At 52.6% G+C, this 139,693-nt stretch overlaps 4 protein-coding genes, 1 long non-coding RNA gene and 1 pseudogene across 8 annotated transcripts; 2 read left to right on the forward strand and 4 right to left on the reverse strand.

The window, feature by feature from the left end:
* Positions 1–4,612: 4,612 nt before the first annotated feature.
* Positions 4,613–12,522, forward strand: LOC131767097 (uncharacterized). 2 transcript variants are annotated; one of them, XR_009338648.2, is made up of 4 exons: positions 4,613–5,047; positions 6,320–6,366; positions 7,741–7,832; positions 12,316–12,522. It is a non-coding gene; the product is annotated as an uncharacterized lncRNA (long non-coding RNA). The 2 variants fall into 2 exon arrangements; XR_010835813.1 differs by lacking the exon at positions 6,320–6,366.
* KRT80 (keratin 80) lies at positions 8,568–30,519 on the reverse strand. The gene is made up of 9 exons (XM_067009345.1): positions 29,779–30,519; positions 23,805–24,013; positions 19,982–20,042; positions 19,608–19,703; positions 12,955–13,119; positions 12,337–12,462; positions 11,487–11,707; positions 10,933–10,988; positions 8,568–10,581 (listed from the first exon to the last, which is right to left on the reverse strand). Exons 1-9 carry the CDS (start codon positions 30,076–30,078, stop codon positions 10,457–10,459), a joined length of 1,359 nt encoding a protein of 452 aa, XP_066865446.1. The 5' UTR covers positions 30,079–30,519; the 3' UTR covers positions 8,568–10,456.
* Positions 30,520–52,874: 22,355 nt separating this feature from the next.
* On the reverse strand, positions 52,875–65,958 carry LOC131767093 (thiol S-methyltransferase TMT1A-like; annotated as a pseudogene).
* A 5,349-nt stretch (positions 65,959–71,307) lies between these two features.
* Positions 71,308–109,257, forward strand: KRT7 (keratin 7). 3 transcript variants are annotated; one of them, XM_067009346.1, is made up of 16 exons: positions 71,465–72,367; positions 73,795–74,006; positions 76,100–76,160; positions 77,370–77,465; positions 78,900–79,064; positions 80,171–80,296; positions 82,603–82,823; positions 102,137–102,548; positions 103,281–103,489; positions 104,292–104,352; positions 105,129–105,224; positions 105,453–105,617; positions 105,880–106,005; positions 106,226–106,446; positions 108,339–108,370; positions 108,506–109,257. In XM_067009346.1, exons 1-16 carry the CDS (start codon positions 72,038–72,040, stop codon positions 108,685–108,687), a joined length of 2,715 nt encoding a protein of 904 aa, XP_066865447.1. In that variant the 5' UTR covers positions 71,465–72,037; the 3' UTR covers positions 108,688–109,257. The 3 variants fall into 3 exon arrangements, with proteins under 3 accessions (XP_058938132.1, XP_066865447.1, XP_058938130.1); XM_059082147.2 differs by lacking the exons at positions 71,465–72,367; positions 73,795–74,006; positions 76,100–76,160; ... (2 more) ...; positions 80,171–80,296; positions 82,603–82,823 and adding an exon at positions 90,224–90,388 and having other exon boundaries at positions 102,154–102,548; XM_059082149.2 differs by lacking the exons at positions 102,137–102,548; positions 103,281–103,489; positions 104,292–104,352; ... (4 more) ...; positions 108,339–108,370; positions 108,506–109,257 and adding exons at positions 84,533–84,567; positions 84,939–86,657 and having other exon boundaries at positions 71,308–72,367.
* Positions 84,082–93,025, reverse strand: LOC131766755 (keratin, type II microfibrillar, component 7C-like). The gene is given in 8 exon segments (XM_067009348.1): positions 84,082–86,315; positions 86,817–86,864; positions 87,037–87,257; positions 88,016–88,141; positions 88,387–88,482; positions 89,274–89,334; positions 89,947–90,158; positions 92,657–93,025. Coding segments are annotated over 8 exon segments (1,542 nt in total). The 3' UTR covers positions 84,082–85,906.
* A 16,769-nt stretch (positions 109,258–126,026) lies between the features above and the next one.
* Positions 126,027–133,387, reverse strand: LOC131767096 (keratin, type II cuticular Hb5-like). Its single transcript, XM_059082154.2, is given in 10 exon segments — positions 126,027–126,994; positions 126,997–127,023; positions 127,656–127,687; positions 128,447–128,667; positions 129,048–129,173; positions 129,440–129,604; positions 130,255–130,350; positions 130,492–130,552; positions 131,124–131,332; positions 132,968–133,387. Coding segments are annotated over 10 exon segments (1,518 nt in total). The 3' UTR covers positions 126,027–126,833.
* Between the last annotated feature and the right edge of the window lie 6,306 nt (positions 133,388–139,693).

Raw genomic sequence — 139,693 nt, forward strand, 5'->3', positions numbered from 1 at the left:
CAGGGAACCTAAAGGAGAGTCCCAGGGCCGGGAGGATGCATCTGTGAGGTCTGTGCCCTGTCCCCTTACTGTGTGTGGCAGGCAATCCCCCCTCAATCCAAGATGGGATTCCCCTGTGGTTCCTGGGTGTCGGGAACTTCCCATTGCACCGCCCCTTTGCACCGACGCCCTCGGGTTCCTGCTGGCCGTGGACGTGCAGGCGGAGCAGCGGTCGGCTGGGGGCGCTCGGGGCCCGCGGATGGAGATGCGAGGCAGGTCCGAGGGAATGGGAACCGGCCGGGCGGGGGTGAAACACAGGTACAGTCCCACCAGCTGGGCGGGTGGAGGTGGGATCCAGAGGACCGACCTTGCGCCAGGAGGGCCAGATTCCCAGTGGGACAGAAATACACCCTCTCCACGGAGGGTCAGACTCCCACCCCCGCTACCCATAGACTCACAGACCCTCAGAGGGACAGGCAAAGGGACGCCCCCTCCCACTCTGGGCTGGTGTTTGAGGGCCCTGGGTGAGCCAGAGGGAGCTGGGCGTGACCTACTGGCCTGACAGGGTGTGCTGGGCCTCTGTGGCAGTGAGAAGGGGGCGAGGGCCCTGCAGTCAGACAGATTTGCCGTCTGATTCCTGTTCGGCCTCGGGGTGACCCTGTGCAAGGCACTCAAGCCCTCCTGAAAAGGGGGCGATGTCTGCTAGGTGCCCAGCACCGTCCTTGGCACACACCTTGGCCGCGGAGCCTATTACAAGTTTCCGGAGGTTCCGTCACGGTACCTCTGCACATTTCTTCCACAGATCTTCAATGAGCACCTGCTGAATGCCAGGCCCTTTTGTGAGAACCTCTGGGTGCAGTGATGAGCACGTCACACAGGGTGGCACCTGCCTCCAGGAGCTTAGGTTCTAATGGGGGCAGGTGTCCTACGGCTTGTCCTTTGAGTCTCCAAAATGAAAATTATGGGGTAAAAGAAAGGCTGGCAGAGAAGGCTCTTTCTCTCTTTTATTTCTTGTCAAATATTGGGCTGGGAAAAGCCCAGATCTTACTCTTCTGCCCTGGTTCTCTGCCTCTTACCACAGAAGTCAGGATCTGACTCTCCATCCCAAACTCTCCGTCTCGCTCAGTTGAAGCTGGAGTCCAGTAATGCCCATGAGGCCGGGCACAGCCTGGCCCCCAGCATGACCAGTCTCCTCCCATTCTCCCCCTTGTCCCTTCACTTCTGCTGCTATACTGGCCTCCTTGCAGGTCCTCAAACATGCCAGGCAGGGTCCTACCTCAGGGCCTTTGCCCTTGCTATTTCTTCTGCTAGAATGCTCTTCCCCAAGCATCCATGTGGCTCTCTGCTTCACCCCTGTCTGGGTTTTGATGAAATGTCCCCTTCTCAGTGAGGCTTTCCCTGACCTCCTGTGACTCCCCCCAACCCCCAGTATTCCCTATGCACACTGCCACTTAATTTTTCTCCATACCATTTATTATTGTCATCTGTATCTCTTATAATACGTTTCTTTCTTATCTGTCTCTCTCCATGAGAATGTAAACTCCATGTGAGCAGGGATTTGGGCGGATTTGTTCATGCTCTCTCCCCAGAGCCTAAAACATGCCTGGTATACTGTCGGCCTCAATAAATATTTGTCAAGTGAATGCTCAGTGCTGGCTCTGAGTGGCACGCATCCCTTGGTGATGGGGGCTGATGACGGGGGGGGGTCCCTGACTTTTAGGCCTCAGCTGAGCCGCAGCTGCCATAAACCTGTCAAAGGCTGGAGGACTGGGAGCGGGGAGGAGGAGATAGCAGGAGTGTTCTGGTTCTTTCTTGCTCTCTTTGGGACAGAAGTTGAGTGGCTACGGTAATATCCACCAAACTCTTGTGCCTTAGTTGGGACAGGGAGAGGCAGGTTTCTCCCTTTGAAAAAAATTATTATCGTACAAAAATATACCAATCAAAATGGGGGAGGTGTTGCTTCTCTCTCTCTCATTCCTCCCCACTTCCTCCCTTTCTTTTTCCCTTTCTTTCTTTCTCTCTCTCCCTTTCTTTTTTTCTTTCTTTCTTTCTCTCTCTCTTCTTTCTCTCTTTCCTTTTTCCTCAACTACCCACCCCATCTCTAAAAGCCACCAATCTGTTCTCTGTTTCTGTAAGTCTGCTTTTCTTGGATTCCTCATGTAAGTGAGATCATACAGTATTTGCCTTTCTCTGTCTGACTTCTTTCACTTAGCATAATATCCTCAAGGTCCATCCATGTCGTCGCAGATGGCAAGATTTCCTTCTTTTTATGGCTGAGTAGTATATATACCACAACTTTATCCATGCATCCATAGTTGGATACTTAGGTTATTTCCATATCTTGGCTGCAATAAAGATGGGACTGCAGATAGATATCTCTTCAAGATAGTGATTTTGTTTCCTTCCGATAAGTACCCAGAAGTGGACCATATGGTAGTTCTATTTTTAAATTTTGGAGGACCTTCCATACTGTTTTCCACCAAATTACACCAATAGTGACTGCACCAATTTACATTCCCACCAGCAGTGTACAAGTTTCCCTTTTCTCCACATCCTCACCAACACTTGTTACCTCTTGTCTTTCTGATGATAGCCGTTCAGACAGGTGTGAGATGATATCGCATTGCGGTTTTTTGGTTTTTTTTTTTTTTTTTGTGGTACGCGGGCCTCTCACTGTTGTGGCACCTCCCATTGCGGATCATAGGCTCCGGACGCGCAGGCTCAGCGGCCATGGCTCACGGACCCAGCTGCTCCGCGGCATGTGGGATCTTACCGGACCGGGGCACGAACCCGTGTCCCCTGCATCAGCAGGCGGATTCTCAACCACTGCACCACCAGGGAAGCCCCAGCATTGCGGTTTTGATTTGCATTTCTGTGATGATGAATGATGTTGAGCATCTTTTCATGTGCCTATTGGCCGTCTGTGTGTCTTCTTTGGAAAAATGTCTATTCAGTTCCTCTGCTCACTTTTAAATTCGATGATGGTGACTATTATTATTGTTATTTGCTAGTTTTAAAACGTTTTATTGGGGTATAGTTGATTTACAATGTTGTGTTAGTTTCAGGTGTACGGCAAAGTGAATCTGTTATAAGTATACATATATCCACGCTTTTTTAGGTTCTTTTCCCTTATAGGCCATTACAGAGTATTGAGTAGAGTTCCCTGTGCTATAACAGTAGGTCATTATTATCATTGTTATTTGCTATTGAGTTATATGAGTTCTTTACATAGTTTGGATATTAACCCCTTAACAAAGATGTGACTTGCAAATATTTTCTCCCATTCCATAGGTTGCCTTTTCATTTTGTTGATGGTTTCCTTAGCTGTGCAGAACCTTTTTAGTTCGATGTAGTCTCACTTGTTTATTTTTGGGAGATGTTTGTGTTTCTGAACAGAGAGTTCCAGCAGGGGGTTTGCAGGGGTTACACATTCTCCACCAGGATGCACGTGCAGTACACCTTCTGGAAACCCACGTGGGCCTTGGCCACCTCATCAGAGTAATCACTCGGTCTTTAAGTACCAACTGTTCCCAGAAGAAGGAAAATGTTTTACCCATCCATTCCCTGCCCTATGTGCAAGAACCAGCCCTCTAGGGACTTCTGGGTTTGGGTAAGGCCACCTTTTCAGCCCTAGGGATGATGTTGCCTCAGTGTTTACTAATCTCTAGAATACCTCTGCTTTCCTGCTTTGTTCTTTACACCTTCAATACCCACACTTTCAGTTCCTTGCATTGAATCCTCTCTATTTGAAATGCCTAGCCTGGTTTCTCTTTTCCTGACCAGATCCCAGCTGATACATTAAAGAAGGGAAAATCAACAGACAAAGCAGGTTGTGCTAAGTGCTATGAAGAACACAGGACAGGGTAATAATGAAATAGAAAATAAAAAGTAGTGTGCAGGGCTTCCCTGGTGGCGCAGTGGTTGAGAGTCCGCCTGCCGATGCAGGGGACACGGGGTTCGTGCCCCGGTCCGGGAAGATCCCACATGCCGCGGAGCGGCTGGGCCCGTGAGCCATGGCTGTTGAGCCTGCGCGTCCGGAGCCTGTGCTCCGCAACGGGAGAGGCAACAGTAGTGAGAGGCCCGCGTACCGCAAAAAAAAAAAAAAAAAAAAAAAAAGTAGTGTGCAGGTAGTGGGGGTGAGGGCTCTTTTAGATGGACAGGTCTCTCTGAGGAGGTGATGTTTGTGTTAACAAATGAGAAGGAGCCACACCTGGGGGCTGAGTATTCCAGGTGGAGTCAGGGTCTCTGAGGCCTGTGGGCTGCAGCAGTCTCTCGGTGGAAGGTGCTGAACCTGCCCCTGAGGGCAGGCGATGATCGGGGGCGTGGTGGTGGGGAGAGGAGATGGCTTAGTCTGTGGCCCCAGCTCTGAGGGCTCAGCCCCGGGAGCCTCTGAGCATTGAGGCCTGAGATTTGCGCTAAATGTGCGGGGATCTGGTTTATGGATTCAGCCCTGGGAAACGCATACCCCCTCCCTGATTCCGGCCTCACCCTCCCCAGGGGAGCGGAAGCTTCTGCAGGCTCAGGCTCCTAAGACGTGCTGGTCTCGCCGCGGCCGGCAGAGGGCAGTGGTTGCCGAGGTGCGCGCAAGTCGGGCGGGCGCTGACCTTTCCCTAGCAGAATGTGGGCGGTCAGCTTCCGCCGGGAACTGGACGATTGGGCCCCTTCCCTTCCCTTCTCTAATCCTCAGCCGCCCCCCAACAGATCTCTGAGCCCTGGCCTCTCCTTGCGGGGTTGCGGGGAGGGAGATGCAAGTGAGGCTGGGCAGATCTTACTTAACCACTCCTGGCCAAGTTCCAACTCCATTGGGATAAGGGGAAAGGCTCCCACAGTGAGCATATTTGCTATTATTGTTATTTTTGAGCGTTTAGCATGTGCCAGGCACAGCGCTAAGTTCTTTTACCATGCTTCATCTCTTGAAAACTTCACACCAGATCTACGAGACAGGTACTCTGTCTCCCAGAGCTTTTGCCCAAGACCACACAGCGAGAACCAGGATTTGCTCTGCTGGCCACTTCTCAATTCCTCTGACTGCTGCCTCCAAGGAGGGCGTGTTGCCCAGGGAACTGAGGTGAGTATGCATGGGATGAGCAGAAGGGGACCGTCTAGGTGCTGACCCTGAGGGATCTGCAGGAGCACTCATCTACTCCATTATTTTGCTGATGAAGAAACAACTCCAGCGTTGCCCATGGTCCCACAGGGGTCAGTCACGTGATCGGCCACAACAGAGGGTTCCCCATGACAGGGGAGCATGCTTTGGATCCTGGCCAGAAGCCAGAAGCCCCTTGAGGGCAAGGACCCCATTTTACCCCATTCCTCCCTGCTGTACCTAGCACAGGGCACAGCACATGCTCAAAAAGTCCTTCCTGAGTAAATCTTGCATCCCTCAGTAGCTGCAGTCACCTGGGTGCTGTTCATGCCGTCATTCATTTATTCAGCATTTAGTAAGTGCTGACTGTGTGCACCCTAGTAGGCTCTGGGACGCACAGTTGAATAAGGCACAGTGCCTGCCCCTGTTGGCTTATCTCCTGTTGGGGGTTTCAGGGGTTACCCCACATTATGGCCCATGCCCCCATAGTTTTTCTCATTCCTCTGCCCAGCCTGGTACTTGCAGCCTGCTCTCTGCCCATGCCGGAGGCTGAGCAGTCTGCTCCACTCCCGCCCCCAGGCCATTCCCACTGCCTTCTTCTTTGCCAGACCAGACAACCCTTCCTCCCAAGCTGCCTCCCTCCCCTCCTCCAGGAAGCCCTCTTTGACTAAGTCCCCCAGCTGCTCTGCAGGCCCCAGTGCTGAGGTCTTGCGCTCTGCCCAGGTATCTCTGGTTCTGTCTCTCTGTTTCTGTTTCCCCCCATCAGCCTCTGGAGCTTCCCAAACACAGGGACTGCCTCCCCTCCAGCTGTTTTTCCTCAGGCCTAAATAGACCAGAAGAGGCAGGAAGGGAGGTCGTGTGGTCAGCTCCCAGCACACAGGGCCTGCCTTGGGCCCTGGCCCCAGGAGCCCCTTAGAGAAAGATTTCTCTGGAACTACCAGGGCACTGACTTAGTCTTGGCCCAAGACCCCTGAGCCCTGATCTTCCACACTGTGCCTGGGGGCTCAGGCTGGGCACCAGCTGTTGGGTACCCACTCAGCTCCAGCCACCTTTGTGTTCGAAGGTGGGGACCTCAGTCTGCACTTCACCAACTCCTGGGCTTGGCCATTTTACTGTCCCTGTGGCAAGTAGTCTACAGGTGAAAAATGGTTCCAGGGAACCAACATGCTGCCTCTTATCTGCTGGGTGACTGAAGTTACAGTGCTAGGCCTCTCTGGGCCTCTGCTAATGATACCTGTCCAACCCATCTCACAGGTAGTTGGGAGGACCAGAGACCAAGGAGAAGAAAGAGCCAAGCCCAGGTAGGGGCTTATTTTTGTTGTTGTACTCAGAGCAGGGGTTGTGCCCTTGGCTAGGTGTTCACTGAATCACTCTGGAGGCCAGGAGTGGGAAGGAGGAGGAAAGAGGGAGTTTGCACGAGGAGGAGGAATCAGACTCCAGCCTTCCTGGCAACTCGTCAGGATCCTCCGCTGGCAGGAGAGTGTCCTTGTTTGGGTAGGGAAGTCATTATTTCCCTTCCCTCCCTCTCTGCACTCCTCCTCTTCTTTCTCTCTTTATCCCTCTCCCTTTTCTCTCTGTCTTTGTGCACTAACTGTGCTCTCTCAACTTGCCAGGCATTACATTAGCACCAGGGACACAAAGGCTGAGGAGATATGCCCTTCCCTTTATGGGACTTTTAGGCTAGGAGACCTTGGTTGGGGAGCTACATCATTCATTCATTCTTTCATTAATTTTACTTTTATTGAAAACCTGCTATGGGTCAGGCACTGTGCTAGGCCCTGGGGACGTAATGGGGTGCAATCCCTGCCCACAAGGAGTTTAGAGGATAAAAGGCACAAAAGTAGGCAATGGAAGCATGGCTAAAGTAGAGAATTAGGGAGGCCAGGATACAGAGATAAATGCTGGCTGGATTTAATGTCTCCCTAAGCATCCAGAGCAGGGCCAGGCACAGACCAAGTATGTGCTCAGTAAATGTGAACTACGTGACCCTTGTGTGGGGAGCTTTCTAAACAGCTATGAGTCAAAGAATAAAATTGTTTTAACTACATGCTAATAAAAAATGCTAATATGAAGCAGTCAAAATAGTACATAAAAGGAAATTTATGGTCTTTAGACAATCTTATATTGAAAAAGAAGAAAGATGGAAAATTAATAGATTCAACTCAACAAGTCAAAAACTGATAAAAATAATAAATTCAAAGAAAGTAGAAGAAAGGAAATAACGAATAGGTTATTTTTTATGTTATAGCTGTTATGAATTCAGTTTCAGAAATTCAAATTAGTATTCAGAAATTCATAATTCAGAAATTAACAGAATAGAAAGCAAAGATAAGTAGTAATTCAGAAATTAATACAATAGAAAACAAAGATGATATAAGTAAGAGAGCTGGTCTCAGCTCCCAGGCCCTTCCTGAATAAGAATGGGGTTTATCCACCATCTCTTCTGAGCTTTGAGAGCGGAGCCCATCCCTCAGGGGCCTCAGGAGAATGGATAAACCTTGAATGGAAGTCTCTAGTCTTCCAGCCCAGAGGCATGGCTGTGCTGTGCCCTGAGAGAGCCAGCCTCAGGCCTATTTGCCTGATTTTAGTCTCTCGACTAGTGGGTTGTCTTTAATCCATAACATCTGCTGTAATAACAATAAGGACATCACTAATAATCCTTTACCTTTGTTGAGCTGTTACAGTTTGGAGTGCTTAATGAAGACATGTGCTATTCCTGGTAGGAGTGAACCCAGCCATCTTGTCAGATCCCCAAACACCCTTTTAGGTAAGTAGGGAAGCTGTATGCTCATTTTACAGATGGGAAAAGTGAGGCTCTGTTTGCGGTGTCATTCCAGTGAGTGGGTGAGCCAGGACACGAATGCTTCAAAGGCCCTTCTTCACCCCCAAGATTCCTATCCTTGAGTCATCTCTTCTTCCTGTTCTGATCCCCGGGTTCCCTGAACAAGCCCCTCTCCCCTGCCTTCTTCACTTGGAGAGGAAGTTCAGCTGGCTACCCTGAGCAGACAGCTCCTCTCTTGACCTGATAGTGACCTTCTGGAGGTGGCGGGGTGGGGAATGCTTATAGGTGTCTTACCACAGGGCTGGGCTTAGATAAGGCCCTCAATCCTTGTTTGTTGATCTAGAATTTGATTGGGCAGGATTAGGCCTGTACCTATCAGAAAATATTCTGGGCTGTGCCAACCAGCACAGTCGGACAGAAGTGCTTGAGGGGGAACCGCCACCACATAGGGAATCCCCCGTGTCTGTGCTTGCTGAGGCAGCCACGTGGTGCCTGGGCATATATCGGGAGGCGCTGGGAACATAGGTCACACCGGTACAGCCTCCTTGTAGGATGGTGGGGCGGGAGAACTTTTTGTGTCCAAGTTGCATTGTTTGCAGGTATAAATAGGTCCCTGGACTCCTTTCCCCATAACTGGAGAATTTCCAAAGTCCTGTAGTCAACCTGATTGACCAGTGACTGACCAATCCTAAGAGGGGAGATTAAAAACAGACACACAGCTTTATCCATGGACAAATCTCAGCATTTTATTCATCCCTTGGCGGGGAGAAGGGGGTGTTGCCCCAAGATAGTCAGCCAGTCAGGTGGCGTGGCTGGGGTATGTGTTGTCTCTCCAGATAGTATAATACATAGCACTGGTTATGCAGAAACAGGAAGAGAAGCAATAAGTTAAAAGACACATAAGTTATGAAAAAATAATATATATATATATATTTAATATCTTGTATCCCCACTGAGGATTTGTTCCCTTGGAAACCAATAAATAGGCAGAGAAAAAGCAGCAATCAACACCCTTTTGGGACTTGAGGGATGAGTATATGTCTGAGTTCCCTCAAGCCTGAGAGTCAGTAGCCCTTCAATGCTCCCCACAGGCTTGGAGGACCCTGAGACCTAGGAGGGGGCCAGAGCCTTGGGCCACCCTCTCCTGGAAAACAAGATGAATGAATCAAAACTGGAGCTAGAAGAGGAGGTGAGGCAAGGGGCAGGTAGGGAAGGAGAGAAGGTGGCTTATGGAGTGGCAGGCTGGAGCTGCCAGGGTCCCCCTGCAAGCCCCCGAAGGTGAGAGCCAAGAGGAGGAAAGAGGAGCGTTCCTCCCAGCCCCAAATCTTCTTGTTGGATCGCTGCAGAATTTCTCTTTGGTTGTTATTGGTGCCCTCCCGCCTGACCTCAAGGGCTCAGCAGCTCCTAGACCCGAGTGGACAGTGCCTTCTTCATGACCTACCTACCCTCCCACCCCAGCGGCAGGGGGGGCGGGCATGGAGGGAGGAGGCGAGGAGGGGGAAGAAGGGAAGGAGCTCTAACCCACAGGTGTGGGTGCAGAGGAGGGGAGGGCCAGGCTGCTTGGCCCCATGGAGAGAACAGAGACGCCCAGGAGTGGGATTCATGGGAAATGGGCCTGGGGTTTCATGGCAGGGGTGGGGCTAGGGGTCTCAAGGGCCTGGTGCACCCAAGCCAGGTTTCAGGCTGGGAAACACCTGGGTGGGAGGCAGAGAGCTCAGATCCCAGGCAAAGTGGTGAACCCCAGTATGGCAGGGAGGAGAAAGGAGGGTCCAGTTCTCTTGCCTGATCTCCGGTTGCCATGTGGCCTCCCCGCTTCCCACTTCCCCGCCAGGGAGTTCGTCATGGCAAGAATAGCTTTTAGAGAAGGTGCTTGGGAGCTGGCTGGGCAGCCTGTCCACGTCTGACTATGACCTGCTGGGAGGGACCCACAGGAGGAGGGAAGGGGCACAGGTGTCTGTGCTGATCTCAGAGTTCTGGGCTCAGGTCCCAAACACCCAGGGAGCCTCCTCCCCTCACTTCCTAATACTGTCAGGTCTCCGGGGAGCCCAGGTGGTGCAGGAAAGCCAGGGGTCCTCAGCACCCAGCCTCCCCAGGAACTCCAGATACAGAGGGTGCCCAGGCAGTCCCATCAGCCCCTGGTCTGTGGCTGGCCAGGGCTGGAGGAGCAAGGGCACCGCCTCTGTTCCGAGGCAGAGCAAGGCAAGACTTGAGATGTGAGCTTAGGGCAAGGGTTGGGCAAAGGGTCAAAGGGACCTTGGTCAGAGCCCTCTGTCGGGGGAGGAGACTCAGAGGAGTGAGGAGGTGCAGGCAGAACAGACCCCCAATTCCAGTTTACCCGGTCAGGAAAACCTCTGGCCAGAGGTTGGAAGGGTGGGACTGTGACATAGTGATATGGAGCCCAGTGACTTTGAATAGCTGGTGACAGTCCTGTAAGATCCCTGGCAACCCACAGAAAAGCAGTCACTGTTTCCAACCCTCCTCTTCTTAGTTCAGGGTCAGGTTTGCCTTCTTTCCCAACCTAGAGGCTCCAAGCTGCTTTCTTGAGTCTAGCTTATGTTCCTCCTGCTACAGGGGAATGATGTGGGGCTCCTGCGGTCTGGACAGCGGCCTTACTGTGAGAACTCTGGCTCCTGCGAGAGGAACTCTTCTGAGGTTTCGGTGATCTTGATCACGAGGTCTTCCCTGTTTTTCTTTTTCCGGGAGGCAGCTCTCGAGAGGCCATACTTGGACGCAGCTACAGGGAACATAAGGGGTGGGGGCAGGGTACGGGCTGGAGGTTTGGGAGCCTTTTTTTTTTTTTTTTTTTGCGGTACGCAGGCCTCTCACTGTTGTGGCCTCTCCCGCTGCGGAGCACAGGCTCCGGACGCGCAGGCGCGGCGGCCATGGCTCACGGGCCCAGCCGCTCCGCGGCATGTGGGATCTTCCCGGACCGGGGCACGAACCCGTGTCCCCTGAATCGGCAGATGGACTCTCAACCACTGCGCCACCAGGGAAGCCCTGGGAGCCATTTAATATGATGCCTTTAGAGCCATGATCCCCCCACTGTCCACCTCCCACCATGGGTTCTTGGGGCAAGCGGGCTCACCAGTTCTAGATCTGGACTGCATAGAGCTGATCACAGTGGCTGAGGGCAAGTCCATCCTGGGAGAGGAGGAAATGGTGAGATGTGAAGGGAGCCTGTGGCTTAAGCTCCCCTGGGATTGGGGGCCTGGGGACCGGCATGTGGAGGGCAACTCTTGGCTGTCACTCCCAGCTCTGGGCTGCCCTTTTGTGTGACCCTGGCTAGCCAGCTTGTCCTCTCTGGGCTCTGTCCCCTTTCCCCTGCATGAATGGCTGTCATTTACTGAGCACTAATTTGTGACAGGCATTTGCATGCAGGATCGTATTAATCCTCTGCACCACAGGCGAGCTATGCTTATGATTGGTACATTTTCCAGATGGGAAAGCTGAGAATTTAATGAACTGGACCGAGGTACCAGTTTGTTTAAGTGGCTGAGACAGGACATGAATCCAGGCCTGTCAGGCTCATAGAATCATGCTGCGGGCGGGGAGAGGGGGCGGAGAGGGCTGGCCTTCTGTGGGGCTGCTCCTCCAGTCCTCCCCCCCTCCCAGCCCCACCCTATTGGCCCAGCTCCTCACCAGCTCTCCTCGCCCTCCACCAGCTTGCGGTAGGTGGCAATCTCGATGTCTAGGGCCAACTTGGTATTCATCAGCTCCTGGTAATCACGCAGCTGCTGCGCCATGTCCTTCTTGGCCTGCTGCAGGGCGTCCTTCAGCTGGGCCAGCTTAGCCTTGGCGTCCTGGACGGCCAGCTCACCCCGGTTCTCGCATGCCTTGATGTTCTCCTCCAGTTTCAGGCACTGCAGCCAGGAGGACAGAGGGAAGGCGTCAGTGAGCAAGGTGGGAGAGAGAGACCAGGCCAGGGCCAGGAGTCCACCTCTGTCCTTGGTGGGGGTGTGCATGGGGAGGGAGGACTCAGCACGGCATTCCTGAGCATGGTAGTGGGTCGCCTTGCAGAAAGAGGGCATTCAGTTAGACCTAAGGAGACACTTTCCCAAGGCCACCAAAGGGGGAATTACAACAGGCCCCCAGAGGAGCCTGTCTCAACTGTCCTTAAAGGATGGCACCTCTCTGGCCGGAAGCTGGGGCTTAGGCCTCCCCTCCCTTCTCTCCGTGTAGTTAGTGGGAGGCCTGGAGGGAGGCGGTGGGCTCTGGGTGTATGTGGCGGGGCCCTCCAGCGTGCCAACAGCCCCGGCCATTTTACAGAGCACTTCTACCCGCAAGGCTCATGTGATCTGCAGAGGCATCTTAGGAGGACAGATGAGGAAACCGCGGCCCAGGGATGCTAAGTGACTTGCCCAGGGTCACTCAGCCAGGGCTTGCTTGGACTCAGCATGTGTGAGTGTGTGTGCGTGTGTGAGAGTGGGCGAGAGTGTGTGTCCCACGCTCCTCCCTGCTCCACCCCCAGGTGAGTACTTCAGATGCTCACGTGGCTCTTGATGGAGAGGATCTGGGATCGGAGCTTCTGGATGTGCACGTTGAGGTCAGCGATCTCGGCGCGGCTTCTCTGGAGGCTGTTCCCAGACTCGGCTGAGCAGGCAGCCCGCTCTTCCAGCTGGAGGCCATGGAGGAGGAGGCAGTGAGGGGCCACTCACTGTGTCCCCCCGGCACCCTGGCCCCTTCTTCCTCCTCACCCCGGCGCCACCTCCTCCTCTGTGGCCCACCACTCCCCGGCCAGCCTCCCCCTCCTCCCCCAACCACGTCCGTCTCTGGGTGGCCTCTCCTGGCTGCCCTAGACTGAGCCCCACGGGCCGTGCCCACACCTGGCCTGGAATTGCTGGCTGGCAACACCACCGTGAGCCTCTGAAGAGTGCAGACTGTGGGCTTCCCCCTGTCCCCATCACCCCTGGGGCCGGGCACAGCGCTGGGCTCTCACATTCTCCTTCCTGCCTGTGAACTCACTGCTGCGGGCTCCGTCCCCCCTGTGTTTCCCCATTCCCCTCTCCCAGAGTCTCAGCACGCAGAGCTGCAGGCGGCCTCAGCCATCGCTGCTGCAGCCCGTTCTGCCCTGGCTGCCTTTCCCCCATCCTGCTCGTGAGCCCCGAACCTGGCTCCGGGAGTACGCCTTGGCTCCTTCCAGGCTGTGAGCCACGACGGCGTTATACTGGGCCATCACCTCCTCCACGATGCCGCTCAGGTCAATGTGGCAGCGGCTGTCCGTACCCACGGTCACCGACACATCCTTCACTTGGGCTGCCAGGTCCTTCAGCTCCTGGCCGGGCACAGATTTGGGGGCTCAGGGCTGGTAGGGGGGCACCAGACCCTCAGGCAGACATCGTCCCCGCTGTGCCTTCATCCCCCTGGGCGAGGGGAGGGCGGGCTCCTCCCTGTCTCCCGGGAGAGATGACCAGAGGATAGATGCCTCCCTGCCCTGCTTCCCCAGCTTGGACTCTTGGGAAGCAGCTCTCGGCCCCCGCTCACCCACCTGTTTAGCCTCAATATCTTCTCTCTGTCCTTTGGAATCCTTCTTTTCCCCTCTTCTCTGTCCTCTTCTCTGCCCAGAAAATGCTAGCCTATGTCCTCAGAGACCCTGGAAGTGGTAAAAACCTCCCATTTCCCTGGGGGCTCATGATAGACCAGGCTGTGTGTGTACCAAGGGCTTTCCAGGCATCCTCAGATTTCCTCCTCATCAGGTTGGCACGACTGTTAGCCCCAGATTACAGAGAGGAGGGAAACTGCAGCACACAGAGTTGATGGAAACAGCTGTGAGTGCAGGGCTGGACTCCAGAGCCTTTGCTGCTCCTGCTAAGCTCACATAGTGGGGTGGACACAGGAGCTGAAGCCCCAGATGTGCTTTCTGTCATACCCCGCAGCCTGACAGCTTTCTGGCCTGAAGGTTCAGGGGTGTTTAGAAAGGCAGGTGGGGACAGGTGTCTTTGTAGGGGCTGCAAGGTGTCACCTCCAGGGCCCTGGGCTGCTTTCCCTGGAGGTGCTGATCAGCAACCTGGGCCTGGGTGGGGCCCGTGTGGGAAGGAGTGAGTGGGCATAAGCAGAGTGTCCGTGGCCAGCATCTGCAGACAGAGTGAGGCAGGTGGCTGGGGAGCCTCGGAGAGGCAGGGAGGGGGGCCGGGCACCCTGGGAGGTGGGGCGGGGCTCAGCGGCGGGGAGGGAGGGGGTGGGACAGGGACGGCATGGTTACTCCTGCCGGTGTTCACAGAGTCCATCCTTGACCCTCACTTCAATCATCAAAATTTGGTCAGTGTTCTCATTTTTATGGCATATATATAAATATCTATCTATATCTATATGTATATCATTTTTTTAAAAAGTTTTTGTTAGATTCAGGATCCAAACAAAGTCCATACACTGTCATTGGTCCATATGTCTCTAAGTCTCTCTTATTTTGTAGATACCATGTCCATCTCTCTCTGTCTCTGTCTCTGTTTTTTTTTTTTTTTTCTTTTTCTTATTGAAAACACTGAGTTGCTTGCCCATAGTCTGAATTTTACTGATTGCCCTGCGTGTTGGTGTTTAACATGCTCCTCTGGCCCCCCTGCATTTCCTGAAAAGTGGCAGTTGGATCAGGAGGTCTGCTCAGATCCAGGTTTTGTTTTTGGCTCATGACCGCATTCTGATCTTGGTTCCTGACTTTGGGCGCCCTCCTGACCCTCATCTGTCTTTATGCTCAGCGAGGCTGTGGCTGAAGCTCTGGCGTCTGGACCTGCGGATGCTGCCCCTCCTGACCTGCAGCTTGTATCCCTGTGGCTGTAGACCGTGGGGTCGGGCAGCTGCGAGGCCTGCAGAGGAAGGCCGCCCCTCCCCTGTGTGCTCGCTGCCCGACCCTGCCCGCTAGCATCTCTGGTGGTCAGGATCGCCTCCTGGAGAAGGCAGCTTGGGCAGTGGCAGCAACCTGTCTCCACCCTGGAGCCAGCGGGCTGAGCTCAGTGGCCAGCTGCCCTTTAGGGGGTCCCCTGGTGGAGGGTTCTGGCTGATCTTCAGATGAACTTAACGGAGATCTGGGAACAGAGGCAGCAGGAGGCCCCACGCCAGAATAAGGTTGGCGGTGCCTACAGGTTCATGCCCCGCCTCTGCTGCTTCGGTCATCTTTGGAGACTGACATCTCCCAAAGGGAACAGACATCCCGGCCGGAGCTGGGCTGTGAACAGTTTCAGAGATGTAGCTTGGGGCTTCCTCAGTCACCATGCTGTGTAGCTTGGTGGACCTGGGGTGTTTCAGACAAAACTCTCCAGGGACACTTCCAGCTCAAGCCTAGGGTAGCGTTTGCTGTGGACCAGGAAAAGGCTAGGGCGCTGTCAGAACACAGGGCACCACCGGGGCAAAAGGATGGGAGAAACACAGCTGACGGGGCAGCCTCAGATCCTTTCTGGAAAGAGGCAGCGTATGCATGAGCATGCTAAACAGCAGCAGGAAGTGGAGGGTTTAGAACACCTGCAGACCTGTTCAGACATGCCGGCCCCTGCCGGGCTGCAGCGCGCATAACAATGCTGATTTGTGTGGTGTGGGAGTGCCACCATGGGATGTGTACCTCCAAGCTGGCGAGACTTAAGCCGAGGTACAGTTCAGAGCTTCGCTTGGGAGCCAGAGTCTGAGGAGGCTGCCGTGCGTACGACCACTCTCGTTGTGGTCCCCCAGGTCCGGGAAGATGGTGACTCTGAGGGGGTAGCAGTACTGCTTGGTAAAATGTTGTGTTTAATGGCACTGGGGGACTTCCCTGGCGGTCCAGTGGTTAAGACTCCGCGCTTCCACTGCAGGGGACACGGTTTCGATCCCTGGTTGGGGAACTAAGATCCTGCGTGCCGGGTGGCACGGCCAAAAGAAAAGGGAACTGAGCTCTGAGTACCACCGCATCTTATTACCTGGGCAACCCATGCCAAGTCTGTAAACGGAGCTGAGCCTCCGTTTTCTCCTCTGAAAAATGTGTATAATTATGGAACTGAACACAGCTGACATTTAACAAATACCATGTGCCAGACACTGTTCTAAGTGTTTTAAGGTATATTAGCAAAATAAATCCTCCTGACAGGCCAGTGAGCTAGGTGCTACTGTTCTCCCCATTTTACAAATGGGGAAATTGAGGCAGAGAGAAATAAAGGAACCTGCTCAAGTTCACATAATCACCGAGCCAGGATTCAAATACAAGCTGCTCTAAAGTCCACGCTTTCTTAATCATTATCCCTACTTTATAGGGTTATTGGGAAGAGTAAATGAGATCACATCTGGAAAGCACTCAGCCTGGTGCCTAGAATGTAGTAGGTGCTCAATAAGCAACCGCTAAGGAAACTAGTGCTGCAATTGGTAACGGTGATGGAGCCGGGAGGAAGTGTCAGGGCCTGGAGCAGCCTCCCGAGGCACCACGAAGCCAGGTGCCAAAGTAGCTTAGTCATACCAGGTCCTCTTTGCAGGCATCAGCCTCCTAGGAGGTGTGCCTGGCTGCAGGGGGTTGTCAGTGGATTCCGTAGCTAATCTCCCTGGAACTAGAGTGTATGGGGTGGGGCACGTGGCGTTCTGGCTGGATGCAGCCAGGCCCCGGTGCACTTGGGAGCTGGGGTGTACCCTGGAAGCTGAGGGGGAATGGGGGCCCCAGGGTCCTCTCACAGCCTGTATTCCCAGAGGTGAGGGGTAAGGGGGTTGCCTGGGAGGCTGCAGTATGTAGATGAGGCCGTGAGCAGCCTATGGCCATTGGCTTCTGGGAAAGGCCTTCCACAACATATCCTGGGTGCGTGTGTGTGTGTGTGTGTGTGTGTGTGTGTGTGTGTGTGTGTTGGGGAGAGGGGAGGGCTCTTTCCTGGGACCCTGGGGTGGGCCTGTATAGCCATGCTTTTCTGGTGTCTGCTCCAAAGTTGAAACCAGAGAGTCTGGCCTCACCTGGAACTACTCACATTCCGCCATGTTTTCCTTCTACCTGAGCTGGCCATGGCTGGCACCTTCCTGTGCTTGGACCTGCTCTGTCTGATGTGGTAGCCACTAGCTCTGTGTGGTCACGAGCACTTGAAATGTGGCCAGTCAGAGCTGAGATGAGCTGGAGGTGTAAAATACAGACCAGATTTTGAAGATTTAGAATGGGAAAAAGAATGTGAAATAGCCCATTCAGTTTTTATATGGATTACATGTTGAATAATTGTATTTTGGATATATTGGGCTAAACAGAATACATTAAAATTATGTTTTTTCTGTTTCTTTGCTTTTTAAAACAATGTGGCTACTAGAAAACTTACAATTACCTATGTGGCTTGCATTATATTTCTACTAGGCAGTGCCAGCTTAGAGACCCACCGGTGTGGGGAATCTTTTTAGCAATGGGTCAGCGTTGCCTTCTCAGCCTACGGAGGTGTGTGGAGAGAAACTCAAACCTCACGGCCCGATATCAACCTGCCACTTTGCTGCCTCCCAAAGCAATAATAACTGCTGTTATTATATATATTATATATAATATGTAATAATAAAAAATATATTCTTTCATATATATTATAAACATATTATGTTATAATATGATAGTATTTATAATATAATATAAATAATAATAAATGCACTTCTGCACTCACTGTGGCCCTTTCTCCACAGCAGTCCTCCAGCAGCACAAGCCATACCTTTACCCCGTTCGTAGCACCCACGCTGGCCCCTACCAAGGGCTGCCCATCATGCTTAGAATAAGGCCCACACCCCATCCTGGGCCCCAGACCCTGCATGAGCTGGCCTTTGCCCATTCTGCCTTAGCCACAGCTGCTGATTTCTCTCTCCCTCCCAGGATCAAATCATTCCTGCCTCAGGCGCTTCACACAGCTCTTCCTTTGGCGGAAGCCTCCTCAAGTCTCCGCTGAGCTGGGTCTTCCTGGTTTGGGCCTTCACACGCTTGGGCCTCCTCTGAGATGCACCCCCGTCAACACTCGGGCTCAGGGGCGGAAGCTTCCCTGCCCTCTTGCAGTAAGGCATCACCCTGTTTCTTTGCATACCAGCAACTTTTCACCCTCCAAAATGATCTTGTCCAGATAGGTGCTTATTAGTCTGTCCCCTCTTAGCTGAGTTGTGCCCTCCTGAGAGCAGGGAACTAGCCCACCTGGCTCACTGCTGTGCTATATCAGTGCCTGGCATCTAGCAGGCACGCCATAAACATCACAGCCCGATGAGCCTGCTACTATCACTCTCCCCATTTTACAGATGAGGAAAGTGAGGCACAGATAGGAGAAATAACTTGCTCTGAGTCACAGAAATGGTAAAAAAAAAAAAAGTAGAGTCAGGATTGGGGCCCAAGGGCTGCCAAGTCCGAATGGAGTCCACAGCCTGGCTCTTGGGGTGGGGGCCCAGAAGTTTGGCGGGCGTGCCTCTAGCAATGCTCAGATAGATGGCTGGCTATGCCTGACCTTCCTCGGCTACGTCTCTACCCCTGTAGGGCCTCCACCTGGCCCTGGGCTCGCGGACGTGTGGGCTCGCAGGACGGACCAGAGGCTGAAACGTTGGTCCTGCTGGCGTCTGCGGGGCGGCAGCAGGCCTGGTGAGCGTGGGCAGTGGAAACCCTCACCCGTTCCCCACGCCACTCAGTGGGCATTGGAGTGGTCTGCCTGCGAGGGCTGCCTCCCTGCCGTTGGCAAGGGCTGCGGTGTTCTCTCAGTTCTGCCACCTCCCATGGCTGCAGGCAGGTCTCAGACCCCCGGAAGCCCCTCTGGGGGCTGAGCCGCTGGAGAGTAGTGAGGCCCACGTGCAGCCACGAGGCCCAGTGTCCGTCTCCACAGGGCGAGGCCCTGAAGCCATGGTCAGCAGCCCTAGGGCTACTTTAGCAGACCTTTCTAATTGCGGCGGTGACTTTGACCCCTGCTCTGCCCTGGGCTGCGTTGCCATAGCTTGCCGCCAGCGGTTTGCAGCACACAGGCTGCTGTGCCCTGTCATCCCCAACGAGGGTCCTGCCTGCTTGTTGATGAACTGAAGCATCGCCCCATCAGCCTCCTCACCCCTGAGATGGGGGATGTAGAGAGGAGAATACACGTCCCAAAGGATGCCCGGGAGGCAGAGTGGCGCCGAGGGGTGGAGTCCAGTGGCAGGGCTCATCGGCTGGCGGCACTGGTAGCAGGACAGGGCTTGCTGGGCCGCTGTTCCCCCAGGCTCAGCTGAGGACATATGAGAATGTCTGGAGGCTCCTCTGTCTACATTTACTGGGTCCTTTTTTTTTTGGCTGCACCGTGCAGCATGTGGGCTCTTAGTTCCCCAGGGATCGAACCCATGCCCCCTGCAGTGGAAGTGCAGAGTCTTAACCACTGGACTTCCAGGTAAGTCCGTACTACGTCATTTTTGTCTGGCGGTAGCTAGTGTTGTCTGGGAACCAGAGAATCTGACTATAGGTCTTCCCTGCCTGACCCCAAAACGGAGGAGGGTGCAGTGAAGGCCTATCAGAGCTAGAACTGTGGGTGTCTGCCATTTAGGCTACGGGGATGAGAGAGAGGTTAGTTCAATTAGAACGGTTGTTCAAAGCCTCCTGGTTCCCTGCTCTGAGGCCACCTCCTGACCCTTGATGTACCTGGTCCCCTGCATGCCCTCAGCGCTCCAGCACACATGAAGGCAGGGCTCTCCCTGCGAGATGCTTTGTGGGAACCTGCCACACTCCATGAAATGAGTGACGAGGGGACACGTTGGATTATTGACAGCAGCAATAATGAGTGCCTGCCGAAGTTTCCACGACCCGCTGGACACCTTTGCCTCCCCTGCATCCCTTACCCACGGCTCGGCGGGACCCTGGCCCCATCTTCTCACCTGCTCGTAGATGCTTTTCATCAGTACCACGAAGCTCTTCAGGCATTTTAACTTGGTCTCTAGTTCTGTCCGTCGAAGACACTCTGCATCCAGGTCCTGGGGGTGGGAGCAGCAGTGAATGATGGAAGAGGGAATGGAGGGGTCCCAGGGCAGGGGTGGGGTAGGGGGGACTTTGCTTCCTGGGTGAGATGGGGGTGATTCCCAGAGGAGACCTGGCTCAGAGCCTGGCAGAAGAAGCAGGGCGGGGACAGGTTCATGTCTCTCTGCCTGTGGTCCTGGGACTCAGCCTCTGGGGGCTTTGCTTGGGGATCCTGAGCAAAAGAGGGCAGAGCGTCCACGAGGAAGGAGCCCCCGGGGCAGGCTGGGGAGGCTACCTTCTTCAGCTGCACAAAGGTGAACTCCATGTCCGTGCGCTTGGAGGTCTCATCCTCATACCTGGGAGGTGGGGAGGGAGGGACAGAGAGAGAGAGAGGGGCTGCTCAGCTGGATGTGGTGGGACTTGGTGAGGGTTTGTTTAACCCTCCTTGGGTGGGGCTCAGGGGCCGTATAGCCCCATTTGGTGCCTTGTGCTAGTTAGGAAAACGTGGTCCCTTTCTTCAGGTGGATGCAGCCCCTCCTCCACGATACCCTAGTGTTGGCTCTGGGGAAGCAGGCATCTCGCTCCCAAGGCTCACTCCTTCCTGATGATCAGCCATTCCTCTCCCAGTGGCATCTGCCCCTTTCCTGGCTCTGCTTCACATTCACCTCCTCCAGGAAACCTCTCCTGATTGTGCAGTCCTTTCACCCTGACGTTTTGTTCCCTCATCTTTTTCCCATCTCCTCCCCGGAGAGTCTCAGTTTCAAACGAGCTGTGCCTTTGGTTGACTCTGCTCTGAGCATCTTGCTCACACGTTATCCTCTCCTAACTCTACCTGTCCCTGCAGCCCCACCTTTATCCCCACTGCTTCGCTAGACAGTAGGACACCAGGCCATCTTCCCCGCAGAGGGAGGACAGGAAGGTCATGGACTTTGCAGTCAGATGGGCCCCCAGTGTGTTTGGGGGCAGGTAACTCCACCCCCTTGCTTGTCTATCGGGGAATGCACGTGTGCATGTGCATGGGGCTCCAGAGCCAGACTATTTGGGTTCAATTCCTCGCTGTCTTGCTAACTAGGTGTGTGACCTTGGATAGGCTACTTCTGTGTGCCTTTGTCATGATAACGTTGATGTCGTGAGTATTAAATAAGTTAATACATAAAGTGTTTACAACGGTGCGTGGCACCCACTAAAGCAACTGCTATTATTATTACCCAAGCTCCCTCCTCTCCAACACCACACCCCGGCCCTCGGCCCCTCTGTCTCAGCATTTCCAGAAAGAAACCCTGGGAATCCTCATTGCAGGCGAGGGAGGGGGCAGTTCTCTGCACATCCTTCACAAATCTGACTTGAAGAGGCTTCCCTCTGGAATCTGGGGGCCTCCTGAGTTGGGGACAGGGGCCTGGGGAGCCCCAAGCTGAGCTCCCATTGACTGGCCCTCCCCATGCACGCCCTGTGTCCAGCCTCTCCCCTTCCCCCGCTTCTCTGGATAGCAGAGTTCTGCCAGCCTAGGTGCAGGACCTTGGGGAGAACTGTCCAGTGGGGAGCCCTCCGAGGTGCCAAACCCCCTTTTTACCCCTCACTGCCCTTCCCAGCCTTCTGTGCAGCCTTCCAGCCCCCTTCTCATTGACTCCATTGCATTTCAATTCCAGTTCACCCCCTCAAACAGATGCTCTTGTGCAGCAGACAGCTTACACAATCTACGAGACATTCCTGAGTCACTTGCTGTGTGGCCTTGGGCAAATTGCTTCCCCTTGCTGGGCCTCTGCTTCATCCTTAGTAAACAGAGGGGTTAGCTAGCTGATCCTTGGGGTCCCTGCTACATCAAAGCTTTTGGAAGTCTCCATTCCTATAGAGGCTTATGTGATGCCATGTCCACCCATTCACCACCAATCCCCTGCCAGCCTGTCAGCCACTGGCTCCCAAAACCGTTCTTAGCCCTTTTCAGCTTGTCACACCCATACCTCCCCCCACCAAACTTGTTTATTTCTAGGAGTGAAGCTGATCTCATCGGCCTTGTAGAGTCAAGGCACACCCCTCCCTGTCAGGGCTTGGCCTGGCGTCTCCTGGCTCCTGGGGGCCCCTGGGCTTTGCACAGCCAGGCTTCAGCTTCTATGGCTCTGGCCCGCAGACCCAGAAACCCTCCAGCCTTACCTCCCCCAACTCAGGTGGGTTCCCTACCCAGAGAGGGGAAGAGAGGCCCTGAGCCTAAATAGTAAAATCAGGCAGCAGATGCAAACCAGGCAGCAGGCCAAATGAGGGGGGCTGAGCCAGATTAAGACAACAAGTAGTGGTTGTACAGAACTTCCAGTTACAAAGCGCCTCTGTGGATGCGATCTGGCTGCTGTCACGGGAGCAGCTTCACCCGGGAGCTTGTGAGGTTAGGGGTGGGACTTAGTATACATGACTAGGTGAGTGAGGACAAGCCCCCGTCCTCTCTGGGCCTCTGTTTCCTTCCCCATAAAAGGAGGATCCAAGTTGCCATCCAGCTCTGCCATTCTCTGCTCCTTTGAGGGCCAAAGACCTGCTAGGTATCAGTGAAATGAGTCGTGGGCTCTGGTACACCAATATGATTTGCCTTGTCACCATCAGAATGGGCTATCAGATTCCCTGTGTGTGTTTCCCTAGGACCTGGGAGGGCAGGGCTCGGGGGAGAGGTGGCCCCCAGGTCAGAAAGGGCCCAGCCTCGAGGACCAGCCCAGGCCAGGGCTGCAGATCGTGCCAGTTGGCTGGGAAGTTCCAGCCAGATCCACAGACGAGGAAGCTGAGGTCCCCAGAGAGGGGAGAGCTCCCTGTGTGACCCTCCCCTCTGAATGTGGGCTGATCAGGGGAGGCCATGCGGAGAGGCGGTGGGCAAAAGCTGAGCCAGGTCCCTGGACTCCTGACAGGCTGCCTCCACCCTCTGACTCTGAAGGCTTTGGGCCTCGCCTCAGATCACCGGCCTGGGGTCTGGCCCAAGCCCTGCCGGAGGAAGGTGCGGGTTCGACCGCACCCTGTCCTCCCCTCACCCTGGCCGGGGGCCTCCTTGCAAGGAGACCAGCCTCTCTGCTCTGCCCAGCCTCCTTGTCCTTGAAGCTCTGGCCGTTGTCTGGTCAGAAAGGGTCACCTCTCCTCTGAGCTACCAAAGTAACTGGTCTGCCTTTCTAGACTGGCTGATTCAGCTCAGCAAGCCCGAGTCAAGGACCGCTGTGTGCTGGGCACTCAGCCTTTTAGGGGTCAGAAAAGTGGCCGTTTCTCAGCCCCAGGCACCACGCTGAACTCTCGGCTTCCTCCTCACACCAGCCTTGGCTTGGCATCAATCATCACCGTTCCCACTCCACATGGGAGGAGACTGGGGTTCACGTGTGAGGCAACTTGCCCGAGGTCACAGAGCTAATGAGGGGTGTGGGCAGGGAGTAACCCCCTTCCACAGGACATAGTCATGCCCAAGCCTGGGCCCTTAACCACTGGGCCGTACTGCTTGCCAGCTGCTTGTCCCTCTGTCTGTGTGTCCCACTGAATTATAAAAGCATCCTGCAGGCTGGGGCTGTTTTCCTCATCTCTCTCTAGATCCCAAGTCCACCATTGAGGTCAGGCACGCATTACGTCTAGGGGGTTGTTTCCTTGTGCAAACAAACCCCATCATTTCTGCTCCCTGCCTGCACCCGCCCCCTTCTCTTGCCAGTCCGAGATCAAAATCCCAAGCTACATTCAAAGCAGGAGCTCATCTGTTGCTCTAGCTAGTGACACAACTTCCCATTGCCAGTGACACAACTTTCCATTTCCATTTCCATTGGCCGAGAGCCAATGTGTTTATGGGCACAAGAGGAGGGGATGGGGATGTGAGCTGTGACAGTGCCCAGGGGCCAGCAAGCACAGGGCTTGCCTGTCAGCCAGCGTTGAGACTGGCTTCGTCATAAGGGTCACTATTTGGGGGTAACTGCAGCTTCACTGTCATATCCTCCCAATATTTAGAGTACCGCTAGCACATTGCAGGTCTTCAATAAGTAAGTGTGGACTAAAGAATTGTTTTTTTTTAAAGAAGTTTCCTCTTTTTCCGGCTTGGGCTCCCAGACCTTGCACCTGAGTTCAGGTTGGTCCCCAGCCTCAGTCCAGGCCCGCATCCCCCGTAGGGCGCCCCCTACCTGATCTGAAACTCCTTCACCATCTCAAGCTGCTGCAGCAGTTTGGCCTCAAGCTGGGCTCCCTCCTGGTTCACTTTGCGCAGTTCCTCCTGCAGTCGGCCCTGGTACTCCTCGTAGAGGTGTCCAAGGTCAAAGGCTGCTGAGTTCCGGCTCTGCAGGAAGCGCCAGTGGGTCTCCAGCAGCAGGTTGCGCTGCTCCAGGGCTTGCACCTGGGAGAGCGGAAGGGCTGCCGTGAGAGGGCCAGGTGCGGCCCAGCCAGCTCACGCCCCTTCCCGGGGCATCCATGAGAAGTGGCAGCTCATCTGCTCAGAGCACACCCGCCGGGGGCCCTCAGTCAGAGCCTTCAGGTGGCATCTCCAATTACTGATTGTTTGAACTGCAGATGGAGAGATAAGGATGGAATCCGAGAATCCCAGGGAGGTGGAGACAATTAGCCAAGGTTTCCTGCGGGAGGGGCAGGGCCAAGGAGTTGAGGGAAGGGGGACTAAGCTGTGAACCTGCCCACATGTGACAGTCTCTCCAGGCCTGCCTGGGGCTTGGGTGGGAGACCTCAGGGAATGTGGGGTGTCAGAAGCCTGTCAGCCGCCCACCTCGGCAAGCCGGGTCTCATCTTACCTTGGAAACTCAGCAGGGTAGGGCCTGGTTAGTTCTTAAATGCTAATCCCCCACAACCCTGGACTTGTAGCCTCTCCAAGCCTCAGTTTCCCCAGCTAGAAGTCAGGGATGATGTCACCTGCCCTGCCCACCTGCGGAGAGAAGAACCCGGGGATGTGCTTTGGAGCAGCAAATAGCAAATGCTCCTCTGGTTCCTGGGCGCCAGGCCTCCTGCTACTTGCTGGATGCCTTTAACGCATTAAAACCCCAAACAACCCGATGGGGTAGGTATTATTTTCAGCTGCACTTTACAGACAACGAAGCAGGGTACAGGGAGGTGAAATAACTTGCCCAAGGTCACACAATTAGCAAGTGGCAGGGCCAGGTGCAGAATCCAGGCAGTTTGGGTTTAGGATGTTTGAACCGCTGCAGCATAGGCCTCCGGTCGGCTGCAAGGTCTCTGCAGGCGCTAGGACCCAGCTGCCCTTGCTGGGCTGGCTTCTGCCTCTAGTTAGGGCCGGTCTTACCTTGAGGACAAAGACTGGGACGGCTCTGGGCCCAGGGCTCCTTTCAAACTCTGCGTCCTTCACACTCTCCTGCTCAGACTTCTGCAGGGGCTCCTACAGCTCCCACCCCAGCCACTGGCAGATTGGCAGGGTCCCTCCTGAGTCCTCTCCTTCCCTCCACCCAGTTCGGCCCAGTGCAGCCTGGGGGCTCCCCCGGCCTCTTCCCAAGCCCGCCTGTCCTCTCCAGGCCCAGCCTTTCCCGGGCACTCACCCTCCTTCCCATCTTCCCAGCCCCTCCCCCACATGCTCCCAGCCCGCCTCCTCTCTTCCCTCCAGTATTCGGCCCTCGGTTTATCTCCTCCTCGTTTGTCCTGATCTCCCACGCTCCCTATCAGACTGAGAGCCATCTTCTAGCCTCTTGGGGTCCCTAGCCCGTCAGAGCCCGGGGATGCGGGTAAGCCACCCAGGCAAGACGGGTGGCTGGGGCTAGGCTCCTGGACAGTGCAGGCTGTTGTTGTCATGAGGATGTTGTGACAACGAGCCTGGTGAGGTTCCCTATGACCACAGGCAAGTAGCTGGACCTCCTCCCGTCCACGGCTGGCATCAGCTACCAGAATCACATCCTGAAACAGCCAGAACCACAGCCAGGAGCCTTTTGGATCAGCTGGTCTATACCCTTCATATACAGAGGAGGAGATAGGGACCCAGGGCAGTCAGGTCACTTGTCCAGAGTGTCCACAGCAACTCGGTGGCCAAGCTGCACAGACAGGCCCATCTGATGGCAGCTGACTGCTCTGGACATTCGTGGTCCTGTGCCTCTTGAATTTGGGTGCCAGGTGGGCTCGCCTCTCTTTCTGTCCTACCCACATTCCCGGGTTTCCCTGAGATACTTTGATGCTCTGGGGAAGGCCTCTTTGACCCTTGCAGCAGACAACACCAGTGGGAACACTGGATGATGGCATTTGCAGGCTGTCATTCCCCTCCTTAACTCCCATTGGTACCGGTAAATTCTGCTTGAAGCTGACTTTAAGCCTACAGTTTGCTGTCATCGCCATCAAACAGGTTCAGTAGGGATGCAGTCAAGAGAGTTGCTGTCCTACTTGTATGTGTGAGGGATTGCTGGGTGGGGGTGAGGGCAAGTTTCTGCTCACTCCACCTTCCCTGTGTTTTGACAAGTAAGAGCCCCATGTTTATACTGGGGGTGGGGTGAGAGGAGAGATGTGAGGCTCCTTCCTCCACCCATAAGCAACCAAAAAACCCTTTAGACCAGGAAGTCCTTCCCTTAGTCTAACCTCAATCCCCTATGCTCTAGTACTTGCCTGCTGGGAGATGGTGTGCATTTGGCCAGCCAGTCCAAGGGCACTTTTGCCTCTGGGGGATCCAGGGAAGCCCCCTCCCCCTGCTGCCCTTGGGGGGTGTTGCTTGTTGTCTCAGTGGGTGGGGATGGAAACTCATCCCCCACCCAGAAACTTCCCTGCAGAAGGGCTCCTCCCTCTCAGGACAAAGGCCTTGGGAAGGCAGGAAATCCTGGCACCCTGTGAGGTGCCCGGTTAACTGCTTCCAACCTGTCAAGGCTGCCGAGCACTCCCCTCTCATTCCCCTTCCTCCCCGTCCTGGCTGACCCCTGCCCTTTGATCGCAGGTGGCAGCTCTAGGAGGATCCTCAGAGAGCATGCCCCTGGTCTACTTGCTTCCCATTTTACAGATGAAGAAACTGAGGCTCAGAAGCACAGAACTCACTGTGACCCAACTCCAGGGTCCTGGGCCGCCCTGCTGAAAAGCAGGCCCAGACGAGGGTGGGGAGACATGTGCTTTTTGTGCAGGGAGCTGAGCAACCGGCCTGGGAGGCTTCACGTCCCCAGCCCATGGCCCACAGTCCAGGCAGGTGAGCGTTGCGAGCGATGCCTCTGGGGCTTGCAGGCTTGATGTCACATCCTCTGCCTCTAGCCAGAGCTTGGCTTTGCCTGGGGAGCCTCAGGGTCTCTTTGTCAGGAAGGGCTGGTTTGTGCCTTCCTGTGTGCAGGTGCCAGATGGCTCTGGTGACTTCCAGAGGCCACACAGACCAAGAGAAGACACTGTGCCCAACTCTCTGTCCCCAGGCATTTTACCACCCCTCTGGGATTCCCTCTCTATAGCCTCGTTGGGCGCCGCTGGTAGTCCTTCCTCGTGGCCCACCTCCGTCCCCTCTGGTGTCTGCAGGTGAAGGTGAGAGGGCCCAGCCAGCAGCCTCTGCTGGATGTGGGCATTGCCCTCTCCCTTCCTCCCTCGGCCTCCTCTCCCGCTGCTGCTTACCCCCTCCTTCATGGCTGCAGCTCTACCAGTCCCTCCACTGGTGTGAGCACAGGGCTACCCTCAGAGCAGGAGCAGAGCAGGGAAGTGCAGTCTGAAGATAGGGCAAGTGCCTTGCCCAAGGAAACACAGCCTGCAAGTGGAAGAATTAGCATTGCTCCGGGGCCCCTCGGTGGACTCCTGGGGGTCTCCCCGCCAACCCTCTCCCTCTTCCTCCTCCTCCTCAGTGCTCTCTGATTTCTCTCGGTGCCTCAGAGGGCCCAGAAGGGGATGTGGAGCTGGAGGGTGGCCCTGCCTGTCTCTGCTCTTTGCCTAGAGCCCACCCCTCCACTGGCGATGGCATCTCACCCCCCGGCTCATGCATCTCTTTCCAGCCCCATGCTGCACCCCTACCCACGAAGCTCCTCCACCCCTCCCTCCGTCAGGGCTCTTCCCTCCCTCTTCCCAGGCTCCCTCATGCCTGGAAGGGACTAAATGGGTTCAAGAGTTCCCTGGGCTGGGCCCATTTATGGTATTTTTAATATAACAAACAGAATGCACCTGGTATCTGGTAAGGGCTTTATAAATGCTTTTCAAAAATGATCCCGTTTGACAAGCCCATTACACCGATGTGTACTGAGGCACAGAGAGGTTAAATAATTTGCCTGAGATTACGCAGCCGGTCAGAGGTGAAGTCAGGATTCAAACCCAGCAACGGGACTCCAGGTTTCACATTCTTAACCTCTGCTTGCTTCCGCTTGGGCCCTCACGGTTTTTACAAGGAGGGATTTGAGCTAATATCAGACCTTCTCCATAGAGTTGGTGGATCAGCTGAGACTCCTTGGGCAGAGCCCCAGCGATCAGCTTCCCAGGGGGCTGGCACCCCGGCTGCCTGTGTCCCACCCTTAAGAGCACCACCCTCAAAGCCAAGGCTTGAATTGCGGATTGGGAAGCTCCAGTTCTTCTGAAGATCTTAGAGGGCATCGCCCTGGCCCTGGGAACAGAACCCAGACCCCTCGGGCCCCTCCCTGTGCCTATACACCCCTCCTGTCCCCATGGGGGAAAGGCACAGGGTGATATCAGCCCTGGCGTTCAGGGAGAAAGCCACCCATCCGCGCCAAATGACGTAGCTCATGAAACATTCCTTTTAAGGGATTAAGCTGTATTTGGAGAGGAGGTGGCCCTGCAGGGACCTGTCTTCCCAGGGCAGCGGGCTCTTCTCCTAGGATGGTTGTCCTCCAGCTGTCACTTCCCCTCCACACCCCTACCCCAGGCACCCCAGGTGTGGGCGCAGGAATGCTGGTCTGGACACGTGAATGTGGGGGAGGGGGCCGGGGAGCAAAGACTCCCACCTCAGAGGCTACTGGCTTCGTGTCTCACAGACCTGAGTTCAAGTCCAGACGGTACCCTTGCTGGTTGTGTGACCTTGGGCAAGGCACTTCACCCCTGGGCTGCTCTGTCTCCCCATCTACACAGGAGGGGAGCTAGTCACTGTGGAGTGCTGGGTGGTGTGGGCAGAGCACAAGCCGGTGCTCTTCCTCTTCCCCTCTCTGTGTGTGCCCACCTAGTGGAAGTACAGAGGGACACAGAGGCTGGGAGAGTGAGGGGAAGAGAAGGACCCAGCCAGGGGCAGAAGGGTGGGGGGTGGGGGCAAGAAAGTTGAGTTTTCCTTATCTGTAAAATGGGCATGAAAATGACTTCTTTCCTAAGGTTGAGGGAAATTGAGATAAATATGCAAAGTACCCAGCACAGTTCCTGGCACACGATGAGCTGTTAATGATCAGTAGCTGTTACCATCTGACTATTATTCTTCGGCAGGGCAGCAGGGAGCAGAGCTGAGAGGGCTGGTTAGGGGAGGTTCTTGGAGGAGGCGAGTGAGAACCGGGTTTGGGAGGTAGACAGGACTTCCTTGGAGCCCTTGAAGCCTGGGCCAGAGATGGACACCAGTGCCCAGACCGGCATGCTGGCTGTGGCAGTGGGGTCCAAGAAGTGGGGTGCCAGGGACTCAATCCCTCTACTCAGGTGGATGCCCGGAGGACTGGCTGGCCACCTGTTTCTGACTTGCAGCATGCATCCCTTGCATTCCTATCTCCTGACGAGCCACAGCTGCAGCCCCATTCTGCGGCCTCCTTCTGACCTCCCCACACGCCCCCGCCTGCCACCCCAGCCCTTGCCGGTGTTTCTGACCCTGGGAGGCTGAACAGAGCCAGCAGCGTGGACAGAAGGGTGGGCCCTGTCCATCTACCTTGGAGTCGGACTGCAGCCTGTGGCCCCATCGGCCATTCCTACGAGGGGGCATCCTCTTGGTCACACTCAGAGCCCCTCCTCCCTAGTCCACGCCTGGGAGGGAGGGTGACCCCAGGCCATGCAGCACATTATTATCCTGACACCCCTCAGAGGCCATTCTGGGGTCCCTTTCTCCCCCACGTCAGGATGGCGCAGGGACTTCCCTCCCCATCTCTCCGCTCAGAGCTATCCTGCGGAGTTAGCAGTGCCGGCTTCCCATTGGCTGGGGGCGGGCGTGGGACGCGATGCTTGGGAAATACAGAGCTCAGCCACCTGCCCAGGGCTTAGTTTTGAGACAGCCCCTCCACATCTTTTGCTCACCTTGCCAATCAGGGAGGCAAATTTATCATTGAGGACCTTCATTTCCTCCTTATTCTGGCTCTTCTGCTGCTGGATGGCTGGGTCCACCTTGAGGTCCAGAGGTACAAGCAGGCTGGCGTTCACGGTCACCTTGGGGATGGTGCTAGCTGTCAGGCAGCCTGTGAGGCTGCCGGAGCTGAAGCCCAGCTCGGGGGCCCTGTAATTGCTCCATCCGGAGGTCCCAGGCCAGGGACTGCTTGCCTGTGTCACAACACAGCTGTTGAGGTTGCCAAAGCCGACGATGCAGGAGTGGGAGGCCATTGCAGCCCCTGGGACCCAGAGCAGGCAGGGCGCAGGGATGGGCGAGCGAGCCTTTGAGGGCTGGCGGCAGCTGGCTCCGGTCGCAGGCAGGGCAGGCTGGGGACTGAGGAGAAGTCACCTGTCACACAGTGCTCATTAGCTCCACGAAGGCGTGACACCTCCCAGCCCGACCAACCTGTTAGATGATGTGGTTCCTACCCCTCCCCCGGCACCATGTACCCATCTCCTCCCGCGGCAGGGATCTGCCTTGCTGAGGGGAGCTGTTCATAGGCCTCCCAACCAGGCCAGTCCTGGCTCCAGGGGAGAGGGACATAGCTAGGCTGGCTGGCTGGGTGGGGGTCGGGTGGTAGCCAGAGGAAAGGCAGATTCAATGAAGAAGGAGAGAGAGAGAAGAGAGAGAGAGAGAGCTATTCCTCTAACCGAAGACCTCACTGCATACCTGAAGGCTGACGTATCTAGGCTTACATATTTCTGGAAAAGATGAGGCAAGCGCAGGCCCTAGGCTCTCGAGCGTAGGGCAGCTGTCCTGGGCACCGGGCCAGCCTGGCATTGGAAAACAACACCTTGACTGTTTATTTTCTACATGCGCAAGAGTCTCCCCCTCTTATCTTCTCCTCTTCCTTTCTTCCTCCTGCTCTCTCTCCTTCCTGCCTTTGATCTATTATTTATTGAGCACCTACTGTGTGCATTCCACCATCTGAGGGGCTGGAGAGGAAATAGATGGTCAAGGTCAAGAGCCTGTGGCTTTGGACAAGTGAGACTTGGTTCAGGACTCAGCATGGGGACTTCCCTGGTGGTGCAGTGGGTAAGACTCTGTGCTCCCAATGCAGGGGGCCCAGGCCAGGGAACTAGATCCCACATGCATGCCGCAACTAAGAATTCGCATCCCACAACGAAGGAGACTGCCTGCCGCAACTAAGACCCTGCACAACCAGATAAACAAACAAACAAATAAATTAAAAAGTCATCCCTGCCCAAACCTAAAAAAAAAGAAAAGAAAAGACTCAGCCTGGCTGCTCACTGGTGTGACCTCTGGCATGTTCCTTGACTTCTGTCCTAGCGTGTAAAATCAGGATGAAGATACCAACCCCACAGGAGGCGGTATATGCAGAGAACTTGGCAGAGGGCTGGGTACCAAGCCCTCCATGGATGGTGGCTGAGACCCGAGCCCATCTTCTGGGATCTAAGCCTGAGGGGGAGATGGCCAGGGTCAAGTGCAGCTCTGCCTCAAGGGCTATGAGAAGTTGCCCCTGCCTCCTTCCTCCCCCTTCTTCCCATTCCTCCTGCCCTCTTCTCCTTCTCCTGCCCTGGTTTCATCTTAAATATGAAGTGTAAGTAGAAGAGACACTGATTTGCTCCCGCAGAGCCTCTGATGGAGGGGTAGAGGGTTTGGCCAGCCCAGGGCACTCCCTCCTGCCTTCCTGAAGTTCTGGAGGCCACGCTCTTCCACTTCCAGCTCTCCTGGGCCTGTCTCTTCCTTCCTTCCACGTCCCTGGGTGCTCTTGCCCTGGCTGGATGGCTCTGTGTGGCCTCCCTGGACCTGGTGCCCCACCCTAGGTGGTGGGGCTACAGCAGAGAGAGGAGAGTGTCTGCGAGAGACTCTGGTGATCAGGGGTGGAGAGATCTCTGGGACTGGAGGGGGAGACAGGCTGGAGATGGGAGCTCCTGCCCGGGTCACATCGCCCCTTCCAGGCCTCCTGCCTCCCAGGCCAGACCTCCGTCCTACACAGTGGGCATTTCTGGCTCCACTGGGGTACAGGAATCTGCCCCGAGGGCACGAGTCTATCCTGAGGCTGGATCCCAGGCTCTGATGCTGGGGGTGGGCTGCTGAGACACTTCTGGGTGATGGGGTCACCGCAGGGGTGTCTGTGCGGTGTCTCTGGGGTAAGTTTGGGTACCTGGGCAGTCTCCCAACCGCTCTTGACACGTGCTTCCCCTCCCCCATGCAGCGCCCACCTGCCCCCCTGACCTGGTATCTGAATAACATGTGGTGGAACTCAGCACCCTGCCTGCCCCAACCCCGACGACCCCCGTGTATCCTGCGGGGAGCGGGGAGGGCAGACAAAGGCATATGGGCCTTGCTGGTGCCAAAATAGCAGCAGACGTGTCATGTATGTCCCCAGTGCTTTACATGGATTAGCTCCTCTAATCCTCAAGACACTCATCGTTTGCAGACACTTTAATTCTCACCAGCCGCTATTTACAGAGGAGGAAGCTGAGGCTCGGAGGGGTTGAGCGTCTGGTCTGTTGATAGCAATTTATAAGTAATGGATTTGAACGCAGACAGTTGGAATTATGAGCCCTTCCTCTTGTCTTAGCCTGTAAGCCAGGTGACTCCTGGAAAGGGCAGAGTGGGACAGAAAAGGAAGCCATCTTCTTACCATCTGGGGCTCGATTCCACCTAACTGTCTTTAAGCTGGATGCTCAATTCTCCAGAGCACCTTTGGATAACTTAAGTCTGCTATTTCTTGCTGACTTCTGCTGACCTCCGTCAGCCCCTGCGTTTTGACAAGTCACAGTCCCTGGCTTCGAGGCTGGCCTTGCAGGGCGGTCTCTGGGGTCCGAGCACTGGGCGGCCTTCCTTGCAGGTGGCCTGGCTTCTTGGAGGCACGGAGGGCACGCTAACCTTGGACGCTGCGTGTGGGGAGAGGGATGTGGTCCCACCTGCGGCTTCCTCTCTGGCCCAGAAGTCTTCCTTGGGTGCAGTCACAGAAGTGACTTGGGCTGTCACAGCTCTGGCTGCTGAACAGGAAGTGCAGCAAAAAAGCCCCAAACATAACTCCATAAAAGCACGCAGACCCACCTTCCTCCCCTTCTCCTTCCCTACCCTAGCTTCACCCATGCCTCCCTGCACCCCTGAATTAGCATCCTTGGGGGTCCACTGTACAGGCCTCTGACTTTCCACCCTAACCGAGGACCTGACATAACCCTCTCCTGGCCTTGATATGGAGCCCAAACTTCCTAGGGGTTCAGGCCCCCAGGGAGCAGGAAGCCTGGCAGGGGTTAGGAGAGGGAAGGTGGAGGGTGGGCGAAAATTTCAGTCTCTCTGGGGTATGTTTGGGTACCTGGGCAGTCTCCCAAGTCCCTCCTGGGGCTTCTGGTGGGGCATGAGCTTGGGTGACCCCAGCTGGAGACAGCGTCTTGTGCCCATTTGGGATTCTGGAGCCCTGTCCTGGTTGATCCTTACATAGTCCAGGGACAGAAATCTCCATCCCCCACCTTCCACCTCGAGTCCACCTCCTTTGCCCCTGGTCCCCTGTAACTGGCGTCAGGAGGCGATCCTGATCATCCAGGAGGCCGAGAAAAGGTGGAAGAGGGACAGGGGCTGGCCAGAGGTAAGAATGGAGGAGGCTTGGGCACCTGAAATTGGTCCTCAGAGAAGCAAGGGGGAGTTTTCTTATTTTCTCTACTTCCTCCTCCCTTCTATTTCTCTCTCCAAGTCACTACCCCCCAACAGCTGATGTATCTCCTGTTCACTCCCATCCACCTCTTGTTTCTTGCCTCCCTGCCTGCCTGTTCCTCTGGGAGAGTCCTGGTCCAGGGCTTCTCCATCTCTCAGCCCTGGGATAGGAGAGGCATCCTGGCCCCGCAGCCCAGCAGGATGGCGTTACGGGAATGGCACTGCCGTGTCACAGTTTCAGTGCCTCGTCTGTGCCTTTTCCCCCTTTGGCCCATAATGCAGGACAGCAATGCATAGTTGCTGGATGAATGCGCCAGTGAGCACATTCTAGCCTGCCTGGGGCTCTGGGGCAGGACGTGGCTCTTGGCGAGACAGACAGGGACTCCGGGCGAGGAAGACTCTGAGCCTCACCCCAGGACATGATGGGAAGGCCGGGCCACTTCTCCAGGAAGCTTCCCAGATGAACCTGCTTAGCCTTTCTGCCCCTCTCTCCTCCTCTCTCCAAAATACACACCCACACCTATGCCCTCGCCTGGGTCAGTGCCCTCTCTCTTTGTGCAATCCATAGCTTGGTGGAAAGAATTTCTGAGGGTCCCAGAACTGGGGACTGGGAAGCTGAGAGTAGACTGGGAAGGGCTGGGGCCAAGAAAGGGGGAACAATAGCAAGGATGGAGACATTAAGATCGGTGCCTATGAAGCTCCCTCCACGTGCCAGGCAGGCTGTGGAGACACGGGAGAGGCACTGACCTGGGCGAAGTTGTTTGGGGCAGTGAGCAAAGGCTTGAAGGAAGAGGAAGACGTGTCCAGGAAGGGTGTGGGGAGGTTCCTTCAGGCTAAGATGGCAGCAAACTGTTCGTGTAGGACGGTGACGATGACGGGAGCCAGCGTGACTGGAGTGTCAGAGGTGCTACGGAACTCAGAGGAGCAGTGCCTCCTCGGGGACCCAGGAGGCTGCGATGCAGGCATCTCATCACTTGGCATAAAGTCCTTCAGTGGCTCTCCGTGGATTAAGGTCTAGAAGATTCCTTGGAATGTCAAACAAGATTCTTTGTACCTGCTGCCCTTCTTCCTCTATGTGTTTCATCTCTTCACACTCTCCTTCTCTACACAGGCCCTGCCCATTCCACCCCCATCAAACTGGCCCCGTTTCCCTGAACCTGACGTGCGACGTCATGTGTCTGTGCTGGCGCAGATACAGAACATTTCCATCGCCGCGTACAATTCTATCAGCCAGTGCTGAACTTCAAAGAAGGCATCTGAGATGGGCTGGAAGACTGCAGAGCCCTGGAGGCTGTGAACTAGTCCAGGATAGACTAGGGGGCAGCATGGGGTGTTGGCAGAGCTGGTTTCTGGTCTGGGCTCTGCTACTCACCAATTGTGTGGTTTGGGCCAAATGCTTGCCCTCTCTGGGCCTTAATACCTTGTAAAATTAGATTGTACTGGATGATTTGAATTTTTTTTTTTTTTTGTCGTACGCGGGCCTCTCACTGTTGTGGCCTCTCCCGTTGCGGAGCACAGGCTCCGGACGCGCAGGCTCAGCGGCCATGGCTCACGGGCCCAGCCGCTCCATGGCACGTGGGATCCCCCCGGACCGGGGCACGAACCCGCGTCCCCTGCATCGGCAGGCTGACTCTCAACCACTGCGCCACAAGGGAAGCCCTTGAATTTTTTTTTAATTAAAAATTTTTTTTCCAGTTTGGTTCGACAAATGTTCCTCACAGTGTGGTCAAGCCTCTTGTTATGCCAGGTACTCAGTGGTTTCCAGTGTGATCCAAGGTCTCTAGCCAAGCAGTGCTCTGGGGAGGTCAGGCAGGTATGGGCACTCTGTACTGAGGGCAGGCCTCTGGGGTCAGGGAGAGGTAAGCATAGGCTAATTACACTCTCCTGTCCTCATAGCACTTAGCCCAATTTGTGGTGATTTGTTGTTGGTTGTTTACTTGTGCCTGCCTACCCTTTGAAGCTCTGTGAGCCCAGGGACCACATGATGGTTTTATTCCTTGAGGTTCCAGGGCCTGGCACAATGCCTGGCACATAGTAGGTTCTTGATGACTGTTTTGTTCTGGAATGAGTAAAAGGCTGCCCTTCCACACCGGGCACTTGTTATATGATATTGCAACACAGGATACAACACCAAGAGCTTCAGAAGGTGTAGAGCGACAGACCCCATGTGGGTCGTGGAGCAAGACGCTGGGTCCTCCTCTTGGGGTGTCACGTGTCCACTGGTGGACTCCCAGAGGCCTGGCCTCCCTCTCCTTTGGCTCCTGCTCAGCACAGAGTGGGAACTCTGATGCCCTCCTGTCACTGCCAGGTGCCTCAGGTGGGCGAGACGATTCATGGTCCTTCTTGCAAAAGAGGGAGGCAGGAGGAAGCCTCCCTAAGCTGGCAGAAGCCCCATTAGGCTTAGACTTTGGTCAACCATGCATTTGGGGCAGGGCAGGGACTGAGCCATAAGCTGCCCAGGTCCCTCTCCTTCCATGTAGGGTACCTCAGCCCCTGCCCAGCTGTGTGGGTGCTGGGCTCATGCCAGGGACATCCGGCGGGGTTGCCAGGCCTGTTTCTGGGTGGAGGGGGCAGGAACCAGGATTGCATAAAGGGAAACTGGCAGGAGACCCCGCTTCCGCCGGTTGCTGCTCCCAGGGAGGGCCCCTCTGCGGCACAGACCCCTGTTCCCCGGGAAACACTGCACCTTCTTGCCTCCTTCCTCCCCAGGAGGAAATGCCAGGTCCCGGCAACAGGGGACTCCTAGTGGCCTCCCGCCCACTCTCCATCCACCCACTGTGGCTGCTCAACCCACGAGGATGGTTCCTCCCAATAGCCCTCATTTCTCAGGCTTCAGACACTCAGCTTTCTTCTTCCCTCCCCCACGGCCCTCCCTCCTGGCTGCCTCTGAGCTTTCATGCTGGCCACTCAGCCAGTCTGCCTGCCCCCTTCCTCCAGGAAGTCTTCCCAGATAGCCCCCTTACTTGTCTTTGATGGGAAGAGCTCTCAAAAGCAGCCTCTGTAGTGGCAGGACTTTGTTTTACCCACTGTTCCATCACAGCTGGCATATAGTAGGTGCGCATGGAAACAGTTGTTGAGTTAAAACATGGTGTGTCCTCTATTATTTAGCACTGGTTTCCATGGCTTTCTTAGGCAAGGGTCTCTTTCCTCCAGCACCCTCCCCCATTATAAATGATCTGGGGACCCAGTTTCCCCTCCAGTGAGTCCCCCCACACCTGGAATCCTGGTCACTGGAGAAACCGCCAACCTTACCTACCGCGGCCGACTGTGCCTTCATTCAGGAAATGCTTTCTGCACTTCTCCTGGGTGCCTATCCCTGTGCTGAGCAGTGAGGCACATACAAAGATCAGGGTGGCAGGGTGGTGACTTGGGTGTTCTCCCCACATTACCGGCCCCTCTGCTTCCCAGTCCAGCTCTTTCTGAACTCTGGAATCTCTTTCCATCCAGCCGCTGCCCGGCTGGTTCCAGCCTCCTCACCCTTCCATTCCTGGTACTGCACGCAGCTATTTAGGAGGTGTCCTCCTCCCTGGGGCTGCTTTCAGAGAGGAACCAACAGAGACTGGAAGGCCAGGGTGGCTGACAAAGGCAGGATGGGGGAGTGGTAGGGCATCTGGAGATGCTTATTTGTAAGCCCAGACTGCTCCTTGAGCTTCAGCTGCTGCTTTATTTGCCCTGATAATAGACCGAAACCATATTCTGCTCCCTGTGGAGCTGTCAGTGCCTGGTCTCTACAAGCTTGCCAGGACGGCAGTGGCCCTGGGTGGTGCTGGACACTGTGCCAGCTGACACAGGCTGGATGGTCCCAGGAGGCTACGGCCCTATGGGGTAGCCACCAACCTGCAGACCAGCCCCCAATGCAGGGATGTCCCACTCATCCAGTGCTCCTCAGTGCCCATACCAGGCACACGGGAGACCCTCAGGATGGATCCTGAGAACTGATGTTTGAGTGATGACGGTTTATGGTTCATTCATCTTTGTATCCGCAGCACTGAGCACAGTGCCGGGCATACAGTAGGAGCTCAGGGGTTGAACATTATGCACTCAACACCTATTTATCAGGATCTACCACGTGCAGGCAGCTGTGTCCTCTCCCTCTCCATCCTTCTTTTTTAAACAAATTTATTTTATTTTATTTTTTATTGCGGTTGAGCCACATGGCATGTGGGATATTAGTTCCCCGACCAGGAATCGAACCCTTGCCCCCTGCTGTGGAAGTGCGGAGTCTTAACCATTGGACCACCAGGGAAGTCCCTTTCTTTCTGTTCTTTTTTTTTTTAAAATTGAAGATCTAATTGGCTTTATTAGTGATTCATGAATTGGCCAGCATCCCGTCTAGGAATGAGAAGAGCGCTCCCTCCCTCTCCATCCTTCCATCTCCTTCCTCCAGCCCCTGCTGGGGATCACCTGGTGCAGTGAGATGTGGGGAGTCTCCAAGACAGCTGTCTATGAAAGGTCAGTCCAAGGCCAGCCCTGCCCACTGTGTCTCTGGGAGAAAAGGAGGAGGAAGTCCTTCCATAGGTCCCCATAACTCAAATTAGTACCCAGGCTTACAAAAAGCACTCCAACAGGTGACCCAATTTCATCTCCCCAACACTGTTTGGCAGGCTAGACATCCCTGCCCTCTCATCGTGCAGAGCTGTGGGATTGGCACCTGGATCTTCTGCCTCTAAATGCAGCCCTCAGCCCAGGCTTCCTCCTGTTGATTGGAGTCTTTTTTAAAAAAAATAAATTTATTTTTTTTTGTTTATTTTGGGCTGTGGTGTGTCTTTGTTGTTGCGCGCAGGCTTTCTCTAGTTGCAGCGAGCAGGGGCTACTCTTCGTTGTGGCGTGCGGGCTTCTCACTGCAGTGGCTTCTCTTGTTGCAGAGCATGGGCTCTAGGTGCGCGGGCTTTGGTAGTTGTGGCGTGCAGGCTCAGTGGTTGTGGCGCACGGGCTTAGTTGTTCCGTGGCATGTGGGATCTTTCCCGACCAGGGCTCGAACCCGTGTCCCCTGCATTGGCAGGCGGATTCTTAACCACTGCGCCACCAGGGCAGTCCCGATTGGAGTCTTAGTTCCTGAGTTAAGCTCTGAGATTCTGGGGGAAGCTGGGAGGAGCCGGGGGCTGGGGGAAGGGGGATGAGCTGGAGTGGGGATGGACCAGGGAGGGGTAGGGAAGGGAAGGTGGGCTGAGGAGCAGAGGGGGCAGCATGCAGGGCTGGACCCCCCCGCCATAGCCTGGGTTGCTGGATGGAGCAGGACCGGCCAGTGGGCATCTGATGACCTCAGCTCCTCTCTGAGGAGGCCTGTTGCCTCCTGAGTGGGCAGACAGCACTGGGCAAGACGGGGGCCTGATCAGCGTTTTGTAGCGGGTGATCCCTCTATGTGGGGTTTATCTTCCTGGGTCATTGTTCTGCATTCTGAACTTAGCAGGGTAATAGCAGCCTGGACTGGGGTTCCTGCCTGCCCGCTGGCCCCAGAGCCCTGCAAACAGATGGTGGCAGATGAGGGAGAGGAAGGCGGGAACAGGCAGGAGCGGCACGCCTGCTGCCCCATCCCGGGTCACTGCAGGCGTGTGGGTCCGTAGCCGTGTGGGGTGGCTGCCCTCCAGGCAGGGCCTCACAGCTGCCTAGATCCCGGGACCCTCACAGACCCCCGTACCTCCTCCCAGTGCTGCCTGAGCCCCCAGAGACCCACCCCCTCGCTAGCCTCTGAGATCCCTTACCCAGCTTTCTCCTGCAGCTTGCTCCTTTTCCTCTATCCTCAGGAAACCCAAAAGGGAGAGGGCAGTGTTTCTGGCCCACGACACCCCCCACCCCTAGGGTGAGGCATAGAGCTTCCCATTCACGTGGCTTTCTGAATCGCCATGACCACCCATGTGGCAGGAGCTATTTCTAGATTACAGCTGAAGGTGCTGGGGCTCTGGGAGGTTAAAGGACTTATCCAAGGTCACCCAGTGTGGTAGACAGAATAATGGACCCCCAAATGTCTTGGAACCCCCCAAATGTCTATGTCCTAACCCCCAGAGCCTGTGAATATGTTACCTTCCATGGCCACAGACTTTGCCGATATGAATAAGTTAAACCTCTTGAGATGGAGAGATTACTCTGAATGATTACATGGGCCTAATGTAGTCCCAAGGGTCCTTTAAATGTGGAAGAAGGTGCCAGGAGAGTGATGTTGTGAGAAAGACTCCTGTTGCTTTGAAGACGGAAGGGGACCAAGGAAGGTGGGGGGCCTCTAGAATCTGGAAAAGGTGGGGAAGTGATCTTCCTCTAGTACCTTCAGAAGGAGCGCAGGCCTGCTGGCACCTTGATTTTAGCCTGTGGAGACCCATTTTGGACTTCTGATCTCCAAACCGTAAGACAATGAAATTGCTTGATTTTCAGCCGCTAAGTTCATGGTTACAGCAGCAGCAGGAAACGAATACACCCAGCAGGTAGCAGAGCTTGGATCTGAACCCAGGACTCAGCCGGCGTCCTGCTCCCTTCCACCTGCTGGGGGGCTCAGAAAAGTGCTTAGAAACATACCTACAGTAGATCATTTCTTAGGGGTTCAAGTAAGGCAGGGCATGTGCTAGCCATTAGGGCTGGGGGTGTGGAGGGGGGTTACAGTGTTAAAACCAATGTGGTCTCCACCCTTAGGGCACGTGTAGCCTGCCTGCTTTGCACTCTGCGTGGCTTCCCTGTCCTGAGTGCTGGTCCTTTGAATCAGGGAGTGGGTGGGATGGGAGGGGGTGTCTGAAGTCTCTCTCCTCTGGGACCCTTGGAGGTCTGTGTGTCCATCTCAAGTCAGGGGGCGACACCTGTGTGTCTGGGTACCTGGTTGTGGAAGGATCCAGGGACCCTGCCCTTCAGATGTGGAGGGGCATCCCAGATCCTGTAGACCCTTCTGGGCAGTGTGTCTATTCAAGCCCTTTGTGTGTGTGTGTGTGTGTGTGTGTGAACATGTGAGCGGGCAAGTGTGTGAGTGCGTGAACGTGTGCTTGGGGCAGTGTGGGCCTGCTTTCTCCTCGGTGTGTGTGCACGGGTGAGCATGCGAGTGTGTGTGAGCTGCGCCGGGGGAGGGGCGGCTCCCTGCGCCTCGCCGGCATTGCCTCACCCGTGTGACACAGCCACTAATGACTGTTTGCCATTGTCCGTGTGGCAGTGGCATCGCCTGCATTAATGACAGTCTCTCCTGCCTAATGACCTGGCTTCTGCCCCATCATTCAAGGGCCAGAGGAGCACTGAGCCCACGGCCAGAGAGATGTTGACGAGCTCAAAGCATTTCCCACTGGGGTGTCAGTCGGGGTGGGGAGAAGCATAAATCCTACCTTCCCCCATAGTCCTCCGGGGTGCCCAGTGGGCTGGGAACTTCAGCTGGCTGATGTCATTCCTGGGCAGGAAGACCCAGGTCTGGGTCCTGCCCTCCGTCTCTGCCCGGGCAGGGCAGCTGCTGCCTGGACCCAACATTGCTTCCTGCTGCCCCTCCCCGCAAGGTGCCATTGACCCACATTAGCTCCCACAGACAGGCATCTGCCTTCCAGTCCCTCCTCACCTCTGCCAATGAAGAGAGCCTCTCTGAGCAAGCCCGTCTGTGCGCAAGAGACGCTGGTCTGGAGCTGCCCCTGGGGAGTGGAGGGGGGGCGATTCTGGGGCAGCCCAGGAGTTTGCAGTATCCAGGGCAAGCTACCCTCTGGAGTCTCACTGCTGAAGCCTCATTGGCTGACTGTACCAAACTGTCTTTTATGATTGAAATGAAGTTAAAAGAGCCTTCTGGGTTCAGAAGGAGATGCTGGGGAGGGGCTGCTGGTCCCTTTCTGTGAGCCCTTAGCAATTTGTTCATATTCTCTTATAGCTTTGAACCTGTTCCATCCGACTGATGCTTCCCACTCACAGGTCTGCCTCCTCCTACCATAAGTTTACCTAGATAAGCAGATAAACTTGGTCCTCTGCTCGGTTTCAGTAGGGACTCACTAAAGGGTTTCTGGGTTAATGAATGCACCCCTGGAACTAGCTGTGTGACCTTGAAGTGACCTGCCTCAGCCTGATTTACACATGTCAACTCCGTTTTACTGTTGTGCCCATTTTACAGGTAAGGAAATCAAGGTCCAGAGCACTGAAATAAGCCCTCACAATTAGTGTAGATTCAATCCCATGTCAGTTTCTCCCTATATCCTATTGCAGTGTCTGAGGGACCCCGGTGTGTTGGTGGGGACACTGCATTAGATCTCAGCCTAGTTCCAGAGGCCAGGAAGAGGGAACCTGATCTGGGAAGGGTTCGTAGTGTTCCAAAGTGAGAAGATTCCCTTGAGGAAGAGCTGACCTATTCTAGATACTCCCCAGAGATTCCTGCTGGGATATAGCCTTATTGTTGGCAGTCAAGGCAAGAACTTGGCCATGGGGAGAAGCTGCTCATTGTTGGGAGTTTCATCAGTGAGATTGCTTGATTATCAAGAGGAAAAAATTGCAGGAGGAGAGATGTGACTTAGATTTCAGAGTCTTCCTTGGAACTCCTTAAGGGCAGAAACTAATCCTCTAGCAAAATGGGCTGAATTAATACGGGGACCCACAACTAGTGACGACCATGAGATATATAGCTTTAAAAAATTTTTCTTACTGGGCTCCCTGGTGGAGCAGTGGTTGAAAGTCTGCCTGCCGATGCAGGGGACACGGGTTCGTGCCCCGGTCCAGAAAGATCCCACATGCCGCGGAGCGGCTGGCCCCGTGAGCCTGCGCGTCCGGAGCCTGCGCTCTGCAATGGGAGAGGCCACAACAGTGAGAGGCCCGCGTACTGCAAAAAAAAAGTTTTTTAAAAATTTATTTTATTTATTTATTTTTGGCTGCCTTGGGTCTTCGTTGCTATGCGTGGGCTTTCTCTGGTTGTGGCGAGCGGGGGCTACTCTTTGTTGTGGAGCACGGGCTCTAGGCGCACCGGCTTCAGTAGTTGTGGCTCACGGGCTCAGTAGTTGTGGCTCGCGGGCTCTAGAGCACAGGCTCAGTAGTTGTGGCTCACGGGCTTAGCTGCTCCGCGGCATGTGGGATCTTCCCGGACCAGGGCTCGAACCTGTGTCCCCTGCATCGGCAGACGGATTCTTAACCACTCCACTACCTGAGAAGTCCCAAGATATATAGCTTTATGAGAACATTTGCAAGACAGCACATAAACAAGGGCAACTGAATACACGGAAAACTTTGGACCTAAGTCACTAGGGAGCTGGGAATAAGTTGTGGTAAGAGCTGGGTGGGGTTGTCCGGGAAAGGCAGGGGTGTGTGGACCAGTTGAAGAAGGACAAGGCTTTCCTGGCGTAGGGGCAGGCAGGGAGAACAGCAGGCACCTAGCATCCCAGTGACATCATCATTCTGGAGCCAGCCTGTCCCCAGGAGCCATGCCTCAGAGTGCTGGCTCAGTGACCTGGTACCCTGGGAATTTGCCCCACCTCGTGGGTGGGGATTGATCTGACACACATCCGCCCAGCCCACTTGGAGCCACTTAGAAGTGACGTAGAAGTGTGGTGCGGGCTTGAGCCAGGTCCTCCTCTCCAGGAAGTTTGGCTGAGTTTTGGCCTGTGGACCGTCCAGGTGGCTTCTCTTGGGATGTCTGGGGAGAGAGATGAGGGAGGAGTGCGGGGCCTCTGGGAGACTGAAGGAGATTCTGAGAAGTGGAGGGAGGATGCTAATAAGGCCTCCTGCCTCCTTCTCAGGGGCCAGGGTGTCGATAGTGATGACGATGACGGCAGACCTGCAGTCAGCCTGTCTCCATGCTTGGCTGCTTTGGGCCTGGGCCTGGGCTTGGGGTGGTGGAGAAAAACCTCAGATTCACGAGCTCCTGAATGGGAGGGGCCCTTAGTCTACCCACTTCCTAGACAGAGAGGGACCTGGAGGGCCAGGAGTTGGGAGGGGACGATAGATTGTGTGGGTGGGAGAGAGGGCGGGATAGACCCAGGATTTGAGGAAGAGGAACTGTTGTGGTTTTCGAGGCGTCCCCTGCAGGGTGACCGGCACATCCCAGGCTGCGGTCCAAGGTGGGGACAGCAGACGCGCCTCGGGCAGTAGTGCTGGGCAGTGGTTGAGGAGGGAGAGGGGCAAATCCCGGGTGGCTCCCTGTAGAAGGGTTGGCCGTGAAGCAGGGCTGAGCAGCTAGAAGGGATACGCCTGGCTAGGGCTCCCTGGTGGGGAGAGGGAGGCATGCAGAGGGAGGCTGGCTGAGGTGAGAGTGCAGTGGCGAGCAGACAGAGCACCCCGAGGGACAGAGCTGTCCCCCCAAACTGAGGGCTTCACCTTTGACTCAAGAGGCAAATGGAGCCTCTGATGGCGCAGCAGGGCTCTGACTGCAGTCCTCGGACGCAGATGACTCTTCACTCTGAGGCCAGGGGTTTCCACCATGTGTCCCCGTGCTGAGTCCAGGAGTGGCTGTTTATCCAACTAGAGCTGTGGGGAGGGGTCTCTTGACCCCAGAGGTAGATACCGTGGTGGGTAGAGGGGAGTTCTTGTGGGTGATACCCTCGGGAGGAAGAGTTGAGGACCAAGACTCAGAGAGCCTTGGGACTAGGGTTGACACCTCTGGGGACAGCCTGAACCAGGACAGAGGCATCTATTTAGGGATTCATAGTCACTTTGCTTTCTTTTTTTTTAAAACATCTTTATTGGAGTATAATTGCTTTACAATGGTGTGTTAGTTTCTGCTTTACAACAAAGTGAATCAGTTATACATATACATATGTTCCCATATCTCTTCCCTCTGCGTCTCCCTCCCTCCCAACCCTCCCTATCCCACCTCTCTAGGTGGCATAGTCACTTTTAACTGGCATTTAGATGCGTGCCTGCAGCACCCTCAAGAATGACAATATTTGACCATCTGTCTCCCGCCCAGCAAGCTCTCCATGCTTCGAAACAGTAGCATCCCGTTCAGGGCCAGCGATTTGGAGCAGAGAGAAGCCGAAAGAGATGCAAAAGGAGAGACTGACCCTTGGGGAGGAAGAGGGAGTCTCTTCTCCCCTTTTCTGTTGTCCTTTGGGGGTGGGTGGGCAATCGGGGGGCCTGGGAAGAGGAGCCGAGATGGGGTGTCACTAGCCAAAGGTGGCACATGGAGGCTGGAGGGACCTCGCGTCTCAGCCCCGTGGAGACGGCTCTGTTGTTGTCTCTTGCAGCCTTCCCGCCTTCTTGTCCTTGGGCTCTGTGCCCAATGCTTGCTGTCAGCACCTCCTCCCTGAGCCAGCGCCTGGCAAACGCAGCTATGAGATCATGGGGCTGGGTAAGTTGGCAAGCGCCCCCATCTCCGTCGGACTCATGGCATGTGCTTGGTGGAGCCCTGGGCCCGGCGCCTGCGTAATCTCCCTCCAGGCCTCATCCCCTTCCAGGAAGGTGGCTCCTCTAGCCAACCAGTGTAGCCTCATCCAGTTTGGTCTCCTGACTGCAACAAAGGTGGTACACTGACTCATATCATGGCATGAGGGCTTTAGGCTAGACTTCAAGGAGGACTTCCTATTCAGGAGATGGGATAGTGGGATAATTAAGGACACATATTAATAAGTGGAGCAGTCCTCACTGAGGACTCACTCTGCATCCTGATAGTCTCAAGCTCTGTGATACATCTTGAGGCTCCAGTGGGGCTGGCCACTGGAGGACCAGGTGGGCTCCCAAGGGCTCACTCATCCCCTAGTTTAGTGTTCAGCGGTGAATAAGACAGGGTTCTTGAGGGCAAGAGATGGCGGTCAAAGAAGCAGGAAAGGTAAGAGGGGAGCTCACGTTCCAGAGGGTAGAAGTCAGCCTTGCAGTGGTGGGTGGGCTTGTTTGTTTGGCACCTCTTGAGTCAGAAAGGAAGCAGGTGCATCAGAACTGCAGCAAGAGGGATAAAGGTGAGACAGCGAGACCTGACTTTCAGGGCTGTGTGTCACTGGCACATGAAGGGCATGTGCTCTGGGGAGAGAGAGGACTTTGAAGGGCTCAGTCTGGGGGTGAGGGGGATGGATGATCTGATTTGGGGGTCTTTGTGCAGGAGTTTCTGTGTGTGTGAATGTGTGTGCACACATATGTGTGTCCACAGTCTCTAGTGGTACAGTTTCTGCCCCAGCTGAGCCCTCCAGTGCATCTGTGTTTTTGTACCACAGGGACCCAAGGGAGAACAAGCCCTCTGCTGATGGTCTTGAATGTATTCTATATTTGGGTGCAATGCTGTCTTTTTTTTTTTTTTTTTTTTGTGGTACGCGGGCCTCTCACTGTTGTGGCCTCTCCCGTCGCGGAGCACAGGCTCCGGACACGCAGGCTCAGCGGCCATGGCTCACGGGCCCAGCTGCTCCACGGCATGTGGGATCTTCCCGGACCGGGGCACGAACCCATGTCCCCCACATCGACAGGCGGACTCTCAACCACCGCGCCACCAGGGAACCCCGGCAATGTTGTCTTGATTGGGGACCATTCTTGTTCCCCAAATGTCCTCCAGTTGGGCAGACCACTTATTCTAGTCCTGACACCCTCACCTTCCCCTCAGGATGTTTTCTCTTCCCCTTCTTCAGGGACCCCCATTCCCTTCCCCTTTCCTGAGGAGGAGCTGGGGCCTGGGCTTTTAGCTTGTGCTGGACATGTCCTGGACCTTCCCCCCTGAGCCCACAGTTCCACCTTGACTCATTCACCCCTGTGTTCCAGCTTCCATAGGACTGGACCCACTGCAGTGAGTCCACACGTACAACACGGATGTGTGGAAAAGGAGGATGCATGGGCCATCCTCGCTGTGTAACTGGGGCCAGCCCTCAGTGTGCCCTGTCAAGTGCCATGTTGCCTATTGGCCCCTGTCTGCTCTTGGTTTCCAAGCCTGTGCCCCATGTCAATGGGTCTGGGATCAGATCCTATGTTTTAAGGCCCAGTGGCAACACACACAGTCAGAATCCTAAGATGTCAGGGTCAGGTGGGACCCTAGAGACCATCAAGGCTCATCTATCCTTCATTTACAGACAAGGCATGCCCCAGAGAGGGAAAGGACTTGCTCAAGGTCACACAGTAATTTGGAGGACACTGCAGGCCCCCCCATGACATGGCCCTTTCCACCGTGTACATTGCCTCCCTAATTTTGACCAGCCTTTCTCTCTCTGTCTCTTTTTTCTCTTGTCTGTAGTTTTCTTAAACTTTCCCCTCTCAAGTTCGCCCATCCAGACCCTACCATTCCTGAAGGCCTAGCCTGGCCCTCCTTCACTCTGGAACCAACCTGATTATTCTCCCCTACCTTCTTCTGCACTACTGACAGCATGTCCTGCTAATTCCCATTCCCTAATTGTCTGTAACACAAATGAATGCTTTAGTCCTTGCTGCTCTAATGACCTGGGTTCCAAGCAGGCTCAATTGCTCCCCGACTGTGTAACCTTGAGCTAGTTACTTAACATTCTTTTTTTTTTTTTTTTAATTTTATTTATTTATTTTTGGCTGGGTTGGGTCATCGTTTCTGTCCGTGGGCTTTCTCTAGTTGTGGCGAGCGAGGGCCACTCTTCATCGCGGTGCGTGGGCCTCTCGCTGTCACGGCCTCTCTTGTTGCGGAGCACAAGCTCCAGACGCACAGGCTCAGTAGTTGTGGCTCATGGGCTTGGTTGCTCCGTGGCTTGTGGGATCCTCCCAGGCCAGGGCTCGAACCTGTGTCCTCTGCATTGGCAGGCAGATTCTCAACCACTGTGCCACCAGGGAAGCCCCCTACTTAACATTCTCAATCCTCTGTTTTCTCATCTGTAAAACGGGGGCAGGTGTTTGAGCCTGAGTGAATAGCAAAGCTCAGAGGGTTCGACTTGGAAAATGGCAAGACTGCAACCTGAAGGGTAGTGGGTGTGGGTGGGGTGGTGGCAGAAGGTAGGCAGGGGCCAGATCGTGGGGCACCTCAGCTGGGAGAGGTTCTGCTCTTGGCAGTGGGGAGCCCTTGAGGCCTCTTTGGAAGGGAAGTAACAAATCCCCACCTGGAGTTTAGAGTGGCTGTGAAATGGAGTGGAAAGGGCATGGGCTTTGGAATTGGCAGATCTGGATTTACGTTTCAGCTCTTCCACTGGTTAGCTGTACGATACCACACAGATTGCTAGATCTCTCTGGGCTTCCTCTTTCAGTCTGTAAAATAAGAATGATATTTTCTCCATAGACGTAATGGGAGGATTAAATGAGAAAACATCTATAAATTGCTCAGCTTGGAGTCTTGCACTTAGTAAGTGCCTAATGAGGAGTAGCTATCGTGACTGTTGGGGCTGTTATCATCCACCAGCTCGTGTCCACCTGCATCCTGGTCTGGCTTTGTCCCTGGGTCTGTCTGGCCCCCAGATTACAGGAACATTCCTCACTTTCCAGCTTGGAAGCTTCCCAAGGGCAGGGCTCACATGCATGGTCTCCCTGCTCTAGGTGCTCCAGGAATTGAAGGAGCTGGGAAAGCTGCTGAGGAGGGAGATGCACTTGGGGGCCTCTGGGTGGCTCTGCAGAGGCCTCAGAGACCTGCAGGCAGGCGGAGGTGGGTGGTGGTATCTCAGGCCCTCCTGGCCACCCATTGCCCTTGTAGAGTCTGAGGGGATTAAGGTGAGCAGGGAGTTGTGTGTCAGCAAGATGTGCATCTACCCTCCTTGCTGGGATGTCGACCCAACTCTCCCAGGGATGGTGCTTGGGGCCCCGGGCACTGCAGTGGGTCTTGCTGCTTGTGAACCCCATGGAGAGAGGCAGGTGTAGCGCCCAGAGAGGGAGCATGGGATGGAGGGCTGATGGGAAACTGACTGTCAGCTATCCCACCTGGCACTGAGCATCTCCTTGGCCCGCGTTTGTGGAGAGGAGAGCCCGAGACACCATCATTGAAATAGAGTCTAATCATTATTAGCCAATTATAAAACACCTGCTAGAAGCTGAGCGGTGTGCACTGAGGATAATCATTTGGCAAAGATTGACTGGGTCCTGCCTGCACAGAGGGAGAGTCAGACGGGCCTCTGGGGGGGAAGCCCAGGGGGCTACGGGAGCCCTGAGGGCGACACTCGAGCCACCATGAATGGTGGTGTGGGGCTGCTTGGGGTGAGACAGAAGCCGAGCCCTTGTAGGCTGAGCCAGGACCTGAAAGCAGGGCGGTGGTGGAGAGCAGACAGGGGCCTGGGTGTTGGGGGCAGTGGGCGGAGACGAGGCCAGAAAAGTTCGCAAGGGTCTTGAATGCCAGGCTGAGGAGTGAACACTCTGTCTCAGGGTGAGGGGGGAGCCATTGAAGGGTTTTTAAGCAGGGGAGAGACATAGTCAGATGCAGGGGCTGCAGCGCTATGGGAATGGGGGAGGATGGAGGGGTCTGACTTCAGCTTTCCGGAGGAGGGAGTGATGGGGGATGGCATGCTCCTGGGGAGGGGAGGGAATGGGATGGGTTTAGAGCGGGGTGTGGGTCTGGAGCGGGGAGTTGAGGTGTGCCCACACGGCTTGGGGGGTGGGGTACAGGGGTAGGGGTTGAGCCGGGGCTCCGCTGGAGGGGGAAGGCTGAGCCATAGGGCTGAAACTGGAGGAAGAGCAGGCCAGGGGCCTGACCGTGGCCTCGGTTCAGCCTCCTCTTCCCTTTCGATCTCAAGTGCTGGTCTGCTCCACAGGCCCTCAGAAAAGACAGGCCACGTCTCTGAACTTCAATATTTTCATCTGTAAAATAGAGAGCACAGTACCTTTCTCCCTGTCACTTGGGGTATCCAATCAATAAGCAGTCACTGTTTCTCCATCTGGGCCTGAGCTCTGGGGCACAGAAGTTGGAAGAGGCAGAATCTGTGGCAAATGGCCCAAGGGGGGCTCTGGGCATGATGTGAAGCTCTTGGAGGGACAGGGGTTCTGGGAGTGTGTCCAGGGTGAAGAGCTGGTGGACGAGATGCCGGGTCCGAGGCCTCCTTTGCTCCTCTGTAATCTGAGCTGATCTCTCAGAACCATCTAGCTTACCAGGCTCACCACTTATCCTGTGAGAATTGGACAGAGCCCTCCAGGGTTGGGAGGACAGGGGAGATGGGGTGACAGTTTAGGCATAAAGGGGCGAGAACCTGGAACTTGCCCAGCTCGGAAAGTCTGCAAATCTTGGCATTTTTATGGCTCGACTTCTTACTCCACAGAGCCCTGAGCAGGAGGCAGTAGGTCTCCCTGCGGCCGGCAGGAGGGATTCCAGCAACAAGGAGAACTTCCAGCTCTGTCTCAGTGTTCCCAGCTTTCTCCACACCCTAGGGGAGCAGCCGGGTGAGTCGGGTTGAGAGGTGCTCACACCCCAGGGCCCCCTCCTGGGACACCTGCCACCTGGGTCTTGTTGGAAGTCATCCTCACATGGGTGTCAGGCGGGTGGCAGGTTAGGGCTGGCCAAGGCACCGGGGCAGAGTACGCCCCCTAGGGGATTGCTGATGGTGGGGCAGGGTGGAGGGTGGTCTAGGAGACAGAAAGCGCCACCCCCTTCCTGGTCCTGGAAGAGGTGCTCTCAGCCTCGTCGCTGTCTCGGGCGCCCTCTTTCCCTTCTCATCTCTCACGCGTCTCCTTAACTCCTCGCTCTAGTTCCCTCCCCCCACCCCCCGGCACCATCCTTTCCATCTCCTTCCATTTCTCTCTTCTTCTGCCCCCAGTGCTTCCCTGTCTCCTGTTTCCCTCCAGGACCTCCTGGTCTTCCTTTTCGCATCTGCTCCTTTTTCCCTGAGGTTCTCTTCCACTCACTTACCCCCATTCAGATTCCCCTCTTGGAATCCCTGCCCATCTCGGTGGGAGGTCACCCCACACACTGCGGGGAGTTCAGGGCTGTCTTCCCTCCAGAATGTCCCTCTCCTCCTGAAGAGTCCTCCTGGGATGATTGTGCCTGAGGCAGGCTCTGTCTCTTCAGCTGAGCGGGGGCTGCGGACTGGGCAGCGGCCCCTGGAGGTGAGGCTGGGGATTGCGGCTTCGTACCGGCTTTGGCTCCCTGCTGGCTCACGTTCTCACCCCAGGCATTCTGAAAGTCACACTTGTTTGTGTAGGGTGTGCCTGAGTATGTGAAGGTGTGTGGAGACTTGGGCGAGTGTGTCTGGTGTGGGTGTGTGATTGGAGCGTGTCTATGTCTGTGTAGAGTGTGTACACGGGTGTGCGTGTGTGTGAATGGAATGCGGGCTCCCGCAGGCTGTTGCCCGCGTGTAAGCCCCTTGTATACTGGTGCGTGTGCACGCTCCAGAGCACGTGTGACAGTGGAAAGGCACATGTTTCTGTGGGTACCTGGAGGAGCTTGAGGGCTCTGACAGGTAGGAGCTTGTCTGTGCCTGGCGACGCCAGTGAGCATGGGAGTAGCATGAGGACACGTGTGTGTGTGTGTGTGTGTGTGTGTGTGTGTGTGTGTGTGTGTGTGTGGCTGTGAGCCCGTGCACGGGGCTGCTTACAGTGTGCACCTGGGTGTCCAAGATGGACTGGCTGCCTGTGAGGTAGGTTTGTGGGTACACGTTATCACTGCAGTGTGGAGGATAGGAGACCTCCAGAAGGGTGACTGTTTGGATCTGTAGTGCCATAGACACATGTGAGCATCAAGGAGGGCGAGGGGGAAGCTGTCTCTGTGTACGTGCGGAGCAACTCCTCCTAGGCCAGTGGTGGGGCTGGGCTGAAAGGGGAAGTAGTGATTTATAAGCTTTTAAAGAAATGCCTCCACCCCCAGTTGGGCCCCAGTTATAGTGAGTCCCACGCATCACTCAGGCCTGACATCATCCAGGCACCTGAAACCACAGGAATGAGGAGAGACTGCCTCCCCGACCTGCCCACCCGCCTCAGGCTGATGCCTGGGAGAGCAAGCATGTTTCCTTCTCTGAAGAACGTACTGGGTGCAGGGACCCACTGCCCAGCTGATGCCCCCGTCCCAACCAGAGATCCCTCCCCGGGCGCCGAGGCAGCATATGCTGACAGGGTGTGGGATACCTGTGGGACACCTTGGTGGACCTGGGGTCCAGGAACCCCTTTCCCAGCCAAGCCAGGCTCCTCCAGGAGAGCTGGGTGGGCCTCCTACAGGCTGCCCTCAGGGACTGAGTGGCCATGAAGCAGGGGGCAGGAAACCCTCAATAAATACTGGCTGGAGGAATGAATGAACAAACGGTGGTTCCCAGGGGTGGTGCTGGCTGGCTCCAGGGAGTCTCCCAAGGGCAAGTGCGTGGCTGGCAAGTGCATGATCTTTTCTGAATCTCACTTTCCTCCTTTCTAAGAATGACCCCACAGAGTCATTATACCAATGAAATGTGGCAGTGTGCCTGGTGACTGGTCCCTGGCCCCTTTTAGGTACTCAGGAAGCGACAGGTTTCTCCTTCCTGAGAGCTGACGGCTGCCCTGAGCCCCTTCCACAGCTACCCATGGACCAGCTATGAGTCAGCTATCGTGGAGCAGCAGTAGTCCTCAGGCTCCCATTCTGGAAGCATGAGTCAAGCCCAAGTCCTGGAGGAGGGAGGTCACACTGGGGTCAGTTGGTGGACCCAGGCAGGAGCAGGCACGTGTCTGGCTGCTACCTTATCACAATGTGATGCCCATTGCCAGTAGCTGGATCTCAGGAGCTGGGAAGGCAGGGCCCTGGGGCTGAATTGAGTACCCCCAGGTTTGTGGGCTGCTGCTGCTGGGGGTGCAGCCTCTGGTCCTGGGGCTGGGCCCGGCCTGGGGGTGGCCTTATCTCTATCAGAGCTCCTGAATCCAGCTTGTGAGGTCCAGAGCCCTGTCTTGGTTCCCCGAGAGCCTCTCTTCTTCATCTAGTTATCAGTGCTCTCCTATGAAGACCCAGATGAACTTTCTCTAGGCATTGGTGAACATCTGAGATGTGGGAATTCCTACTTTGAACTCTCTCTCCTATACCCGTGACTCTGGGCAGGGGGTCTGCCCTTCTCTGTCTCTGTAAAATGTGACCGCTCAGCACAACGGACAGTGCCCATGTGTTGGGTGAGCTTAGGTAGAGAGGAGCAGCTCTTGCAACATTCAATATTTTAACTACACTAGGCACATCCCCCGTGCCTGGCTTCTTATCACTAGGAGCCATTGCTTCTTTGAGGCTGGGAACTTACTGGTTTCTAAGGGCATCTAACTATGGCTTACCCATCTCTCAGTAACTAAACACACTCTAGACATTAAATCACACACACACACACACACACACACACACACACACACAGAGACAGAGAGAGAGAGAAACAAAGCATTCACTGAGCACTGGCTGTGGCCCAGCCCTTATTAGGGACTGGGAAAGAGTGGATAAAACAATGCCAATTGAGGCTGACTTTGCACAGCTCTCGCCTACAGCAGCTCATATTCACACAGAGGAGATATGCATTGACAAATATTTATTTTTTTTCCATTCTTGAAATTTGCAGATCTCAGGGAAAACACTAAACATTAAAATATGCAAAAAATGAAGCAGCAACTTTGCTGGGTGGCAAAAAAACCAAACCTCACAATCCCTCAGTGACTGGTGGCTGGGACACCTGCTTCAAAGGCAGCCTTCTCCTGCTTCCCCTGTCTACTGCACCAGCAGGGTCCTGCCCACTGCTGCTGGGGACACAACGCTGGGGAATGGCATAGAGGTCCAAGGACAACAAAGTTTGGTGACTTTTATGGATTAAATATATATTTATTGGGACTTCCTTGGTGGTACAGTGGTTAAGAATCCGCCTGACAGTGCAGGGGACACAGGTTCAAGCTCTGGTCTGGGACGATCCCATATGCTGCAGAGCAACAAAGCCCGTGTGCCACAACTACTGAGCCTGCGCTCTAGAGCCTGTGAGCCACAACTACTGAGCCCGTGTGCTACAACTACTGAAGTCCACGTGCCTACAGCCCGTGCTCTGCAATAAGAGAAGTCACTGCAATGAGAAGGCCGTGCACCACAATGAAGAGTAGCCCCTGCTCACCGCAACTAGAGAAAGCCTGCACGCAGCAACGAAGACCCAACGCCGCCAAAATATATATATATGTATATATATTTATTGTATCAACAATGTGACAATACCAGAAATCCAAGGCTGTCCTCTCTTCCCTCTCCTTCTCCCTCCCCCCTTCTTTCCCCCAGCCTCCTCCTTCTCTGAGCCTTTGGGGTCTGATGGGAGGGGGCTTGGTCTAGTGGGGTGTGGAAAGAATCCTGGTTTGCTTATCCTCCTACCCCAAGTCCCAGACGCCATAAGTTTCTGAGCTCTTCCTAAGTGTTCCATGCTGAGTTTCCTTGCATAAGCCATGGCCAAAGCTGCCATCCCAGCCCTCCAAGCCACTGGTCTGAGCCGTTGAGCTGTTTGCCCAGCCCATGCCTGGCAGTCTGTCCGCAGCCATCAAAACAAACAGGAGGTTTGGCTGACCGAACTGTCTGCAGCCTTTGTTTTTATCTTTGAGATAAAGAGTCAGAGCTTTTGGCCACAGCTGAAATAAACTTCTTGAACTTTATTTTCTTCTGACTCATTTCTAATTTATGGAGAAGTGGCAAGACTAGTACGAAGAACTCTTTTTTCTGAACCATTTGAGAGCAAATTGCTGACCTGATGCTCCTTTACCACCCAAATACTTGATTGTGTATTTCCTACAAAGGCATTGTCTCTCTCTCACTCAACCACATTAGAGCCATGAAAACCAGGAGATTAGCATTGATACACTACTGCCACCTAATCTGCAGACCCCAGTCTGAGGGGGTCTCAGATTTTTACCAGTTGTCTCAGTAATATCCTCTATAGCAAAAGCATCCAGTTCTGAATCTTGTTACTGCATTTGGTCTCATGTCCTCTTAGTCTCCTTTAATCTGGAACAGTTCCTCAGTCTTGATTTTCATGAACTTGACACTTTTGAGGATGATTATAAGCCAGTTATTTTGTAGAATAATCCACAACTTGGGTTTGTCTGATGTTTCCTCATGAGTATGCATTTTGGCCAGGAGTACCACAGAAGGGATGCTGTGTTCCTCCTCCTGTATCCTATCAGGCAGCGCACAATTTCAATTTGTCCCATTACTGGTGATGTTAACTTTGATAATAGTCTGCGGGTTTTCTCCATTGTAAAGTACTTTTTTCCTTTTTGTAATTAAAATGCACTTTGTGGGGTTTCCCTGGTGGTGCAGTGGTTAAGAATCTGCCTGCCGATGCAGGGGACACGGGTTTGAGCCCTCGTCCGGGAAGATCCCACATGCCATGGAGCAACAAAGCCTGTGTGCCACAACGACTGAGCCTGAGCTCTAGAGCCAGCGAGCCACAACTACTGAGCCCATGTGCCACAACTACTGAAACCCACACACCTAGAGCCCGTGCTCTGCAACAAGAGAAGCTACTGCAATAAGCCCACACACTGCAACGAAGAGTAGCCCCCTGGCTCGCTACAACTAGAGAAAGCTTGCACGCAGCAATGAAGACCCAATGCAGTCAAAAATAAATAATAAATAAAATAAATAAAATTTTTTTTAAAAAGCACTTTGTGGAAAGACACTTTGGGACCATGTAAATATCCTGACCCTCACCAAACTTCCTCCACAAGCATCGCTGATGTTTCTTGGTTTAATTATTACTATGATGGTTGACAAATCCAGGATTACTTCGACATTTATTAGTTGGCATCTTCTGTAGGGGGAAAAAAAACCCTTTCTCTTCTCCACATTTATTTATTTATTTATAGTAGTATAGACTCAGGGATCCTTATTTTATTTATTATTTATCTTGAGGCTCAGATTATCTCAGCTTTGGCCAGTGGGAACCCCTTCAAGCTGGCTTCTGTGTCCTTTTGATATAGTCCCTCCATTCTTTAAGCACTTCCCAACTTTCTGGAACAAGACAGTCCTGACTCACCTTGTGATTTATCTGTCCCAACCCTAGAATTTGTCATTTCTCCGAGGCAAATTAGTTTCTTTTAGTGGAGGATGGTATCTAGAAACCAAGATCTGGGCAGTAGGTATGCTTACAGCTTTTGAAATGTTGTCAGTGATTTTCTGACTCTTAAGCCAGGAACAGGATATTACCTTCAAGCTTTAACCTTCTGGACTAGTGACTGCAAAACCTGTTCAGGTGGTGGACAGCATGGACATAATGAGACTTTTAATGGAAATATATGATGTATTTAGCGAGTAAACAATAGTTTACTGAATCTAAGACATCAGTGAAGGGAGGTAGGGAATATATATATATATATATATATATATATATATATATACACACACATACACAACTTAAATCTATGTATTTTAATTTATTTGTCTAATTTGAAGGCCATGAGTCTATACTTATACCTTCAATATCAATCCCAACATCACATGGTTCATTCTAGGTTTCTCCTATCCATCGTCTCCTCTTGTAGCCACTGCCCCCAGCACAGATGACCTCTTCTGTGTAGAGACAAGCACCCGTCACTCCCTAGCCCTACAGCTCTCTGGCATGGATGGCTGCTTTCCTTGGCCCCATCTTATAGCATTGGGACTGAATTATACAGGCAGGCAGATGACATTTTAGACTTTTTACTGACGAATGAATCGTTACTTTTCCTGATCTTTGGGAGGTTTTTCTCAAAACTTGTCCTTCAAAATGATTCTTGTTTTGCCATTTTAAATGTTCCAAACTGCATGATTAATATTTGGAAAACAGAAAAAGAGGAAAGTCATCCATAATTTTACCACTCAGATACAACCACTATTTAGTATTTTAGTGTATTTCCTTTCAGTTTCTCCCCTCTGTGAGCCTGTTTTCTTTTAAATATAATTACAGCTGTAATGTTGCCACACCTTTCCACCTGCATGTTTACCTAAGGCAATAATAAAAACGCTCACTGCTTATGAAATACCTAGTATGTACCAGGCTCTGTGTAGGTTGTTTTCTCTTTCTCATTTAATCCTTAATTTATCTCGCAAAGTAGGCGTTTTCCTGATGTCAGAGATAAACTGAGGCTCAGGGAGACTGTTAAAAGTTACACTTCTAGTAAGTGGTTGAGCTAGGACTGGAAACCAGGTAGCTCTGACTCCAAAGTCTGTTTTGCTACCAGCCTCCCTGAAGGTAAGTCTTTTTTCCATAGTACAACACTAGTTCCATAACTCTGATTTTAAATGAGGGCATATTATCCTAATGAGAGACTGTTTCATACTCAACTACTCCCCTACTCTAGGATATGTGGCCTGCTTACTCTCTCTCTCCGCCCCCCAGCCCCCCTGCTCTTCCCCCTCCCCCTCCCCTCCCCCTCCCCTCCTTCTCCTTCTCCGCCCCCCCCCCGCCCCCACACTGCCTTAATGAACATCTTCATGGATATGGTTTTTCACTAATTGTTTTCTAAAGGATTGACTTAATTTGAATGCCACACTGAAATGACATTGGCATATTATCATTTAAAAAAGAGAGCCTAGGGCTTCCCTGGTGGCACAGTGGTTGAGAGTCCGCCTGCCGATGCAGGGGACACAGGTTCGTGCCCCGGTCCGGGAAGATCCCACATGCCACGGAGCGGCTGGGCCCGTGAGCCACGGCCGCTGAGGCTGCGCGTCCGGAGCCTGTGCTCTGCAACGGGAGAGGCCACAACAGTGAGAGGCGAGCGTACCGAAAAAAAAAAAAAAAAAAAGGAGAGAGCCTATACTTTAATAGGCAAATTACTTGATTTAACTAGCATATATTTGAATACAAGTTTGGTTTTATTTAAGGAGCATTTAAGGCGTACCTGCTGTTTACCAGGAGTCATGGCAGGAATGGAAACTGCAAAGATACTTTTATTGCACAACTCGGTGAGAAAGCCAACAACAAGACATCTCCATTAATGCAACCCATGACTAAGCCAATTGTTTTAGGGGCTGTGCTGGTGATGCTCTCCCTGAAAGACTGAGGGGTGATATGGGGCAAATGCTCAAACGATGGGCTGGTTTAGTCAGCTCAGGAAAATGTGGTGGTGGGTAGATGGGATTCCCAGTTGACAGATGTAATAGTTGTTATTGTGTCTTAGCTCCAGTGTGGAGTTGCAACTTGGCTTTTTCAGCTGGCTCTGTTAGGATCTGCCAGTAGGGGGTGCCAGAGGGAGACTGCAGGGTGTTTGCTTTCTGTGGGCTTCCGGTCCTCACGCAATGCCCCAGCAATGTGTCTTCACCCTGGCAGCAGCCCTGCCTTCCTGTAGCAGCAGCTGAATGCAGTTGGCAGTTTTCCCAACACTTGAAGAATCAATCAGTTTCATCCTGCCCCCTACTAGAGGTATCAGTGCCAGCCAAGCAGCGCCTCTGCCCCAGAGTTCTGCGTCTCAGGGGCCCCTCCTCTAAGGTTCTGAGTTTTAACACTTCTAACCTCTTCCCTTTGTTCCCTCAGCCCTAGTTACAGTATCCACTTCTGTCAGTGCCAGTTCCCTGATATCTTAGGGTTCTCTTTCAGTTACGCAGTTAACAGTTCTGTACTTAGTTAACCATTCTTTACGTTGAATTCTTTCTGTTTAAATAACTAGTGTGACCATTTTCTCCCTATTGGAAACTGGCTGACAAAGGGCAGGTCTTGAGTTCCTGAGATGCAGAGGCCCTTGCAGTGCCTACGTGCTTTCTTTTTAGTTCTGTGTACACAGAGGTATGAGGAAGGGATAGCTCTCTGGCCCATGGACCTGTGGGAGCTGTAATGTTGGTTGAAAGAAAGTAGCCCCTTCCAGAACATTCTGGCTCTTTCTTGACAGGTTTCAAATAAGAAGTGTCTAGCTAGGCTGAGGAATTGCTGACCGGAGAAATTCCAGCTAGAATGTTTGGCTGCTGTATGTTCCATGAAGTTAAGGGCATCTCCTGGAGATGAGAATCTATTTTAAATAGTGTGTCTTCATAAATTCACACAAATATTTTGTCTGTTTGATGCATTAAATGGCCAAAGAACAACTTTCATTGGAACTCTATTAAACCAACATCAGTGAGCATCCACTGAGGGTCAGATGCTGGGTTAGACAGTGGGGAAATTTGACAGAGCATCACCTGTCCTTACTCCGGCAGGTCCCACTGTCTACCTGGGGGAGTCACCTACGGAAAGAAATAAATGCGGCAGATTGAACACACATATTTACTCTCCGAAACTCACAAAAACTGCAGTGAAGTTTGTTTGGATACAAATACAGTTGGTTGTTTTGCAAACGAGAATTTATTTCAACATGATTGATATATTATGGAACGATTTGAGCCTAACGTGAATTTCACATTTGCTTTTGCACAATTTTGTGTGTAAAAAATGGGTGAATGTGGATAACTGAGCCACGTAGAAATACACAAAACGCACACTACTCAAACAACTACCACCTGCCTCAGTTCACAACCCACACCCATCCACATTAGCTGTTACAACTTTCCATCAAATTTCAGGTAACCCTCCTCCTGCTAATAACATACAACTCACAATAACTTCACAATAACTCACAAGCTGCAACCCTTCCGGTGCCCATGTCCACAAGCAAATGTCAAGTCTTTTTTCCAGGTAAAATGCTTTATTTATTATATTTGTTATATATTTCTTAGCCATTTAATATGTGTAAAACTGTGCTACTGTTTTTATTAGGCTCCTATCCTTTTTTAATGGGTCACTGATGACATTTTTGAGTATTGTGCCCCTAACCCCTTTTCCCCTCCATAAGATCTGTGGTTTTGTTGCATGATTTTGCACAGTATGGTGATTAAAAAAAAAAAAACACTTTTGTTTAAATTGACATATAGTTGATGTACACATAGTACCGTGATTTTCAGGAATGTATATATCATGTTATAGCAGAACTGTTGTGTGTAAGACAAAGAAAACAGCAGGGTTAAAGCAGAGCACTTCTGGAAGCTAGAAAGTAGAATAAGTTGTAACCAACTGTGAGCTAATAGAAAAATGAACGTATTGATCTCTGCCCCCCAACCTCCCATTCCTGACACAGAGCTCCTAAAACCCTCATAATTCCCCAAGTGATAAGAGCCTTAGGAGCATCTTTTGTTCTAATATTTGGTCTTTGACCCTGTCTCTGACACAGGGCTGCTAAAACCCTTGTAAATTCCTAAGTGTAAGAGCACTAGGTGCATCTTTTGTTCTTTTCAGGAGGCTCTGGGTGAGCTCCTGGATGGCAAGCCATGATTAGAAGCTTGGAATTTTTATCTCCACCTGAGCATCTTCCAGAGAGGGGAGAGGGGTTGGAAATGGCATTAATAATTGATCACACCTATGTGAGGAAGCCTCCATAAAATCCCAAGAGAAGGGGGTTTGGAGAGCTTCTAAATTGCTAAAAACATGCATGGATGGGGCTGGGGGAGTGATGCAACCCAACTCCATGGGGACAGAAGCTCCTGATCTTGGGACCCTCCCACACCTTGCCCCATGTATTTCTTCATCTGGCTGTCCACTGTATCCTTTATCATATCCTTTAATAAACTGGTTAACGTAAATGTTTTCCTGAGTTCTGTGAGTCACTCTAGCAAATTAATGGAACCTGAGGAAGGGGTCTGGGAACCTCAGATTTATAGCAAATCAATCAGAAGCACACTTGACAACATGGCTGAAAGGAGGGGGCAATTTTGTGGGACTGAGCCCTTAATCTGTGGGACCTGACCCTATCTCTAGGTGGATAAGTGCCAGAATGGAGTAAACTGTAGGACATCTGGATGGTGTTGCAGAATTGCTTGGTGTGGGGAAAACTTCCCATACATTTGGCCACCAGAAGTGTCAGAAGTGAAGTGTTCTGTGTGAGTAGTAAAGGAGACACATGGGAGGAGAACTCTAGGTTTTTAAATACACTATCTTAGACCCAAGAAAGTTGACTCTTAAGCCAGCTGGGAGAAAGAAGGGATCTACAGAGGGAGAGCTTCAGAAATCTGCATGGGTTCTGCTTGGGTCCATGGTTGAGTAACCAGTGTTGTATGCATAGAGTGATACTCCATGAGGTTAGGCAAAGAATGACTGGGGAGTTGTAAGCTGAACAATTTTCAGAGCTCATTCAAGTTAGAACCAGAGAGGAAAGTCCTTAATAAACACCCGGGGCACTCAGCAGAGACCACAGGAGGATCATGCACTAGTGGAAAGCCTAAGGTAGTCCAGAATAAAGACTACTCTAAACTTATCCTAACAGAGCTTAACGCTGGGGGACTTAAGCTACCTAATTCCAAGACTTAATATAAATCTACAGTAATTAAGACAGATGATATTGGCAAAAGGATAGACACATAGACCAATGGAATGGAATAGAATCTAAAAATAGACCCACACACATATATGGTCAATTGATATTTGACAAAGACAAAAAGGCAATTCCATGGAGAAAGAATAGTCTTTTCAACAAAGGGTCTTGGAAGAACTGGGTATCCATTAAAAAAAGAGAATTTGATGCATTACACAAGAATGAACTATAAATGGATCATAGACATTAACATAAAAGGTAAAACTATATAACTTCCAAAAGAAAACATAAGAGAAAATCTTTACAATCTTGGGATAGAGAGAGAGTTCTTTGTTAAGACACAAAAAGCATGAAGCAAAAAGAAAACATTTGATAAACCGGACTTCATCAAAATAAAACCTTTTGCTTTTCAAAGACATCATTAAGAAAATGAAAAGTCAAGTCAGCCTGGTAGAAAATATTCATAATTTATATATTTGACAATGGACTTGAATGTAGAATACAGAAAGAACACTTACAACTTGGTAAGAAGACAAATAGCCCAGTTTAAAAATGGGCAAAATATTTGATCATACACATCACAGAATAAGATGCATGAATGGCTAGTAAGCACATGAAAATATGCTAATGTTATTAATTATTAGGGAAATCAAATTAAAACCACAATGAGATCCACCAAACCCCCATTAGAATTATTGATAATATCAAGTATTAGTGAGTATGTGGAGCAACTAGAATGTTCATGTGTTGCTGGTAGAAAAGTAAAATTGCATAACCACTTTGGAAAATCACATTTCAGTTTTTTTTTTTTTTTGGCAGTACGGCGGGTCTCTCACTGTTGTGGCCTCTCCCGTTGCGGAGCACAGGCTCCAGACGCGCCGTGGCTCACGGGCCCAGCCGCTCCGCCGCATTGGGATCTTCCCGGACCAGGGCACGAACCCGTGTCCCCTGCATCGGCAGGCGGACTCTCAACCACTGCACCACCAGGGAAGCCCACATTTCAGTTTCTTATAAAGTTAAACATATATTTACTTATGACCCATCAACTCCACTTCTAGGTATTTATTTACCCAAGAGAAATGAAAATGTATGTCCATAAAAAATGCATGTCCAAGACCTTTCATATCAGGTATTCAATATAGCCCCAAATTGGAAAGAACTCAAATGTCCATAAAAGGTGTGGATTGTGCTATATTCATGTGATGGAATGCTACTCAGTGATAAAAAGAAATGAAGACTTACCCATGCAAGAGCATGGATGAATCTCAAAAAATTTACATTGAGCAAAAAAGCTAGACACTAAAGAGTACTTACTGTATAATTCTATTTATATGAAATCCTAGAAGAGACATCTATTCTATAGTGGCAGAAAAGAGATGAGTGTTTGCTTGGGGCCTAGGGTTGTGGACATTGATTATAAAGAGGCACAAGGAAATCCTTTGCTGGTAATGGGTATGTTCTATAACTTTATTTTGGTAGTGGCTACATGAGTGTATACCTTTATTGAAACAGATCCAACTGTACACTTAAAATGGATGCATTTTATTGTATGCAAATTGTACTTTAATAAAACTGGTTTAAAAAATCTAGAAGATTGGTTGAAATCTATTTATGAGCCATTGGACCTTGGAATCCCCTACCCTCTTCAGAATAGCCAGACACTGTTCCTCCCCACCTCCACAGAGGACTTCAGTTTTATTCTCTGGAGTTGGTTAAACAGAGGGTCTTTAGAACAAGGCACAGTGGGGCATAGACACCTTACTGAAAAGATGGTGAATGAAGTAAAGTTTACAAGGAAGTGCTGAGACCCCCCGCCCTCTTCTCTCATTTGGTTTCCAGAATGCTGTAAGTCAGACTTACAGATTCCAGGAAGGGGTTTGGAAGATTTTTCTGACCAGCTGCAAAGGAAAGACCCAAAACACTGTTACTGGAATCTCTCCGTATGAATAGCTTAGCTAGCTCACTCTACAGAGATCCTAGCATTGACATGCTTCATGCATGCTCATGGAGCCATTAGTGCTGCCTCTGGAAATGTGAGTAATCAGTCATGGACTGATAGTCATCTGAGAAGAGCCTCCAACATAAAAACTGAAGCTCAGAAAACAAACAGGAAAAAAAATCTGGAGGAAGCAGAGACTAAGTAGGGAGATGAAAATATTAAAAATAAAAATCTCCCTTTTATTAATATTTTCAAAGAAAAAGAGAAGATAGATTATTCTTGAAACAAGAACAGGATACAATAAAAATTGCATAGTTAGAAAAAAAAATCAGCCCTTGGAAATATAAAAACTATGATAGCAGAAATGAAAACTTGAGTAAATTATTTTGAAAAGAATATGAAGGAAGTCTAGAAAATAGAGGAAAAGGGTAAAGATATGGGAAATAGGACATCAAAGATAAGAAAGTTAGGGAACCAGTTCAAAGAGGTCCAGCATTTAAGTAAGAAGAGTCCCAGACAGAGAGAACAAGGAAAATATAAGGGGAGGAATAAAAAGAAAGAATCCCAGAAAAACTTCCAGAACTGAAGGACATAAGTTTGCAGGTTGAAATGGACCACTAAATCTCCAACAGATAACAAATCATTTTACTGGGAACAGAGAAGACTCTACAAACTTACAGAGAGGAGAAAAAAGTTTCATATACAGAATCTAGAATCAGAATGACTTCAAACTTGTCAGCAGTAATATTAGCAGCTAGAAGACAAAGAAAACCTTAAAAATTTTGAGGGAAAACATTTTCCAACTCAGAATTCTACAGCTGTACAAACTAAGAATTAGTTTTTAGTATAAAGAATATTCAGACATACATTTTATCAACACATTTACCTCACCTTTCTCAGAAAGCTACTGGAGGATATGTTCTATCAAAACTAAGGGGTAGGGCTTCCCTGGTGGCGCAGTAGTTGAGAGTCCACCTGCCGATGCAGGGGACACGGGTTCGTGCCCCGGTCCGGGAGGATCCCACGTGCCGCCGAGCGACTGGGCCCGTGAGCCATGGCTGCTGAGCCTGCGCATCCGGAGCCTGTGATCCGCAACGGGAGAGGCCACAACAGTGAGAGGCCCACTTACGGCAAAAAACAAACAAACAAAAAAACTAAGGGGGTAAACTAAGAAACAGGAAGAGATAGAATGCAGGAAACAGAGATTCAAGTGCAAGAGAGAAAATAAGGGGTCCATCCATCTTTCGACCTATCTATATCTGGGGCATACTGGGAAAATGGTGGCTGAAGTGGGGAAGGGAGACTTTCTTTTTCCTGTTGTCCTGCTGGGATACTCAACCAATAGGATAAAAAGCTAACCAGCTAATGAGTGGCTGGGGGAAGTTTGGTTTCTTGCTGGACCCCAGAGGAGATACATCAGAAGCTTTGAGTTCTTTGAGTTCTTAGAACCCTAGACCCTGGTGAAATTTCAGAACTTAAAAATAAAAAAAAAAAGAGTGAAAATCCTAAAAACCCCCAGACATAAAACAATCAACAACAAAAACAGGTTATCTGAAAAGGAAAGAGAATTATACTGGCACTGAAGTTATCATCTGCAACTTGGAAAGCCCCAGGACCATGGAAAAGACTCATAGCTTCCACGGGGAAGGAATCTTGGCCAAAATATTGTTAAAGTATTAGGGTAGAAGACAGACATTTTCAGATCTGCAAGATCCATGAACCATTTCTAAGGAACCTATTCAAGAAGGTAGTTAAGACAAATGAAAATTAAATTTGAATGAAAACAGAGACATCTCAAGATAAAAGAAGACCAAAAGCATATCAAGGAGTGGAGGACAATAAATCTAGTAAAATCTATAGCAAGTAAATGGATGATGATAAACTGACTTTTAACTATGTTATAAATTAGAAAAGATCTTTGAAATAGAAGGCAAGGGGAAAAATCCTTAGCAGAAAGTTGAAATTAAAATGACAGATTATTTCAACCAAGCCCAGAATATGGGATGGAGAGACTGATGGTGTTGAGAGGAAAGAGGGGATGAGGATGAGGAAATGAAAAACAAAATAGGTGGAGGGTATCACATGACTATATACTTTTGGTATTGTTGATGGGGAAGTACTGGTTCAAATATAACTTGAAACCTGAAAGTAATTATTAGTAAACTTGAGATAGATAGAAAAACTGCCAAACACCAGGGAGGAGAAACCTGAATTTAAAAAAGAAAAAACCAGAAGGACACCCACTAACATAGTGACTTACAGGGACAGGTAAGGGGAGTGGGATTTAAGGAAGTGAAGGGAGAACTTTCCTTTTTCCCTCTATGTTCTTCTTGAATTTTTGAATTCTTTTAAACAAGTAGGACACATTGATTAATTGCCTTTATAATTAAAGACAATGACGTAAGGAACTCTGAAAAGTTAACAGCGGTCAAAGATGCAAGGTGATACCATCTGCAATGTCGTTGGACAACTGCTCTGCCCTGACTCTCCCTTTCTTTCCCAGCATAGTTGTTCATTTTCTACAAATGATTAATGACTGTTGCTTGAGGAAAGGGCTAGAGAATGGTATGTAGATAACTCCTGAGGCCCCAAGGTGAAAAATGAAGAACATATGCTATAAATGAAGATGGCTATCTGTGTACTTAACGCATTCTCATTTGTTGCAGAAGGGAGACACCCTGGCAGCCCTCTGGGAGATTCAGTGTTCTCATCGTTAGAAAATTGGAGTCTGTGATGGGACTTCGGTGACCCCAGGTTGGAAGCCACTAGAGGGGTGGTTTGGCGAGATCTCTGGCCTAGGTCTTCTTAACCTAAAAGTTAGGGCACCTGGATTTTTGTTGTGTCTCTGCCATTTTTATGAGCCAACTGTCTTTGTGCGAGTCATTTAACCTCTCTGAGGCTTATTTCTCACCCCGGAAAGACAGTGCTGCTACAGAATCAGCATTCTTTAAATGTTTGTTGAATAGATCAATGATCAAAGGAATGGGTGAAGTGGCTTGTCTAAGGCCCGTGGGAGCCATACCTGAAGTCCACAGGCATCTATGCAGCCCGATGCTCTAGCAGCTTAACAAGCAGTGAAGGTGCTCTCTCCCTTCTCACGCCCCGCACTCACTGGCCTCGGCACTCTGCACACTTCCTGGAGGATACGCTCCTGGTTCTTCACGGAGCACAGGACCAGTGTGCAGACCACCACATCCATGGATCCAGCAACCACCTGGTGCAGGTCCTCCCCGGCAGCCACCACGAAGCGCTCGAACTGCAGGTGTCGGTTCTCAGCAATGCTCTTGATCAAGAACTTCTCAAAGTTGGGGTTGGGATCAAGACAGGTCACCTGGCATCCAGGCGGGTAGAACTTGAAGTCGGGGCCCTGTGCTGCAGCCCAGCTCCAGCAGGGAGAGCTTCCCGGAGGGGCCCGCGAACTCCTGTAGATTGCTGAAGACCTCCTGCTTCTTGCTCGCCATCTGTTGTACATCACAGTGAAACTCACCAAGCAGTAGGGGAACCCTTTTTTGCATGTCCGGTTCCACAAGCCCGGAAAGTCCAGCAGGTACATGGGAAATGCCAGGATGCACATGGAAAGAGAGGGTGGGTGAGGACGGCCAGGGGCAGCGTCCTGGAAAGAGAGCCATGGGGATGAGGGATGGAGGAATGGGAGCAGGGTGGGTGGTGGCACCACCACCCCAGTAGCACCGAGTGGTCAAATGAAGGACACATCAAGGGGAGTGGTGTCTCAAGTCCCAACCTCCTTGGGCTCCTACCAGAAAAGAGATGGCAGGAATCGCCATGGGCAGGTGCTCCAAGGCTAGCAACAACTCCCGCTTACTGAGTCCTTAAGTACATTATCTTCTTCAATACTTAAAAGAACTCATGAGACAGACGCTCTTAATCCCCCATTTTACAGAAGGAGAAACTGAGTGTCACAGAAGGTCGTGAGCTGGGAAGCGCAGCTGAGTCAGAGTCCCCACCTTTCACCTGGAGCTGCCTGGTTTCCTTGGAGACTGCTGATCTCCTTTAGGGAGAGTCACTGTCACGGGGACTGAGATGAGAGAAAGTGTGTGCATAGGATGATTGGGTAGAGTATTTGGTGAGAAGAGCCCCACAGAAAGTTCTGGAAGCAGAAATAGCCATTCTCTTAGAGTCTGTAGAAACGTCTCTGAACTAGCCTCCTCTGCCCACACCTTGGAATATCTAGATCTTTGTCCACCCTTAGCTGATTCCTGCCATAGACAAAGGCGTTTGTCCTCTACGCCAGGGCTGGATAGCGCGCAGCCCACTCTTAAATCCATCTTCCACCTCCACCCGCCTCGCCCCCTTAATTAGCTCCGCCTTCTCCTCTGCCAATCTGCCTGCTCAAGTGTCTTATCCTACAATAATCCTTTCCTTGAGTTTTCTTTCCTTTCAAGATAATTTCCCGTCTCGCTTCCTCTTACTGCCAGGCTCCATTAGCAATTGTGTTCAGCACTCGTAGTTTCCACGTCCTCACCTCATTCAGACCTCAGCCCACTGACATTTGACTTCTACCCCTACAGTGCCAATGAACCTGCATGCAGACAGAGGGAAGGCTGTCAGAGGGAGGGGAGGGACAGGGGAGAAAGAGAGGGTGAGTGTATTAGGCAATGGTGGCCATGGAATGGAAGTCTGTATCTGAGGAGGTGCGGGACGCTGGCATCCAGGGCGCAGGTGGAGAGACAATCTGTCCTCAGAGCCCGGAGGCAGAGAGAAAAGATGGGTGTGGAGGTAAGTTCAGGTGGGGGAAAGAAGGTAAGAGAGTTTTTAACCAGAGAGCTTTGATTTTTCTCAGTGAAGAAGAAGGCTATGATCTATTGCTGAGAATGAGGGTGTAGGGTACAGGGTGGGCGACAGGAAGAGAGTAAAGAAACTTTGCAGCAGCAACCAGGGGGACTGGGAGAAATTGCTGACCAACGGCAGAGAGAAGCCTTTAGTAGCAAAGAGGATGCAGGTGAGCCTGGAGACTGTGAGTAGGTGGTGACACTGCATCTTCACGATATGGTTTTCTTCACGAGGCATTGCAGTTTAGAGCAGAGAAGGTCAGCGTTTAGGCTAAACAGGGCTGGGGGTTTATCCAGGTGTGAGAGACTGAAGGGTAGGGGCCAGAGAAGGAGGGTTGCAAGGAGTCCAAGCTAGAAAGAAAGTGTGAAGGAGGGTGTGGGGGGGTAGAAAATGGAATGATTGGGTTCAGGACTGGACATGCTGGTGTGGCTGAAGAAGCCATCTGCTGAAAGTGAGAGAGTTATGAATGGTACTGTGCTGTGAGATCAGAGTTTGAAACTTCAGAGACGAACCAGTTTAGGGTCTAGAGAGGGGACAAGGGCAGAGACAAGAGAAAAAAGATGAACGTGAAAGTCACTGGAACTAAGGAGCTAAGGAATGATCAGGCTAAGATGCTGAGTGGGTCACGTGCCTGGAGATGAGGGTGCCAGGGTGAAGAGGAGCACGCAGGGCCAGGTGCCAGAGTCCCTGGTGAGGGTGAGGGAGTGGCCATCGGATTAGGAGGTGACTGGGGGGCCCGCAGGGACCAGCCACAGGGGAGGGGGTGGACGTGGTATAGCATGAGCCTCCTGGGATTTTAAAAAAATTACAGGGCTTCCCTGGTGGCGCAGTGGTTGAGAGTCCGCCTGCCGATGCAGGTGACACGGGTTCGTGCCCTGGTCCGGGAAGATCCCACGTGCCGCTGAGCGGCTGGGGCCGTGAGCCATGGCCGCTGGGCCTGCGCGTCCGGCGCCTGTGCTCTGCAACGGGAGAGGCCACAAGAGTGAGAGGCCCGCGTACCCCCCCCCAAAAAAAAAAATTACAGTGATTTGTACAATCAATATATAAAGGTAAACTTTCCATCAGTATACAAAGTCTTTTTCTTCTTTTCAATAGATAGCATTCCTCTGAATGTATGTAGCCCAATGCATTGAATCACATCCCACTGACGGGCATTTATGTTGTTTCCTGTTTTTCGCTAGTATAAAATAATGGAGGTAGAGGCCACATGTATGTGTGCACTTTTGGTGAGAACATCTGTGGGATAAGTTCCTGGCAGTGAATGTACTTGATCAAGGACAAGCGTATTCATTTTATTTCTTTTGTTTATTGAGGTAAAGGCAAATGTCTTTAATTTTGATAGCTATTGCCAACTTGCCCTCTAAAGAAGAAGCGCCAATAGATGACTCCGTGCACAAAGGACAGAACTTTCTGTTACCCACACACTTTCCAACACTGTTAGCAAGCTAGTCTTTGATAATCTGACAGGTGCAAATGGCTTTTTATTGCTATTCTTGTGGCATTTCTTTAATTTGAATGAAGTTGAGCATTTTTTTTCCATATTTACTATTTGATTATGTTTGTTTCTTTTCTTTTTAAATAAGTTACCTAGTAGTTCAAAGTGCCAAGGTTCAAATCCTGGCTTTTCTACATACTAGCTGTGTGACCACGGGACATTTACTTAAATTCGTTGTGTTTCAATTTCTTCTTAAAATGAGATAATAATGTACACTATGCGAAGGGCTTAGAACAGGGCCAGGCACATGCTAAGTAAGTACTCTATAAGCATTGGCTGATAATATCCATGTCTGTTGCCCAGTTTTCTGCTGTGTTGTCTTTTCCTTATGGATTTGTCTCTTCTGGAAAGCCTGTTGGCTGTCCTATATGTGTTTTGTCATTTGACTTTATTTGTAAGATATTACATTCCATGCAAAAATATTACATGGCTTTTGTTATGATTGCAATCAGTGGAATTCCAAGACAATGAAAACACATTATGCCTTAAATATTTTTTTCTTTAGGAATTTGAGGAGGTGTTTTGAGGGGACGGACAATGAGTAATAGAGCCAAAAAGAATGTCTCCCCCACCTCTCCAGAGAGGACCAGCCAGTTCTAGCTTTGAGGGCTGCAGGACCGCAGTGTCTGGAAAGGCTTAGTGACACCAAGCAGGGCTGCAGAACTTGGGCTGCTTGTTTGTTCACAGCTGGGTCCAGAGGTGCAGGGGAGGCCAGGCAGACAGTGGGAGGACAAGTGATGTGCATGGCGATGTGTGTGTGTGTGTGTGTGTGTGTGTGTGTGTGTGTTTCTGTGTGACAGAACGCTACAGAGATGGAAGCGAGCCTCTGGATTACGGAACAACAACTGCAAAAGGTTTTGGAAATTAATTCATCTCAGGATTATGCCAGGAATCTCCTAACAGGGTCTCTGTGAGGCCAGCAGAGGCATGGGCTGGTGGGAGACTGGGTTTAGATGAACCAATGGACGGGGCAGTCTTGTGGGGCAGGAATTTGATCCTCGGCCTCTTGGTGTTGACACTGCTCTTGAAGCCCTCCAGAGGGTGTTTCTGTGGGCAGCCTGGCACCCAGCGGGCTCATGGCGTCGGCCTAGGAATGGAGAGACAGGAAGAGACTGGTGAGGGCTGGAGCCACCAGGAATGTGTGGGGGAGGGGATGGGGAGGTGACGGGCGGATCCTGGTGGGTCTGGAATGGGGAAATATGACCGGAGGCAAGGCTGCATCCTGGGCCCAAAAAGCCCACAGACCTTTTCTCCTTTGTAGTGTCCTCCCAGCTCCCTCTCCCCATGAACCTGAGGATATCATCTCCGGTGAAGAAGCTGTGGCCCAGGGTGGGGCAGCGACTTATTCAGGGTCACCAGCATTGCCCTGCCAGAGTTCCCAGGCCAGGCTCTAGGGAAGCAATGGGGGTGGCGGGGAAGGGAGTGATTCCCGGCGTGGGCAGGGCATAGCCTCCAGAGGGCAGATCCAGGTGTGGGGGGGCAGCTGTGGAACTTGGGTGGGCTTAGGGGGTGGAGGGCTAGGGGGCTGGGGTAGGAGGTAGTGGGGAAATGAGGATGAGCGCTGAAGGGTAAGGACTTTGGAGTGTATGAGAGAGAGTGTGTGTGTGCGCGCGCGTGTGTGTGATGTGGTATATATGTGTGTATGTGCATGTGTTCATGTGAGTGATGTGGTGTGTGTGTGTGTGTAAGTGATATGGTGTGTATGTGTATGAATGTGTGGGAGTGTTTATGTATGCATATATGTACGTGAGTGTATATGTGTGTGATGTGGGGTGTGTGTGTGTCTCTCTTTCTCTCTCCCTCTCTCTCTCTCACACACACACACCCTGCAGCAGACACACTGAAGGTCTCCTTGGGCATCCCTCAGCCTCTGGCCTGAGCTGTCCCAACACCAATATGGAGGAGAGGGAGGGGAAGGGGCCTGGGTCTCCACTGGTGATCGCTGAGAAGGGGCTCCTGTACGTTAGTCCTCCTTGTCTAACTGAAATGGAAACCAGGAAGGGCATTCCATCCCCAGCCTCCTCCACCCAGGATGCCCCCAAGGGCTTGGTCTGAAGTGACAACCTGGCCAGCTCGCTGGGCGGGACTAGACGTGGACTAAAGGCGACAGTCCTGTCGGCTGTCTTTTCCAAAGGCTCCTCAGGCTGCCCCTCTAGCAGAGCTAACAGCACATTTACCCCCATCTTGGGCTGGGTTTGAAACTGCTGGGAATTCTTTGGTGGTGGCTTCAGGTGGGGGAGATGATGAGAGCTGGGGACGTTTAAACAGGAAAGTGGCAGGGTTGGGGAATGAGGAGGAGTGTCTGGGGGCACATACAAGCACGTTGCACAGACATTCGTACATGCAATGTACGTTGCACGTACAGGCGTGCAAGCGTGTATTCACAGACACACCTATCCCCCTGCTCCCCCCCGAACATAGACGCCCACTTGTATAAGCATATTCACAGACATGCAGACACATATGTAAACACACATGCCTAGGGTGTGCACGCAGCCAAGCCCAGGGCAGGTGCATACACACAAAAGTGTACAGACATTCACACAAAGTGTCTCAAATACACATAGGTGTCCCCTTCCTCTCCAGGGACAAATAAACTAAGTGGACAGGAATGTGATCTGGGGCGGGGGGAAGTGCAGGCCCAGGGTAACCATCACCAGGAGACGTCTACTGGAGCGGGGAGGAGGGGGGCGAGAAGTGGGCTCATGCCCCACTTGGCCTGGTCTCTGTATGCAAATGAGGCATGGGGACACGTGGGCAGGGAAACCACTTCACCCAGGCCCACCTTGGGGTCAGCTTACTCAAGAGCCGAGCTCTCTCAAGAAGGAGCTGGACTTGGGACCGAGGCTGTCGGGGAATGCCTTTCTGGCTCTCAGTAGCTTGGGGAGGGGACCGGGGGCTGACTCCTGGCCTAGAACGTTTTGTCCACCCCTTCCCCCAATCTTTTACCGCTTGATCTTTCTGCTCTTGTCTCAGGAATCTGGATATTCTTCACTCCTTCCCCAAGCCTCCTCCAGGGAGCTTTCCCTGACTGAGCCCGTTGCAGATCGACTGGGACCGCTGTCTTCCACCGCTCCCTGGGTCCGCCTGCATCAAGGGGTCTGAGCTTCTACGGCCCTCCTCCCCACTCTGGACGGTTCAGGCTTGGACGGAAAGCCTGGGCCTCGGAGGGGTGGACGGCGCGATGGCGGAAGCGCGGCCCGGAGAGGAGCTGGCGGGCAGAGAAATGTGGCCGGCGGCCAGCCCCGCCCCTACCTGTGTAAGCCTATCCGCCCGCGCCTAGAGGATAAAAGCGGCCAAGTCGCCCGGAGGTCCGCGAATTAGGCCCCGTGTCGCCCGCCGCTCGGTCCAGCCCGGCCCAGCCAGCATGTCTATCCACTTCAGCTCCCAGGTCTTCAGCTCGCGCTCCGCTGCTTTCCCGGGGCGCGGCACCCAGGTGCGCCTGAACTCGGTGCGCCCCGGCGGCTTCGGCGGCAGCAGCAGCAGCCTCTATGGCCTTGGCGCCTCGCGGCCGCGCGTGGCCCCGCGCTCATCCTACGGGGGCCCAGTGGGCGCCGGCATCCACGAGGTCACCATCAGCCAGAGCCTGCTGACCCCGCTGCAGGTGAACATCGACCCCTCCATCCAGCAGGTGCGCCAGGAGGAACGCGAGCAGATCAAGACCCTGAACAACAAGTTCGCCTCCTTCATCGACAAGGTGAGCGGCCCGCGCTGCCCCAAGCCAGGATCCGGGCCCCAGCAGCCGCCCCGCAGCGCACGTGGGCCAGGGGCTGGGAGGGCTGCTGCCTGCTCTCTTTCCGCCGATATCTGGGACTGTGCCCTCTCCATGAACCCTGTAGCTATTTTTGTCCCCCTCGGTCTCCAAGCCCTCTCTTGCAGCAAGCTACCCAAATCTCCCTGCTTTTTCCTCTGAGAATGTGTGCGTGTGTCTGTCCGGTTGCCCTGGTGGGCTGTGTCTGTGTCAGCTGGGGTTCTTGGGCAGCTTTTGTTATCCGAGTCAGGTTGGGAGCTCCAGACGCCAAGGTCCCCTTCTTTCTCTGGGCCCCCTTCTCTGAGAGGAGGCTGTGTGCAGTCAGAGATGGGGCAGGGTGAGATTCTCCCTTCCCGCCCCACTTATTATCTAGCAGATGCTGGAAATAAAGGACTGGAGGGAGGCAGGCTCCTGGCCCCACCTACCTGGTCCTCCATCCTCCTTTGGGTGGTAGGAGGTGAGGTTATACTTGCCCTTGGAGAGCTCTCTGGGGGCACTGAGGGTCATGGAGAAGGGCCATTTAAGAGGTGCTTTTCCTCTTATGTCCCAAAGGGGTGGGGCATAGAGATGGGGGGGAAGCGCACTTGTGGGGCTGGACCCAAGAACTAAGGGCTAGCCCCTGGGCCCCTCTGGCCAGGGCCTCCTCCCTGGGCATAGAGCAGGCTTTCCCTTTCCTGCCTTTGTGGACCTCTCTGCTTCCCTGGTCTCCCATGTCCTCCTCTCCTTCACCCTTCAGACTGTACGCATCCTTCAAGTTCTGGGGCAGCCTCTGCAGGAAGCCCCAGGGCCAGGTTCCCCCCGCTGCTGCTTGGCTGCAGCCCCCAGATCCTGCTGCCTGAGTTGCTGGTTTTGAGGAGGCCTGCTTCCCACCACCAGTCATTTTGGTGCTCCTTAGGGACTTATTTTACATTGGCTTGATTGTAGCATCCTGTCCTGAGGCCTTGTGGGATAAAGAGGGAAGGGGAGAGAGGATACGGAGAGAGGAAGAGATGAGGTCCCAGCCTGAAGGGAGGGGCCCCGAGTAGGGCTCAGGACACAGACAGGAAGGGGGCAGCCCTTCAGAGAGGGAGGTGGAGGCTATCGCTTGTGATGCAATGGGAAGCAGAGGAGGGAGGAGACCCTGAAGCACAAGCACTGGCCCATGTCAGTGACCTGAGCCCTGGACACACTCTGAGACAGTTGAGACAGAGAGTCCTGGAGGAGAGGCTTGTTCAGGGTGGGCTTCCTGGAGGAGAGAGCCAAGGGCTAGGGGCCCAGGTTGGGGGAAGAGCCTGTGGGAGCCTGGATTCTGCTGGATGGCTGGAGACCCTCCTAACCGCACTGTGGGTGGCACGATCTGCCTCTCATGAGTTTCCTCCTCCCGCCCCTTCTAGGTGCGGTTCCTGGAGCAGCAGAACAAACTCCTGGAGACCAAGTGGGCGCTGCTGCAGGAGCAGGGGTCGCCCAAGAGCAGCTGCCTCCTGGGCATCTTTAAGGCCCAGATTGCTGGCCTGCGGAAGCAGCTCGAGGCCCTGCAGCTGGACGGGGGCCGCCTGGAGGTGGAGCTTCGGAACGTGCAGGACGTCGTGGAAGACTTCAAGAACAAGTACTGCCCCGCAGTACGACCTGCCGGGATCCATGCCCTGGGCCCATGTGCCCCTCTCAGCTCACCCTCTGCAAATCCTCTTGGGGTCATGGGTCAGGGGGTACAGCTGCTCAGTACAACAACTCCCAGAAGGGAAGGTCTTGATTAACACGTTCCCTGCTTCTCCTCTCTCCTCTGTGACTCTGGGGGCCCTTTCCAAGTTGCTCTGGTCCTTTCTTCTGACTTACTCCCAGTGAAATATCTCAGCCCAGCCCTGATCTGCACTGCTCCCTTCAGAAGCCTGACCAAGGCCCAGGAAAGGGCAGGGCAAGAGATGATGTGTGTCAGAACTTGCATGACCCTCAGATTATTCTAGAACAACTTTGTTCCCGTGAGGAATTAGAGTCCAGAAAGTTTCAGGGGATTGATCGAGATCGCATAGTAGGTCATTGGGAGAGCTGGGGCTTGTTTTTGGGCCCCTGACTCCCAGGAGGAGACCTGGAACCAACTTGGGAAGGAAAGAAGCAGAGAGCATGATCATTGTGAGCCATGGAAGGGGTTGCGGAGGCTAGGGGTGGGTGCGGCCAGGGCAGGAACCAGAAATGAGGCTGTGAGGAGGGGCAGGGAGTGGGAGGCTGGAGGCAGGGAAGGCTGGGTCTTGAGGAGAGGCCTTTGAGGTGCCTGCTGAACTCTCTGTTCACACTGAATAGAAACCAAAGCCAGAGGCTGGGCTGGACATCCCTGCCCAGTGGGCACTCGGTAATGAGTGAGTTCTGTGCTCTGCCTGGGGTGGGGGGTGTGTGTATGACTAAGCCGTAGCAGGGACATTGCCTTTGACTGGAGGTAGAACAAACAAAGGCCTCTGCAGGGAGTGTCTCTCCATTCCCCACCCCCATCCCCACCCCCGACTTCCCTAGGGCAACAGTCAACAGGATTAGTCCCAGGGCAGGTGGAAGCAGACAGGTGCAGGACAGGGAAGGCGTGGGACAACCCGTGAGCCCCTGCTGTCAGGTGTGCACGTGTGCACACATACTCCCCCAACCCAGAACCCACAGAGCACTTTCCTGGGGAGCCAGGCTGAGCTCCAGGCCGGGGCTGAAGGAGGAACTGGAAGGGGTCCTGAGTGCAGCTGCCCCGGGAGCTCCTATCTGCACATCCTCTGGGCCCAGTGGCACAGCAGGGGTGGACAGACGGCCTCACAGATATTTTCCTAACTATTCTAGAGGCCCCGGGGGAGTGGGACTTTGGGGGTCTGGGCTCCTGGAAGGCCTCTGCCTGCCTGAGCATCCTGCTCCCCACTAAAGTTGCCCCACATTGCTCCCGCTGTTCTCCAGAAGCTCGTGCACACTGCTGACTTTGTGTTTCTGACACCTATTTTGAATCCTCAAGTAAATACTGGGTCAGGCCCACCTGCCCTCTTGCTCTGTGCCCTGCTTTGCCGGCGTCCTCCTGTGGGCAGGGGGCTGGCTCCTTGGGAGAAGGAGGGATGAAGGGGGGTGCTCCGGGAGTAGCGATGGGGGCTTGTCACCTAGTTGGGGGCTGGTTCTTCCTCCTTCCTGAGTCCACGAGGTTCCTCCTCTTCAGGCCCCTTCTTCACCCTCAGCGGGTGGGATTGAGCAGGTTAAGGTGTGAGCTCAGGCGTCAGATGGCCAGGCTTCAAGTCCGGGCTTTGCCACTTAGCAGCTTGGTGACTGGACAGAGTACTCAGCCTCTCTGTGCCTCTGTTCCTTTCCCTGAGAATCCTAGCACCATTGTCATAGGATTGTTGTAGGGATTAACTGAGAGAATGCATGGGAAGCACATAACAGGGCAGGCCTCGTACAGAGTGGTCCATAAGCATGGCTGTTCTTCGTCTTCTCACTCCCAGTATATGCAGCCTTTGTCCTTTGATCCACGTATGTTCCCTGCTCCCTCACCCCCATGCCTGCCAAGACTCAAAGCCTAGGAACAGCCATATGGAAAAGTCAGGGACATTTTGTTTCGTAGCTGACACCTGTTCTTCCAGGTGTGTCATTAAGGAGGGGTAAAGGTGATGCACGGCAGACTTTCACACCTGGATATGGGGGGATGGAGGCAGAGCTGCACCAACACCATGCTCCCCTCCTTTACTGCAGGTACGAAGACGAAATTAACCGTCGCACGGCTGCTGAGAATGAGTTTGTAGTGCTGAAGAAGGTGAGGCGGTCAGACAGGTAGGGTGGGTGGCATTGTAGGAAGCACAGGGGACAGGGGACCACATGCCTCTCACCTGAGCAGCCAGTAGAGACCTGTGGTCAGGGTCTGGCTGGGTCTATAAGAAGGGAGCAATGGGCTTGGAGAAGGAGAGATATGGAAGCCAGCTATTTATAAGCCTGCTTCGTGTACGTATGTGCACATACGTGTCTGCATATCTGTGTGTGTGTATTTGTGTGTAGGTGTGTCTGGCGAGTCACTAGATTTGTTTCTGGGCTTTTGGAGGGGTTAGAATTATGACTACAGGATGGAGGTTAGAAGGGACAATTTCAGCCCCAAATAAGGAAGTGCTCTATCAGTCAGAACATTTAATTACAGACGAGGGTGGCACATGGCATGCCTGAAATGTTTGCTGAATGAATGGGATGGGGTGCCTTGAGGCAAAGTGAGCTCCCTGTCCCTGGAGGTGTACAAGTGAGGTCAGAAGGCCTTAGGAATATCTTAGAGGGGATTGACTTAAGATTGTGATTCAAAACACACTTACTCAGTGTTCCAGGCCCATCCACAGAAATGTAACCTGCCCCGGAGTGCTGGGCCCTTGGAGATTCAGGGATGAGTGGAAGTGATTCCTTTCCATAGGAGCTTAAGCACAGCAAAGGATGGCTCTCAGGGGCCCAGACTTGCGGTGTTATCTGTTGCCCACCTGCCTTATATCACCCATGCTGCAAGCTACATATTTAGGCTAGAGATTTGCCATCTCTGGGAGCGGTGTCCTGGAGACTGAATGATTTCATCCTCTCCCATCTGACTGATGAGAAGCTGAGGCTCATAAAGTTGAGGTGATTTGTTCAAGGTCACATAGCTAGTAGGTGGCAGAGCCAGGGGTGTGTCTAAACCACTAAAGCCTTTAGGAACTGGTAAAGCGCTGGATTTGGGGCTTCAGGCTGCTCTGGCCTATCAGCGCTGAGTAGGCACCTCCAGTCCTGGGGGTGCGTGGAGATGATGTTCCTCTCGAGCCTGGGCGGGTCCAGTGGAGGGAACTTTCCACCGTGGGCGTGTCAGGCAGCCTGGAGGAGCTGTATGTTTCTTGGTAGGGCAGCAGTGATTGGTCGTGGGGCTTGGACAGTACTGGCTTGCTCCCATGCCTGCTACGTGTTTCGTGAACTGAGGACATGGTGTCCCTCTACCCCTTCTCACCACCACCCCTCCCAGGATGTGGATGTTGCCTACATGAACAAGGTGGAGTTGGAGGCCAAGGTGGACACCCTGAATGATGAGATCAACTTCCTCAGGACCCTCTATGAGGAGGTGAGGACCTCAGGGGTGGGAGATATGCCACAAGCTGCATGTCCTAGCCAGGGGGCTATCGGGTCCACCCCCTGCCTCTGGGTCAGCCGGGGTGTATGTTGGGTGCAGGTAGGGGAGTTGACCCTGCTCTTTATTCTTTCTGCATTCAGGAATCCATGGTGGGCGAGGAGTTCAGTAGGAGCTGGGGCAGCACAGCAGGGTGGGGTCAGTCAAAACTGGCCTTCCAGAGATGTGGGATGATCATTTGTCAGGAAGGGGGATTGGGAGGGGCTGGAAGAAACCAGGAGGATGTTGAGGGATCCGGGCTCTGACAGGGTTCACGGGTGGACTGGGTGGGCTGGCCGGGGAGCCTGAGTCAGGAGAGACTGGAGTGCCTGAGGGTTTACACCCACCACTTAGCCACCCTCTCTGCCTGCCCCTCCCATCTCCCCTCCTGCTCACGCTTGCCCTGCTCTGGGCTTCCACTTCCTTTCCCTCAAGGGGATTTAAAAACCTCTTCATGGGTTCATCAGTGTGAGTCTCTGGCCTAGGCAGAAGATAGAGTCGTTGATCATCTGGCTGGTCTGGGACATAGGAAAATGTGAAGCAAATTACAGATCAGTTCTCATTTCTCTTCAGTCTAGTCTTTACCTGAACGCCCAGCCTCCATTAGCATCTCTGAGAGAATTTCCACGTGTGTTAATTTCAGGGGCTGCAGCGATCTTTGAGACTGACTTTGGGTACTTCTGGTCTCAATGTGGGCCTTCATATGTCTATCACATGTTATATATATGTGTGTGTGTATGTATATACATGTATATATAATTATTTTCCTCTCATTATGAAATACATACTCATTGCAGAAAATCTAGAAAATTAAGTAAAGCGTAAAATTGAAAACAAGTTTCCTATACCTACTCTTATCATCTTGATACCTACCTTTTCAGACTTCTTCTCTGCATATATACACATAGAGATATAGAAATACATATATTTAATAAAATAGAATCATACCTTTTTTCATGTAACAGTATACCACAGATATAGTTCCCTGTCCGTAAATACGGCTGTATCATCGGTGTTAAAGGCTGCAGAGTGTGCATAAGAGGGTGGAACATGACTTATTTTACCCACCCCCTAGTGATCCCCTTCACAACAGAGCTCAACTCCAGTAGCACCTCGCAGCCAGGAGCCACCACAGTTCACCACATTCTGTCACTTGTTTGTCCGCTGTGATCCTGCCAGACTCTTTGATTTCTGAAGGTGCTAATGGGCTTTTCTGGGAGCCAGGGCTAGTGGAGCTGTTTAGTAGGTGCTGGGTCTGTGCCCCCTGGCTACCTGGTGACTCACTCCCACTCTGGCCTCTTCTCCCTTTTTCTTTCCCTAGCGTGGGGGGAATCCCAGGATAGGGACGGGTGATGCCCCAAGTCCTGATGTTCTGTCTGGTCCCTACAGGAGTTGAAAGAGCTGCAGTCCAAGGTCTCAGACACGTCTGTGGTCCTGTCCATGGACAACAACCGCTCCCTAGACCTGGATGGCATCATCGCCGAGGTCAAGGCCCAGTACGAGGAGATCGCCAACCGCAGCCGGGCTGAGGCTGAGACCATGTACCAGACCAAGGTGTGTGGCCGCTGGAGGCGTATTTTCTCTTCCTGGCAGAGTCCTCCGTGGCGGCTTCCCTTACTCCTCACCCTGTCTCACGCCTTTGGGGCCTGGGTCCCACTGTGCTGACAGGCACCAGGGATTAAATCTGTGGTGGTCTCCAGTGTCCTGGGAATGAGAGGAGAAGTCTAGGCCCCTGCCCAGGGCAAGATTCCAGCCTGATGTTGGGGGAGAGGGCAGAGGAAATGGACATGGATTAAAAATTATTATAGCTAAAATCTGGCAAGTAAGCACAATGTTAGGCAAAGTTTCAAATGTTTTACCTGTATTGACTCATATAACCCACAGAAAAGCCCTGTTAGGTAGGCACTATTATTATCCCCCTTTTACAGATGAAGAAACTGAGGCATGGAGAGGTTAAGTGATTTGTCTAGCTCTGCACAGCTAGCAGATGGAAGAGCAGGGACCAGATCCTGGGTCCAAGGGCTCCAGAGCAGGTTTAATCGTTATATGCACTGGGTGTGGGCAGGGCAGCTGACACTGCAGGTGCTGAGGGAATGGGCGGGGAGGGGGTGTGCTGGGGCAAACCAGTGCTCTGGGGGAGGGAGCCTGAGGGTTTAAAAGCAGCACAGAGCAATGTCTCTGCAGAGACAGGGAGTCATCCATGGTGTATGCGAGGACACATGTATGCCAATAAGGACTTACTGTGTGAAACTAGGCCAGTCCCTTCTATTCTCTGGGACTCATTCTCCTCATCTGTAAAATGGGTGGTGCTGACGAACAGGTTAATAGGTGAGGATCTCAGACTTCCAGTGATTCACCAGCATTAGGACATAATGGGAATGGGAAGAGCCCTGGGATCAGTGGGAACGGGCCCAGTGAGCCATCCTTGTCCTCCCCGCCCTGGCTGGGAGGAAACTGAACCCCTCCCCCCACCCCACTGTCTGGGAGTCTGGCCTCCTGGCATCGGGCAAAGCTTGCTGGGAGTCAGACTGTCCCTCCCTGGGAAGATAAGCTGGGAGGGCTTGTCACTCAGAACCTGGAGCCTTCCTTGGGTTGGGAGAAGACAAGTCACCTGTAATCACGGTCCACCCTTGCCATGCTCTTCTGTGGGGTCCCTCCAGTTTGAGACCCTCCAGGCCCAGGCTGGGAAGCACGGGGACGACCTCCGGAATACCCGTAATGAGATTGCGGAGCTGAACCGGGCCATCCAGAGGCTGCAGGCTGAGATCGACGGCAACAAGAACCAGGTGGGCACCAGCCCCTTCTCCTTGGGGCGTGTGAAGGGCAGCCAGCTGGGACCACGCTCAGGATGAGGAGCAGGAGGCTGGGGGCGAGGGTGTCAACCCTGCCCCTGCTGCTCTGGGGACAAGGCTGGTGCAGCTCAGGTCTCTCGGGCCCACCTGTGAGCTCTCTAGGACGAAATGTCCTTGGCCACGTCCTGCTTGACCGAAGGGAGAACAGGAGTCCTAGCTGGGCACAGAGCTTGTGGAAGGAGCCTCAGGCTGGCTGGCTAGACTAGCACCACCATTCGTTACCACATTGGTACTGAGCCCTCTCCTTGCACCTAGCTCTGGGTGCGATGTGTACCTGGGGGCAGGGGGTTAGGGGGTGGCGGGCCGGAGGTCAGCAGAGTCCCTCACTGTGGCTCCCAAGGCCCCGCCCCACCTGCTGACCTCACTCCTCACCACTCCCTCTCTGGCTGTGCTCTTGCTGCTTCCTGTAGCTTATATTTGCCAAGCATCTTCATGCTTCAGGGCCCTTGCCCTTGGTGTCCCCTCTACCTGGAATGTGGTTCTCCCAGCTCTGCACATGGCTGCCCCTTTCTCACCCCTGGGGTTTAGGACAAAAGACCTCTTCTCAGAGATGGCTTTCTCAACCACCCAGCCACTCTCTCAGCAGTCTGTGTGAGGTTCCTGAAACACCTATCACTCTCTGAAATTTTCTGTCTTATTAATTTAGTATTGACTTATTAGGTAAGTCTTATTAATTAAGTATAAATAAGTATTGTCCCCTACCTCCACTGGGATATTAAAAATGCCTTAAGAGCAGGGGCCCCCGTCTGTCTGGTTCACTGCTCCTCCCTTCCCAGCACCTGACACGTAGTCAGGGCACAAGTCTCAGACGACAGACTGATGGGAGGAGGTGCTGTGAAGCTGGGGTGAGGGGTATGGATGAGGAAGGGTCCCCCAAGCCCTGACCAAGGCATGGGGGTGCTCGAGGCAGCTAAGCCTGAGCGGGTGTCTGCAGTGGGGAGGGAGGGAAGCTGATGGGTGGTGGCTACTTTCCAGATGAGCCGGGGGATGGGATGTGGGGGTGATCTACCCAGAAATGTCCTCCCCTTGGAGCCCTGCAGGCCTTTTTACATGAGGGTGAGGGTGGAAGCTGCCTCCTGGCACAGATTCAGGGCTGTGAGTCACCGGTGCAGCAAGCCAGCGTCCAGCCCTGGAGCGGAGGCACAGAATAATGAATGGCGATTTCCCAAACGCCGCGGCTTCTGTCAATCCGGTTCTCCTCTTACCCAACAGGGCAGAACCAGACCCCGGAGCTGGGGTGTCTATCACCATCGGGGGGCCTCAGAGGCGGTGGCATGGCCTTGCCAAGGGGGCACCGGTGTGACAGGGAAGGGCCCTGACCAGTGGATGGGGGCAGAGGGCGTCAGCCAGCCTCCTGGGCAGGACTGGGGGTGTTGGGCAGAGAGGAAGAGTGCATGCTCTGAGGGGGGAGGGTCTGAGGGCAGAGCGCGGTTGTGAGAGGGAAGCGGGGAGCACTGCGCTAGGGGATGGCGATGGTGGCTCTCGGAGCTGAACAAGAAGCGGCTCAGGACTAAATAGGCTCCTCTAGTGAGGGACGGGCCACGAGAGAGGGAACACTGAAGCCAGGCAGGAAGTGGCAGCTGCTGTTCACGTCCGTCGTGAGTCGCGCCACCCCTGCCCAAACCTGGGGCCTGTTGACTCGAAGTCTAGGGGTTCCAAGCAGCATCTCTGTACTCCAAGTCTCCCTGTTCTGGGCCTGTTCCAAACTGGTTCCTATGTTGAAGGTGTTTTTGGTTCTGGTCAGCTGCCTGAAATTTGAGAACTACACTAGAATCCCATAGCCTTGGAACTCCTCTAGCTAGGGGTCAAGCGTGTGGGCATTTGTAAATCATACTAGCATTTACTCATAATAGTGATAATAGCATTTATTAAATGCTTACTGTATACCAGACACTGTGCCAAAGACTTTTGCATTATTTCATTTCATTACTTGCAATATCTCTCTATACATACTGTGATGACTGCTATTTTAGAAAAGAGGAGACTTTTGGCTTAGAAGGGTTGATTCATCCAAGATCACGTGGCTTGTAGGTGGCAGAGCCAGAAGTGGAAGCTACGCATTGGGTATCAAAACCCATGTTTGAAACCCTTGGGATTCCCTGGTGCTTGGGAGAGGAGGCTGCTGCCAGTGAAGCCACCGTAAGCAAGGTGTCCAGATGCTCACTGCAGTATGGGGGAGCAGGAAGGCAGTGGCTCGTGAGGCCTGCCCCCCCAGCTCAAAGCCCCACTACTCCCCACAGCGTGCCAAGTTGGAGGCTGCCATCGCCGAGGCCGAGGAGCATGGGGAGCTGGCCGTCAAGGATGCACGTGCCAAGCAGGAGGAGCTGGAGGCTGCCCTGCAGCGAGCCAAGCAGGAAATGGCCCGGCAGCTGCGGGAGTACCAGGAGCTCATGAGCACCAAACTGGCCCTGGACATCGAGATCGCCACCTACCGGAAGCTGCTGGAGGGCGAGGAGAACAGGTGAAGACAAAGAATCTGGAAAGGGGATCCTTCAGGGCTCAGTGAGGCCTGGGGCTTGACATTCAGCCATTTGCAAGCATTTCCTGTGTACCCTCTTCTGCAGGGCACTGGGTGTGGGAAGTGCAGGGAGGGTACAGGTGATGCTTGCTTCTTTGCCCTTGATGAGACGACTTTCGAGAGGGAAAGACCAGATGGTGTAAGCTCAGTGGGAAAGTTGAAGTAATAACAGCACTTTCGTGTGTGTGTGTGTGTGTGTGTGTGTGTGTGTGTGTGTGTGTGTGTGTGGCTATTAGCAAGGTTATCTTATGTGATCCTCAGAACACATCAGGTAAGCAAGACAGGTATTAATGAGTCCTTAGTGTACAGAGGGGAAATTGTATTAGTTTTATTAATTGAGGGGACAGGGCCAGTGTGCAGTCAAGCTCTGCTGATTCCTGCTCCAGGCATCTTCCATGGTGACAGGCTGCTGCTCCTTCTCACTACATAATTGAGGGCTAAGTCACGTGGTATTGACTGAGCATGGTGAGGAGGTAAATTTCCCCTGTCTCCAGAAATGGAGACATATGCATACTCACCTGCAGCCTGAGATGAAGCTGGGTTGGGTTAGTCTTACAGGGAATTCTTCACAAAAAACTCCACATCTATGTCCATGAAGTTGGGTCTTCACTAGTACCTTGATGGCTTGATTGACTCATTCAGTCAACAGACAAGTGGCCTGGAAGCTTCCTAGTGTCCCCATCTCTTACCCTTGACATTTGCCCTGCCCCCTTCCAGGATTTGGGGCTGCAGCTGGGCTTCCCTCACTCCCTCCACTAAATTGAGGCCTCTCCTCCTCCCTGCAGAGTAAACTCATCCCCAAGGCCAAGGGCTTGGTGACAGTGGGACTGTGGGTCACAAAACAAACACCCAACTGTCTCGGATAGATTTTTTTTTTTTTTTGCGGTACACGGGCCTCTCACTGCTGTGGCCTCTTCCGTTGCGGGGCACAGGCTCCGGATGCGCAGGCTCAGCAGCCATGGCTCACGGGTCCAGCCGCTCTGCGGCATGTGGGATCTTCCGGGGCACGAACCCGTGTCCCTTGCATCGGCAGGCGGACTCTCAACCACTGCGCCACCAAGGAAGCCCTCGGATAGATTTTTAATTTCCAGTGCAAGATCTGTTTTAGCCCCACAGCCTGCTTAAAACAACCCCCTCTCCTCCCTCCCCCCTCAGTCCCGGCTGGAGCTGAATTCACTCAGTCAACAATTCACTAATTATTTCAACACATATTAAGTAATTACCGTGTGCCAGACCTCATGCTAATGACTGGAGATGCAGGAATCAATAAGCTACAGCCTTCTTTGAGGATTTTATGATCTGGTTAAGAGAGGCAGCCATCTACATAAACAACGAGAACAGCTACCATTTACAGAATCCTGTGTGCCCAGGGCTTTAGGTAACTTATGTTATTTAGCCGTCACAAACAACACTGTGAGGTTGGTACTGAGCTAGGCCCCATTATAGGTGAGGAAGTGGAGACTCTGAGACATTCCCAAGGTCATGTAGCCAGTAGGCAGGAGGGCCAAAGTGAAAAGGCTGAAGGAAGGCTGAATGTGTGGGGACAGAGGAAGGAACCTCAGTTCTGCTCGGGGCCTGGACGGAGGGCTGCGGGAGTGCTTCTTCCAGTGCTGAGGAGAGAGCAGCCCTCACAGGTATCTCCTCTGCCCCAGGATGACCGGAGATGGAGTGGGAGCCGTGAACATCTGTAAGTCCTTGGCTGCGGGCCCATCACCTATGCCCTCCAGACTAGGCTGGGTCTATTGGATGGCACATCGGCCTGAAGGCCTGGCCTTCTGGAGGCTGGGAGCCTCCTTCACTTCAATAGCTTTCAGCAGGGGTCTGCAGTTCCCATCCAGAGAAGCTCAACAGCCCAGGAAAGCCATGCACGAGGACAGGGTGGGTGGGGGCAGCGTGGAGCAGCCCTCACCTCTGTCTGAGGCTCCTTCTGGGTTGGGCCCTGGCTGTTGGTGGGAAGGGAAATGGGTGGGAGGAGGGAGACAGGCAGCTATGGCAGGAGGGCGGGGGTCTCGGCTGGTGGGCCTCATGCCGATGGAGACCTCCTCCCTTCTCTCTCAGCTGTGGTCAGTTCCACGGGCGGTGCTGGCAGCCGGCTGACCTTCGGGGGAAACATGGGCAGCAATGCCCTGAGATTCTCCAGTGGTGGAGGGCCTGGGGCCCCCAAGGCCTATTCCATTAGGACCACATCTGCCCCCAGCAGGTGCACCCGCAACTGAGCCCCTGGTGTGGGGAGACACATACCCTCTCCTCCCATCGTCACAAGAGGACCTCCATCCCTGGTCCCAAGACTGCAAGGTAGTCTGAAAAATGATGTCAGAATAGCTTCCAATAAAGCAGCTGCTTTCTGAGGCTTGGGTGAACCCACGCCCAGCACCTGGTATCCTGGCTTCATTAGGCTGGGCGGGGAAGGTGGTGGGGAGAGGAGGGCTCGAGAGAGCACAGGGTCTGCCCTGATAACTGGGACAGCACATTGGTGACATGGGGGTGCTGCTCTATGGAACTTGACTCTTATCCAGAGTGAGGCCTTGACCCCTCCCAGGGCTGGGCCTGATTCTAGCTCCTCTCCTGAAGAAGTGCAGAAGCCCCTGGAAGTTCTGGCTCTGCCAGGCAGTGGGCACTGGAGTCCTCTCCTGCTGAGGGCGTGGGAGAGCTGTTTGCACCCACCCCCTCCCCCAGCCAATGCCCTGTGCTGTCAGAGAACATTCCTCAGTGGTGAGAAGACCACACATTTAGCTGCCCTAGGCCTGGGTTTGAGGTGGACCAGCCAACTGGCAAATCAGCCCTTCCTGGGAGAGAGAGGGAGCCAGGCGGGGCATAAAGTTGTCCCTTGGGAGATGCAACCTCAGTCACCGTGGGAGGGTTTAGGAGGCAGGGGAAACAGCAGCAGGTCCACACTGGAGGGGCCCTGGGACCAATCTGTCTGTTAGAAGCCACAGGCGTCCAAGCCTCCAGAGCAGCCGGAGTCTGCTCTTTGAGCAGACTCAAAGAGCCGGGTTGGCTCTTTGCCCAGGGCTGGGGGAAACCAGTCATTTAGACTCTTGGGGATGAAGGGGAGCTGCCAGAGCTGTGGGCGAGGAGCCCGCCCTCCCTGGAGAAAGTGAAGAGACAAGCGGGGAGAGAGCTGCAGGAGGAGAAGGTAGCAATTGGGGCAGGTCAGGCCGGCTGGTTCCTGAAGCCCTTCTGCCGCAAGCCCAGGGGCCCGCCGCCCGGAGGCAGGGACGGTTGGCTCGCGGATCGGTGTATTTACGAAGCAGAAGGCGCCAAGCAAACCGCACCCGGTGGCTGCCGCCACTGCTTTGGCCGCAGGGCAAGCGCACGCCGGTGCTCACCCCCAGGTACCCGCTGCAGCGGGCGCTGCAGACGCTGCCCGTCACCGGCCGGGAGCCGGACACGCAGAGGTCCCCTCAGACGACCCTGCCCCGGGAGAGAACAGGGCTAAGTCGCCTCGCAAGGTCATCGCCAGAGGCTCCTGTCTGTGGGCCAGAGTCCTCCCACCCCCTCTTCTCTTGCTCAGAGCTCCTTCCCTCTATTTCTATGCCCCCTTCCCCCTCAAACAACCTCACACCTGGGCACTTCTTCCAGTAGTCTAACCTCAAGCATCCTTGATAAACTGTTAGCCCAGGCCCTTCCTATAGGCTGAAATAGCTATTTAAGTTATCATAATCATTCACTGCCACATCCCCCTCCTTCCTTTCAGGGTCTTAAACTGTCCCCCCCCCGCACCCCCCCACCTCCTGTTTTTGTAAATAAAATTTTATTGGAACCCAGCCAGACCTATTCCTGAAGTATTGCTATGGCTGTGGCTGCTTTCACATTACAACAAGCTAAGCAGTTGAGCAGAGACTGCATGACCCGCAAGCCTAAAATATTTACTATTGGGCCCTTTAAGAAAAAGACTGACCACCAGGAGCCCCAAGCTCTTATTTCAGAACCCACAGTATAGATAACTTACAGACATTTACAGCACCAATGCCCTTAAACAACCTTGTGGGGAGAGGAAAGAGTCAAAAATTAGTTGGGGGGAGCAGAACTTGCAAATTCCCTCCTCCAAGTAATCATGATGCAAATTAGATGCAAATAATATGCAAACACGCTCCTAGCTCTAAGCACAGCTTGGAGGATGAAGAGACATCATCCCCACAGATGTGGTCCTCACCTCTGCTCCTCGCCCTCCAGCAGGCACCTGTAGGTGGCGATCTCGATGTCCAGGCCCAGCTTGGAGTTCATCACCTCCTGGTACTCCTCGAGCAGGCAGGCCATGTCCCGCTTGGCCTTCTGCAGGGCCTCCTCCAGCCCGACCAGCTTGCAGCGGGCATCATTAAGGGCCACCTTGCCTTGCTGCTCCGCCTCGGGCACGGCAGCCTCTAGCTTGGAGTTCTGGGGGACAGGGGAGGGTTATTAAGGCTCCTTCTGCATTTAGGGTCAGAGACTAGGTATCCACTGACTATTGACCATCAGAGGAAGAAGGGGCCTTACTCATCTGTTAGGTCAGGGGTTGCAAATTAGTGCTCTTGGGGAATGTTGGCACAGTGTCCTTAATTTTTGAAATTTAATGTAAAAATCCAAATTCCTGACTTCTCTTGAAATCCAAAGTCCTGGCTTCTCTTGAAAAACCAGAGGATCCAGCCACACTGGACCTGCATTTCTGTAGGGCCTGCCTTAGTTGAATCTGATCAGCGCTGCCCGTTTGTTTTGTTTTCCAGTTTACCACACCCTAGTGCCTTCAGTACAGCCTGCTTCACTCACTTACTATCCTCTGGGGACATCTAAGTGTGTGGTCAGTGATCTAGAACAATGGGCCAGAGAGGTGAAATGGCTTCCCCCAAATCACATGGTGAGCTAGTGGCAGGGCTGGCTTGAGAGCCCAGGTTTCCTGCCTCTCAAACTGGTGGTATTTCCTCTGCCCAATTCTGCCCCTGGGACCATGAAAGCCCTGGTCATTCCGCTCCCCTCCAGAGCCCTCCCCCTGTGCCCCACATTCAGTGGGAACGAGTGCATTCTCCACGGAGAAGACCTGCCTAAAGTTTGACGTTGCTCCTTCTCCCACACTTTGGCAAGGTGTCTGACTTAAATCCCCCTGCTGCAGGCCAACCCTGTTCCCTTTCTACGCTGAGGGCTGGGCCAGGCTTCTGTACCTGGCACTTGGCATTCTCGACCTCAGCCGTCAGCCTCTGGATCATGCGGTTCAGCTCGTTGATCTCCTCCTTGGTGCGGCGCAGGGTCTCCTCATGCTGGGTCACCGTAGCCTTGATCTCCTCGCACTGGGGGGGGGGAGCACAGATGCTCATGGGACACAGGATATGCCATCCCATTAAGCCCCACAGTTTGTGCATCGGCCACCCCATCCTGAGAGCTGTCTGCCCTTCCCTTAACCATCCCACCTAGACAAAGGCCAAAGCCCTTTTAGCATCCCTCCTGCTAATACTTTCAGCTTTTAGCACCCCTGTTCTGGGAAGGGGGTGCTGGACCACTCATCTTGCTGCCCCACTGCTCTGTGGCCCCTCACCTCTTTAAACAGCTGCTGCAGGAAGTCGATCGCCTGGGTCAGGGCCTCCTCATTGGCCTCCAGGTCCGACTTTTGCAGATAGCCGCAGTCCACATCCTAAAGGGAGAGGGTGGCACAGGAGTCTCGCTGGGGAGACAGCACAGAGCTCTCTCCACCAGGGAGGAGCACCCCATCAGGCTGGGCACACTCCCTGGGCCCTCCTTAGCTGCTCATTCCAGTGCCTGGTGTCATGGCATTGATGAAGTCCTTTACTCAGTTCAAGGGGTCAGAAGCAGGTCTGGGTAAGGGAGGGGGTCCTGAGGTTTCCAGGCATTTCCTCTGGTATCCACTAGGATGATCCCTCTAGAATGCACAGCTTGCATTATCATGAAACTTAGGATCTGGTGCAAAATGGCTGTTTGAATGATGATCCACCCCTCTCTGCTCTGGAACTTCATGGAAAGAAATCTAGAGATCTGTGGTCAGAAGAAGTCCCAGGGATCAACGCTACTCCCAAGCCAGTGTGACTCAGGGCAAGACACTTGCTTGATCTCTGTGCCTCAGTGCACTGATGGCAATTATGCTGAGTCAAGTCTAAGAGGTGAGGAACAACGGCACTGTTCATGCCAGCATCTCCCAGCTGTTGCTGGACTGAGGATGGAGCCATCCCCAAGCATTCATGTACTCTTCCGTTCACAAAAATTTATGCAGTGCCTATTTTCCGCCAGGCACAGGGCAGAAGGAGGAGGGAAGCCATTGGCCAGATGGGAGTGACCTTGGATGGTGAATGATTACCCTGCTTGAAGCAGGCAGTGTACTCTGATGTCCAGGGCCACCCAGGGAGCACTGGGGCATTTGGGGAGAGAAATAAGGGAGAGGTTGGGCTGTGTGATTCTGGGGTCACTCACCTTCTTCGGGGCCACAAATTCATTCTCAGCGGTGCCCCTTAGTGCCACTTCCTCTTCATACCTGGGGACAAAAAGGGCACAAGTTGCAGTGGCTAGAATTTCCATAGGCTGGGATTTGAAGAGAAAAAAAGAGAATGAAGGCCCAAACACATTCCAGGAAGTGGATTTTTTTGCAGGTGGTCACAGAATCAAAGTGTCTATCCCTTTCCTCTGGGTACTCAAACCAACCGTGTCACCCACTGCTCTTCCTGTTTCAGGGCCAGGGTTGGTGCCTTGCACATTTTTGTAGGGCTCCTCTCTGCTTCTGAAAGGTAATCCCCTGGTGGTGGTGGTGGTGGGCACCCTGACCTAGCTCTGGTGGCCCCTTTTCCTGTCCTCCTTACTTCCTTATCCCTACCCTACTTCAGGGCCCAACACAGCACCTGGAACATAGAATAGATGCGCAATAAATGTTTGCTAAATTAAAATAAACACATAATGATGAGGTAGCTGGAGCAGCTCAGACTCTCTCCAGTGTTTCAACTCCCATCCCAGAAAAGAAAAATTTCCCCCGCAGGTTTCCTGTTACTCTCTCCTTCCTAGTGGAAAGTTCTTCCTGTGGTCTAACTGAAATCTATCCTGCTTTGACTTAAGCCCATTACCTTTCTCCACACCCTCCTCCCCATACCCTCACTTCTTCTCCTTGTAGCCCTCCAGCACCCCCTGCACGTGGCTGAGCTCCGAGGCCAGCCTCCCGCTGTCGGCCTCCACATGCTCGGCCTCCCTCCTCAGCGTCTGGATGTAGCCGAGGAACAGGGGCTGCAGGTTGCTCTCGCAGCACTGGCGGTTCTGGTAGAACTGCAGCTTGGTCTCCAGCAGCTTGTTCTGCTGCTCCAGGAAGCGCATCTGGTGTGGAGGTGGGAGAAACTCGGTGGGAGGAGCCAATATCCCCAGCCCTCCCGACAGAGCAGGCAGGGTAAGAAGGAACTAGCAGCGAGGTGTGAAGAGGCAAAGGGTGGATGGAGGGCATGGCCCCTGCTGGGCTCTCCTGGCCTGAGGAGGCAGCTGGAGAATCCTTGTTTCATGACTGCTTATGCAGGCCTGAGTCAGGGTCTGTCCAGATGGGCCTGGATGGGGTGAGTGAGAAACTGAGGGGCATTTGGGCTGTGCTGGGTTGGGCTGGGGGGTGGGGACAGGTAGGGGTAGAGGATAGTGACAATCAGGGAAGGCTTCCTGGAAGAAAAGAATGTAGAGCAGGGTTGGGAGGGAGAGAATAGGAGGAAAGCCTTTCACTACGAGCTCCCCCAGGGCAGGGCCTATGGCTTATGTATCTCTCTCCTCAGTGGCCAGCTGGAGCTTGCTGAGCAGTTGTTTGAATGGATGGTCAGGCTGGGAAGGGCTTCCTAGTGGGGGTAGTTGGAGAGGGCAGTCTCTCACCAAGCAGGATGCCTGGGATCTGAGGAGGTGTAGGGGAGAGTGGGCTGTGCTCGTAGGTGGCCTAAACTTCTATGCTGGACACTCCTATGTGTCTGGAGGCCAGGCGGGTAATGTGAACGGGGGAAGGTTTTGGAAAATAGGGAGGGTGGGGACTGTAGGGAAGTGAAGCATGAAAGCCTTTGCTGGAGGTCATTCAAACCTGGAGAGGTGCAGAAACAACAGTCACTGGGCCAGCCAGAAAGGACATCAGCAAACAAGACCAGGCTCCCTGGCCTCCAGGTTTCCCCTTCTCAGATTTTTTTTTAGCTGGAGTTGAGATGTTACCTTGCCTTTTAGCCCTGGTATCCTTTCATCCAACTCGATGAGTGCAGCTGGAAATCCCCGGTTGGAACTTCCAGAGACGGGGAATGGGGACTGCTGATATTATGTGGGATCATTGTAAGTGGTCTTAGCTGACACGGCTCGGGCTGTGTTGGGGAGCTGCATGGCTGTCTTGGTCCTCATCTTTCCTTTCAAAGTCATGGCCAGCTCACAACTGCACTGTGCACAGCTCTGGGGCTGAGAGGAGAAGCCAATGCACATGGAGCCCAGGCCACCTGCTCCTGGGTCAGGACCCTTTCCGCTCCCCTCCCTGGCTTTCCCGGGTGTGAGTGCCAGCACACTCAGAATAGAGTGCCTGCTGCTGAGGTGGACAAGCTCCTGCTGGAGGGGTGTGGGGTAGCTGGACCCCAAGCTTTGGACCCTCCAGCCCCAGGGACCTGGAGAGCCAGGGAGAGCCTGGGCTTGGAATCCTGCTCTGCCACCAACTCTGGGTGGGTGAGTGGGGGGGGCGGGAGGGCCCTGGGGCAGGCCTTGCACTGGGGGTGGTGATTCTCAAACATGAACCCTTCAAAGGCCGACTTCAGGATTTTGTCATCCCCTTGCTCTATTTTACTCATGATTTATCTATAAATGGATTTGATTAACATTCACACTTAAATGGGGCTAAAGGGGTAACTTTATATTACCACCATAATTGTAAAACCAGTATCACTAGTCATATACAAGAGGAAATCAGAAAGCATGAAATTCTAGCTGAAACTGTTGCCCCAGACATCTTTGAAGCTGAGGCTTGCTCTCCTTTATTAAAAGCATGAGAGTAGCAAGTATTAGAGGGATATTAAAGACATATTAGTACCCAAGGAGATTTTCTCCATCTGATCTTTTTTAAAATATAAATTTATTTTATTTTTATTTATTTTTGGCTGCGTTGGGTCTTTGTTGCTGCACGTGGGCTTTCTCTAGTTGCAGCGAGCGGGTGCGCGGGCTTCTCACTTCAGTGGCTTCTCTTGTTGCGGAGCACGGGCTCTAGGCATGCGGGCTTCCGTAGTTGTGGCACGCGGGCTCTAGAGAGCAGGCTCAGTAGTTGTGGCGCATGGGCTTAGCTGCTCTGTGGCATGTAGGATCTTCCCGGACCAGGGCTCGAACCCGTGTCCCCTACGCTGGCAGGCGGATTCTTAACCACTGCACCACCAGGGAAGCACTCTCCACTTGATCTTAAGGATTGAAACAAACTGAAGAGATGAGTTTTCTCATCAGGTGTTTCAATGTTATTTAACGCTTTAATAGACCACCTAAAGATATCACACAAAATATCAGCAGTACCCATTCCCATTTCTAGGAGAGACTGGCCCAGAAATTCTCAGGTCCTCCCAGGAATTCCAGGCTCAGGAAGGGTGGGATCAAGGACACTCATCTTGTCTGTGGGGATTCTGCCCGTCTGGACAGAGGTTGTATATAATAACAGTGCTCGAATCAGGAGCCCCTTCTCTACACTCATCTCTCTGTGTCTGTGTCCTGAATGTGTGTCCACTTCTTCCATCAGGCTCGGGGCTTACCTGGGCCACATCTCTCCTGCCCCCCGACTACCCCTTCAGTGCCTACCCAGGAAGGGAAGGTTCAGGAAGGGTGTGATCGAGGACGCCCACCTTGTCGATGAAGGCAGCGAACCTGCTGTTGAGACACTTGATCTGCTCCTTCTCCTCATGCTTCACTCACTGCGCGTTGGGGTCGATCTCCAGGTTGAGGGGTGTGAGGAAGCTCTCGTTGACCGACACGGTGGTGATGCAGGGCGGGCTGGGGCCGCACACGCCGCCAGAGCGGTAGCCGAAGCTGCGGCCGCAGGAGCCGGCGCGGAAGTCCCCGCAGAGGCTGCGGCTGCCGAAGCCCCCGGTGAGGCCGCGGTAGCAGGAGATGCCGCGGTAGGGGGCGGCCGTGATGCAGCGGCGGACGGGCCGGGGCCCGCAGGCTGAGACGCAGCTGAATGCGCGGCCGCCGAATCCTGATGCGCAGGTCATGATGCTTCTGGAGGTTTGGCTTGCGGAGTACAGCATAGGATAACTGGGGTCTTGTGGAAACTCCAATGTCCTCCTCTAGGAGCCCGGGTCCTATTTATGCTCGGTTAGGAAGGGGCTTGGCTATGCAGACGGGGTTTTGCAATTTGTGCTTTATGGGCTTGGGTGGCTAGCTGGGTCCAACGCCTCTCTAGAATGTGCTTTAATAGTGGAGTGGCCCACACCCTCCTCTGTGTAAAGGATGCCAACCCTGGGCTGTAGGGGAACTCAGCATGTTTCATCTTCAAAGTGCCTTGACAGCAGGGCATGCACACATCTGAGGGTACTGGAGAGAGAAGGGCAGGGGAGGGGAGGGGAGGGAAGAATGGGGCCAAGAAAAGGGGAGGAGAGGGAAGCCAGATGGCGCAGAAGCAGGCAAACTGTATGTGTGTAGCGTGTGAGTGGGGGACCCGGGAAAGACTGCGATATTTATGAATAACTTCTAGAAGTTTCCATCCCAGTAGTGGCCAAGGTCCTACTATAACATAAAGCTGTATTTCCCCCATCTGCAGAAAGTCCAGTTGGCTGCTGAAATACACCTGACTTTTCCTGTCATGGCAGCAGCCAGCAGATTATTAAATATTTGTGTTTTATGTCTTCTTCCACTTATATTATGAGACTTTTCAAACATATAGAAAAGTTGAAGGAATAGTACCTGTGTAACAAACACCCTGATGTGTTCCACCCAGGTACCTAGATTCAAGAGTTGTTAACATCGTGCCATATCTGCTTTCACATTTGCCCAATTATGTGACGATTACAGAAAGCATAACATGGAGCCTTTAAATACTTAAGCATGCATTTCTTAAGAATCAGAACAGTACCATTTTCACATGCAAGAAAAAGAACGATAATTCCAAAGAATCATTTACTATCCATTCCATATTAAAATTTCCCAATTGTCCTAATAATTTTTAAAAATAGGTTTTCTTGATTTAACTTATGGCTCTTTCTCTTGTATTTTCTGTACACTGAAAATTAACTCTTGAGCTAGGCTGTTCAATATGGTAGGCAATAGACACATATGGTTGTTTAAATTAGTTAAAATTAAATAAATTCAAAATCTAGTCCTTCCATTACATGCCACACATGACTACTGATTACCTTATTGAACAGCACAGCTACAGAACAGTTCCACCATCACATCAGCTTCTATTAGACAGTGCTGGTCTGGAGGCTTGGCTGGGTTTAACCGAAACATTTTTGGGCAGAATACGTCATAACTGATGCTTTATAACTCTTACTGTATCACCCCAGGAAGCACAAAATGTCAGGTTGTCCTGTCACTGGTGATGCTAAATCGGATCACTTGAGTACATTTTCCCCTTTACAATTAGAAAGAACTCCACAGGGCAACATAGGTCCTATTTTCTTTTTATTGGCCACCTACTATGTGACCATCATTATATGCCATAAATGATCTCTAATTCTCACATCAACCATATGAAGTATGTATCATTATCCCCATTTTACAGATGAGGAAACTGAGGCTCAGAGAGGTTAAATAACTCAACCAAAGTCTCCCATCTATCTTTTTTTAAGATTTTTTTTTACGTGGACCATTCTTAAAGTCGTTATTGAATTTGTTACAATATTGCTTCTGTTTTTAAAAAAATATATTTATCTATTTATTTATTTATCTATTTGGCTGCGTTGGGTCCTCGTTGCTGTGCGCGGGCTTCCTCTAGTTGCGGCTGGTGGGGGCTACTCTTCGTTGCGGTGTGCGGGCTTCTCATTGCGGTGGCTTCTCTTGTTGCGGAGCACGGGCTCTAGGCACGGGGGCTTCAGTAGTTGTGGCACGCAGACTCAGTAGCTGTGACTCTCTTGGTCTAGAGCACAGGCTCAGTAGTTGCGGCGCATGGGCTTAGTTGCTCTGCGGCATGTGGGATCTTCCCGGACCACCCCAAATCGAATCACATCAAAAGGCTACAACTCCTGCTAGTGTTGGAGGGTCTTCTGTAGAGGCGGGGGGTGGCTGTGGCTCACCATGGGAACAAGGACACTGGCAGCAGAAGTTCTGGGAAGTACTCCTTGGCGTGAGCCTTCCCAGAGTCTGCCATTAACCCCACCAAAGAGCCGGGTAGGCTCCAGTCTCCCATCTATTAAGTAGTGAAGCTCAGGAGACGCAATGCCTTCTCACCTATAGGCTATGGCAACCCCTGGATTTCCTAATCCCTGCAAACTTTCAAGAGGATGGAGAAGTTGTTAGAGGGAGGATATCTGTGGATATAGGATTGGGGAGAGTCAGTCTAAGGAAGGTGGGCAGAGTCAGAGGAGGATGGAATTGTTGGAACCAGGAGGGCCAATGGGCATGTATGTGGCACAGGGCAATAGAGGCTGGGGCGCGGGGTGGAGATCTGCAGGACCGTGTGGCTGCGAACTGAAGGAAGGGGATGGAGAACAGCTGTTTTAGTTATTTGTTTACCTCTGGTATGTTGTAAGTACCTAGATAGGTTATACTGTGCTCTATGTACCCGTGAAGCACCCCATTCCAATAGAGCAGGTCTAGAAAAACGATACCATAAAGTACGGGGGTTCACATTAAATGGAAGGGAAGAAAAGAGAAGTGAAATGCCGCAGCTGGCAGTCTTTCCCCGCCCCCCCGTCCTACCCCCATAGCTGCTGTGTCTTAGGGGCAAAGGCAGGCAAATCAGCTTAGGGCAGGAGGGGGGCGGTTGGTGAGAAAAGAGAATAGTGTGTCTGTGCAAAACAGTCAGGAGTGGGGCTGGTGACAGGACTGACATGGGGTCACCGATTGTGTCAGACATCTTGCCATCCCAGAGGAGGGCGTGGCTCCTGATACTTTATGTGTTTGGGGAGCTGGGCCAGTTCTTCTGAGGCCCTTTATGCCCTCATCCGCCACTCTGGGCACTGCCCAAAAGGGAGCTGTGGTGCTCCCAGCCAGCCAGCTGGCCGGGTGTCCTGAGGAGAAGCCCTGTGAGTCAGGGTGCAGCTCACACACGCTTTGCCTTTTCTACCAGTATAACTCCCTATAAAAATGACACGCATAAACACGAGCTAATTACGAATGGCTGGTCTTTGCTAAGCAATTTGAAAGGAGCAGCAAGCAATTTAAAACAAGATATTAAAAAAAATCAAATGTGACAACAAGTCATTTAACTTCAGGTATTATTAATGGCTGCTAATTTTGAAGACCTAAAAAGACATTCAATCTGTAGGTTTTCTTGGAGTAAAAAAGCTTGCGGTGGGGGAAGGCAAGAGGGCAGGGGGAAAGAGTTGGCAGAATGACCACTCTGTGGTCTTGGCTCTGGCAATGGGAGCTTTACGGGAGTTAAAATTGCTTTTATGGTGAAATATACCACCCCCCAAAAAAGAAAGTATAGGTGGTGTGCCTACCACCTGTAGGAAGAAAGAGAACATATGTGTAACTTAGGAGCTTCCTCTGAGCCTCATTCTCACTGTACCCCCTTCCTTCCTGACCCAGGGATGGCTCCTCTCTGGGATTTTGTGTTGAATCATTCCCTTGCTTTTCTTTACAGTTTAAGGACCAAGGAACGCATCCCTAAACCATATATGATTTCGTTTTCCAGTTTTTGAACTTCATATAAATGGAATCATATTGTGTGTATTCCATTGTTCAATGTTGTTTCCTGTAGCTCTATTGTGTTCATTTTCACTGTGGACGGTACTCTTTGTATGAATATGTCACAGTTTATTCATCTTTCCACCCTGGTAGCCTCATGGTTGTCCCCAGAGTTTGTATTATGAACAGAGCTGCCATGAACTTTCTTTTCCATGTCTTCTGGTGTATTTGTGCAAGAGTTTTTCTAGGGTATGTGGTTATTTAAAAAAAAAAATTATTCAGGTAGCATATGCTTAGTGTAGATTTTATGAATATTCTTCCAAACTTATAACAAACATCTTTTGATGTTCATCTTACTTCATAGTAGATACTATATTGATTGCCCAACTTTCGTTAATGCATTTAATTTTTACAGTTACCCTCTGAGGCAGGTGTTATGATTCTAGTTTTACAGATGAGGACACTGAGGCCTAGAGGGTTAAGAGGTTGCTCAGGTTGTGTAGTTAGAGGCAGAACTGGCACTCAGAGCTTGGTGTGTTTGATCCCAGGGGAAGGGGTGAGTTTATCTCACTGCACTCCTATCCATCCACCATCTGTCATCACTAAAGTATCACATGGTAGATGGTGTTTGTATAGGACACATTCATACACACTCGCTAATCCCTCCCTCCAGTGCCTCTTCAGGGTCCGTCAGTATGCTCTCAGGGTTCAGGGCCAGAGGATGAACTCACCCTTATTTGATGTGAGCTTCCAGTTCTAAGAGAAAAGCTGAACATACACCTACGTCATGAACAAAAATGCAAACCCTGCAACACATCAATGGGTATGAATGTTTGGTTCCTGGCTATATTCCAAGGGCTTGGCACATAGTAGGTGCTCAATAAATATTTCTTGAGTGAATGAAATGAATATCAGCTACATATTAAGTGCTGAGTAATGGAGCCATCAAAGCTTGATGGTTAATTATGCAAAGCTTTTTGGTAAGATGGGGTGGGGATCAGATGAAGCAGACCAGAGGGCAGCCATTCCTGGGGCTAGGGATGGGGTGGGGAGAGATCCTGGCTGGGGCCTGAAGGAAAGACACAGTGAGTGGATGTGTTCTTTACCTGAGTCCTTGACCTGAGTGATGATGGGGTGGTAGAGAAAAGCAACCAACAAGGGCAAGAATTCTGAATGCCACGGGTCAGAGTAGAGATGGGGTAGGGTTGGGGAAAGAAAGAGAGAAGTGGATGGAAGGTCGATTTCTAGATAAAAAGAGGAAGAAGATCCTTGGTGTTAGACTATTACTCTCCAGGGCCACTTGGAAGAAGGATGGAGACTGGCTGGGGAGTGAGGAGAATGGGAGGGAGGGGAGACTGGGGGAGACAGAGAGGAGAGGAGGGAAGTGGAGGACAGTGGAGGAAAAGAGGGAGAAGACCCATGGGAGAATGGTAGGGAGACACTCCAGGGGTGGAAGAGCAGAGGAGGAGGAGGTTGATGGGAGAAGGGGCACAGCACTGAGGACAAGGTGTAGACCTACCTGAAGGGGTGGGCAACCTCATCTCCAGCTCTAAAGAAATGAACCCTCATGGAGCAGAGATGTGGGCTGGGGGAGGTGCAGGGGCTCAGCCTGGTTAGTGGGAATGGACCTCACCAAGGGTGGAGCTCCTGAGTCAGGCTTCATCCTCTGCCAGACTCTCCAGGATGGCCTTTGGCCCTCCTTCCTCTGGTGAGTTCTCACGGATAACTGGCCACTGTCTCAGGCTGTCTTGGTGAGGAGGCAGAGCTCTGGCACGACCTCCTGGATACCTGCAAGCCTAGAGTGAAGTTTTGGTATCTTCCAGATGTAGAGTCCACAGGCTGCTTCCCAGCCTCTAGCCGTGGAGCAGAATGACATGGGCCCTGCTTCTGAGGCCTCTGTCTCAACTGGCTCTCTACTGTCACAGCATCTCATGATACCTTCCTCTTCTGCAAGGGCCCTCAGGTGCCCCTACCGTCCACTCTCTGAAGTATCTCCATGTACATATTTGACCTGCTGCCTTACTGAAGACTGTCCTCACCCTTTCCAGGGAGCCTTTCTTGCCTTTCTCATCAGACCAGCTGTATTGCACATTGCCTCAGAATGGGCACTGTCAGTAGGCATTGTGTCCCTGAGCATCTGACGGTAGAGCTAAAAACCAGCCCTCTTCAGACTTCTGGACTTTCACATGAACTTCTGAACTTCTGGGTCTGTCTTCCTCATCAGATCAGGAGCTCCAGAATCCATGTCTCCTTCCTCTTCTTAGTGTTTTCCTCCCTCCCTCCAAAATTAAGACAGGGTTCAGCATATTGCAGGGACACATCAATCGCAGAATCCCTGAATCCCACAAGATGTTATCTTGTTTAACCCATCATCCATTTTGGGGAATCCGCCTTCTAACATCCTCCAGAGGAGCAGGATGGACTGAAGGGAGTCTTGAACAAGAACTTCTCAATGTTAAAACCACCTGATTTACCCCCTTCTTTCCAGGCAACCCTTGAAACAAGATCTACTTGGCTAAAAGAAGAGGCTGTGATCTCCAGATATGAAGGTCTTTTGGTTCGCCCTGTCTCCACAAACATGATAGCCACTCCAGAATAAACAGTGTTTCTCTTTTACATAAAGCTTCCCTAAATGGGAGACATAATGCAATCTCCTTAGGAAACCATGACTACTTGACCTCCTTTGGCAAGTCTTCCCTCAAATCCAACTTCTATCTTTCCAGTCGCAGTGAAAGGCTGATTTCTCTTGCTCTCTTTGGAATTCCATTATTCTTGGATGGATTATCAATGGCAAATCCCCCACTCTCACCCCCATGGTATCCCTGGACTACTGACCAATCAGGAGTTTTCAGAATCAGGCAAAAAAGCAAGATGAATGAGCATGTCATTGATTTATGGCGGAGGACTTCCAATAAGGCCAAATAAGACATACAAATGTATCAGTTACTACAGAGAACAGACTTTTTGGACTGTCCAAGGTTTTCATGTCGTTCAGTAGTGTGGTTGCCCAAGGACTGGTGACATTTTCCCTTTGCCTTAGAGGAGAGATTCTCATTGGACCTTCCCTGGGGCAGTTGGGCTTGAGGATGGATGTTTGATTTTGGGTTCTTTTCCAGGATAAAGGAAGTGACGATGGTCAAAGGTCTCCAGTCCTCCCTGCCCCTTGGACTGACCTCCATGGTAGAATAATAGTTGATAACATTTATTGAGCACTTGCTATGTGCCAGGTGTTGAGTTAAGCATTGTCCATGTATTTTTAAATTTAATCCTTCTATTAGTCCTTTCAGATAGGCACCATTAGTGGGAATTTTACATAGGTGGTTTAGGAATGTGGGTAGGTATATTCCATCAAACCTGTTGATACATCTACAGCAGCAGCAACAATAACACGTATCTCTGTCTCCGCATCCAACCTGCCGCTATAACTACAGCAGCAGCACCGATACCGACCACGAATATGATTACGTACTTAGAGTGTGTCAGGCTCTGTTCTAAGTGCTTGACATTGATTAATTCTTTTAATCCTCATAAAAACTTTGTGAGGTGGGTACTATTATCCCTATTTTACAAATCATGAAATGAGATACGGAGAGGCTAAGTAATTGCCTGAGTTTACACAGCTAGAAAGTGGCAGAGCTGGACTTTGAAACTAGGCAGTTTGGAATCTGGGTCTGTGTTCTTAACTGATAGACCATGTACTTAAACTTTTTAGTTTCAATTACGTTAAGAAGTAACTTTGCATAATGACTAAGTACACACATACATATATATCACATATCACATGCTATTGAAACAAAAGATCCTGAAATTGTACTTTTACTACATATGTTACACTCTAATATTTTCTACTATATTCTACTCAACTTGATTTTGTCCTAATCTGTCTCATTAAAATTCTGGTTGTTCCTATTGGTGGGTCACAATGTGAACTCTGAAAAAAAAAATGCAGTCCCAGAGCCTGCTGCTTCTTAATGATTACAGTAAAGCACATCTGCACTGTGCTCTGGAGTTTACCGAGCATATGCACATTTCTGTAATACTCCAAGGCAGCACTAGAAGAGGCTTAATCCATTTCCCAGAGGAGTGAACTGCTTTGCCCCCTAAATCACACAGAGCTATTCATGGCAGAGACTTGGTTCTCACCCAGGCTTTTTTTAAAATTTATTTTTTTGCGGTATGCAGGCCTCTCACTGCTGTGGCCTCTCCCGCTACGGAGCACAGGCTCCGGACGCGCAGGCTCAGCGGCCGTGGCTCACGGGCCCAGCCGCTTCGCGGCATGTGGGATCTTCCCGGACCGGGGCACGAACCCGTGTCCCCTGCATCGGCAGGTGGATTCTCAACCACTGCGCCACCGGGGAAGCCCCCTACCCAGCCTTTTACAGCTCAAGGCCCAACCTATCCACACTGGGTGGATGGCACACACCAAAATGGATGTGTTCTGATATCTTCCAACGCTACTGACAAACTGCTGTAAAGGGAAGGGGGTTGCAGGTTTGGTAGAGCATGGAAAGCAGTACAGGCTAAGGGGGGTGATGGCAGGGGGCTGGATGCTCTCCTTATATGTCTCCATGTAGAATGATTCTCTGGTATTCTGAGCCAAATGCTATAAAGATTTATAACAGCTGTGTCTACTCCAGTCCTTCTGGGCCCGGGAGAAAACATGGAGACTGAAGGTGAACTCTAGACAGGCTCTCCTTGGTTGGGGCCTTGTTGGAAATGGCTGGGCATTCCTGAGGCCATTGAGCCCGTGTGTGCCCCCTTAGGCCTCATGGAAGCCTCTGAGGGAGGGATTGCCTTCTCTCAGCATAGGTTGACAAAGAAGGTCTAATAAGTGGCCTAGGGACTGGTCTGTGTGCAAGTGAAGGTAGGCGAGTGCGTATGTGAGCACGTGTGAGTATGTGTGAGATTGTGGATGGGAAGGTCAGCATGTGAGTGCACAGCACTCACATATGTTGATGGCTGTAGGTGAGGGATTTGGGAGCAGGTGTGCTTGTGTGTGTGATTAAGTGAGAGACTGTGTAAGTGTGGGGCTTTGGTGGTGCAGAAAGAGGCCCTCAGTGTGAGGGAAATCACCAAGTGAGCCTCAAGTTCCACACCTTCTGTTGATCTCACACTTCCCCAGTGTTCCGGGACACCACGGACAGCGGCATGATTTCATCAAATGGGGCGGGACAGGAGGAGCCGCGGCCCCGCCTCTCCCCGCCCTCCAGTCCAACCTGAGTCACTGCTCCCCTATCCTCCAAACCCTGAGCTTTGCCAACTGTGCATAGGAAGGTTGGCGGTGGGTGGGGGAGGTCAGCTGGCTCTTTGAAGTCAGCAATTGTGCATTTTAGGGTAAAGGCTAGAAACATCTGGTTGCATCTGGCCTCCAATTAAGCACATTAAGGAAGAAGCAACAGCAGCGAAAAAGCCCAAGCCTATAAAAACGTCTAAATGCTCGTAACCCGTGGATGCGTCAGGCTCCCCACATATATAAAAGGTCCAACGATGTCCAAGAAGTAAACACCTTCGTCCACTGTGCCCTCCATTAGGCCGTCTTCCTCCTCAGAGCCTCCCGTGCCCCGAAGAAGCATCATGACCTGCGCATCAGGATTCGGCGGCCGCGCATTCAGCTGCGTCTCAGCCTGCGGGCCCCGGCCCGTCCGCCGCTGCATCACGGCCGCCCCCTACCGCGGCATCTCCTGCTACCGCGGCCTCACCGGGGGCTTCGGCAGCCGCAGCCTCTGCGGGGACTTCCGCACCGGCTCCTGCGGCCGCAGCTTCGGCTACCGCTCTGGCGGCGTGTGCGGCCCCAGCCCGCCCTGCATCACCACCGTGTCGGTCAACGAGAGCCTCCTCAAGCCCCTCAACCTGGAGATCGACCCCAACGCGCAGGGTGTGAAGCATGAGGAGAAGGAGCAGATCAAGGGTCTCAACAACAGGTTTGCTGCCTTCATCGACAAGGTGGGTGTCCTTGATCACACCCTTCCTGAACCTTCCCTTCCTGGGTAGGCACTGAAGGGGTAGTCAGGGGGCAGGAGAGATGTGGTGCCCATGAGATCCCAGTCTAATGGAGGAGATGGACACATATCCAGGGCACAGAAGGATCAGAGAAATGAGTCTAGAGCAGGGGCTCCTGATTAGGCAATCGTTACTATATACCACCTCTGTCCAGACAGGCAGGGTCCCCATAGACAGACAAGGACAAGGTTTGGAACCGCATGGCAGACAAAGAAGGCTATACATGCAAACAAGAAATGCACATAAGATATAGGAAGAGGACCACAGGTCAGCCTTTGGGTGGGTGTCCTTGATCACACCTTTCCTGAACCCACCCATGCTCAATTCAGGCTGGGCACTGATGGGGGAGTCAGAGGCAAAAAGACCTCTACTTGGCTCCTGACCACATGCCACCTAGGCTCAGCATGTCAGGATAACTCAGCTCACCTGAGCAGGGACTGATCTTTCCCAGCCCCTTGCTCTCACCCCTAAGTTGGAAAATCCAAACATAGATCCCGATCCCGAAGTCCAGGAGTTGCCTTGTCTCCCACAGCGCCCTCTGTGTAATCTCTGCTGAGCTCCTGGTTTGGGAGTTTACCTTAAAGCAATCAGTGCCCTCCCCCAACCCCCCATGCCCCAGGTAGGCTTTGGGGCAGTGGTGAGCCATCTGACCCATCCTCCCACCCTGGGCGGCAGGTGCGCTTCCTGGAGCAGCAGAACAAGCTGCTGGAGACCAAGCTGCTGTTCTGCCAGAACCGCCAGTGCTGGGAGAGCAACCTGCAGCCCCTGTTCCAGAGCTACATCCAAACGCTGAGGCAGGAGGCTGAGCGTGTGGAGGCCGACAGCGGGAGGCTGGCCTCGGAGCTCAGCCAAGTGCAGGAGGTGCTGGAGGGCTACAAGGAGAAGTGAGTGCGGTCAGGGACGATGCTGGGCACAGGAATGGACTTGAGTTAAAGCCTATTGGATGAGACCGGAGAAGAATTTCCGAGAAGGGCCAGGGAGCTTGCAGGGCAGGTGGGCGGTGTGCAGCAGGGATCTTCACATCAGGCAGTCACTGATCAGATGCCTGAGAGTAGGGCCGTGATTCCCCAGGAGGTCTCTCTCTGCTCCTTCAGATTTCACTTCTTGGAGCCTGATCACCCAGCAGCTGCGCCCTGCGGTCTGTGGGAAGGGGGCTTCTGCAGTCTCCCAAGCCATCTCCTCCCGCCTCTCAGGCTCCCACCTGTAGCACCTGGATGTGATATGAGTCCCAGTGTCGCTCAGAGCTGCCAGGTCCTGGGGCTGCTGGTGTCCCACCGTCTAGGGTGCGGAGTGCTGAGGGCCCCTGGGACTCATAGGCCCTCCCACAGCTGAGCTAGGATGGACACCCAGGAGAGCGGAGGCTGCAGTGCCCCACTTGTGCTGCTGCCCACTCCTAGCATGGGGCTGCTGCTGAGTCCTTATTCTCCTCCAGACGTGACCTCAGAGCAGCTTTGGGAACAGGGCTGTGAGGTCCCAGAAGAGTAGCCCCCTGGAGCCCTCAATTCAACGTGGAGAGAGAATCACAAACACACCCCAAATCCAACCACAGGGGACCCCAGCAGGGCTGCCAGGGGGCGGGCTTGTTGGCAGGTCCCTAACATGGCCTCCTTCACTGGTATGAAGTGGAGGGGGTTCTGGGGAGACCTGCTCTGCCATGACCTCTCTTTCTGCCCTCTTCTGCCTCAGGTACGAGGCGGAAGTCGCTCTGAGAGTGAAAGCGGAGAATGAGTTTGTGGCTCTGAAGAAGGTGAGTAACGTGGGATCGGGAAGCAGAGACACGAGGGATCTCAGAATGACAGGCTCTTGTTGGGGAGACCCATGGTCTCAACCTCAGTGCGGGGTGCAGTGACCTTGTCAAGTCAGGATGGGAAGTCCCCAGAGAGTAGGTCATGAAAGGCACATGTTGGGCTTTGAGAAGGGCAATAACCTTGGAATATCCACTAGCACCCTGCCCTGAAGCAGGGGGATGGCTGAGTTGACCTCTGGCTGTTCTGTGCTGCTTCAGAGGTGATGGTCTGTGGCTGGGGTCCCATGGAGGCATGGCAGCTTCAGTCTCTCTGTTGAGGGACGGTGTCCCGTCTAGTGCTGCAGGAAGTCTGATTAAGAAGAGGGGCACAGTCTCAGGATCTGGGGGAGGATGGAGCAGAGCCAGGAGAGGCCAGGTGGAGTCTTGGAGGACTGCTGGGGGACAGGGAAGTGTCAAGGTGGCTGAGTGAGGGAGCCAGTCTGGCAGGCTTCCTGGTACAGGGGAGGGTAAGAAGGAGAGCTGGGAGGTAAGAGGTCTCAGGTGGGAGGAGTGAAAGGCTGGTGACCAATCTGCAAGGCACGAGGGGTTTGTTCTTAGAAGGGGAGGAGGGCGTGAGGTGCCTCTGGGGAAGGGCAGAGGCTATGGAGATGGGCCGGGGATAGGAGCACGGGGAACCCTTTCCCCCTCACCTCCATGTAATGGGTGAAGAGAGAGAGGGATTTGGGCGTGGCGATCACCAGAGGTCCTCTGAACTCAAAGACTCCCCACCTTCCCAGGATGTGGACCACGTCTACCTCTGCAAGTCAGACCTGGAGGCCAACTCAGAGGCCCTGATTCAGGAGATCGACTTCCTGCGGCGACTGTATGAGGAGGTGAGGTGTTGTGGTCCAGGCAGAAAACGAGCAGCTGGCCTGGAAGCGAGGGCGTTGGTCTGGGATCAGAGTGGCACCGGGGTTGGGGCAGGAGTTGCAGTCTGTGAGGCTGTCAGAGAGGGAGGGGCTAGAGACCAAGGAGGGCTGAGAAGGTTGGGTGCACACTGTGGTGGGGGAGGGGATGGTGTAAACCACACGCATCCTCCCCCCCCCGCCCACCATCTGCAGGAGATCGGAGTTCTCCACTCCCACATCTTAGACACCTCGGTCATCATCAAGATGGACAACAGCCGGGACCTGAACATGGACAGCATTGTGAACGAGATCAAGATGAACTATGACGACATTGTCAGCCGCAGTCGGGCCGAGGCTGAGAGCTGGTACCGCAGCAAGGTGAGTGTCTCGGGGCACCTGCCCCCTAGACACGGTGGGAGGGATGGGTGGTATATATTAACAAGGCTTCTTTTGTCTGGGGATTCTGATTCCTAGAGGCGGTGAAAGAAGTGCAGACCCCTCTCAGGTTATAGTAGCAGGACATGGCTGCCACGTATGGCAGCGCAGGCTGAGTACTGTACAATTTGCAAATCATCTGTGGGGTCCTGAGTGGGTGGGAGGTCCCATCCTGAGTTTCATGAGCCTCTCTGCTTCCCTCCAGTGTGAGGAGATCAAGGCCACGATGATCTGGCATGGGGAGACCCTGCGCCGCACCAAGGAGGAGATCAACGAGCTGAACCGCATGATCCAGAGGTTGACGGCCGACGTCGAGAATGCCAGGTGCCAGGTAGGGGTCGTTTGAGGCCCACCCAGGGTCCCACAGGCAGTGTGTGCACCCAACTGGATCTCACCATTCATTCTCCAGCTCATTTACTTGACTTGAGTCCCAGTTTGTTCCCAATGTGTTCCCGGGGTGATCCCAGCTGGGTGGAGAGACTGGACACATCCAGGAATTGGACACAGTGACCCAGGGACCATACCTGCCTTTTTCTCTTCTGGGCCCTTAGAACTCCAAACTGGAGGCTGCAGTGACCCAGGAGGAGCAGCAGGGCGAGGCAGCCCTTAATGATGCCCGCTGCAAACTGGCCGGGCTGGAGGAGGCCCTGCAGAAGGCCAAGCGGGACATGGCCTGCCTGCTCAAGGAGTACCAGGAGGTGATGAACTCCAAGCTGGGCCTGGACATTGAGATCGCCACCTACAGGCGCCTGCTGGAGGGCGAGGAGCACAGGTGGGTACTGTAGCCAAATTTCTCTCTCAGCCCTGCCTGGGTTCTCAGTGTGCTGTCCTCCCTCACATTCCTACTTGACTCCTGTTTCCAAACCTCCCCATCCTGCAACTGGACAGGTAATTTGAGTTATTCATTAGGTATGTTTCTAGCCCCATTTGAGTCTCTCATGCCCACTTAGGTGCTGATCTGGGATTGGTGCCTTTTGCAAATCTGTTTCTCAGAGCCCGGAGTCAAGGCCATAGTAATTGCTGTTCCTGAGAAGCCATGTCTGGGCTGGGCCACCTTCCCTCTATAGTGCCTCTTCCCTCCCGGGCCCTCGTTGCAAATGCTCCTCAGGGTTCCAGCTCCCTTTTCAAGCCTGGTCCTGGCCCCAGCCCTGAGAGTTCAGATTTCTCCCCAAATGACAGCTTCTATAGGGGGTTTTTATCAACACACACTTATATATTTTAACTGCAGTGAGCATCCCTAAGTGGTCGTCCATTGCAGCACGTGGGACTAAGGATAGACAGACAGCAGGGACTGGTCCCTTGAAGCAGTTGCCCTGGTCTGGGCACTTTTGCTTGTTGCTAGTTTTGAGGGTGTGGGGAGACCCATTGGTCATCAGCCTTCTATGTTCAGCTGGAGGGGGGCGGCTGAACAGCTCCTATGAGGACAAAAGTCCCGGGATGTTGCCCTTTGGTTCTTTCCCCAGGTTAGTCAGGTGCTCTTACCCTGAGCCTCCTATTCTTATGTCCAGCCTGGCCCTCGGCCCTGGGCAGAGTAGAGTGAGGGTGCAGAGGGAGCATCCTGTGTACTGGGGAAATGGGGACACAGGTTTGGTAGCTGGAATCAAAGTGATCACATGTGAGACTCGCAACAAACTCAAGTAATTGCATTGGAGAGTTCAGAGGCACTGGGGCTGTCTAGGCCTGGGTAGTTTCATTGGGGCACAATTCTGGGAGGGAGACTTTTTCAAGACTGAGTTTGAACGCTGGAGAGACACAGAGGTATCACTGGAAACAGAGAGGTCCACCCCTTTGCCATAAAACTCTCTTGGAATGAACTCCAAAGCTTTGGTGTGGGTTCCCTAGGAAACCTGGGCATGGGACGGTAGATGGTGGGCTGCGGATTCTCCACATTTCTGAAGCTGATTTTGACAACCCTTTGCCACGGTCTCTCAGAGGGACCCTGTGTGTTTTCCTTAAGGAGAGAGCGTTGTGTGGGAAGGAAACACGGGCTGGGTGGAGTTAGTTGGCAGGAGTGATATCCCTGCCTCCGGCACTGGTTATTTCCTCTCTCTGGGCCTCAGTTTCTCCATCTGTTAAGTGAAGGAATTGGTGTAGCTAGTCTCTGAGCCTGCTCTCAATGGGTTCTAACATCCCATTCATTCATGCAAGTTATTTATTGAGCCAGGCATCGTTTGGGGCACTGTCTGCAATGGGGAAGAGAATAGACAAAAAATTCTGTCCTCTCGAAACTCACATTTTAGTGACACCAATCAGACCAGATTCAGGAATTTAAATTTGCCGCGCCTCAGTTGCATTTACAAGTCCATAAGAACTGAAATAAAGAGTAGCAGCTACCATTTTTGAAGTGCTTACTGTGTGGCAGGCATTATGCACTTGTAGGCGTATTCTGAGTTCATTCTCACAACAGATCAGGGAGTAGATTTTACCCAGGAGGAGGCAGGCTGAGGGAGGGCATTTCTGAGGTTGCTCAGCTAATGAGGGGTGGAGAGCCGGCGCATCAGGTGATCTGTCTCCAGAACCCATACAGTGACCCGGCTACCGCTAAATCGCCCCTTCCCCTGGGCAAGTGAGCAGGAGGAGGGTGGGGGACCTCACCTTTCACCTTGGCTGTGTGGTCCAGCGGCTGTTCAGGGCACTGACCTTTCTCTTTTCCTTTCCCCGCAGGCTGTGCGAGGGCGTCGGGGCTGTGAATGTCTGTAAGTAGCCCGCCCCGCCCCCTTCTCCAGCTGGGTGGTCACAGTGCCTTTGGGGAGGGGGCATTTTCGCTGCTCCAAGCAGCCTGGCTGTGGCAGTGCCTGATCCGCGTCCCTGCCTGTTCTCCCTCCATCCAGACGTCAGCAGCTGCCGCGGTGGCATCGTCTGTGGCGATCTCTGCGCCTCCGGCGCTGCCCCTGCTCTCACCACCAGCGTCTGCAGCTCCCCCTGCAGCGGCAACGTGGTGGTGGGCACCGCCGACGCCTGCGGCCCCTACTCCGGGCTGGCCTGCAGCATCGTGGGCTCTAAGACGTGCTAGGGTCGCCCTCCGCCCAGCCAGGCCCTCTCGCAACCGGAACGCCCCTTCCGTTGCCCCACGCACCGCCCGCTGCTGGCCTCCCGAGAACAGCCTCCAGATGTGCACCTTTTGCCCATGCAGCTCCCTACCCGCTCCCTCAGTGTGCCATCCCCCGGCACCTGAGCCCCAGTGAGGCTGGGGCGCACCTTGGCTTCTTTCTGTAGCCTTTCCTAGTAGTCGTTTTGTTGTTCTGAGGATTCATCCTTTGTTCCGCCTTCTGGTTTTTGCTGGATTCATTGGTCTTGCCTGATCCCTTCACCTAAGCTTGGAGGAACAGGACAGGCCCCAGAACCTCCCCATCTGCGCGTCCTGGGGAATCTGCCAGTGTGCTTGTACCTATGGAATGGAGATAAAGAACACCGATGGTGGTTTTCCTGTAACTCTGTGAGGGATGTGACCCATTGGAGGGGAGACCATCACCTTCCAGGGATGCCTGCAGAGGCTTCTATAAAAGCCAGTGAGTCAACTGCCTGCAAGTTTGTTTGCCTTTATTTCACTCTTTGTTTCCAATAAACTAATTGTAGCTAATCCAACCTGGTGTCTCAGAGTCTTGCAAATGCCAGGGCCCTCCTGTGATAGGTGCTCCCTGCCAGAGATTTCCTCAGGATCTCTCATGCACTTAGTTATTTTTCAGTAGGTGAAAATGACTGCAGTAGAAGCTGCCCACCTGGCCTTGAGCAACCTGAGGCTTGGAAAAACAAGAGAAGACCCATGGAGGCAGGGAATCCCTCCCTGCCTTGTGTGGTTATGGGTTTCTATAGACCAAGGTTTCTCAACTTCAACACTGTTGACATTTTGGGCTGGAGACTTCCTCGTTGGGGGATGAATGTCCCGTGCATTGTGGGATGTTTAGCAGTAGCACTGGCCTCTACCCACTAAACGCCAGTAGTACTCCTCACCTCCAGTTGTGACAATCAAAGATGTCCCTAGACATGGCCAGATGTGCCCTGGGGCTTCTCAACCAGGGTGATCGTCCCCTCCACCCTGCTGGGGGCATTCCTGGCGGGGGAAAGTACATGAGGAAATGGGTGAAGGAAGGCAGTGGCACGACAGTGTGAGGGAGAGGAAGAGCTTTGGGTCAGGAGGACCAGGCTTCTAGTTCAGAGTCCCGATTCTGCCATTTCTTAAGTGGGTGACTTTTGGCAAACTGCTTCCACCTTATGAGCTTCAGTTTCTTTGGCTATAGAATGAGGGATGTTAGACACTATTCCTAAGGTCCCTTCTGGCTCCCTAAGTGAGATTATGTATCGAAAAGAATTTGGTTAATACAAACCTATGTTTGAATGTTGGTTCAGCCATTTACTAGTTCTGTAATTGTGGGCAAGTCATTGATCCTCAATGAGCTTTAGCTTCTTCATCTGTAAAATGGAATAATGATACCTCCTGGGTTGTAGGGAGGTTTCAGATATCTACTGCACATAACGAATCATTCCAAAATTTAGAGGCTTGAAACAGTAATGCTTTATTATTTCTCATGATTTGATGGGCTTACTGGGCAGTTCTTCTACTTTATGTGATGTTGTTTGGGATGCTAGGATGTCTGGAAGGGCCAAAATGACCTCATTCCATGTGGCTGGATTTGGTACTAGCCACCAGCTATGAGTTCAGCTGGAGCTATTGGCCAGGACGTGTCAGTCAGGGCCTAATCAGGAGACAATAATTTGAACAGATGAAGTTAAATGTAAATAATTATTAACTATAACAGGAGATTGAGTAACGAGAGACTGGCTAGTAAGAAGCAAAAAATCTAAAGCATACAGGAGCTGCTGGGCTTCCCTGGTGGCGCAGTGGTTAAGCATCCACCTGCCAATGCAGGGGACACGGGTTCGAGCCCTGGTCTGGCAAGATCCCACACGCCTCTGAGCAACTAAGCCTGTGCGCCACAACTACTGAAGCCCGTGTGCCTAGAGCCCGTGCTCCACGATAAGAGAAGCCACAGCAATGAGAAGCCTGCGCACCACAATGAAGAGCAGCTCCCGCTTGCCACGACTAGAGAAAGCCTGCACGCAGCAACAAAGGCCCAAAGCAGCCAAAAATAAATAAATAAAATAAATAAATTTATTTAAAAAAATAAAGCATACAGGAGCTGCAGATATAAGGAGCAGCCCCTACCCCTAGGCCTGAGAGAGTGCACCCAAGGAAGCGGATCCCCTGTGGCCAAGACCTGGACCTCAGATCCAGGGAAAGCTAGGGAAACCTGTTCAAGAAGACATGTCTCCACCTCAAAACCACCTGAGAAGGATATTGGGAGCTGCTGGCCACAGGATACTGCTGACTGCTACTGTGCACTGCAGCAGTGAAGCTACTGCACAGCAGAAGCAGTTCTGGAGAAACCGTGGGTGCTGCCAGAATCTGCCAGGAGGAGGCTGGAACCAGGAAGGAAAGCCCCTTCCTCCTGCAATATCTCTCCATCGTCCTCTACTGACAAAGCTTAATATTGTGCCAGCAAACAAAGGAAAATATTTAAAGAGCCCCTCTAAATTTTCACAGAGCAGGCAATGGTGGGTGAATCTGGAGCTGAGAGAAAATACATTGATGGTTGGCATCCAGGGACTTGGTTCTCCTCCATATGAGCCTTTCTCATGAAGCTGCTTGGGCTTTCTCACAGCCTGGTGGCTGGGTTCCAAGAAGAAGGAAGGTAGGAAGCAGAAGCAGCCAGAGTCCTCTTTAGGCCTGAGCTCAGAAGTTCGCTTCCACCATATTCTATTGGGCAGAGCAGTCACTGGGCCAGCTCAGATTCAAGGGAAGAGGAAATAGGCTCCTCCTTGTGATGGCTTATATGTGCAGAGAGGGAAGGAATTGTTGGGGCCACTTGTGGAGACTAGATCCCACAGTGCACTCTCTGGTCACAACAGTTCATGTCCCTCCCACAAACAACATATGCTCACCCCTCCAGAGATTCCCCCCCAAATTTCTCTGCATTATTATATCAGCTTGAATTTCAGGATCTTGCTATTTGGATTCAATCCAGTTACATGTGAAGCTCTTGGGATATGGTTCTTTTGTTGCAGCTCCCCCATTATGGTCTACCTCAGTCTGAAGTCCTGTGAATTAAATGGTAATTACTTATGTCCACCACACCTATCATGCAATGGTGAGATGGGATAGGATAGCCATACTTTGCACTCTCATTTATTCTTTAAATTTTTACTTTTATTTTGGCTGCACCACATGGCTCGTGGGATCTTAGTTCCCTGACCAGGGATTGAACCCGGACCCACGGCAGTGAAAGTGCTGAGTCCTAACCACTGGACAGCCAGGGAATTCCCTCACTCCCGTTTAGAAAGAGGAAAAGCTGGAGGCACTTGGAAGTCCCTGATTCATAACGACTCTAAGTACAGTCAGGCACCCACTGCAAACTCCTCCTGCTGTAGTGGCAGGGAGTATATCTGATTTGTGCCTAGTTTTGCTCCCTGGAAGTGGTTGTCCTCTGCTCTTGGCTCTATCCTTTGGGATCTTGGCTCTGCCTTCTGTATCATCCTTTTTTTTTCCACGATAAAGAGCCCATGTGTTCTTAGCCTGCTTCCTGTCTGTAGGAGGTTAGGAGCCCAGAGGCCTCTTTTCATTTTGAATGGTCTCTGTTCCTTGTAGTTAGAACTGCTATAATTCTTTAAAATTTTTTGTAAGGTGTGAGGTAGGGCTCAGGGACTCAGGACAGGAGGTTCTAACAGAAGGTAAGTATGCAATATCAGTCCTGCTTGGTCCCTTGAGTTGGTAGGTGAAAGGCAGGTGCATCACCTCCAGAAATGTGGAGCCTCCCTGGGCTTCCCCAGGTGGCACCTGGATGACCTCCCAAGGCTGGCAGCTATTACAGAATCCTCCTTAAGTCCCTGGGAAGGAGGTGTTACAATCCCAGAGCAGAGCTCAGAGTCACTTCCCCAGAAGGTCAGAACTGAAAAAGCCCTTGTAGGGCCCCTGTCCAGCCCTCATTTGACAAGTGTTCAAGGCCCCTGAGTCAGAGCAGGGGAGGAAGGAGTGGGGCAGTGGGGAGTGATGAGAGTCACTGAGAGATGGGTCACAGCCAGATACACAGGACTGGCATGCCATGGTGAAGAGTCTGGACTTCATCCACTGAAAGGTCAGATCTGTGTTTTGTAAAGATCTCTCTGGCTGCTGCATAGTGTGGATTGGCAGAGGAGATGAGCTGGACTCCAGCCAAGGTGGTGGTGGCTGGAATGTGGGTGGTAGCAGCAGAGAGAGAGGAAAGGGATGGATGAGAGGGGTACTTAGGAGGTAGAAAAGGAAAGCCCTTGGGGGTTAATTGGTTTTGAGGGTGAGGGTGAAGGCCCGGATAGATCATGTAGGTTCAGGTTTGGGCAACTGTGTGGATGATCTTGATCGGGGGGAGGCAGCAGGAGACACTGGTGGAGACAGTGGGAAATAGTGAGTACAGCTTGAAGGTCTGCTGTGTTGGAAGAGTCTCCAGGACAGCCAAGTGGAGAGATCATGGAGCAGCTACCGCTGTTCTCAGCTGGCAGTGGGGGCAGCGGAACGTCTGGCAGGCAGAAGGGGCCTCTCTGGCTCTCCCTGGGGGCCACCTAGCACCTCCCCAGGTCGAAGGAACCCCCTCCGCAGGTGTTGCTGAGCTGGCCGCAGGGCGCACAGGCCGGTGCTCACCCCCGGGTTCCCGCTGCAGGGACACTGCAGACGCTGCCCGTCACCGGCCGGGAGCCCGACATGCAGAGGTCCCGCCGACGACCCCGCTCCGGGAGCTGCTGACACCTGCGGGGACAAGGGCAGCGTCAGGAGGCCTGGCTGGTGGCCACCCCATCTGGCCACCTTCCTTTGGCCTCTCTGATCTGTCCAACCCTCCAGGGAAGGACACAAGGGCCTTCAGTTCTAGTTCTGAAGGTGTGGAAGGAAGCTTAGCCTAGGAGTCAGGAGCCCTGGGTTCTGGTCCTGGTCCTCATGCTCTGTGGGTAGGCCAGCTCAGAGCCGGAGGCAAGGAGCACGGTGGCCTGGGAAATCCATGGCTGAGAGCGAAACTGAAGGAAGGTGGCCAGCCCTCGAAGCTGGAACTGGTGAGCATCTGGACGGTTCTCAATGCACATGCAATGGTTACGTGAGATTAAGTCTCGGTCAGATGCTGAGGGATGCAAGATGGCGGGTCTTCTACAAAGCATTTCTCTATCATCATGCTGGTAATTGTGCCTCTGTCCTCCGATCCTGCACATCTGCCCCAACCCAGCAAGCTCAGTATCAAATTGGACCCTTCACTGAGGGTCTTTGTGTAGACACACCCACCTCTTTGGGTTGGGGGAGCTGTGAGTGTACCCAGGCCCCTGTCCTGATGGGAGATGACGGTAGCATGGACTCCAGAGATAAAAAGCATGGTTGGAAGCTCAGCTTTGCCACTTACTAGCTTTGTGACCCGTGACAAGTGATGTTTCCCCAGGATCCTTACCTGTAAAATATGAACGGCAATCCAGGCCTCTCTGGGATGCTGGGAGGATGAGGCGAGTGCCTAGAGGCAGGAGGTGCTCCCCCCACCCTGAGTACTTTAACAAGGTGACTGGGTTGCACACGGCCAGCAGAACCTTGCAAAGGGACAGCGAACATCGGCTGTGAACTGTCACCCTTGTGTGAGCAGAAAACAGCCCACAGCCCTGGAGCTTTACGAGGTAATCATGGCCACCTTAGAAAGCTTGAATTAGAGCACCTATTTGTAAATGGCCTGGAACAGAGAGAATTGAGACAGGGTGAGCCCCTTGAAAACAGCCGTAGACAGGAAGCTGACAAGGGGACAGCAGCAGCCTGAGAGGCTGCTCTCTTCCACCTGGCCTCCAGGCTGGATTGGGTCCCACCCTCCCCACGGGCTATAAAGGCTCTGGCCTGATCCCAGGCTGGTTCAGTCGCCAAGGCCTGTGCCCTGTGCCTGCCCTTCACACGGCTGGCCTGAGTTGGCCTGGGGTCTGACCTGTCCCCGCTGCCTGGAATGACAGCTTGCCCTGTAGCTCTGGTCCTCTGATTCCTGCCTACCTCCCTGGGTCTGCGAGCATCACCGGGCCTTATTCATAACTGTGTGGCTTTCTGGCGGTAACCTGCCTGTCTGCCTGGCTTGTGACCCATGGATGCCCTGACTTTTGTCATTCCTCCTTGTCTTAATATCCATGAGCCTTTTACTTTTTTGGCAAAAGGTCCCTTTTTGGTCCCTTCTTCATGGGTTTTTGATAAACAACTCTGTGATGAGCATTCACAAATATATCTTTGTGCACATCTCTAATAATTTCTTTAAAATAAATTACTGGAGGTAGAATCACTGGGCTCAACAGGACTATCCTGGCCCTGGCTGTGCCTGTCTGCTGTCTGGCCGCGGAAGCGAGGAGGCTGCTGCAGTGAAGTAGAGGATTTGAGAGTCAGGAGGTGTGGATGCAAATCCCATTCCTGACTCTGACTAGCTGTGTGACAAGCTGGTCCCTCTCTGTGTGCCTTGCCTCTTCTTCTGAAAAGTGAGGATTGGAACATTGGCCTCCTGGGCCTCCATAAGGATGAAACGAGATGGTCTTTGTGAAAGCACCCGAGGCTGAGCCTGCATCGCCTGTGACCAGGACGGGGACTGCCTCGCCTTTGCCTGCTTTGTTCTCCAATCTTGCCGCCTCCAGTTTTGCCTTCTTGACCTTGAACTTGCAACACACTGAGGCCTATGGCCTGGAGCTGATAAATCGTGGCACCTTCACATACTCCACAACTGTTTATTCTGTCCTCCAGGAGCTGACTGCTCAGTCGGGTAGATTCGGAAATAGGTACAAGTTAAATGGGTGATAGACACCAGTTTTTCAAGGCAGTTTGTGATTGATTGTCAATTACCTGACAAGGTGCCTCTCTCGTCTGTTTCAGGGGCTGAGCTCACCTTGAGCTGGTGTAATCAGGGAGGCTCTGTGGGAAAGGTCAGGCTTGAGCTGGGTTTTGAAGGGTGGGAAGGGTTTAGAAAAGTTGGAAGTATGGAGGCACTGCCAGGTGAAGAAAGGCAGAAAGGCACAGAACTATTCAAAGGGCAGTAGATGAGCACTGGGGGAGCTGAGAGGGTGTCAGACCTAAAGGATGAACTTCGGGCTCATTCCAATGAAGACTGGGAGCAAGACAAGGATGCCCACTCCCAATGCCATGCTTGACATACTGGCCAAGTACCTGGCCAAGAAAATAAATATGTGCAAGTATTAGAAGAGATAGGACTGGCATTATTAGTAGACAATGGGATCAGCTACATAGAAAACCCAACAAAAATCAACCAATAAACTCTAGAAATAATAGGATGAGTTGAGCAGTGCTTCTAGTTACAAGGTCAACTTACAAAAATTAAAAGTGTTTTTCTGTATCAGTGGCAACCAATTGGAAAATAAATAGAAAAATAAAGATACCATTCCTAAGAGTGATAAAAACAGTGAAGTAGTTGTGATATAGCAAAAAAGTATTCATAGGCATTATGAAAAACAGTGTAAGGCTTTATTATTAAAAATACAAGAAAATCTGATTAAGTAGAATTATATCATATTCAGATATAATTTGGCCTGATATTCTAAAGATATCAATTCCTTCTAATTTATAAGTATAATGCAATAAAATTCCATCTGAATTTCTTTTGAGGGACTTGATAAGATCAATATAATTTTTATGCAAAAAAAAAGTCCATTTATAGTAAAGTCAGTTATGAAAAAGGAAAGCAATATTCAATATCCTGTAATAAACCACGATGGAAAAGAATATAAAAAAAAAAAGAAAAGGAAAAGGAAAGCAAAGAGAATGTCTGAGGATTCGGGAGCCACAGTAATAAAAACATCTAGTACCTGTGTAGGAGCAGGTAAATGGACCATTGGACCACTGGAACAGAAGAGAGAGCTCAAAACAGGCCCTTTGATGTAAGGTAAACTTAGTATTTGATGAAGGTAGCAACAAGCAAAGGGCTGTTTATTCAGCTGGTGAGATTAGTAAAAATAGACCCACTGTATGGAAAGCCTACATAGAGCTGGAGTCCAGTTTATACCATATACCATGGGGGACCTCAGATGAATGCAAGGCCTGGGCATGAAAGATGAAAGTATAAAGCAAACAGAAGAAAATGTAAGAGAATATCCTTGTAACTTAAGGGTGGGGAAAGACTTTTAAGCAAACCTTAAAAATCAAAATGACATAAAAAATTTTAAAAATCAAAACCACAAGATAACAAAATAGATTGACATGATCACAGCAAAATTAAGAATTCTACTTCAGTGAAAGACTATAAAGTTAACAGACAGTTGATAGCCTGGGAAATTGTGGATTTGGTTTGCATTTCCTTGATGATTAGTGATGCTGAACTATTTTTCATATATCTGTTAGCCATTTATATGTCTTGTCTGGAGAAATGTGTATTCAAGTCCTTAGACCATTTAAAAAATTGGGTTAATTTTTTTTTGTCTTTATTTATTTATTTATTTTGTGCTATTGAGTTGTAGGAGTGCCTTACACTTTCTTAAGCTGGGCAAAAGGAAGGAGCTATAGTTAGTGTATGGGGAACTTCTTCCAGCATGCTGGCCTCAGTGGGCCAAGGAATGAGACCCCATACAGTGGCCTCTGAGAATCTGGGCTTAGCACTAACTAATTGGGTAGCTCAGGGCAAGTCACAACGTCTCTGCCTCTCAATTTCTTCATCTGCATAATGGAAATAATGATGCCTGTTCTGACAAGCTCAGGGGTAACTTCATGGTCAAATAAGATACCATCTGCGAAAGTGCCTGGTAAACAGCAACAGTATAAAAATACAAGATAATTATCTTATATTACTGTTAGTCCGATTCTAGTGCTAACATTGCCTTCCCCTAATGGCTCACCATGGACTTGAGTTTTACAATAAGGTGGTTTAAGAAATGCAGGAAGAAAGCTCCAAATGGCTGTGATTTCCCTGCCTAGGTAATTTAAAAGTTGACCATTTTGAGTGGAGGTGAACTGGGATGACCAAGGCCATGGGAGACCCCCCAGGGTTCCCACAGCCTGCACTCTTCTCAAGCCCCTTCCCTCCTCTCCTTCCCTGCGGTGCGGCAAGCTGGAGGCTGCCGTGGCCAAGGCGGAGCAGCAGGGCAAGGCGGCCCTTAATGAAGCCCGCTGCAAGCTGGCCGGGCTGGAGGAGGCCCTGCAGAAGGCCAAGAGGGACACGGCCTGCCTGCTCAAGGAGTTCCAGGAGCTGATGAACTCCAAGCTGGGCCTGGACATGGAGATCGTCACTTATCGCGAACTGCTGGAGGGCGAGGAGAGCCGGTGAGGATGGGTCCAGGGTCACTTCACATCCCCACTCCGGGCTAGAAGAGTGCTTACTGACTCATCTCCAGGGAGAGAGCATTCAAACTGGCAAAGTCGCTAGAGATCTAGAGAGTCCCGCCATTTCCCCATTCTCAGATAGGGAAACTGAGGCTCAGAGAGGGGAAGGGCTTGTCCGAGATCGCATCTAGCTGGTGGCTAAGCTAGATCTGCATCAGCCTCCTGGCTAGCACTCCAGCGATGTGTCTCCCTTCCCGCACTGCCCTTCCAGCTGCACCTAAAGCTCGTTCCCAGGTAACTATTCTACCCTTATTGGCTGAAAGGGTATTTCTGCAGTCACATCTCAGTGGGTTGTGAAAGCTGCAATCATTCAGAAGGTTTGTTAAAGGCCATTCGATTTAAGATGCACAGACAAGGAATCCTATCAGCCTGGATAGTCTGGGGTTCAGGACCAGCAAATAGACAGGAGTAGCGCAGTATCCTTGCCCAGGAGGGAAGACAGGGGCAGACACAAATCCATCCATTCTCCAGTTGAGGATGGGCTTAGTATCCCAGGGAGGATGTCAGAGGTTTCTCAGGGGAGGAGGTAGAGGAGCTAAGTGGGCAGGAAAGGGACAGGACACTTCAGGCTGTGCTGACAGTTTGAGCCAAGAATCAGGGTCAGGTGAAGTCAGCATGGGAGGGAGCAATGTGGCTTTACACATCGGATGGTCCATGGGCCTCTAGCCTTGGGTGGGCATGTCATTATTGCCTCTGAGTTGGATCCCATCCCAGGGAGCAGGATAGACCAGGGAGTAGAGTATAGAGGTTAAGATCACAGGCTGTGAGCCAGATCACCTGGGTTCAGATCCCAGCTCTACACTTACTAGCTTTGAACCTTTATGCCTCAGTGTCCTAATCTATAAAACAGATAATCATAAAATCCACTGCTTCAGGCTGTTGCAGGGATTCAAAGGGTTAACGGGACATAGTAAGTGTACGTAGAAACAGGTTATTATGAGAATTAGAATATCTTTATCCAGGTAGCCAGGCAGGGCTGCACCCATGGTGAGACTCTTTATTAACCTGGGTAGTGTTGGAAATCTGACAAAAGTGGCACCCAAAGCAGCTGGCCATGACTGACCAAAGCAGGGAAACTTTTCTGTCCATTTCCTCAGGCCTTTGAGTGAAGCCACCAGCATAGCCTCCTCCTTTGCAGCCGTAAGTCCCTAATCCACCTGCCAGCACTCAGTGTGGCTCTCGGCATTTGCACCGTGAAACTTACTTTCGTTACGGAAATCATCCTTAGTGTGCTGATAACTCAATCATATAATGAATGATGCATCGTTCCCTACACATGAGATTTTAAAAGGTGGTTTAGTATATTTGCGTATGGTGGCCACTGCCCTTTTAATAGACCTTCTCCTTTTGCATATAACGTGTGTAATTAGATTATACAAATAATGCTCACTGCGGAAAACACAGAAAATAAAAGCAGGCATAATCACTCAACTTGGAGATAGCTGCTGCCAGTATTGTGGCCCAACAGGCACCGTGATGGGCATTTGCTAGAATAGAATCTTCTGGAAGGGCACAGTTCCGAGGCTGTGGCAAAGCCAGGTTCACGCAGGAGGCAGGTGAGCTGGAAGCATATATCCCCTGATAAGCTGTGGAGTGGAGAAGTGTTCTGAGTCAGGCAGAATGAATCGGAGCAGAGGAAAAGTTTTGAAGCTGGGAGTTTTTTTAAAAAGGGGGGAGACATAGAACAGAAAATACAAGTGTTTATGAAGAGTGCAAGGTCCTGGTATAATGTCTCATCATAACGAAATGTTTATAGAGCTCACAGCAAACCCTTACATCAGATTTACTGCATGCCAGGCTCTGTCTGCAGGCACTTTACACATAGAGCTTATAACAATCCTATGAGGTGGTATTATCATCCCCATTTTAGAGCTGAGGAAACTGAGGCACAGAAAGGTTAGGTGACTTGGGCAAGGTCACCCAGCTAGTAAGTGGCTCAGCCAGATTTGAGCCCAGGCAGCCTGGCTCTAGGGTCCAGGCTCTTAACTACCACACTCTTCACCCTCCCTCCCTCCCTCTGAATTTATCAAGTCAGGTGCGTGTCTGGGGTAACATTTAAAAGCATGAGATAAAAATGGATCCATTTGGATGCTGGGAAGCTTTTTCCTACCCAGAGGTGTCCAGTTCGGCAGTAGCTGCTCCCATCACCTTTCTCCCTAGCACAGGGACAAGGAGGGTGACCCCACCCCACCCCTACTTTTCAGCACCCCGAGTTTCCATGGCCGAGAAGCAAACAGGGCATAAAATGGCCTTTTGGATCCTGCAAACTAACATTCTGCTGTCCTTTGGGGATCCTCAGGAGCAGTGCTACCCCTGAGCCTTTTGCAGCAGGCCCCAGCCCTCATGTCTCCCCCTCCCCATTTCAGGATGGAGGAGAACAGGCCTGCTTCAAGAACAGAGGAACCAGGTGCTAACCACTCACTCTCCTCTCCCCTGCAGGGTGTGGGAAGCCATGGGCTCCATCAATATCTGCAAGTTTGGGGATGTGAGTGGGCATGGTTCTTTGGGTGTCAGTGGCCTTAATATCGGGTTGCCCCTAACTGGTGACTGAACCTCTGTCCACAGGGCACTGGGTGAGGAAGCTGATAGAAATGGATGGTCCAAAATACTTGGCCCCTACGTGGATCCATCTGGAGCATCCACGAAGCCTAAGCTTATGCCTGTGGCAAATTCGGACCCGCTAATTAGTTCTGCAAAAGTCACCCAAGTCTTTCAGCCACACAGAATACTCCTCAAGTGGTACAATGCTTTATGAGAAAAAAACATGAGCTGTGTATTCTGATCAGCTGGGGCTACTGAAAGCATCGCTTAAATCTGTATCTTTAATAATTCAGTGTGTATGCAGCCCCTAGCCTAGGTGTCTATGTGTTCCCCTCACCTTTCCAGCAGCCATATTTCTAGATGATTCCTCTCCTGTGATCAGTCAGTTTTTGCCTAAAGGTTTCAACATTGCAACATCAGTCAAGTAGATTTAGGTGTCCAACTTGCTAATCATACTCCTTCAAGAAGATGGCAATGGGTTTAGCTTTTCCTGTAGTTTAAAAAGATTCATGTCACTGGTCCATTAGCATGTGAAGAGAGTTAATCATTGGTTCCAGAAAAATTCTGGGTCACACCATGTCTGGAATGGAAGGGAATTCAGACCCGCTGTCTCCTTACAGGTGTGAACCGTTCCCAGGGTGGCATGGTCTGCGGGGACCTCAGTTCCACCGTCCCTCGTGGCCTGGCAGGCATGGCCATTGGCAGCAGTGCCCTCGGCTCCGCCTCTGTAGTGGGGGCCTGTTCCAGTGTGAGATCTATGCGGTTTGCATAATGGGGGTTGGGACCCTGGACAGATGGGGTCTGACGGGGCGAGGGTGGAAAGTGGAGCAACGGGGAAATCTTTTCTCTCTCAGGCCCAAATGTCAGTTTAGAGATTGCACCTCACTGGGAAGCCAGAACTAACTCTCCAGTTTCCTTAGCACTGGAGTTATGATTTACCCTTTGACTGTCAACCCTGGGTTTGGCATTCTTGCCACCTCCATTGATTCTCCCCTCTCTGTGGTCCAGGAAAGGATGTAAAGGTTTTTTGATACAAATTGCTTAGTCATTTTCTTCCCCAACTAACTTCAGGTTAGTAGACATTTACTAAGAACTGACTGTGTGCCAGGCCCTCTGGGCAGGGACCCCGGTAGGGGACGACAGTGCATGGGTGCACCCTTATGCTTTGCCCTTGGACGAGGGGCTCTGTATAGCCCCTCAGTGTTGAGGGGACAGCAGGGGAAGTGGGGCTGGGGCTCTGGGAGTCCCTTCGCTTGATCTGAGAGGTTGTATGTTCCCAGGGCATCCCCCAACTATGCATATGTCAGGATGGAAAGACTGAGGCTAATCTTCCTAGGTTTTTATTATTGGTGATTTGGAGTTTTATTGTATTTGGGTGATTCTTGTATGGCTCCTTCTCTCTTTTGGTGTGTGTGATTAAATGTCATGGCAGAGATTTTCTCTTAGCAACAAGGTCAGTGCCTGCGCCCTTCCTTGTTTTCCCTGATTGTTTCAGTGCTTCTCCAAGTGTGGTCCGTGGACCACCATTGACATCAGGATCCCCAAGGGGCCGGGGGTGAGGGGACTTGTTAAATATGCAGATGCTGGGCTCCACCCAGAACTACTGAATCAGAAGTTCTGGGGATGAGCCCAGGAATCTGAATGTAAACAAGCTCCCAAGTGACTCCTATAAGAACTGAAGTTTGAGAGTCACTGGTTTGTGAGGGTGGCTCAGATAATTTGGCCGTTGAGGTGACTTTCCCTCTGATTCTCACAGGATCAGATTCATCTCTTTGCCATTCTCCTCTGACTTTGTCAAAAGGTCAGAGCCAGTATGGGCCACCCATGCCGGGTGAGGTGGGGACAAAGGCAGAAGAGAGGAGGAGAATGGAGTCTGGGTTCACAAGTACCAGCTAAGTGTCTGGGGCATCATGCATGTATTTCATCCATTGCTCACAGCAACAGTATTATCTTCATTTCACGGACAAGGAAATTAAGGTCCCGAGAAGTTGATAACTTTATAAAGGTCACACAGCCAGTCCAGGATCCAAACTGAGGTCTAGAAAATGTCAATGTTCATGTACTTTCCACTGCCTTGCCTTGGTTGTTCCTTGAGAATAAAATCATGGTGCATCAGAATGCTTCCGGATGAGGGGTTCCAACTGATCCTACCTTACGACACTCCAGAGATAAGGGGTGGAAGGCGACACAAAAGAACCTCCTGGAAATGTTTGTAGAAACATCTCCCCACAGCTTCTGCTCTCCAAGAATCTTGGATAGACCTTATTATGGGGCAGTTCACACACGCCTCTTATGTGGGGATCCAGAATTAAAACTCAGACTTCTGGTGGGACGACATTTGCCCCGATGGCCTGGACAGAGACAGTTGATTGGAGGCCTCTGTCTCCGGCCTATTCCTGAATTGACAGTCCTCAAGAAGTCCCACCAGGGAAGTCTGTCCAGAGTCCCCTCAGATGCAAAGAGTGTCCCCCCTGGATGTGATAAGATGGAGAGAGGGGTTTCTGGTGGACAACCTTCTTTCACTTGTTTTATAGGAAAAACTCTTACTTCTCTCACCTTATGTTATTTGGGATTTATAAAAAGGGATTTAAAAAAAGACCTGATTGGGTAGAAGATATTTTGTCACAAGAATACATATTTGATCTCAAGATATAGAAAAACCTTTGAGTAGTTCTCCCTGGCAATGCCAGGGATGACTCCAGAAGGTGTCCCCAAGGGGCACATTGGTCCCCTGGGACTCTTGGATCTTTCTCCAGATCTTTCTTCATATGGTATCCCCCTAGTTTCTGCCTCCTGGGCTTAGAGTGTCCTGCAGGGGCTGCATCTTGGGCATAGCATGGTCTAGATTCCACCAAGTTTGAGCTGGGGAGAAAATCAGGTTCAAAAGGCCACTAGATCTGCTCTGCAGGGGGAAAGGTGTTGTACCAGGATGGGGCTGGGGAAGGGGAGGTGGTAGAAATGGGGGAGGGTCCACCTCTCCTTTCTGATGGTGGTGGTGGAGGGTGTGTATTATGCATATTTGTGCCTCTAGTGTTTCCTCCATATTTAATGCAAAAGCTCATCTTCTGAGTGCTCCCTTGACCCATTCCCTTCCCTGGTTACTTGCTTCTCACCAACACTGTTCAGTAGCGCCAAGGGTATAAGAGCGGGGCATCCAGACAAGAGGTGTTTCCCAGATGGTCACTTCCAATGTCCCTGTCCATTCCAAAGAGGGTTACACTTTGTGATTTCCTTGATCATGTGGTTACCCTGCATTTCTCACCATGCTTGTTTCGGGTGGGTAACGGCTCCAGTTTGTACTTCCCGAGATCCCAAGGACTGAAGCAGGGAACAGTTGGCAACACCAGGCCCGGGAGAAGGAGCAGCCTGGGTGTGGGTGTTTGTGAGGATGGTCCAAAGCAGAGGGGATTTGAGACTTGGTGGAAGAGCGCTGGTGGCCTCCAAAAGGAACGAAGAAGACCCCAAAGCCCAAGCTTACCTGATTTTTTGAAAGCACCATAATCCATACTTCCTTATCCTTTGGAGATACTGTGTATTTTGGGGAGGGGCATTGAATGTTCGCATAGCAGTAGAATATGGACAGAAGGTCTGATTTTTCTCTTGATGGGGGTCTCAGCTTGGTTTGTGGAGTTTCAAAAAAAAAAAAAAAGAGCCCAGGAAGGAACCCTGGAGCCACCACCATGGGTCTACTTTATTGTCTGGGCCCCTTGCTCTTCTGGCTTGCTCTTGATTGAGAGATTCAGACCACTTGTCTTCTCCTTAAAAATTTTTTTTTTTCTAATGAAACTTTAATCCTCAGTTACTCTTGGAGCGTGCCCTTGGCTTTCTGCAAGGAATAGCTCTTTTCTCAGGAGAGAGCTGTGGGAGACCCAGAATCCTTTGAAAAGAGAAGAGCTTGCTCTGCATTTTTGCTGTTGGCTGCAAGGAGGGTGGTGGGGAGAGGTTTCATCTTCATAAGCCGATGACACCTCGGGCTGCCATGCACACAAAACATGGAAACTTATTAAAAAGCTTATCAATATCTCCCAGCTCCTGGTTGTTTGACTTTTCAATGCACGGTGTCATATTTTGGGGTATCAGGTTTGGCATTTTAGTTATGCTTGGCCCAGACCCAAGGTAACATCAACGTGTTGTCCCCAAGCACAGACTCACTGCACAGGCCCCCAGGCTGACGCCCAGAGCATGGAGGCCACTTCTTGCCCAGCGTCTCTCTGAGACATGGCAGAGCAGATGCTCAAATTTTGATCTCCTGACGTTTCAGCCCTGGAGATTTAACCTTTCCTGTGGATGAATGATGTGCCTTAAACTGAATGTTCGCTTATTGTGAGTATGACCATGCCCTTGAAGCCCAGAGAGATGGTAGAAAGAAGGAGAGGGGGCCAGAAACTTGGAGGAGGCCTGTCTGGTGTCAGCTGGCAAACCTCAAACAGCAGCAGCCTGAGCACCCGGGAGAGGCCTCCAGTGGAGTTATAGCTCTTTGGGTCTGAGACGAGGATTCATCAGAATGCACAGGCCCTTAACATCTCCTCCCAGGGACAGGCTGGGAGATAGGGCAGCAGAGGAGGCTGGCAGGGGGACATCTGCCTGGAATAGTGATGGCCAGTCTGTTCTCCTAATGCAGAAATGGAGGTGAGCCCAAGAGGGGTGATGTCTACACCTCCTGCTCTACCAGCTGTCTGAGTTCATCCAACCATCTCAGACCTGACATGTTCTGGAGCCCCATCCTGGGACTTGGTTGGGGGTCAAAGCCAGGAGGAGACACTTCCTACTCTCCAGGAACTTCCAGCTCGATCCAGTATCCAGACACACCCAGTGACACACCTGGCCACGAGCCACGAAGAAAGACCCAGAGATCCTCAGGGTTTGAGATACTGTGGGGCAGGAAGTGGGGGATGTGTGTTGGGGGCGGGAGGGAGGGTAGGGAAGGGGGGAGAGAGAGTGCTGAGCAAAGGCAAATGGGAGGAGGGGTGTGGGGTAGCCTATGTGTCCACGTGGGATAGTTCTGGGAGGCCTCAGGCGGCGGACTTGTCTCCATTGGGTGGAGCCTGCATCTGGGAAGGTGAGCATCTGGGTGGAGGGGTTGCACAGAGCTGAGGAGCAGGTGGGGAAAGAGGAGATGGAGGAGCCTGTGTTTGACATAAGGAGCACATGCATATGCTGGGAAGTGGTGTGAACCAGGCAGTAAGGGATGAGAGCTATGAGTTTGGGATTCTGGCTGCTGGGGAGGGGGATTTGTGGGGTGCGGATGGGGAGAAAGAGGTCATGTGGGGATCTGGAGCTGTGGTCCAGGCCTGAGGGGTCTGAGCTGGAATCAGGCTACGGAAGTGGACAGGAAGAGGCAGAATCACTGGAGCGCTGGGAAACACTGCATGGGGTTGGAAAGGACTGGCCAGCTGGAGATGGGGCCAGAGGGCTCCGAGTGTCGGACATGTTGCAGGTACAGAGACAGTGTTGTTCACAAGATCACATGTCTTTGCATAGCAGCGGCATTTATTGAAACAAGGATTGAGACAACCCAGAAGGCGAGGCACCCACAGACAGTCATAGCAAGAGGGAGACCCAGGTATGGCCTCACCTGCTCCATCCCACCCACTCAGCATTGGACAGATTCCTCCTGCATCAGCAGGGGGTGACCTTGGAGCAACCATGGTGTTTTCTTTGAAATGTGTAAAGGTGTATTGAATAGCAAGACCTGTCCCAAGTCAAAAGAATCGCCCCCATAATGGGCCTCTCAACTGGGAGGTCACAGGAGGAGTTTGGCTGGAACAGGTTAACCCAGAAGAAGGCAGTTGGTTAGAGAGACAAGCAAAACACAAACAAAAATGACCAAGGGGCAATTCTTTCCTTCAGAGACCTTCCAGGCCAGGAGAGGGGAGCTGCTGGAAGTGGCGGGGTGCTGCTTCCTCTCTGATTCTCAGGTTGTGGGAGACCAGGCTGTATAGTTAAGCTTATTCCTTGTGCCAGGAGAAGGCCAAATTTTCACAATGTCCAGTGGCCCTGGGTGACCGGTAGGGTCCCAGGGAGCCTGGTGAATAATACAAATTGGCCACTGGTATTCAGGAGTCAAATCAGAATTGAGTAAAAGGGCTGGGAATGACTCTCTCTAACTGAAGCCTGTCGGAGAACCAGGAAACAACTCCCTAAAATGAGAAGGTGATGGAGAGCAGTGGAGGGTCTTTCCCTTGGAGGAACATGTGGAAGATTCTGGCAGCAAGCACACATTTTCCATTCACACACCATTCCGTGCCCGGGGGATGCAAGCGGGGCCTCGGACTCTAGGCAAAGCGGACGGACCCGCTCCCGCAGTTGAAGCTGGAGACGCGGGGCTGACAGGGGGCGCAGGAGTCGGGCGCCATCACTGTGATGCTGCCCCCAGTGGCCATGGGGCCAGAGGCAATCTGGTGGCCCGGGATGGCGCTATACATGAGGGCCCCCAGGTGACTCCACCGCGGGAGCTGCTGACGCCTGTGGGAAGAGAGGGGACAGGAAGGGCTGAGTGGTCTGTTGTGATGTCACCAACCCCAGGATAGGCCCTAAGGGCTTCTGCACCGCAGGAGCTTCCTCCTCCTCAAAGGGGTTTAGTGGTTCATAACTCAGACCCTGTTCTCCTCAGCATCTCAGTCTTCTAGGGCAGGGGTCCCCAACCCCTAGGACCCGGGCTACACAGCAGGAGGTGAGCCGTGGATGAGCAAGCGAAGTTTCATCTGCTGTTCCCCATCACTCCACCATCATTCCCCCGCACCCCGCCTCCGTGGGAAAATTGCCTTCCACGAAACTGGTCCCTGGTGCCAAAAAGGTTGGGGACCGCTGTTCTTGGGTACCTGGGTGAGAAGGAATCGATGACCCCTACACTCAGGGGCAAATCTACTGTGCCCTTATTACCCTGGCCTGCAGTTCACATCTCCACCAATGGGTGGCGCTCAACTAGGCCTTCGTTTAGTGCTTGCAGGGGAGAGCCGGGGGAGAGGGGGACATGAAAGGCTCTCTCCCTCCCAGGCCCGGAACATTCCGGGTTTAGTGGGTTAGGCTGTCAGGTTCAGATCTGCCCATCAACAAAGCCATTTTTCTAGGGGTGTTTCAAGCGGGTACTTACAGACATTCATTCACAGAGCCCACACCTTCGCACAGCCTAAGGGGAAAGAAAAGCCTGTTAACTCTGGGCACTGAGCTGGATTCCTTGAGGCAGATGGTTGCTTGGGCACAGAGAGGGCCTTCCTGTCTACAGATCCAAACCCCAAGAGGCAGGAAGTGCTCCCCCAAAGTCTGTATTAAATGCTCACTCTCTTTAACTATTCTCTGACCACAGAGACAAGGCCTCCTGATTTTCAGCAGAGGTGAGTGAGTTTATGAACTCCACCCGTTGCCTCCAATCTGAATGACTTGTCCCACCCTGGATAGTGCAGATCAGGCTCACAGAAAGGAGAGTCGAATTGAATGCAGCAGCGTGTGTGAAAGGGCTTGATGCCAAGGAAGAGCTACAGCCATAGGGTTGCATCATCCTTATAATGCACCCGCCTCCGGGGCAGGCCAAGCTTCAGTCTCCTTTAGGAAGCTACTGGAAGACAACGGATTTTAGAGCCACATGTCTTGGGTGCAGGTCCTGGCTCCTGTGCTTGTTAACTGTGTGGCCACGAGAAAGTCACTGAACTCTGGGCCTTATTTCCTTATCTTTGGATGGGAAAAATGATACCTACCTCACTGGACTGGGAGGATTAAAATGAGCACCTAGCACAGGCCTAATAAGCATTCAGTAAATTATCATTATTATTGAAGCTTGAGCTGTACTAGCAGTGGGCAGAGATACAGCTCACATTTGGGCTCAGCGAAATTCACTGCCAGAGGACCAGGGCCTCCTCCTTCTAGACCCCGAGGTCTTCCTTAACCCCACCTGTGCTCCTCGCCCTCCAGCAGGCGCCTGTAGGTGGCGATCTCGATGTCCAGGCCCAGCTTGGAGTTCATCACCTCCTGGAACTCCTTGAGCAGGCAGGCCATGTCCCGCTTGGCCTTCTGCAGGGCCTCCTCCAGCCCGGCCAGCTTGCAGCTGGCATCATTAAGGGCCTCCTTGCCCTGCTGCTCTGCCTTGGCCACGGCGGCCTCCAGCTTGGCCCGCTGTGGGGAAGGAGATGTGAGAACGACCATGAGAGAGAGAGAAGGTGCAACTTGGCTCCCCTGAGCTGAGGGAGCTGGGGCAAGGGTCCCAGAGAAAAGGTAGGTTAACTACCTATAAACAGGTAGTTAATGGGACTATGAACACGAGGGAGGAATGGGCACTTTTCACCATCTCTCCTTTGTGGTGTTGCAGGGTGGCCAGGGAGGGGGAACGTCAGTGATACGGCTCATCCCAGCTCCAGTGTTGTGTGATGTGCCAGGGGCCCTGCCCTCTCTCTGCACCCCTGCTTCCTCACGGGCACACTCTGAGGCCTGATTGCAAAGGGCCTAGTGCTGCAGTCTGCCTGTGCTGGGTATTCAAGCTCTCCTGGAACCCATACCTGGCACTTGGCATTTTCAATCTCGGCCGTCAGCCTCTGGATCAGGCGGTTCAGCTCACTGATCTCCTCCTTGGTGTGGCGCAGGGTCTCCCTGTGCCGGATCACCGTGGCCTTCATCTCCTCGCACTTGGGGGAAGCAGAGATGCTTCTGAGGCTCAGGATGGGACATCCCATCCATTCAGGACAACACAGACGATTGTGCAGGTTGTGCAGTGCTCAGCCTGTGCGGCCAGACATGGCAGCCCCACCCTGACTCCCAAATTGAGATCTGTCAGTCCTTTTCTTACCATCCCTAAAGATCAAAATCCCCAGACAAAAGAAGCCTTTTCTACTATACACCTCGCATCCTTCCCAGTGTCATGTCTAGGAAGCAGGTGTCCTGGGCCACTCACCTTGCTGCGGTACCAGGACTCAGCCTCGGCCCGGCTGCGGCTGGCAACGTCATCGTACTGAGACTTGATCTCGGCGACGAAAGAGTCCATGTTCAGGTCCCGGCTGTTGTCCATCTTGATGAGGACTGAGGTGTCTGAGATGTGGGAGTGGAGGACCTGGAGCTCCTGGGGGGCCGACAGCCAATGCATTTGGTTCTCATGCCTTGTCTGGGCCACATGCTCCACCCCTGGGGCCATGTCCACTCCCTGGAGGCGGCACTGTTCATGTATGATACATGACTCCCACTCTCTTTCATTCACACACAGGTACATCATAAGACAGTACAGCTGGGAGGGGCTTTGGAGGTCAGCTGGGGACAGCCCACGACTTAACAAAGGGGGAAACTGAGGCCCAGTATGTGAAAAAGGCCTGACTCAAAGTCATTCAGTGAGGGAGCTGGGGTCTGAATGCTAGGACTAGTGATCTGTCCAGGAATTAAGACCCCCTCTCTAACTGGAAACCCACCCTACCCGCCTCCCACATACACTCTTTCATATCCATGTAGAGACCGACATGCACAAAGGCCAGCACACAGGCATACACGCTGCAACACCCAGGGGCTCACCGGCACAGAAGGCCCAGGCACATTCGGTTAAGCGTCCTTGGCGCTTACCTACATGTGTCTGTGACAGTTACATGACAGGCCCCTCCTGCATGTGTGTGCATGTTCTTTACATGCTTCCATCACTCAGGGGGCAAAATGCACACAACACCTCCCCCCAGTCCTCACGCCCTCCCTCCCCGCTTCCTGGCTGGTTGGCAGGGGCCTCCTCACCTCGTCATAGAGGCGCTTCAGGAAGCTAGACTCCTCCACCAGGGCCTCCGCGTTGGCCTCCAGGTCTGACTTCCGCAGGTAGGCGCAGTCCACGTCCTGGCAGTGGGGCAAAGAGGAGGGGGCGTGCATGTCGGAAGAGGGCCCCGGAAGGTGCCTCTGGGTCGGTGTGGTGACCCACCACGGTGGAGGCTGCACAGAGGGTGCCCCTCCCTCCCTGCCCTGTGACCAGCCCCTCACCTTCTTTAGAACCATGAACTCGTTCTCTGCTGTGGCCCTCAGAGCCCCCTCCTCTTCATATCTGGGGGTGGGGGAGACAGGGGCCGGAGGTGAGGGGTCGGAGCTTGGCAACCATCTCAGCTCCTGGGCAAGCTCTTCCGGGGCTCAGAAGGGATGAACTCTGCAAATGTCATCCTGTCCTCTCCTTGGTCTATTTTGTGCATTGTTCGTGGGCTGGCCCTGTCCCAGCACGGCTTATTCCACCGCACTCCTGCTGCCTCTGGATGAGTAACACTCCATCCCCCAAGTCTAAAATCATCTTTGCATCCTAGATCCAAGGAGAAGTGGTGCCTCGGGCAGGAAGGGCACGGAGCCCGTGTCATGAAGTTGAGCTGGAGTGGGAGGAACAAGAAAGCTGTAGAATCCCATTGGGTTTCCTTACTCCCCCGAAAACAGCTCTAAGACTCACGGGCCTCCACGGGGTTGAGGTGGAACCAAAGAATCTGAAAAAACCTAGGCCCCTACTGACCATCCCCTTGGGTCCCAGGCAGCCCCCATTGACAGACAGGAAGGAATCTTAATGAAGCTGCTTCAAGAGGCTTGTGGGTGGAGCTTTCCCACTGCCCCTGTTATTCTGGGTCGTGTGCACTCACTTCTCCTTGTAGCCCTCCAGCACCTCCTGCACGTGGCTGAGCTCCGAGGCCAGCCTCCCGCTGTCGGCCTCCACACGCTCAGCCTCCCGCCTCAGCGTTTGGATGTAGCGCTGGAACAGGGGCTGCAGGTTGCTCTCCCAGCACTGGCGGTTCTGGCAGAACTGCAGCTTGGTCTCCAGCAGCTTGTTCTGCTGCTCCAGGAAGCGCACCTGCCGCCCAGGGTGGGAGAAGGAGACTCAGGAGGAGGCTGGGGAGGTGCCTGCCTCCCCAGGGCTCTCTCTCCCTCCGCTCTGATGTTCTCTGAACAGCCAGGGCCAGGCAAGGGCTGAGCCATGGAGTGTCTGCGACTCAGCGGGCCTTGCTCCCAGTCCCCAAGGGAAGCACCGTGGGTGTGAGTGCCCCCAGCTTGAGGCCAAGGGTCTAATTCAGCTCCCAGGTCTGCCACCGTAACAGCAAGTTGTCTAACCTCTGGGTGCTTGGTTTTCTCATTTCCAAAACAGAGATGATAATGGTACCTTCCTTAAGGTTGTAAAAATTGAACAAGTTACTATATGTAAAGTGCTTAGAACAGTTTCTGACACACAGTAAGTGCTCAATCCGTTGAACTATGACTTGTTAATTACCAGTCATTCTTCATTTATTCATTTATGCAACAAACATTTATTGAATATTTACTATGTGGTGCCAGGACTTGTGCTAAGATACACACACACACACACATCTTTGTCTATGTCTGTACCTATCAATCAATTTTATTTAATTCCCACAATCCTTTGGGGGGAGATCTTATTTCTCCCATAGTACAGAAGTGGAAACAGAGACCCCAAGGTATGAAATGACTAACTTATTGTCTCATAATCAGTAAGGAGTCAGGATCTCATGTCCCTTGAGTCCCCTTCACTTGCCTGTCACCATAGTCTGTCTAAGCTGCTCACTAAACTCTCAGCTTCAATCTGTTATTCAAAAAATAAAGATGATAATATCTACTCCATCGAGCCATGTTGAGGATTAACTGAGATCACTAAAGAGAAAGGGATAATAAGAAGGTACCCTTGTTGCCCCCGATCCCAGACCCCAGAGCCTGGTCCTACTTCCTCAGCTGGAGTAAGGCCTCACCGACACAGTAGGAGCCGACATGAGGGGAGATGCAGAGGTGGCCTTTTGGAGAGGCAGCCTCAGGGCAGTTCCGGGTTTCTCACGCTCTGCGCTGGTGGGCCTCCTCCAGCCAGCCTGGCGGCCTTGCCTTCCCCATTCCCAGCTCTGCATCCATGAATGAGGCTGCCAAGCCTGCTTGGTTAACTGTCACACCTCCTCGCCCACTACTGTCCTTGGAAAAGAATGCTAACAGCTAACGTTTATCAAGCACTTACTGTGTGCCAGCGCTGTCCCTGCATCAACCCCGCGAATCCTCACACCAAGCATGTGAGGCCGGACAAGCAGCCAGCCTGAGGACGCGCACGGCGGAGGAGCAGAGCGAGGGTGGGAAGGCAGCGTGGCTCTGAGCAGCACGCTAACCGCTTCCGGAGCTGCCGCACAGCAGGCGTCTCCCCTCCCCACTGTCTCCCGCTCTTCCGGTACCCAGTGCCCTGTGCTTCAGCTGCAGCTCTGATATTCCCATGCTGTCTCGTCTCGGGAAACCCACGCTTTAGACTATAGACTCAATTTCTGGACCACAATGTGTGCCCGATATACTTTGCAGGAATTAAACGAGAAGACGGATCCTTCCGCGCATATTGGTCTGCATCTCTCTCCCGCTGCTGGCTGCCATGCTGGCTCCCCTACAGATCCTCCCGAGGGGAGGGCAGGGCTGGAGCCGTCTCTGGACCATCCCAGGCCTCACTGACCTTGTCGATGAAGGCAGCGAACCTGCTGTTGAGACACTTGATCTGCTCCTTCTCCTCGTGTTTCACACACTGCGCGTTGGGGTCGATCTCCAGGTTGAGGGGCGTGAGGAGGCTCTCGTTGACCGACACGGTGGTGATGCAGGGCGGGCTGGGGCCGCACGCGCCGCCAGAGCGGTACCCGAAGCTGCGGCCGCAGGAGCCGGCGCGCAAGCCGCCCCCCGCTATGCGGGGCCCACAGGAGCCCAGGGCTGAGACGCTGCGGCTGCCGAAGCCCGTCAGCCCGCGGTAGCAGGACACCCCTCGGTAGGGGGCAGCGCTGATGCAGCAGCGGCTGCCAGTTTTGCGGGCCACAGCTGAGCACGAGCTGAAGGTCCTCGTGACCCCACATCCTGGGCTGATCCTGTAGGAGCGGCAGGTCATGGTGTGGGTCTGAGCGGATGGAGGCTGAGCGCGCTGGGGTGTCGAGGGCGGCGGGTGCGCTGCTTAGGATGCTTCTGGCTCCTCTGATCCTCCCTGGTCCTTTTATTGGTGGGGAGAGCTGGGGTTGGCTGCATGAAAGGAGTGAAAAGTCATTTTATGTTGTTTATTGGCTTGGGGAGTTTGCCAGCAACTCCCCAAGGACTCGACTTAAAGGTGAGCTCAGCGGTGACTCTGGGCCTCCCTAAAAGTATTGAAGATGTTATTAGGGATACTGTGCGTTTGCACTTTTCATCTTCAAAGCTCGTTTACGTACATTAGGTAATGAATTTTCTCACAGTCTCCCTGTGAGGTGGTCTCCACCCACACCTGGAGGCGGGTTTGAACTCCACAACAGTCTGAGGTGGCTGGGCATGGGGTAGGGGCTGGGGCCACTGTCTCCAGGGAGAAGTTCGAGGGCCCCAGGTTGGGTGAGACCACCAGAGGTCACCACCTCTGTCTTCTTGGCTCCACACTGAACACATTCTCAAGTAAATCGATGTGTTTCAGGGGCTGATAGATCAGTTGAGTCCAAACCCACTCAGGCAGCATTGCTTGGAAGTCGTTAGGGTCCAGAGGGGCCATTTTGACCATGCTCCCTGCAGAACAGAGGGATGGAGCACGTGGTCCCTTAGAACCTTCTGGATTCCACCCTAGAAGGTTCTGTTCCAGAGCCTTCATTTCTCACCAGCAGAATTGCAACTCTCAGTGGCCACAGTGACAGCCCCTTGTGGATAAGGGGGCCGCTTTCTCCCACTTGGCTGAAAGGATGGCAGAAGCCAGGATAACCTCGCTGCTACGGACTTGCTCTGGACACCGTCCTTGGGCTCTTTAAGAAGAAACAGGTCCTGTGAGTCTCACTTCCTTCCAAGACCACCAGCCAGGGCAGGGGCTCATCCTGTTTGTCAGCTCCAGAATTGTCACCCCTAGAAGAACATTCAGAGACTGCTCTGCACAGAGATGGGGGTGGGAAGTTGGCTTTTTTTTTTGTCCAAGGACACTGTGATTTCTGGCTCCTGGGGGCTCTGAAATCGTGGTTCCTTCTAACATCCCTACATCCCTGTGTGTCCTGGGGCCATTTATTAGGATAATGATGGATAGTCTTTAACGTTCATTGAGCACAGACCTGGGGGTGCGGTCTGTGCTGAGGGAGGATAGCCAGGCCCCTGAGGGGTCAGGAACTTCAGGAAGAAGAGCTGAGGAACTTCTTCTGAGGGTGACAACCCCTCCAGGGAGCCTCCCAGAACTGAATGCTGTCCCTGTGCCACGGTTCCCTGAATCCTCCCTCAGATGCCCCACGTTCTGTCCTGGCTCTGCCCTTGTCTTCACAGCCAGGTCCACTGCAGGTCTTTGCCCAGCACCAAGCTGACTGGTTTCTATCTCCACATCCCACACCTGTCCTTCCAAGTAGGGCAGAGGCTTTGGGTAGGCAAGGAGCAGGAGGCCTCACTAGCTAGCCCCAAATAGTCTTCAGATCATAGTCACCCATGGTAAAGCAGCTGGCATTTAGCAATCTGGGCAATGGAATCCAAATTGGAGGACCTGGTCTAAGTGTCAGTTTGGACACTTCCTAGCTGTGTGGCTTTGGGGAAGCTCTTAACCTCTCTGAGCCTCTGATTCCTTGGCTGTAATGTGGGATTCATTCTTACCTTCTGGGGTTGTTGGGAGGATTAAATGGATAATATACAAGAATGTGCTTTGGGGACCAAAAGTGTCTGTATAAAGGAAAGGGACTCTTGCTTCCTATCAGAAACTCCCCTGCCATCCCCTGCATCCCCTCACCCAGTAGAGAGTGGCCCTGCTCCTTGCCCCATCCACAGGCTTCACCTCCTCTCCACATTTATGATTTCATTATCCTTTCAAGGTTGCTTTTAATGTTTTCTTTAACCTGATTTCACTAGTGTACAAATTTGGGGTGGAGTCTGGGGTGGAGAGAGGAGGCTATACTGTGGAGCACGGGGGATGGTTTCCCAGCCCCCACCCCTCAAGTGGGGCCCTGCGGGCCTGGATCCGGGGCTGAATTCTTGAGCCTCAGACAGTGAGCTCACTCACTGACTGATGGTGGTGTAGACCTGGATGGTGTGGTGTGGCCAAGAGGGATTCAGACCCTTTGAAAGTGAAGAGGGTGGAGCCTGAGCATGGGAGGTGGAGGAAGGACGGGCCCTCCGCTCTGCCAGCCTGGAGAGCCCATAAAACCTCATCCGCTTCTCAACTCCCGTGAGCCTCTGCTCTCCTTCAGCTGATTGAAGAGGATGGAAAACCCATTTCTGCCTCTTGGTAGCAGGAAGGAGCGGACGCTTAGCCCCAGAGGGAGGCTCGTGTCAGCTGTTCCCTCAGGCCCCCAACACACACACACACACACACACACACACACACACACACACACACACACATCCCGCAAGCCTCCACCTCAAATTGGGCCTAGGCACTGAGGATGGGGAAGGGGAGCCAGGGGACTCAGGAGACCTGGAGATACCCCGCTGCCTTCAGAAATAAAAGACCCATCCAGGACCAGCAGAACTATTCAGAACCAGGGTGTGAGCCCCTGGGCAGGTGTGCCGGGAGTGAGGGCAGGCCCTGCCCAGCATAGGGATGTGCTCGTGGGCGCTGGGTGAAGTTTGCATCACTGCGGGTGGCAGCAGAGCCCAGGGCCAGTGGGGAATGCTCAGGAAGACCGTCCACATGGTGCTTCAGATTGAAGGGGCTGGGCTGGAGGGGGAAGCTGAGACCTTATGGGGCTGTTCCCAGGTCATCCTGGGCAAGTGAGAAACTCACAGATCAGGCCAATCTGGCACAACGTCCTGGGGGGATTCTGTAGACATATGGGACCTGGGTCTTTGCCATCTGGTTCTACCCAAGGGAGGCACAGAGAACCCATAGAACCATGCCCATCTCTACCCATCACCCAAGCACACTGCTTAGTGAGACTAGATCCCTGTCTGGGAGCTGGGGTAGGAACTGTATCTCTTTACTGGCCTTCTCCTCATTTACTGCCCACATGTGCCCTGTGGGTTCTCCGGCCCCCTCTCCCTATCCCCAAGCCTTCTCCCTGGTCACACCTTTGCCTGGAATGTCCCAGAATAGCCGGCTATCTCTTCCAGGAAGCCTTTTTGGACTAGTCAGAAGAAGGCTGTGATTTCTCCTCCTCTGGCTCAGCAGGCAGCTCACTAAATGCCCTTTCCAGAGCTGCCCGGTTAATTCCAATTAGCTTCCTCCACACCCTCTTGTCCTGGGTGCTGGCATTCATCATGCTCTTTGGTCCTGTCCCATTGTGCTCCCCCCACCTTTTGAAAGCCACACCCAGTGTCAGAATGTCCACTCGAAAACCCATGGCCCTCCCATAATTTTTTTTTTTTTTTCCGTACACGGGCCTCTCACTGTTGTGGCCTCTGCCGTTGCGGGGCACAGGCTCCGGATGCGCAGGCTCAGCGGCCATGGCTCACGGGCCCAGCTGCTCCGCGGCATGTGGGATCTTCCTGGACCGCGGCACGAACCCGTGTCCCCTGAATCGGCAGACGGACTCTCAACCACTGCGCCACCAGGGAAGCCCCGGCTCCCATAATTTAAAATGCTCCCGAGAGGCCATTTTTTCCAGGAAGTCTTCAAGGGCTAATTGGCTGAGAGAGGTTTTCTACTCCACCCTGGGTCCCTGGCCTCTTCCATGACTCCCTTTGAATCTGCTCCTTTCCTGGAGTCCATCTGCTGGGGTTCCCCAGAGGCCTCACCGCTCATACTCACACCCACTGCTGACGCTCCATCCTCCTCCCACGTGTTACCTAAGCTGGGATGCTTGCTGGGGGCACGCGTGCTCCTCTACCCAGCAGGCACTCACTACCTGCCTTCCCTTCTGCTCTCTCTACTGTGCTTAAAATCCCCCTGCTCCTAGGAGAGCTTCCCGGATTTGTCCAAAGATAGGAGAGAGCTGATACCTTCTCGTCTTGCCCTGTGTGTCCTTAGAGCTGCCTGTTGACCCTTGCAGTTTTGAGTATTTATCTGCCTGGACTCTCAGGCAGTGTCTTGCTATCCTTCCCGGCTGACTAGTTCTCTGGGATTGACCCTGAGAGCTCCCATGGGCCTGTCCTGATCAGGGCCTTGGTAGCTGCCCACACAGTTCATTCAAGTTGGGCATCTCCCCTCATCGCTGCTGGTCTTTTCCACAATTTTATTATGCATCCAGATCTACGCCATCTCCTGGTGCTGGGGCACAGTTCTTGAAGGGTTTTTTAGCCCCGTGACACTTCCTCTGGCTTTTGCAAGACTTGGGTGTGACGCAGAGACCCTATGTGAGAGGAGTGAGGTCAGAGCAACAGAGAGGCATTGGATGAACACTGGACCCTCCCAAGTGCATCCAGGGCTGGGCCCCTCATCCAGCTGGCAAAGCTGCTCCCTGGGCCACCCCACCTTTCCTCTCACGGGCTTCCCTGCCAGGAACTCTAGACTCTCCTCCCGAACCCTGTCCACACGCCTTCCTGCAGGCAGCTTTCTCTCATGGCTTTGCTGTTTCCTGTGGCTATTCTGGGCCAGAGCAGATGCTCAGTAAATACAGAGCCTCAAGTTTCAAAATTGGACCATATTAATGGTTTTGAAATTTTCTTCCTCTCCTCCTCCTCCTCCTCTACCTCCTCCCCCTCCCTTCCTCCTCCCTTCTCCCTCCCTTCCCTCTCCCTTCCCCCTCCCTCATCTTCTTCTCTTCCTTCTCCTCCTTCTCTTCTTTAGCTGTAGAACCATTTCCCTAAATCTTAGGAGGAAAACAGCTATATAAATCTGCCTGTCTATCTATCTATCTATCTGTCTGTCTGTCTGTCTATCTATCTATCTATCTATCTATCCATCCAGCTATACAAACAGATAAGATGGATATGTTGGTCTCTGCTTGCCCTGCCCACCCCCACTCCAGTGATCCCCTTAAGACACTGAGCTGTGTCACTCCTCTGCTCAAATGCCCCAATAATTCACCATTTCACTCAAAGTAAAAAAAGAAAGAAAGAAAAAAAGTCCTAATGATGCACCGCCTGTCCCTGTTGTTACAGCCTCACCTCGTTCCCCTGCCACGTCACCCACACCGGCCTCCCTCTTCTCCTCAGACACTCCTAGCCCACTCCTGACTCAGGGCCTTTGCACTGACTGGCCCTTCTGTCCTGAGTGCTGTTCCCTCCGCCACACGGCTTGCTCTGTTGCCACCTGTGGCTCTTTGCCCAAACGCCACCTCTCAAACAGGCTTCCCTGGCATTTCTTTTAAAAATGGCAACCTGCCTTCTCCCTCCCAGAGCCTTCTCCATGCAGCTTCTCCTGCTCTGATCTATTTCTTTGTTCCACAGCACTTAACACCTTCTAGCACACCCTATAATTGGCCTGTTTGTTCTATTTCTTGATGATTATCAGTCTTTCCTCTCACCCCAAAATAAACTCCATGGAAGCAGGATTTTTGTCCATCTTGTTCATTGATGGTTCCCAAGCACTTGGAACAGTGTTGGGGATAGAGTAAGTGCCCAGTAAATACTTGCTGACTGAATGAATGTGTAAATGAATGGATGTCTTGGATACTTTAAACATTTTATGTGTGGCATTAAATGCCACTGATGGGAAACTCTGGCCTTGAGCCCTGAGGAGCACACTTAGTTTGAGAACCATGGGGCTCAGAGCTCTCCATGGCTCTTTCCTGATTCAAGCCCGTGCTTTGCTGAGCATCTGTGGGAACACAGGCTGACAGAGACACAGGATGGTGAAAACAGTGCTGTGCTGGGCTGGTGAGTGAGGGGGTGGATTTCTTTTCTTAAAGTTGCTATTCAGTGTTGCAATGTTTGTGTCCTAAACACAGTTTTGGAGAAAACAATTTGTTTTTTTGTTTGTTTGTTTGTTTAACAATTTATTTTTAAAAGACTCCCCTCTCATAGCACAGGGAACTGTACTCAATATTTTGTAATAAACTATAAGGGAAAATAATCTGAAAAGGAATATTTATATATATATTTGTATATGTATATAGAAATGAATCTCTGTGCTGTACACCTGAAACTAACACTATATTGTAAATCAACTATACTTCAATTTTAAAAAAACTTCGGGAAATTGATTTAAAAAAACAGAACAAAAAACTCCCCTCTCACAAAATCTTAACTCGGGAGTGCTTTGAAAATGCCCTGGCGCGGTGTCTCCAGGGAAGTCGGTGGCCAGCAGAGGGCAGCAAAGCCCCACGGGCAGCCGTGCAGAGGCTCAGTCCTGGTTGCCTGAGCGGCAAAGGCTAGGGAGTCGCCTGCTTGCGGATCAGAG

This window comes from Kogia breviceps, chromosome 12, assembly GCF_026419965.1.
Source record: "Kogia breviceps isolate mKogBre1 chromosome 12, mKogBre1 haplotype 1, whole genome shotgun sequence".
In the NCBI taxonomy this organism is placed as follows: Eukaryota; Metazoa; Chordata; class Mammalia; order Artiodactyla; family Physeteridae; genus Kogia; species Kogia breviceps.

Coding starts and splice junctions, on each gene's coding strand:
- KRT80 (XM_067009345.1), bottom strand. CDS start 30,078: ATGGCCTCCCACTCCTGCATCGTCGGCTTTGGCAACCTCAACAGCTGT. Junction 24,014..29,778: donor TTGCCTCCCTGATTGGCAAG/GTGAGCAAAAGA, acceptor CCGCTCTCCCAG/GTGCAAGCCCTGGAGCAGCG. Junction 10,989..11,486: donor GTGGAGGGCGAGGAGAGCTG/GTGAGGAGCTGG, acceptor CTCCTCTCCCAG/GATGGACTTGCCCTCAGCCA.
- KRT7 (XM_067009346.1), top strand. CDS start 72,038: ATGTCTATCCACTTCAGCTCCCAGGTCTTCAGCTCGCGCTCCGCTGCT. Junction 103,490..104,291: donor CTGGAGGGCTACAAGGAGAA/GTGAGTGCGGTC, acceptor CTTCTGCCTCAG/GTACGAGGCGGAAGTCGCTC. Junction 108,371..108,505: donor CGTCGGGGCTGTGAATGTCT/GTAAGTAGCCCG, acceptor CCCTCCATCCAG/ACGTCAGCAGCTGCCGCGGT.